Raw genomic sequence first — 121,182 nt, 5'->3', positions numbered from 1 at the left:
GCAAAGAATTCCAGGAACTGTAGTTTTCTTCAGGGTTCTGAGTCTCCAGGCAAGACCCCAATTCACTTCAGAGAATTATAATTCCCAGAGCAGTTTAACAACCAAATTGTCTCCCCAGGGAACTCTGGAAATTGTAGCTCTGTGAGGGGAATAGGGGGTCTCCTAACAAATTCTCAGTGTCTTCAGCAAACTACCGTTCCCAGTATTTTTTTGACTCTTTAAAGTGGGAACATAGTGCTTTAAATGTGTAGTGTGGAGCCAGACATCATCTAAAGGACCAGAGATCTCTCATCCTTCAGGATAACTTCAGAAAGGGGACTTGCCACCAAAGTGGCAAGATTGTGAATTAAAACTATACTGACAAGCCCTAAGAAAAAATGCTGGAATTATCCATTATTTATTTTTTATTATTATTTCTCCACCTATTATTTATTTTGGATTTATTCATCACCTTACATATACATAAGGCAACTTCCATTAAAAAAACCATGATTCAAGCATATTGGATATTAAAAAAAAAAAAGGCTCAGGAACATTGTATTTGTTTCTTTATTAAAAATGAAAAGTCACTTAATTGTTGAAACCTCTAAGTGATTTACATGGAACATGAAAAGCAATTAGCAGCCAAAGTCAGTAGTCAAAAACAAGTTGACATAAAAAAACCACCAACCACACCCAAGCATTTATTTATTTTTTAAACCAGGAGTTAAAAATACATGGTTGGCATTCACTTTCCCTCAGAGCAGACCTATTAAAATGAATAAATATGACTAAGTTAGTTCCATTAACTTCAGTAGTTGAATCCCACCATAGCTGAACTATGACATTTGCTCCCACAGGAGGCAGTGATGGACAACAAAATGGATGGCTTTAAAAGATGGTACAAATTGACAAGGCTACCAGACAGCTCTTGTGCTCCAATCCCGCTTGCAGGTTTCCCACAGGCATCTGGGTGGCCACTGAGAGAACAGGATGCTGGACTAAGATTGGCCACTCTGGCCTCATCCAGAAGGCTCTTCTTATGTTCTTAGCATCTGAAGGGCCACCTATTAGCGCACACTCCTGGCCTTAGTAAGTGATGGCTCCCCTGCCACAGGATTTCCCCAATCAATGCTACTTCAGGATGTATGCTGCTCAAGGTGCTGTTATGGATAACTGTTCTTGGACTTCTGGGTTGGCGCCATCGCCGAATGGCGGACTCCCTCCGAGCTCCGGAGGGAGTCTGCTCGGCAGGGCTCGGGTTCTACCACGCCGGCGACGCGGGGACCCTTAAAAACCACGGGCACGGAGACCGTGGACATGGGTGACTCGGCTGGCACCGTTAGCGCCCTCCCGACTCGTGAAGGAGCCTTTTTAAAGGCTACGGATCGGGTGCCGGGGAGTGGCGTGGTGCTTTGAGTCCTCTGCTTCCCCTGCCGAGCGAAGCCGCATGCCATCCGGTGGAGAGCGCCGACTTCTTCCATTGAAAATTCGGACTTTTAACAACAACCCGTGAGTAATCTGGCAACCGGGTTTTAAAGGAGAAAAAAAGGAATTTTTTTTCGGATTCGGCACGAGCGGGGGGGATCTAAAAAGGAAGTCAGTCCCCCCTCCCTATTGTAAGCATTTCAAAACAAGGACTGAGTAACCAAGGTCCAAAGAGAAGCGTATTTCGGATAAAAACCAAGAATTTCACGATGGGATATTACAAGAATTGTGCTGGAGGAGAAGAGTGGGGTGAGAAGGGAAACGTAACCCCCCCCCCCGGGAACCGGGGCGACCCGCGAGAGAGCCTGGGGAAAAGAGAAGCAGACTTTGACAGCTGTCAAAGTGGCTGTCAAAGTCGGAAAGTGTAAAGAGGACTTTGCTATGAGGACTTTGCTAGTTAATTTCGTTACAATTGGTTACGATTTGGATACAATGTTGAAAATATGGAATAACAAATTGGACTTTTGGACAAGAGGAAACAAAGTTACTGCAACCCCCCTAGAGGAGTTTCGGGACATTACAAGAACTACAAGCGGAAAAATACTCTGGGAACTGAATAGGACTTGCTATCTCTTGAGAAAGCTGCAAAACTGAAAAAGTATTTTGTCTACAGGGGTGTTTACATTAAGGGAGACAATAGAATTCTCTATTGAAGAAAGGAAGGGACTGGACGTAAGTTTTTGTTCCTGAATAACAAACCCCTGCAGAGGCATCAAATTTTTGAATTAGAACGTTTTAGCAGCAGAACAGGACAAGAAACTTGACAACAACATGGAACAGAACAATGGGGGGAACCCCTTTGGGGTCTGTTTTGGATTGGATGTTTGAAATTTGACATTACAAAAATAATATTTAAATTAAAAAGGGAAAAAAGGAAAAGAAACTGGCAAGGTGGAACAGATTGGTGTATGGATTAAAGATTTCCAGGCAGACAACAGACAGACAGATTGATGGACATGGGGAATGCGAACTGGGGATTGGGGGGGGGGGAGAATCAGAATCCAAAGGCTGTGTAACTATTTTTTTTTTAATCTTTTTTTTATATTATGCTGGGGTGTTATTAGTAAATGAAAAAGGGAATTCGTGGAATGAAACCAAGGGGGCCTTGGGGAGAGAATTTGTGATTTATATTTTTTCTTTGTTAAGGGAAAGATGATGATTGTATAATTTAAATTGGAATTTGGGGCTAAATAATTTAAGGTTTAAATTGGGAGTGAGAGCTTGTAGAACCAACATTATGAAAGGGGAATACAGTAGGGAGGGGGAGGGGGAAGTCCTGGAAAGTGGGCAATGAAAATTAGATTCTAAAAGTATTTCAATTTTGTCTTATTTTTATTTCTATTTTTTATTTTTATTTTTTCTGTATTCTGAAAATTTTAATAAATATGATTATATATATATATATAAAAAGATAACTGTTCTTATAGACATGAATTCATTTCCCGGGGGTCATGATAACTGCATGCCACCTCCATCACCAGAGGCCGCATGCCTCTGGTTGACACTAGTTGCTGGGAAGCAACAATTGGAAGAGGGCTGATGGGCTTCCCGGTGGAATCCGCTTGGGAAACAGGATGGCCCAGTAGTGGGAAGAAGGCCCAGAGCCTGGGGAGTGGTGGTGGGACAACGATGAGCAGTCAGAGGGAGAAGACTGGGAAGAGAAGGTGTCAGAGGCTGAGGAAGCAACAGGGCTTAGTGAGCTGGGAGAGGCAGAGGCAGAGAGCAGTCCAGAATCAGGGGCAGAAGCTGAAGCAGGAGGGTGGGATGACGGAAGCCAAGAAGGGTCAGGCTGGGGAAGTGTCACAGGTTTCTCCCCCTCCTGCTGCAACAAGCTCCTTTCCCCCCGTTTCCCAGAACCAAAAGAGGCACAAAAAGGGTGGAGGAGAGAGTAGTGATGCACAGACTCAGTCTTCAATTGCTTGGGGAAAACCCTGGATTTGGCAGCTATGGGGAGGCAGAAACCTTCAGTCTCAGCAACTGCTTCATGGGAGCAAGACCTACCAGGGATGCATCGCTGGGCTCATGAGGCCTGACACTCTGCCAAGTTGGTGCAGATCATGTTTCTGCTATTCAAGAGTTAATGGCAACTTGCACAGTGTGATTTACTGCTGGCTCGCTCCTGACACTATGTTCTCATGAGAAAGGATAGACTGAGGTTGGTGGGACAGTGCCCCATTCGCCCTGATGGACTAGTCTCCACTGGCACCAGCTCTCGGAAATAGGACCGTCTAAAAAAGCTAGCTGGCAAAGAGGTTTCTTGAGGCAGAGTGCTTCCCAGTTGCCATGGTCTGAATCCCAGCACTGCACCACTTCACTTCCTAGAAGGGCTCGGAGTAATGCCTCCATCCGCATCCGGGAAAATCCATACAGGAGGAGATGATTGTGCAAAGACCCGAGTGACTGCTGAAGGTCCAGGACTACCAGAGTCCGGGACGTTTGTTCCATGTTTCTACCTCGCATGGATTCTCACATGGGCCTTCAGTTTCGAACTCTGGTTGAAGCATTTCCCGCACTCGCCGCACCTGTACGGCTTCAGGCCCTTGTGTATCCGGACGTGGGAGACGAGGCTGCCCTTGACGTTGAAAGTTTTCCCGCAGTCCGAGCACTGGAAGGGCTTCTCCCCCGTGTGGATCCTCTGGTGTCTGACGAGGTCGGAGTTCATGCCGAAGGACTTCCCGCAGTCCGAGCACTCAAAGGGCTTCTCCCCCGTGTGGACCCGGTGGTGGCGGATGAGGTCGTAGTTCATCCGGAAGAACTTGCCGCAGTACGAGCATCCGTACGGCTTCTCTCCCCGGTGGATTCGGTAGTGCCGGAAAAGCCCGTACTTAGTGCTGAAGGATTTGCCGCAGTCCAAGCAACCGTACGGCTTCTCTCCCGTGTGGGTCTTGTGATGTCGGATGAGCTTGTCCTTTGTGCGGAAGGCCTTCCCGCACTCCACGCATTTGAAGGGTTTCTCTTCTGCCTCGGTCCTCTCGCTCGCCTTGGAGTTGGAAGTCCGTCTGTATTCAGTCAGGGTCACAGGCCTCTCCCCGGTAAGAAGTCCACTCAGTCCTTGGTAAAGGCCCATGCTAGGAATGAGCTGATCCATCCTCTGCCTTGGACAGCTTGCCTGTTGTTGCCTCCATGGCCCACACAGACCCTCATTCGACCCCGCCTGCTTGCAGTGCTTGAGACCGTTGGCTGTCTCTCTCTCCTCCAGCATCCCTTGCGGTTCTTGCTCAGAGCTTTCTTGCCCGTGATCCTCTTTCTGCATCACATACTGCTTACCTGAAGGAAGAAGGAGAGAGATGAAATATAACAACATCAACACCTTAAGTATCAAGTATTGTACCAGGCAGAGGGCCTTCTCGGTAGTGGCACCTGCCCTGTGGAACGCCCTCCCATCAGATGTTAAGGAAATAAACAACTATCTGACTTTTAGAAGACATCTGAAAGTATCCCTGTTTCGGGAAGTTTTTAAACGTTTGATATTTTATTATGTTTTTAATATTCTGTTGGGAGCCGCCCAGATGGGCGAGGTATAAATCATCATCATCTTCATCATCATCACCTCTTCCCACACAAAACAACCTGGACCCTGCACTTGTCAGCTGAGGCCCTTCTTTATGTCCCCCCTCCCAGAGAAGTTTGGAGGGTGGCAACAAGAAAATGGGCCTTTTCTGTGGTAGCTCCCCGACTATACAATGCTCTACAGTTAGCATGGAGTAATCCCTGTTTGGTGAAGTTTTTAATGTTTGATATTTGATTGTGTTTTTAATCTGTTGGAAGCCACCCAGAGTTGCTGGGGAAACCCAGCCAGACCAGCTGGGCAGGGTATAATTATTTATTATTATTATTATTATTATTATTATTATTATTATTATTATTATTTTACTTACCCCCTGAGCTGGCATTTCCTCCACACTCATGTTTCACCACGTTCCAGATCTGCCTGCCTGCATCTCCCAAAGTAGTTGCCTCATCTGGGACACTCACAATCACCTTCTGAAAGAGACCCGGGCCCTGAAACAGCAGGGGTCATGTTGTTCAATGATTTGTGTTATTCACAGCATTTAGACACACTTTGTGTAGACCAGTGTTCTTCAAGCTTAGGTCCCCAGAAGTTGTTGGAATACAAATCCCATCATCCCTCGTTGTTGGCTAAGATGGCTGTGGATGATGGGATTTGTAGTCCAAACAACATCCGAGGCCCAAGTTTTGAAGAACACTGTAATAACTGGGCAAGATGTATTAATTGTTTGACATGACATAAGGTAGCTTCCTTTGGTTCTTGATCTCGCTACCAGGAATCCCAGGATGAAAACAGGCTCCTATAAGGATACTTGGTTTAAATGTCTGAAGTTGTTTTAACAGACAATGCAATTATAACGTATATGCTGTGGGAGTGTCAGCATGCCTTTGGAGACAAATCCTGCATCATATAAATTCAATTACAGGAGAAAACTCTCCCCCAGTTGATTATTTTTTATTTGATTGAGGGGGAAATATCTGCAAAACAACAGCCTTTAAAAAACAAACAAACAAACAAACAAACAAACAAACAAACAAACAAAAGCAACCCTTGTGATAGCAGCCAGAGCAGTCTGGGCTCGAAAGTGTAAAGATTATCAGGTTCCAATAATATGTGAATGACTAAGGAAATGTCTTAAATTTGCAAAAATGCACAAATCAGTTGATTTGACTCATAAGAGGAGCAGTATATTTTACAACACATTTGTTGAGAGGTGGGCGTTTTTTGTGAATCACTGCAACACAAATTTTGGAAATATTAGACTGGGAACTTTGTTGACTTCGATTTGTGCATATTTCAAAGTACAAATTATTGTTATTATTATTTAAAAAAGAAAGGATACGGCCTCACCTGCTCTTCCCAACTCCCTGCTTCTCCCTGAGCCGGCAAGAAATTCTCCGCCAGGGCCACCGCCTGGGCACAGGTTTCAGGAGCCTGATCCTTCACCCGACTCTGGATCCCTCGAGGCAGGACATCCAGGAACTGCTCCAAGACCAGCAAGTCCAGGATCTCCTCTTTGCTACGTCTCTCCGGTTTCAACCACTGGCGGCAAAGCTCCCAGAGCCGGCTGCAGGCCTGGTGGGGGCTCTCAGCCTGGTGGCAGTGCGACTGCCTAAAGCGCTGCCGGTGGCCCTCTGTGCTGAGCGCCTCCTTCTCCTCCTTTACTTTGGTGTAGGGGCCCTTTTCTCTCAGATCAAGCTTGACGTGGACCTGGTGGCTCGGCCCGTTGAGGATCGGAAGGACGTACCCTTCCTTTGGAGGCTGGCTGGCTGCAGTGATGGCCTCAAAAGGGGCTAGGGAAGTCCTCAGGTCCGCCCAGGGAGCCAACTCCGCCAGCTGCGAGCTCCCCGCCTCAGAGTGGGGTGACTCCATCGCCTTGAGGAAGGCCTGCCACTGGGCCTCCCAGACCTGCTGCAGGCCCTCGCACCCCGCAGGTCCCGCCTGAGCAGAAAGGTGGGGCTTTTTCCTCAGTCCCTTGGATCCCATCTCAGACTTCGGACCTGCTGGGTCCTTCCTCTCTGTTTTCACACCCAGCTTCAATTCCTGATCCAGCACCGCCTGGAAGCGGAGATCTGGGGCCGGCAGCTCCCCCTCCCTCCCTTCCGCCATTTGGGAACTGGAGCTCTGGAAGTTGGGAAGGGTAGATGGAATTCGAACTCAGAGCAGCGCTTCCGCCCTGACAGCTAATGCAGGAGAGGAATCCAGCCAAGCGGATTAGTGCACCCAGCTACTGCGGTATGACAAGGAGAGTTCAGAGGGATACAGGGCAGAGATATCTCCGCAACGGCGCTTGGGAGCTACCCTTGGCCGCGGATGGGATATCCAAGTGCTTTCTGCCGAAACAAAACAAGAGAAATCTGTTAAGTTGTTTCAAACTGTTTTTAATATTATTTTTTAAATTTATTTAATCATTTTTTCAATATAAACAACAACCGCAAAAGACACATACAATAAAAACGATAATATCACTAATAACACAATTTGACAATTCAGATTTGAATGCTGATATACCTATGACTGGTGGTGCTGTGGGTTAAACCACTGAGCCTAGGACTTGCCGATCAGAAGGTCGGCGGTTCGAATCCCCACAACGGGGTGAGCTCCCGTTGCTCAGTCCCTGCTCCTGCCAACCTAGCAGTTCGAAAGCATGTCAAACTGCAAGTAGATAAATAGGTACCCCAGGGCCCTAGTCTCTTGTGACAGAGCATTCCACCAAGTCGGGGTCAGTACTGAAAAGGCCCTGGCCCTAGTTGAGACCAATCTAACCACCTTGCGACTTGGGACCTCCAAAATATTGTCATTTGTGGACCTTAAGGTCCTCCGCGGGACATAGCAGGAGAGGCGGTCCCGTAGGTACGTGGGTCCTAAGCCGCATAGGGCAATAAGGAGCAATTAATCATCGAGATCCTACTTTCCAATGGGTTTTTTAAAGATGTGAACACACACAACCTCCCAAGGGAGACCGGTCCTCTGTCAAGGGATTTTGGACTGATGGAAGTTGTAGCCCAAAACGCCTGGAGCTGAAGACACCAGGCTGGCGAAGGCAGGGGCTGGAGGGACAAGTAATTTGACTTCTACATAGAATCACAGAGTTGGAAGGGACCCTGAGGATCATCTAGTCCAACCCCCGGCAATGCAAGAATATGCATATGGCAGGTTACAACCAGAGCCAGTCTCCCCAGCTTCCTATCCCTTAGGCGGAGGGTCTGCAAAGGTCCCCCTCTCTGTTCTTCCACCCTCCAACCTCTTTGCATCCCCACGCTCCCCCCCCCATATAAAAGCTGGATATATATCCATATATATATCCATATATATATCCATATATATATCCATATATATATGGATATATATATATATCGGACATAATTTCTCTTTTTGCACCTTCAGCCCACCGCTGCTTGGATTTCAGCAGTCTCCAACTCCTGCCTGCATCCAGAGAGCCATTTCGCTTTCCGGATAGAGGGGACGGAAAAGGCACGAGCTCCCCACCCCCGACCTCTCTATGGTAGCGACATCCCACCTACTCCCCCCTCCCCAAATTCCCCCCTCCCCTTCCTCTCTAGGAACCCCGATCTCGACTGCTGGATTTAACCATTTAAACACAAGAAGCTCCTTCTCTGTGTGGGCCAGATCCCAGGTGGTTCTTTTCCTGCCTGTTTCACGGATGCGTTTTGGCGCATGGGTTTGTTTTCGTTTGCATTTCACAACTGCTTGTTGTGATGCCTCCTCCAAAAGCGGTTTAGGTCTTTTGAGAGAGAGAGAGAGAGAGAGAGAGAGAGAGAGAGAGAGAGAGAGAGAGAGAGAGAGAGATGCTGCTGCCAATTGCTGCAGTGAAACGCAGAATCGTAGTTGGAAGGGACCCCAAGGGTCATCCAATCCAACCCCTTGCACTGCAGGAATCTCGGCTAAAGCATCCATGACAGATGACCCTCCAACCTCTGTTTAAAAACTTCCAAGGAAGGAGAGTCCACCAACTTCTGAGGGAGGCCTTTCCACTGTCTAACAGCTCTTACTGTCAGAAAGTTCTTCCTGATATTTAGTTGGAATCTCCTTTTTTATAACTTGAATCATTGGTCCTACTCTCCAGTGCAGGAGAAAACAAGCTTGCTCCCTCCTCCATGTGATAGCCCTTGGGATATTTGAAGATGGCTATCATATCTCCTGTCAGTCTCCTCTTTTCCAGGCTGAAGGTAATCAGCTCCTTCAACCGTTCCCCATAAGGCTGTTTCCAGACCCTTGACCATCTTGGTCGCCCTCCTCTGCACACATTCCAGCTTGTCAACAACCTTCTTAAATTGTGGTGTCCAGAATTGGACACAGTATTCCAGGTATGTTTTGACCAAGGCAGAATAATTTGTATTTTAATTTGTATTAAAGTCTGCTTCTCTGCACCTCTGTGATCTGTGCACGTCATGATGCAGGATTTAGGCTGCCAACTTTGTACAGAACAGTCCTGTTCGGAACAATTCGATTTACAAACTCCGCAAAACCAGAAGTAGTGTCCCGGTTTGCAAACTTTACCTCGGTCTAAGAACGGAATCCAAAAGGTGGAAGGGCACCAGCAGCGGGAGGCCTAATTAGGGAAAGCGTGCCTCGGTTTAAAAACGGTTTCAGTTTCAGAATGGACTTCCGGAACAGATTAAGTTCGTAAACCGAGGTACCACTGTATTTAAAAAGTCAAGGTTACAGGGCTGCACTAATAAGGCCTCCACCTGCACTGTAAATTCAAATCCGTATCATACCACTTTAAACAGGCATGGCTTCCCCCAATGAATCCTGGGAAATGTAGTTTGTTAAGGATGCTGCGTTAGGAGACCCTGGCTCACCTCTTACAGCTACAATTCCTAGAATTCCCTGGGAAGAGGAATTGACTGTTAAGACACATTGGGAATTGTAGCTCTGTGAGGGGAGCAGGGTGTCTCTTGACAACTCTCAGCACCCTCAACAAACTACAGTTCCCAGGATTCCTTAGAGGAAGCCATGATTGTTTAAAGTGGCATGGTAGTGCTTTAAATGTATAGTATAGGTGGAGCCTAGGACCTGGGGAAAGCTCACCAAATCTGTCATTGTGTCTCTCCTAGCCTGACCTACCTCACAGGGTGGTTGTAAGCTTCTCAGAAGAAAGGATGGGGGTAAATATGTTTGTGTTTGTACCTGTAGGCATTTGCCTGGTCTTTAGCTTGAACAAGAAACATTTCATGCATTTATACAAAGACTTAATATTACCCTCTTGGCATCTGACCATTCAGGAGCTTTAAGCCCAGTGGGACGCGGGTGGCGCTGTGGGTAAAACCTCAGCGCCTAGGACTTGCCGATCGCATGTTCGGTGGTTCAAATCCCCGCGGTGGGGTGCGCTCCCGTTGCTTGGTCCCAGCGCCTGCCAACCTAGCAGTTCGAAAGCATCCACGGGTGCAAGTAGATAAATAGGGACCGCTTACTAGCGGGAAGGTAAACGGTGTTTCCGTGTGCTGCGCTGGCTCGCCAGAGCAGCTTCGTCACGCTGGCCACGTGACTCGGAAGTGTCTGCGGACAGCGCTGGCTCCCAGCCTATAGAGTGAGATGAGCGCACAACCCTAGAGTCTGGCAAGACTGGCCCGTACGGGCAGGGGTACCTTTACCTTTACCTAAGCCCAGTGTGAGGCTCTTGTTAGGATCCAACTCACCTCAGATTCATCCTTGTTGTTCAGCAGCATCTGGAGGGCCAATGGAAGACAATGGTTTTGCCAACTCCGGATTCAGATGCCATAGACCTCAGAATATCAGCTGTCTGCCAGGGATTGCTGGCAGCCTGGTTCACACATTCCTTTAAACCACAATTAAACTAAACTATGGTTTAAACAACAGGAGCTTTGCTCCTCCACCATCCCAGCTGCTGCCAGGGAAACAAACCATGGTTCTGGCTCACTGTTTCCCTCAAGCAAAGCATGAGTGGTAAGCCAAGAACAAGGACCCCTTCCAGCCATCCTCCTTATTGCACATTCTTGATTATTTCTGCTCATGATGGTATTGGGTGGTTAAACACGATCACATCTTCACTTAAGCTTAAGCAAAGGTTTAGGGGTAGACATACTGCTGCATATGGAATACCATATTTACACAAATCTAATGCGATATTGAATCTAATGCGCACCTCAATTTTCAAAACTTTGAAACTCAAAAAGTATTTGCTAGCGAATGTAAATGCTCCATCAAACACTAATTTTTGCGACGTATTTTGGCAAAAAAAAGGTGCTCATTACATTCGGGTAAATACGGTAGGCACAGATTCCTGCTGAAATCCTGTAATAATAATAATAATAATTTTTTGCAATATGTTCTGATTTATTTTCGGAGCCCATTCTTTTCTTTTTGCAAGTGCCCCTCCAAACAGCATTAATGCAGTAACACTGGGGAAGTATCCCAGAACAACTTATACTATGGAGTGATCCAAGATAATCTCACTGCTAATATGTCAATGGTCACATCCACAACCATGACTTTAAAACCCTCTTACACTATTTTCAACAGTCATGGCTTCTCTTTTGGAATCCTGGGAACTGTAGTTTAAGGGTGCTGGGGATTGTGGCTATGTGAGGGGTCTCCTACCAGCTCTCAAGCATACTTAACAAACTACAGAGGATGGACAAAGGCTCCCATCAGCCCCAGCCAGCATGGCCAATGGTCAGGGATGATGGGAATTGTAGTCCAACAACATCTGGAGGGTCACAGGTTCCCCAGCCCTCACCAGAAATTTAAGCTATATTGTCCGTAGTCAGTGAAACTGTCGTTCCTCCTCCTCCTCTCTGTTTTCCTTTCAGTTCTTCAAAGTGGCTGAAGGGTTGTTTGTTTTTTCCAAGTTTTTTACATTTCTACTCAGAGGTAAAGACTCTGAAATGGAATGTTTTTCCAGATACATGTGTACTTTTCATGTTGGCGACACACTTTTGAGACATGCATCATTTTGTGATATGATTATTCAGCTTTACTAGCAAACCGGAGGTTAAACTAACCCTTTTCCAGCCCCGGGAGGAGTGCGGGGAGCGTTCATGCGACACACCTACACACTGCAGCCAAAACACCAATGTGTTGCGACACACTGTTTGGAAAGCCCTGGTGTATAGGATTGCAGCCTGATCTCTAGAATGACCCTTGATATTCATAAAAAAGGAAGTAAGCTTTTAATGGTGTTACAGGACACATTATACCCAATTATTTAATGTAACATCTTTCCTGTGGCATCCAATTTCTTTTTCCCTAAACTGAACTAAATTGTGTCAACGTACACACAAGCCACACAAATAACAGATTAAAACAGGTAAGGTTTTGGACGTTACCTAAAATTGAACCACCCCAACTACCTGTAAAAGTGAGTAAAAACAAAGCTATTTCAGAAGGCAGTCTTGTAATATAAAAAGCATATTTTTTTCAAATATGTAGCCTCAGGGCTTTCTCGCCGTAGCACAGGGGTTCTAGTTTGAATAAAATATGGTAGAGGCAGGTAAGCCCTGCCTTACATAATTGATCACATGATGTGGTGTGCACACACCATTTGAATGGCGATGCCCATCAACTTTGTGGGGACCCGGCCCCTGAAATATTTTATGGAGTGGGGGGGGGGAGAAGACACCTTGGCCCCTAGAAATTGGCTCCTATGCCACAGCAATATCAGGAATACCTTAGAAGTCGTCTTAAAACCACCAGTTTGTCATTTCTAACAAGACAGACAGTACTTGAGATGTTTAGCAAAATATCTAAATTAAGTCCAAATGGAATCACTGCTGACGCAACAGCTTCAAACCATAGCTTCCCCTGACCAGAGTAACAGCAGTCCTCAGGCTATTTTCTTCCTTCTCCCCTCAGGGCAAGGTGGTTCTCCGTTAGCCCTTGTGGTGGCGTTCAGGTGAGGGAGCAGATTGAAAGAATTATGATCTCACAGAAAAGATACTTGTTCCCTAATAAGTAAAAAATAAATAAATCCCTCATGATCTCTTTCCACAATCAGAGCATTTAAAAGTCCTCCCTTCTAATGAATGTTATCTGATGTGATATCCTCATTCTTCCTCTGGGTTATTTCCTCTATAAAGGCCGATACGCAAATGCTTGTCACAACATGGCGATTTCATAGGAGTTCTCCTTAGCGTGGACTCTCTTATGCTGGCTAAAAGCTGTGGGGTCCATGAAACTTTCCCCACACACCAAGCAAGTCTGTGGCTTCTCCTCCTGTGTGTGTGTTTGCATGTGCTTGACAAGAGTTTTTCTGTGAGCGAAGCTCTTCCCGCATTCCGAGCACTTATGAATCCGCTCTCCCGTGTGGATCTGCTGGTGTTGGAGGAGGCGAGAGCTGACGCCAAAACTTTTCCCGCAGTCTGCACATTTGTAGGGTTTCTCCCTCGTGTGGGTTAGCTGATGTCGGATGAGGCAAGAGCTGAGGTTGAAACATTTCCCACAATCCGCGCACTTGTACGGCTTCTCTCCCGTGTGGATTCTCTCATGTACAACAAGGCTCCCCTTCTGACTGAACGTTTTCCCACACTCTGCACACCTGTAGGGCTTCTCTCCCGTGTGGGTCCTCTGGTGCCGAACAAGGTCGTGTTGTATAATGAAGGATTTCCCGCACAGCGAACACTCGTAGGGTTTCTCCCCCGAGTGGAACTGTATGTGTGACATGAAGTTTCCGATCCAGCGGAATCTTTTGCCACAGTCTGAGCATTCGTACGGTTTTTCTCGTGTGTGAAGTCGCTGGTGCTCAACGAGTTTAGAGTTCACGCTGAAGGACCTCCCGCAGTCCAAGCACTTGCACGGCTTCTCTTTCGTGTGGGTTTTCTCGTGGGCTACGAGGTTCCCTTTGAGGGAGAACTTTTTCCCACACGCTGAGCATTTGTAGGGCTTCTCACCCGTGTGGCTTCTCACGTGTGTCACCAGGTTGCACTTCTTGCTAAAGCTTTTGCCGCACTCGGAGCATTTGTACTGCGTCTCCCCCGTGTGGGTTCTGTAATGCCTGATAAAGTCAGCGTTCATACTAAAGGATCGCCCGCACTCCAGACACGTGTACGGTTTCTCCCCTGTATGGTTTCGGCGATGTCTGACAAGATCGGCGTTTTTACAGAAGGACTTCCCGCAGTCCGAGCACTTATAGGGCTTGTCCTCGGTGTGGAGTCTCTGATGAATGACAAGGTTCCCTTTCTGAGAAAAGCTCTTCCCGCAGACCGCACAGGCGAACGGTTTCTCTCCAGTGTGCATTCTCAGGTGTGCGACCAGGTGGCTTTTCGTTCCACAGCTCTTCCCACAGTCCGAGCATTCGTACATTTTGTCTCCCGTGTGGGTTCTGTAATGCCTAACGAAGTCGGAGTTCATGCTGAACGACTTCCCGCAATCGGCGCATTTGTACGGCTTCTCCCCGGTGTGGTTTCGGTGGTGCCTGGTGAGGTCGGCGTTCTTACAGAAAGACTTCCCACATTCTGAGCATTTGTATGGTTTCTCTTCCATGTGGATCCTCTCGTGGACCGCAAGGTGCCCTTTCTGAGAGAAGCTCTTACCACACGCTGAGCACCCGTACGGTTTCTCCCCCGTGTGGGTTCTCTGATGACTAATAAGGTGAGAATTCATGCTGAAAGACTTTCCGCAGTCTGGACACTTATGTGGTTTCCCTTCCATGTGGGTGTATGTAGACCTTGGAGAGTCCATCTCGCATTTGGTCAATGCCACCTGCTTGTCATTTTCCTCAATCTCCTCCTTGGCTGCGATGGCATCTAAATCTTTGAAGTTTTTTGCACACAGAATGGGCTCATCCATGTCTGTTTCTGGATGCCTTTGCCTTCTGCCTTCACTCCATGCTGAGGGACCCTCTCTTTGGTCCCAGTTTGTTTCCTTAGCCAAGGGCTTTTGTGCACATGATCCTGGCCATCTTTTCTGCTCAGAGTTTCCTTATAGAAGAAAAAAAAAATTCCTGAGTGAGTCCTAAATCTGGAGGTTGCAAAACCAAAGGTCCTCCAGATGTTGCTAACTATATCTCCTGTCACCCCTGATCATTGGCAATGCTGATAAGCTCTGTTGGTATAGCATGAGACTCTTAACCTCAAGGTCAGGGATTCAAGACACACGCTGGGCAAAAGATTCCTGCATTGCAGGGGGTTGGACCTATGTGGTCCCTTCTAACTCTACAATTCTATGATGCTATGATGGGAGTTGGAGGCCACATCCACACCATACATGCCACTCCTAACAGCTGTGGCCTCTCTCAAAGAATCATGGGAACTGTCCTCTCCTCATGGTGAGGCGAACTGTTAGAGGAGACCCTCTATTCCCCGCACAGAACTACAATTTCCCGAGCAGTTAGAACTATCAATCTTCCTTCCCAGAGAACTTGGGAAATTGCTCTGGGAGGTAAAGGGACCCCTGACCATTAGGTCCAGTCGCGGACGACTCTGGGGTTGCGGCGCTCATCTCGCTTTATTGGCCGAGGGAGCTGGCGTACAGCTTCCGGGTCATGTGGCCAGCATGACTAAGCCACTTCTTGCGAAGCAGAGGAGCACATGGAAACGCTGTTTACGTTCCCACCGGAGCGGTACCTATTTATCTACTGGCACTTTGACGTGCTTCTGAACTGGTAGGTGGGCAGGAGCAGGGACCGAGCAACGGGAGCTCACCCCATCACGGGGATTCGAACTGCCAACCTTCTGATCGGCAAGTCCTAGGCTCTGTGGTTTAACCCACAGTGCCACCCGCATCCTGCTCTGGGAGGTATTTCCAAGTTAATATGCGTAGGATCATCTTGGATGGCTTTAAAAGAGGGTTAGGTAAATTCAGGGAGGATAAAGCTATCAGTAGCTACTCACCCTGATGGCTATGCTTTGCCTCTAGCCCAGGGGTCAGCAACCTTTTTCAGCCGTGGGCTGGTCCACCGTCCCTCAGACCATGTGGTGGGCTGGACTATATTTTGAAGAAAAAAAATAATGAACGAATTCCTATGACCCACAAATAACCCAGAGATGAATTTTAAATAAAAGGACACATTCTACTCATGTAAAAACACGCTGATTCCTGGGCCGGATTTAGAAGGACTTAGGTTGCCTGCCCCTGCTCTAGCCAAAGACACAATGCCAATTGCTTCACAAGTGCTGTTGTGTGAGTGGCAGTTGCCCCCCAGAGCTTCAGGCAGGGGACATTCCCAGCCCCACCTGGGACTGACCGTGGTGCCTTCTGAATGCAAAGGAGATGCTCATTCTCTGTTTTCTGAGCTAGCACCCTTCCCCTCCAGAGGCTTTGAACTGCAATTCCTATCAGCCCCAGTCAGCATGACCAGTGATCAGGGATGATGGGAGTTGTAGTCACAACAACATCGCCTGGCCCTGAGTCTTGAAGGCCACTCCCTGCAAGGCCCTTTCCACCTAGCCTAGGGGCAGGGCCCAGACTCACCAGCTCTACTAAAGAGGCGCCTGGTGAGACCGGAGGAACATCGCTATGCCTGACAACAAACCCCTATTGGATTCTTTTGCCCCATCTTTTTGTGCCTGCCAAACAGCCATGCCATGCTTATGATAATATTTTATTCTCTTGTTAGTTATGCTGTAATAAATTTGCATTTTATATTTGACTTCACTTAGCATTGGTTTAAAAAAAAATAAGAGTTTTGTTAACTTTGTTTCTGTTAAATGTATTCTGTAGTTGACCTCCTTTGTAATGTTTTATTTTGAAATCTTTAAGATAATATTTTAGTTCTGTTAATTATGTTGCTTTGACTGTATACTCTATATTTGACTTTCTTCTGAAATGTTTGATTCTGGATTATTTTACTGATGTTTTAATATGCTGTAAACTGCTTTGAGATTTTTCTTAAAAATATAAAGCAGTATAGAAATGGAACAAACAAGCAAACAAACAACATATGGGCACCAAGATGGTGCCTGACATCTCCACCACCTGGGGATCATTGGATAGGGACTGTTTTCACCCAACCCTGTGAACTTCTATCAGTTATATTTTATCTGCACAATCGGAGTGACGTTCTGGAACCCTGCAGCCTGAGCAGGAGCAGTCACCCTTAAGAAAAAGAGGTCGGAATAGACCAATATAGTGGACACTTGGGTTGTGAACGTGATCCATGCGGGAGGCAGGTTCGCAACCAGCAGCAATCGCAACCCACTGTGCTGCGTCTGCGCACGAGCAGGTTGCAATTCAGCGCTTCTGCGCATGCGCGGCCGCTGAAACCCGGAAGTAACCTGTTCCGGTACTTCTGGGTTTCAGTGCGTCCATAACCCGAAAAAACGCAACCTGAAGCGTCTGTAACCTGAGGTATGACTGTATCTCTGTGGCCTGTCCCTGGATCAAACGCCTTTTCTTCTTTAAGTTCTCAAAGCTCTTAACCTAGCCTGTCATTTGAACTAGCCAGATGTTTATTTGAGAATCAGTCACAGTCAGTTCATCATTTGAAAAATAAAACTTTAGAGGCTTCTTGCCCCCAAAAGGGCAACTAAAACATTCCATTTTGGCAACTGCAACCTTGGTTTAAGGAGCCATTTGGCACCTAGCTTATATATCGGAGTTTCTAACCCTGATAAGGACCACAGGACCACCGGTCCACGTAGCTAAGGACAATGACTGGCAAGGTCACTCCAGGGTTTCAGGCAACCCTACCAGGATGTGCCCCTGGGACTTGAACCAGGACCTTCTGCATGCAAAGCGGATGCTCTGCCACTGGCTTACAAAAGAAAGAGGGGAGAGAGGCGCCTATTCCCTATCGATATGAAACCAGAATGCAGCTCTTTCGCCTCCTAAATTTGTCCCCTCCAGGCACCCTTCCCCTCTTGCTCTGCATTGCCTAAGGCTCCTGGAGCAGGGCAACTCACCTCCTCCTCCTCCTCCTGCAGCCATTCAAAGGTTGCCCTCCCCTGGACCAAGGAGGCGGGCCAGGAATAGGCCCTTTCCCCATCTGCCTTTCCTAGCATTCCCGGGCCTCTCTAGGAACAAGCCTCTCTCTCACTTTAACGCCTTCTGGAAGTCTGCATGGCAAAAAAGCTCACCGCTGCCGCTGCTGTCACTCAGTGCCCTGTGCTACTTTGTCTATGGCTTGTCCCAAAAAAACCAAGCAAAATTCAGAAGTGCTGGTTTTGTTTTTCTTTAGTTGAGATTCCTGCTTTGCCAAGGGGGTTGGACTAGATGACCCTTGGGGTCCCTTCCAGCTTTACAGTTCTATGATTCTGTGACCCTCTGGGCTGCATGAGCAGTTTCTTGCCTGTGTATACAACTCTGCAGCCAAAAATGCCTTAAACTCTTGCATCACAAGCAAAAGGGGAAAGTCTAGGTTGTTTTTTTTTAAAAAACACACCTTATGTCGACCTAAGGCACATAATTAAGATTCACTGCATTTATTTGTTAGATAGATAGATAGATAGATGATAGATAGATATTGAATTTATATACCATCCTACACCTGGGGGTCTTAGGGTGGTTTACAGAATAGATAGATGACAGACAGATAATAGACCATTCCTACAACAAGCCTGAGGTTCATGCTCTGTCCCAACTCTATCCACTCAACAACCCTGTGAGGTAGGCCAGGCTGCGACTCTGCATCTGGACCAAGGTCACCCACTGAGCTTAATGGCGTTGTGGGATTTTGAATACATATCTCCAAGGGTTCCAGTATTACAGAGTCTCTGGGGTGGGACTGCGGGGAGACAATCCTGGATTGACCAGGTCTGCCAATGTTGCAAAACATTATGAAATGACTTTACTTTAATAATAATAATAAAGAGTGGACCAGCATCATAAACACACTTTAATATGTCACCACTTTTGTGCGGTCGTAATTTAAAGCTGCAAATTCAAACGTTTTATTATTTTTTCACAACAATTCTTAGAAGTTCATACTTAATGAATCTGATAAAATATCAGAATAAGAGATATGTAGCATTAGAGCATAAGAAGTTGCCTTACTATTCCGTTCAATATTAGCTTGACAGGCAGCAATCTTTCTCAATGGCGGCCTCATTCATGTGAAACTCTCAACTTTCCTGATTTTAAAAAAGGTCATGGGAGATTCTTCCTTTTTCTCCAAGGCTATTATGAATCATTTTTGCTGGTTTTAGATGTTTTGCCTCCACAGGTTTTCAACTTTTGATATTATTGAAGCCTACTATCATCATCATGAGCTGTCTTGGAAGGCAGGAGATAAATAACCATATTTATCAGATACATATAAATAAATAAAGGACACAAGAAAGTGAGATGGCACGGCAGTCCCCAAAAACACAGGTAAGAATTCGGGGGGTGGGATATGTGTCCAGAGCGCTGCTGGATCCAACCCAAAACCTCTTGATTCCTGCATCCTGCTTCTCACCACAGCCAACCAGACTCCTCCACAAAGTCCTCTGCATTCAACTGTCAGAGGCACTAATTCTTCTGAATGCAAAGTGCTAGAAACTGCAGGCGAGAAGGCCCTTGTGCTCAGGCAGGTCCTGCTTCCTGGTTTCCCAGAGTCATATTGTTGGCCACCATGAGAACAGGACGCCCGTTTGGCTGGGCTTTCCAACAAAATATTAAAATATAATAATCCATCAAACATTAAAAGTTTCCCTAAAGAGGGCTGCTTTCAGATGTCTTCTAAAAGTCTGGTAGTTGTTCTCTTTGACATCTGGTGGGAGGGCATTCCACAGGGAGGGCGCCACTACCAAGAAGGCCCTCTGCCTGGTTCTCTGTAACTTGGCTTCTCACTCTGAGGGAACCACCAGAAGGCCCTTGGCACTGGACCTCAGTGTTCGGGTAGAACGATGGGGGTGGAGATGCTCCTTCAGGTATACTGGACCGAGGCTGTTTAGGGCTTTAAAGGTCAGCACCGACACTTTGAATTGTGCTCTGAAACGTACTGGGAGCCAATGTAGATCTTTCAAGACCGGTGTTATGTGGTCTCGGCAGCCGCACCCAGTCACCAGTCTAGCTGCTGCATTGGATTAGTTGTAGTTTCCGGGTCACCTTCAAAGGTAGCCCAACATAGAGCGCATTGCAGTAGTCCAAGTGAGAGATAACCAGAGCATGCACCACTCTGGTAAGACAGTCCGCAGGCAGATAGGGTCTTAGTCTGCATATCAGATGGAGCTGGTAGACAGCTGCCCTGGACACAGAATTGACCTGCGCCTCCATGGACAGCTGAGAGTCCAAAATGACTCCCAGGCTGCACACCTGGTCCTTCATAAACAATATGAACAATAATAAACTGTAAAAAAATAATTCTGAAATGAAACAAAGCCTACAGTAAGATGGAGAATAATGTTTATTTTTGCATACTTCCACTTTATATTTATTTTTTATTATTGTATATATAATATGAATTTTTTTCCATTTGTTGCAAGAGCCTTCTTTGTGTAATGTGTAATTTCTGTAATGCCTCTCTAACCTTGATGCCCTAAGCATGGCCTTATTTTGCTTAATGGTTAATCCAGCCCTGGTTGGGGTGAGGACCAGCCCTAACTCCCCCTCAGCGGGCTTTGCACTTCCTTTTTCTCCTTGCCCTCTTCTTTCTGGGAGGGGCCCTTTTTCTTTATAAATGTTTGTTCATGTATTTCCTTACCATCTCTTTACACCAGCCTTGGACACTCAAAATGTGTTTTTCCCTACTCCTGTGATTGCAATCTGTTTTGACTGTTTTTCAGAATTTTAAATTGTTGTAACCTACCCTTGGTCCTGGTGAAGAGCAAGTAATAAATGACCGGTAATAACAGTATTACGATATTCACTAACTTTCCAGACCAGTCAGAATCGATGGTGCCAATTTCATCTTCCACGCTTTAGTAATTATTCTTTTTGCTGCTTTCAGCAAATACGAAACCAGAGCCAGATCCATCTCCACTACTAACCCTTGTAAATAGATCAATAATAATATTTTTGGATCATTTGGTAATAAATACCCGGTCATTCTAAGACAACATTTTGGACAGTAAAGCAATAAGTTTGAATTACCAATGTGTGTGTCTGAGAAAGTCAATAAAGAATCAGATACTATTGATATTGCATATACATACATACATATATATATATATATATATATATATATATATATATATATATATTCCTTCCAATCTACAGATATAATTTGTGGTGGTCTCCTAGCCCAGATCCATTTGTAGCCTTCCAAAGCTAGTTCCTGCTGAATAACTCTCATTCATTTTCACACAAATATTTCAGTTTTAAGATCTATATTTTCATCTTTATAGAACATACAGTTGTACCTTGGATCTCAAACGCCTTGGTACTCGGACGTTTTGGCTCCCGAATGCCACAAAGCTGGAAGTGAGTCTTCTGGTTTGTGAACATTCTTTGGAACCCGAACATCCAACGGGGCTTTCGATTGGCTGCAGGAAGTTCCAGAGTTTCAGAAGCCGCGCTTTGGTTTCCGAACGTTTTGGAAGTCAAACGGACTTCTGGAATGGATTCCGTTCGACTTCCAAGGTACGACTGTATTTTATTATGATTATGCTCTGTATTTCAATTACCTCCCTTTGGAGTACACAATTCCTTAATTGACCCTTGCTTATTAAGTGCTTCCTGAAGGATCTTATTGCTCTTAGAAAATTAACTGTGCCATATAAGCTACTTTGAGGCTGATGAGAGATTGAAACTTTCCCCCATTAGGAACACTGCTTTGCTCTGTGTGCATTCACTTGTGAGGAATACAACTATAGCAATCATGGATCAACTCAATGCCTGCTCCAGGGGATTTCTATGGCTTCTTCGCTGAATGGGCTGCCATATGTTTGAAAAGGTTCGTTTTACGAGTGAAACACTGACCGCAGTCCAGGCACTTGTATGGTTTTTCTCCTGTGTGAGTCAACTGGTGCCGAATAAGTTTTGAGCGTATACCAAAACATTTCCCACATTCAGAACACAGAAACGGTTTCTCCCCTGTGTGCATTTGCTGGTGGCGGATCACAAGGTAACTAAGGCTAAAACATTTGCCGCAATCGGTACATTTATATGGTTTCTCCCCTGTGTGGATCCTCACATGGACAATGAGGTCTCCTTTCTGGCTAAAGCTTTTCCCGCACTCAGAGCACTTGTACGGTTTCTCTCCTGTGTGCATTCTCCGATGTTTAGTAAGCTCGGAGTTTGTATTAAAGGCCTTATCGCAGTCTGAACACCGATAGGGCTTTTCTCCGCTGTGGTTTCTCATATGGATAATGAGATTTTGCTTGTAATTGTAGCTTCTGCCACAGTGCAAGCATCCATAGGGTTTCTCATACGTCTGCGATTGCTCCCCTGAATGGATGATTATATGTTTGAGAAGGCCGTCTTTCCGGCTAAAGCTTTTCTTACAGTCTGAGCATTCATATGGTTTCTCGCCCGTGTGGGTTCTCTGATGTCTAAGGAGATCGGAGTTCATAAGAAAGGATTTCCCACAATCCAAACATTCATATGGTTTCTTCTCTGAGTGGAACTGTAGGTGTGCTGTGAGTCTCCCTTTTCGGATGAAGCTTTTGCCGCAGTCCGGACATTCATATGGAGCCTCTCCTGCATGGAGTCTCTGATGTGCAATAAGTTTGTAGTTTGCTTGGAACGATTTGCCGCATTCCAAGCATTTGTATGGTTTCTCTTCTGTGTGGATTCTCTCGTGAAGAGTGAGGTTTCCTTTCCGAGTAAATTTCTGCCCACAGCCTGAGCATTCGTATGGCTTCTCCCCAGTGTGGATTCTCCTATGTGCGGCTAAATGCGATTCCTGCCTGAACCTCTTGCCACAGTTCCAGCAGTCGTAAGGTTTGTTTTCTGAGTGGGTTCTGTAATGTTTAAAGACTTCCGAGTTTGTAGAGAAAGATTTCTCGCACTCTGAGCATTTGTACGGTTTCTCCCCGCTATGGGTCCTGGCGTGTGCAACCAGGTTACATTTCTTATTGAAGCTTTTGCCGCATTTTGAGCATTCATGTTGCTTCTCTCCTGTGTGGGTTCTGAAATGTATAATAAAGTCAGAATTCATGCTGAAGCTTCTCCCGCACACGGAGCACTGATACGGTTTCTCCCCTGTATGATTGCGCTGGTGTCGGAGGAGGTCGGCGTTCTTACAGAAGGATTTCCCACAATGCAAACACTTGTACGGCTTCTCTTCTGCATGGATTCTCTCATGCATAGCAAGATTTCCTTTCTGAGAGAAGCTTTTCCCACATACGGTGCATTCATAGGGTTTCTCCCCTGTGTGGGTTCTATAATGTCTAATAAGGTTAGCATTCCTACAGAAGGTTTTCCCACAGTCTGAGCACTTATACGGCCTCTCTTCTGCAATGGAGGAGCTGTTCTCACATTCTGTTGAGGTTACTTGTCCCTCATCCTTCCCTTTTGCCTCCTTGGCTGAGATTTCATCCAAGTCTTTGCTGCTTTCTGAACATCTAATCGTCTTATTTACTATCCTGCCTGGATTTCCCACCCGTTGTCTCAAAACAGCTTCCACCTTCGCAACGCACTGGGTATCTTGCTCTTTGGCTGTCTGCACTGCTGCCTGGAGTGGCTCCCTCAGCTCAGAGCTCTTCAGCTCTGGGGTCTTGTTCGCTTCCTCATTCATAGACTCCATATCTGAAGGAAAGAGAGATTCAACTGTGAGTCGACACCCTACATCCAGAGGTCATGAAACAATTACCAAAGAGAGACAGAGACTGAATATGCACCATACATTTAAAGCACATTTTCCTCTCCAAAAAATCCTGGGAACTTCAGTTTGCCTCTCACAGAGCTACAATTCCTATCAGCCTGGGATTCTTTGTGGTGTGTAGGACCCTGTGCTTTAAATGATGTGCCCGCAGCCTTGGCCTAGCGACCATGAAGCCTGAGGCAAAGTGAGACAGTCAAGCTACGCTGAAGGGACTATTGCTGAGTGGTATTTATTATTTATTTGTTTTTAAGTACTTTTTATACCAGCCTTCAGGTATAAAACACCAGTGTCATGCAGCTTCACAATACTATTATTATTATACATATTATATCCACACTAAGGGAGCTGCAATGACTGTCCATCAGCTACCAGGCCACATTCAAGGTCTTTTGTGACACACACATAAAAGCCCTGAATAATTTGGAGCCCTGAAAGACTGCCTACCGCTGAAGAGACCCTGTAATAACACATCAACGATCTGAGGAAATTTTTACTCACGACACTGCACCCTACAGAGTATCACACGGCAGTGTGCCAAAGACGTACATTTTCTGACTTTGCCCCTGCACTGTGGAAGACTTTCCCCCCACCACACATGAAGCATAATTCTGACACTTTATTATTTTTTATATTTTGCTGGAAGTCACCAGCGTGGCTGGGGAAACCAAGCCAAATCAATTTATATAAGACTTCATTATCTCTAAACAGGTGGAATCTTGCAAATACATATCTTTTTTGCCCAGACTTTCCTTGACCCATAAGATCAGTCCCTATCATTCCTCTTTCAGTATTGTTGATTTGCTGTTCTCATAAAGCTATTTTATTGTTTTCGTGTTATTTTATTATGCCAGTTAGGGACTTACTTATTTTTAAAGTTAAGTGATCCATCTAGTCTAGCATCCTGTTCTCACAGTGATCACCAGATGTGATTCCCAACAAGTGGTGTTCAGAGGCCGAAGTGGTGCTTCCTACTGTGGCTAGATGGGACGTGTTTGCAGAGCTATTTCTATATCTATTTGATAGATTGTTTGTGTGTGTATGTGTGTGTGTGTGTGTGTGTGTGTGTGAGAGAGAGAGAGAGAGAGAGAGAGAGAGAGAGAGAGAGAGAGAGAAGGAGCAAGGGAGGTTTCTAGCTGGAATTAACTGAAAGTGAGATTGAAGACTTGGAGAATGATTCTGCCACAGCTGTTCCTTTTGGAAGTTCCTTGTAGGCATAACCCTTTAGTATGATTCTGCTTGTATATCTTTAAACAAAGCCAATGGTACTAAGACACCTAAAGGCTACAGACACACCATACATTTAAATCACACGGCTTCCCCCCAAGAATCGCAGAAACTGTAATTTCCCCATCACAGAGCTACAATTCCCAACACTCTTCACAAACTACAATTCCCAGACTTCTTTGGAGGGAGTCGTGTGCTTTAAAGGTGCTTTAAACGTATGGTGTGTATGCAGCCTGTCTTTAGGGCTCTCTAAGGGGCATTTATTGCATATGGCTGTGTATACACTAAACAGGAGAAACACGTTATTTCCTTCACAAGAATTCTGGGCATTGCAGTTTCCACCCCACAGTTACAATTATCCGCAACCCTTAACAAACTACAGTGCCCAGAATTCACTGAGGGAAAGACTGTGCTTTAAAGGTGTAGCATTCACACAGCCCTAGTCTCTTGAACAGAATCTCTTAACAGCTATAAATATTGTGGCATCAGAAAATATTTGAGAAATAGCTGTGGGTTCTCCCTGTTCCCTTACCTGCACAGACTGCAGTTTGGTCAGGGGACATGAGATTGTCCTCCCAGCAAGAGTCTGTCCACCCTCACCAGCCTCAGACCTCATGGAAACCTGGCTCCTTTTTCATGGTTCTCCATTTTAACTTCTTTCATGTTGTCATCTTTCATAACCTGCTGAGTTGAAGAATTTATTTATTTTAATTTTTTGCTTTATTAAATTTATACCCCCATCCCTCTTCCCAAAGGAGCCCAGGGCAGCAAACAACAAGTGATACGCACACCCCAAAAAAATCCAATCCAGTGGCAGACTGAGTAGGTGCCGAAAAGACAACAGAGGCAACACCTTTATAATAATCAACAAGAGGGCATTCCAAACAGTAGGTGCCACAACACTAAAGGCCCAATTCCTTCATTATTCCTCCTCTTTTATTGCTACATTTTTATCCCACCTTTCCCCAAGAAGTTCAAGGGGTGTGACCTGTGAGATAATTTAGGCTGAGAGATTGTGACTGAGCCCAAGCTCACCCAGTGAGTATCATGGCTGAGTGGTCTCCAAGGTCTTAGTCCAGCTCTCCATCAACTGCACCACCACCACAGGAGTGGACTTCCAGGTAAGACGGCATCTGGAGGAGGCCCTTCCTTGGGAAGAAGCGTTTCTCCTTAAACCACCCTGAGGATTTTAGCTCTGTGGGTACTCTAACAACCCTCGGAACCTTTAACAAAATGCAGTTCCAATGATCTTTTGAGAGACGCCATGACTGTTTAAAGTGGTATCCTACCGATATAAAAGTATAGTGCAGATGGGGCTTGAGTGACCTTCATTCGGTCACGATCTCTCATTCTGGCCTTCCTCTAGCAGCTTTTCTCAACCTGTGGGTCCCCAGATGTTGTTGAACTACAACTCCCATCACCCCTAGCTAGCAAGGCCAGAGCTCAGGGATGATGGGAGTTGTAGTCCAACAACATCTGGGGACCCAAAGGTTGAGAACCGCTGCAAGGGTTGTTGTGAGGAGAAAACAGAGGGGGTGGCTATTGGGTTGTTGTTTTCATTTTTATTATGTATTTTGTGGTTTTATATCTTGATTTTATTCTGTGAACCGCCCTGAGACCCCCGGGGAAAGGGCGGTATATAAATTCAATTAAATAAATAAATAAAAATAAATGAACACTCCACCACTAGTTCCTTGGAGGAAAAGGCCAAATATAAATGAGGAAAACAATCCAATCCAAAATATGCCCCCTACCTCTAAATGTAAGCATCTTAACAGGGCAATCCTAGATAACGGTAAACAGAGAAAGTTTTTGTTACAGATGGGTAGCCGTGTTGGTCTGCCATAGTCAAAACAAAAAAAATTCCTTCCAGTAGCACCTTAAAGACCAACTAAGTTAGTTCTAGGTATGAGCTTTCGTGTGCATGCACACTTCTTCAGATACCAGGTATCTGAAGAAGTGTGCATGCACACGAAAGCTCATACCTAGAACTAACTTAGTTGGTCTTTAAGGTGCTACTGGAAGGAATTTTTTAAGGTGCTACTGGAAGGAATTTTTTTTGTTTAGAGAAAGTTTTTGTAATAGATAAAGATATAATGCTGTGAAAAGGTATGAGTAAAAACAAACACTGTGGAAGTGGGGGTGGGAAGTCAATTTATGAAATAATGTAATTATTGATATGAGGACAATTGTGAAACTGTTTGAAATTTTTTATATATTGCAAAAAAAACCCAAAACAAAACAAGGCAGTCCTATACGTGTCCACGCAGAAGGAAGCCCCATTGAGTTCAGCAGCACCTACTCCTGGACTTTCAAACAATGGATATCAAGACCCTGGATTTATTTTATTTTTAAACTGCCTGGGAACCGAAGTAAATGTAATGTACTCACTTGGCAGGACTTGGAATCCAGAAGAACAAGGAGGAGGAAAACCCACTGCCAGCACCTGTGTTCCAGAAGATCACCCACCTTCACTCCCTTTCTAAGTTTGTCCCCTCTGGGCACCCTTCCCCCCTGCTTTCCCTAAATAGACTCCTGCTGTGCAACTCACCTCTTCCTGCAGCTGTTCAAAATTTGCCTGGACCAAGGAGGCGGGGCCAGGAAGAGGCTCTTTTCCCATCCCGCATTCCAAAGCCTCTCTAGGAACAAGCCTCTGTCACTTTAACTCTTTTCAGGGTCTCAAAGGCCCCCATCTGCACTATACATTTAAAGCAGTATTATTCCACTTTTAATCAGTCACGGCTTCCCCCAAACAATCCAAGTTTTTGTTAAGGGTGCTGAGAGACCCCTATACCTATCACCAAGCTATCACAGTGGAATTTGGTTTGGGAGTTTTTGTTGGCGGTAAAGATTTAATTTAGGGGAGGATTGATTTTTGCTGTGCTTGGCATTTTTATTGCTTTGTATTTTTATTGTTGTACCTAATTTGGAATTACACAAGGATTCATTTTACTGTACATTTATTGATACATTTTCATTTATTACTTACGGCTTCTTAAATTTTGTTATGTTTTTGTGACGGTGAGAGTGAATTGCGTTATTTTTTCCCTGACGCTGCAAGCTATCGAGCAAAAAATTGAGCATTTTGTTGATGTTGCAACTAAGGTTGCATACAAATAAAGAATTAAGTACGACAAATGGCAACTGCTAAAATTATTCCACATCATAGTCTTCTTCTTCACCCCACTCCCAAAAGGCAGGAGTATGCGCAGGAGACATTCTGGAGAAGGTGACTCAAGACAAATGAAGATGATGAAATGGAAATTAGGATATCTCAATGAAAATGTCAACCCAGTGTATGGCTGATTTCCATGTTAGGGATCATTAGGAAAGATTTTGAAAATAAAACTGCTAGCATCACAACACGGTCATACAGATCTGTGGTGTGACTGCATTTGGAGTACTGCATACAGTTCTGGTTGCCTCACCAAAAAAAGGCTATAGCAGAGGTGGACGAGGTTTAGAAAATCACAATCAAAAGGGTCAAGAGGCCAGAGCAAAAGGTGAAATGATTTCTGCTTCTTCGTTTAGAAAAAAGGCATGGTGTGGAGAAATTTGGCTAGGGATAATTTTTTCTCCCTCTCTCATAACACTGAAAACTGGAGGCATCCAATAAAGCAGAAGGGAAGGTAATTCCAGACAGAGAAAGGGAAACACTTCTTCACAAAGCACATAGTTAAACTATGGAACTCACTGCCACAGGAGGCAGTGATGAAGGCCAATCCCTTTTCCGAATCAGAGGTCCCCCCAACCTTCCCCACTCCGTAAATTTCTGATGGAACCAGCCCTGACCCCGCTGTTAAAACATTTCAAGACGAGGGATGACAATATAGGATAGATCCACTCACAAAAACATCTGGCACATTATTACAGAAATGTGTTCTACATAAGCCATAAAGACGCTTACTTTAAAAAAAAAAAGAAAAAAAGATTAAAGCATGTCTGCATGTACTTTATTAAAGGGTTTTAATTAATACTGTTTGGCTGCAATCCTCTACCCACTTCCTTGAGAGTAAGCCCCATTGTGCCCAGCAGGGCTCACTTCTCAGTAGACATGCCTAGGACAGCAGTTTCAATGTGTATAATATTTCCTTTATCAAGCATCATGAACCCACCAGATATTGACAGACATCTACAGTTCCCATCATCTCTGGTTAATGGATGAGGCAGATGGGAGTTGGAGGCCAACCATATCTGGAGGGCTATAGGTTTCCAATCCCTGCACCATATAAACCACCAGCAGAACTCCATTAGGACTCAAAGGTGGGAGGCAAATTATATTACTTGATTTTATCATTAACCAAGGAAATATATGCATACACATGTTTATACGACTGTGTACATGGAGCACTAATAATAATAATTATTATTTTATTATTTGTACATCGCCCATCTGACTGGGTTGCCCCATCCACTCTGGGTAGTTTCCAACAGAATATAAAAACACAGTAAAACATCAAACAGTAAAGGCATCCCCTATATAAGGCTGCCTTCAGGTGCCTTCTGAATGTCATATAGCTGTGTATTTCCTTGACATCTGATGGGAGGGCGTTTGCCTGGTTCCCTGTAACTTTACTTCTCACAGAGATGGAACCACCAGAAGACCCTCCATGCTGGACCTCAGTTTACAGGCTGGATGATGGGGATGGAATGTTCCTTCAGGTATACAGGGCAGAAGCTGCTTAGGACTTTGAAGGTCAACACCAACACTTTAAATTGTGCTCAGAAACTTACTGGGAGCTTACGTAGATCCTTTAGAACCAGTGCTATATGGTCCCGGCGGCTGCTCCCAGTCACCAGTCTAGATGCCACATTCTGGATTACTTGTAGTTTCTGAGTCACTTTCAAAGGTAGCCCCACGTACAGCACATTACAGTAGTCCAAGCAGAAGATAATCGAAGCACATACCACTTTGGCAAGACAGTTGGCGGGCAGGTAGGGTCTCAGTCGGGGTACCAGATCGAGCTGGTAGACAGCTGCCCTGAACACAGAATTGACCTGCGCCTCCATGAGCAGTTGTGAGACCAAATGACCCCCAGGCTGCGCACCTGGTCCTTTAGGGGCAGAGTTACCCCATTCAGGACCAGGGAGTCTGTCACATCCGCCTGCTCCCTGGCCCCTAGAAACAGCACTTCTAGCTTGTTGGGATTCAACCTCAACCCACCAACCACCATCCCTCCTCCATCCTCCTCCAGACACTCATGCAGGACATTCACCACCCTCACTGGTTCCGATTTCACACTTCCTAACGGCCTTCTTGAGTCTAAGCATCTCCTACAGTATAATTTCTCTAATACGCAGTAAAAGTTCATGCACGTTTCAACCAAGTATCTTCTCCCAATAGGAAGATTCCTCCAAGGCTGTCTCTGTGTGGATTCTTCTGTGCTTAATAAGAACAAGGAGATCAGTGAAACTTTCCCCACATTCCGGGCACTCCTGCAGTTTCTCCCCTGCATGCATTCCCATATGCTCGACAAGATTATTTTTGTGAGGGAAACTTTTCCCACAGTCTGGGCATTTGTGGAGCTTCTCTGACGTGTGGCTTCTCACATGTACCACAAGGTTTCTCTTGCGAGTGAAACTCTGCCCACATTCCAAGCATTTATATGGTTTCTCTCCTGAGTGGATTTGCTGGTGCTGAACGAGGTGATAACTTATCCCAAAACTTTTCCCACAGTCTGAGCAGTTATATGGTTTTTCTTCTTGGTGGCTGGCAGCGTGTTTGACAAGGTTCCTTTTGTGAGTAAAGCACTGTCCGCAGTCTGGGCACTGATAGGGTTTCTCCCCTGTGTGGATTTGCTGGTGTCTAATCAGGCAAGAGCTCAGACTAAAACATTTCCCACAAACGGTGCATTTGTACGGCTTCTCTCCCGTGTGAGTCCTCTTGTGGGCAACCAGGCCTCCCCTCTGGGCGAAGCTTTTCCCACAATCGGAGCACTTGTACGGCTTCTCCCCCGTGTGCATTCTCCGATGTTTGGTAAGTTCAGAGTTTGTGTTGAAGGTTTTACCGCAGTCTGTGCATTTAAATCTCTTTTCTCCAGTGTGAGTTCTCCTATGCACAATGAGGTTCTGTTTGTAATTGTAACTCCTGCCGCAGTGCAAGCATTCGTATGGCTTTTCCTGAATGTGCAATTCTGTCCCAGAATGGATTACCAGGTGTTTGAGCAGGCCGTCTTTCCGACTAAAGCTTTTCTCGCAATCTGAGCACTTGTACGGTTTCTCTCCTGTGTGAGTTCTCTGATGTCTAAGGAGATCAGAGTTCATAATGAAGGATTTCCCACAAATGGAGCATTCATACGGCTTCTTCCCGGAATGGAAGTGCATGTGGGCAAGGAGGCTCCCTTTCCGGCTGAAGCTTTTACCGCAGTCTGAGCAATCATAGGGCGTCTCCCCGGTGTGAAGCCTCTGGTGCTCTATGAGCTTAGATTTTGCACGGAAGGATTTCTCACAGTCCAAGCATTTATACGGCTTCTCTTCCATGTGGGTCCTCTGATGAAGAATAAGGTTCCCTTTCTGGGCAAAGCTTTGCCGACAGTCTGGGCATTTGTAGGGCTTCTCCCCAGTGTGGATTCTCAGGTGTGCCACGAGGTGGGCTTCCTGACTAAAGGTTTTGCCACAGTCCCAGCAGTCGTATGGTTTGTTTCCTGGGTGAGTTCTCTGATGTCTGAACATTTCAGAGTGTGTCCTGAAGAATTTCCCACACTCTGGGCATTTGAATGGCTTTTCCCCTGTGTGTATTCTGTGATGTCTAATAAGGTCTGCATTCACACTGAAGGACTTCTCGCAATCCAAGCACTTGTATGGTTTCTCCCCAGTATGGCTTCTCTCGTGAACCACAAGGTTCCCCTTCTGAGCAAAGCTTTTCCCACAGTCCAAACACTTAAAAGGTTTCTCCCCAGTATGGATTCTCACATGCGTCACTAGCTTAAACTTCTTATCAAAAGTCTTGCCACAGTCTGGGCATTTATGTGGTTTTCCTCCCGTGTGGGTTCTGTGATGTTTACGAAAGTCAGAGTTCAGAGTGAAGGATCTCCCACAGTCTAAACATTTATATGGTTCCTCCCCTGTCTGGGGTTGGGGACGTCCAAGCTCAGTGTTGTTGGGGCAGGATTTATTGCATTCTGAGCACATAAACATTTTGTCTTCTGTGTGGATTCTCTCATTAGTAGAGAGGTCTCTGTTCTGAGAGAAGCTCTTCCCACAGATGGTGCATCTAAGTGGGTTTCCCTCTGTGTGCATCTTCATATGCGCAAGCAACTGGCTTTTTGTTTCACAGCTCTTCCCACAGTCCAAGCACTGAAACGTTTTGTCTCCTGTGTGGGTTCCACAATGCTTGATAAAGGCAGCATCCATACCAAAGGAGTCCCCAAAGTCCAAAGATGTGTATATTTCCTCGCTTGCAGTATGATCCCATTGATTTTCAGAGGTCATACAAGAGGAGTTTCCACCGTCTGAGCATCCATACAATTTCACTGCCGTAAGGTTCCTCCCACAAGTAACGAGATTTGCATTCTTCTCTTCTTCTAAAATTACTAGTCCCTTGTCTTTTTCCATCTCTCCCTGGGCCGAGATTTCGCTTTGGTCCTTGAAGCTTTCCTCACCCTGGGTGGACTCACCCACTCCCAACCCCATGGGCTTCCCATGTTGGCTTGACAATCCATGTTGCTGTTCAGCGGCTTCTGCCTTGACATGGCACTGAGACACGTTCTCTTCCAGTGGTTTCACCAATATCTCAATCTGTTTCTGTTGTTCAGACATTTCTACCTTGAGATTATTCTTCACATCTCCATTATCTGATGGAAGGAAGAGAGGAGACAGTGTGAATCATGCCTGAAACATGATGATTGATGATAATGTTAACTGAGCTACAAAATAAAGCATGTAATGAATCAAATATGAGACTCTGTTCCCTGCTCACTTAACTTGTCCACCAACCATCCTCACCAAAGCCACTCTCTTCTTTCACTCCTCACCAAAGCAACTAATTAATACAATACAATACAATACAAATAGCATATTATATTGTACAAAATATATAAAGTAAGCACAAGATTCACAATCATAATAAAAAAGAAAGGAAATCCTATCATTATAGCTCTTTGGTTACTACGATGCACAATCCTGATTATAAGGTTAGTAATTAGACTGCTATTTTGCTCTTCTCTCTCAGCTGTGCCAAGGGAGCTAGCTATGGGAGCCCTGAAGCTGGATTTTATAAGTTCCAAGTTTTAAAAGCTGCCAGATATGGGGAGATTACTGCACATTTGTCTGGTTTGTGTGTGAAATAAAAAAATTCTGTAAACCACTTATTTAGCTCTCTCTAATCTCCTCTTGTTCAATGGGATTCACATCTGAAGAGACATGCATAGGATTGTGGCACATACTCCCAAGTTAGTCTGTACATAATGGCAGTCATAGCCAGGCTTATGTCAAAACATGCTGGGAAGAGAAATTGTTCACATTTAATCCTCCTCATTATCAGCAATATATAATGTCAAGCCATTAAAATCAATGCCCTAAATAAATCAATTGTTTTCAGCTCTAACTAACGTTACCTGAGAGCCAGTGTGGTGTAGTGGTTAAGAGCGGTAGACTCCTAATCTGGGGAGCGCTAGACTCCTAATCTGGGGAACCGGGTTCGCATCTCCGCTCCTCCACATGCAGCTGCTGGGTGACCTTGGGCCAGTCACACTTCTTTGAAGTCTCTCAGCCCCACTCACCTCACAGAGTGTTTGTTGTGGGGGAGGAAGGGAAAGGAGAATGTTAGCCGCTTTGAGACTCCTTAAAGGGAGTGAAAGGCGGGATATCAAATCCAAACTCTTCTTCTTCTTCTTCTTCTACCTATCACCCATGTATAAATATTCTGGATTGCAATGTTTTGATGCTGTTTTTAAATGCTGTGCAAAAAAACAAAAAACAAAAAAACAAAACAAAACAAATGACCTTAAATAGTTCAAACCCACAATTGTTCAACAGGGGGGGAGCCTCTTTTTCTGACTTCCTACCTCACCCCACCCCCCCAAATAGCCGAAGACACTTCACCTGCTGAAATTCCTTCCTCTGTACAACTATTAAAGATGCCAGAACCCTGTTCTCCTTAGCATTTGGCCACCCTGAAAGGGTGCCAATAAACTGTACCGATCTCATTCACTAGAGAGCTCAGTTGCTTACAGCGTGGTGCTGATGACACGGAGGTTGCAGACTCGATCCCCACAAGGGACAGCTGTATATTCCTGCATTGCAGGGGGCTGGGCTAGATGATCCTCAAGGGTCCCTTCCAACTCTACGAATTCTATGGTTCTATCTGTGTTTACTTGGAAGTCAAGCCCCCACCGAGTTGTGGGACTGATCCTGAATAAATACGCGAGACTGCAAGATTATACACCTTCACATGGAAATGCACCCTACTTAATTAAGTGGGCTTACTTCTCAGTAAAATGCACAGGGGGTTGTTCCCTCCCACCGAAAACCACAGGCATACCTGCTTTGAAATGAAGCCCGCTGGGTTGAAGTGGGATTACTCTTCGGTAAAATGCGCAGGGGCTTGCTCTGCCTGACACCCCCAACCCCTGCACACGTGCCCAGTCGCGTCTGCAAGCGGCATTATCCAGCCGTGTACATAAAGGGGACGCTGCTCTGCTACGGGAGATCCGCAGGCACCTTTGGGCTCCTCCGACTTACCTCTCCGGCAGCCACGGGGTGGAGAAGGGACGGGCGCAGACAAAAGGAGCTTCCCCTTTAAACAGAAGAGGACGAGAAAGAGACCATGCCGCTCTAGGAACCTGCGCTCAGTCGATTTAACTCGTAGGAGGCGGGTTCAGTTCAGTTCTGCGTGCGGCTCTTTGGCTGCCTGAGCTGAGCTGAATTTTAAAGCTGGGGTTTCTCGTTTGCTCGTCTGTTTACTATTCTGTGACTGTAGCTGCCCTTTAATTTTTGTATGGCTTCTAAGCTGGGTCACAGATGCGTGCATTATTAATTTAAAAAGTAAATAAAAACATAGTCATAGAATTGTAGAGTCGGGAGGGAACCCCGAGGGTCATCTAGTCCAACCCCCTGCAATGCAGGAGTCTCAACTAAAGCATCCATGGCAGATGGCCAGCCTTTTAAAAAAAAAACCCCACAAAAACCCTCTAGAACTAGAAGAAACTCCTCCTTCAGATTTCCCACCATTCCGTGTTTATTTACAAGCCAGATGGACAATAAAGACTTGTTTCAAGCTGCGTTTCCTGATAACTGCTGTATTTTTATTATTAGCAATTAAGAGAATTGCAGCTTATATTTAATAAATAAATGCATTTCTAAATACGTACAACTAGCCGTAGTGTCCATTCTAACTTCTTCTGTGTCTATGGTGTGCCCCTTCGCCCTGGAATCAGTTCATACAAAGGGTGAGCTATAAATATTTTTAATAATAAAACAAATCACTACTGAGGTGCCCTCACAACTGTGAAGACCGAAGGCTGGGTGGTTTCTTTCATTTGAAGGATTTTTATCCAGACTCTCAACCGTTACCAAGACATTTGAAAGGGACTACAGGACTCAGACATAACCTGGTTGAGTTGGTATCAAGCACGTTTCTTTATTAGACAGGAGCAGATTAAGCAGCAAGCCCTGCAAGATCTCACACCACTTGAGCTGTTGTTTCTTATCTCTGAGGGCAAGTAGGGGGGCTCGTTTTTATATTTTACTTCTTAGTGTTGACACGGGCTCTGCAGAGGGCCTGAAATGAATGTGGAAGTCACGTGAGAATATTTTGATTGAAGAAAAATTGCTGGAATTCGACATGGTTAAAGTTCCAATTTAAATCAGTATCATCTACTATGAGGGAACAAGCATTAAAAATAGCAATGATATTATATAAGACCCCTATAAGACTGTTTCAGATGAAGATATTTGAGACTGTGTTGGAGATGTAAGGAATCAGGTTCATTCCAATTTATGTGGTGGATTGTGGAAAGGTGTCCCAGTTCTGGACTATGGTCTTTACAGGAATTACTAAAATGACAGGACAGCAATTACTGAAACATCCAGAATTAGCCCTGCAAAACCTTTTTTGAAACAACGGGTTGTCATTTCAAACCTCTAATTTGTTATCTTCTTGCAGCTAGTTGTTGGTCAATATTGGAAGGACCTATGAGGCTGTCTCGGGCAAGCCCCTTTCCACTTACCCTACAGCTGATGTCATACAGGTAAGGGTGGGGCTTGAGCCAAACCTGCCTGGTGAAGCTCCCAAAGCACCTGAGGACCAGCTGGTGGAGCCTTTGAAGTGTTGTGCAAAGCAGAAACCCAGCACTATGTAGGATGGCTTTCCCCTCTTTATCAGCTGATGCAAAGGGAGAAGGATGTTGCTCAATGCTGGGCTCAGGTGCATGAGAGAACTTTCTGCAGGGAGAATCTATATACACTGGTAGAATACCTAATATTTGATTTGCAGTGTCTCATTCACATGGTTGCCCTCGGATGTTGCAGTCAACAAGGGACTCCATGTGCCCATGTGAATATATGAGCATGCAATCAACTTTTTATTGTGTTAGTATTTGGAAGATATGGCAGGCTTCATTAGGCATTAATCTAACCAGGGTTTACTTTCTGCTACACTGTGGTCTATGGTTCATAGAGTCACATTTCCTGCTCTGACCTCACTCTTGCGCTACAGCTACTAGCTGCAGTTGGACAAACATTTATGTGCTTTCTGAAATTGGCTGGAGCATTTGGGGAAATTGACTGTTTGTAAAATAGACTGGGCCATTTTGGCCAAACAATTTAACATCCTTTGCATCCTGTGGGAGGTGCAGAGAGCGGCTGCATTTAGGATGAGAGCAAACAGCAGTTGGGGGTGGGCTAAAACATTTAACCTGTTCATTGTTTCAGGGCTGGAGCACAAATAAGTTTCTGCAGCAAGGCTCCAACCTCAAATCTGCATAGTTATGGCACTGCTGGTGAAATAGGGATAATACCATGGCAGCAAAAGGAAGAAGTTGCAGCAAAGAATCAGAAGAACTCATGAAACACCCATTAAATATTCACAGGAATTTATTATAATTCATATATCACTACCAATGGGAAAAAAGGAAGCTGCCTTGTACTGAGTCAGACCAGGCATCCATTTAGCCCAGTATTGTCAACACTGACTGTTTCAGGCAGGGGATATTCCCAGCCCTACCTAGAGATGCCAGGCTGCCATGGACCGGTTGGATGCAGAGGAATGGTGGGAGGAACCAGCTGGGGACCCCCCAAGGAAAGAAAGCTCAGCTGGAGTGGTAATGGGACGACAATGAGTGGTCAGAGAGAGAAGACTGGAAAGGTGTTGGGAGCCAAAGGGATAACAGGGTTTTGTGAGCTGGGGGAGTTTGTGTCAGAGAGAAGTCCAGAATCAGAGGCAGAAGCTGAAGCAAGAGAGGAGGGAGACCAAGAGGCAGAGAGGAGTCAGGCTGGGGAAGAGTCAGGGATGCCTGTTAGGATGCATCTGTTATGTACTGAAGTTCTCACCCTGGGCCAGCAGGGGGATACTGTAGATAGTTATGCAAATGAAGGATCGAAAGTGATGTTCAGTGATTGGATAGTTTTAGAAAGCTGTTACAGTAACGTGGTACTGGAGCTCTATATAAGCAGGCTGACTGAGCCCTTCAGTTCAGTTCTGTACCAGCTTACAAATAAAGAGCTGCTTTGGAAGAATCGCTGTGTCGTCTGATATGTTCACCCACAACTTAACAGCGTCCAAGGGAACGGGGGCAATTGGCAGGCCCCCAGCTGGCTGCAGCCCACCGTCCGGCAGCCGGGAGAACTCCGGTCCTTGGAACAGCATGTAACTGCGACTCAAGCTTCAGAAACCCTCAGAAGCTGAGCATGCAAGCCAGCAGAGATAAGAACTCTTTGCAACAGAAGAGCAGATTAGAGGCTGTGTAAAGCGTATTTACAGGCATTTTATTCAGCATCAGGACAAAGGAGAAACATGTCTGCTCCCCTTCGTGTCCAAGCAAACAGCATAAGCAAAAGCTATACACATAACAGAAGTCCCAGCAAGCTGTGCTGTGCTGGAGTGTAAACAGACATGTGATACACAACAGCCTGTTCCTCTTAAGGTGGAACGGAATATCTTAACAGCCTCACCCCCCCCCAAGGGGGTCTCCTGCCCTGACCCCCTTGTCTCCCAGAACCAGAAGAGGCATGAAAAGGTTGGTAACGTGCAGACTCCGTCTCCAATTGCTTGGATAAAAACCCTGGAGAGGAGGGAACTTAGGCAGTTGTCAGGGACTGGGCAGTGGAGGAGTGGTGGAGACTGCGTCCCCATCCTGACCCTTCCAGGGAGGAGGAAGAGGAAGACAGTACAGATTTACAATGGGGGGGTTTGAGGGAGGTAGCAGCTCAGAGGCAGATGAGGAGGAAAGCGGGGAAATCATGGGATAGCTGGAACAACACCCAGCCAACATGTCATTAGAAAGCATTCCAGACCCGCCATCTCCCAGAACCCGGCGAGCCTTAAAAGTAGGAGAGCAAAGAGCTGAAAGACAGAGGGCACTTAGTGGCACCCATAGAGGAGACAATGAGAATGGTGAATGAGAATGTGGAAGAGAGGGAGGTGGGGGGGCAGATTCGCTCGGGACAACGCCATTTTCACAAAGGCTGGGTTCTATAGCCTCTCTCTGTAAGGATTGAAATAAAAAAGGACGTTAAGAAACTTTTCCTTGTCTTTATACTTTCCTGGGCAACCAGCCAGGAGCCGCTGACAGCATCCTGACAGCAGCTGTGGGGAGATGGGGACCTTCAATCTCAGCAAGTACTTCACGGAGGCTAGACCAACCAGAGATGAATTAATATGCCCACTGGGCCTGACACTCCTGTGCAGATCGTGTTTTTGCTAATAAAGAGTTAACTCTAACTTGCACAGTGTGATTTACTGCTGGCTCACGTCTGACACAGGGACTGAACCTGGGACCTTCTGTGTGCAAAAGAGATGCTCTGCCCCTTCTATGCAAAGCACTTTACAGAGCAATGTAAGCAGGGTATATGCATATGTGTCACGGGCAGGGCAGGGCATGGAGGAGGAGTAAAGATCTGTGCCCCGAGGAGCTTACAAACTAAACGTTGAGAATGTAGGACAGAAGAGAAGAAAGGGGATCAGGAAAGCAGGGAAAGAGTAGCAAGGGATACATGAGGGAAAGTTGCTGTACTTTCATTTCAGTGGCGAATGAATAGCACACAATAGTATCACAACAAAGGGAGAAGAATTTCTCTCCATCTACTTTCTTCACATCATGCACAAGTTTATAAACCTTTACCATATTCCCCACTTACTGGACTCCCCCCACCCCCCACCCCACATCCTAAACTGCCACCTTGCCAAAGGCTATGGGGAAAAAGCAGTCTATAAATGTAAGAAGATGAATAAATAAAGGAGAATGAAAAGGCCTCAGTAAAAGGCAATTTCCTATGCTCAAAGTTCATTTCACTGACTTTACACATTAGCCTAGGGCCAGGCCACAGCAATTTCCATCAATACATTAGAATAATTTTCGAGTTTACTTAATACACAATATGAATAACACTTTTTTTAAAGGATCCAAGTGCATCCAAAAGGATGAATATTGTTCAAAGAGCCAAACGAAAAACCTTAAAATAATTAAAATATCTTCATGCACCACAGAATTAAAGGCTTGCCCCAGCCCACCTTTATCTATCTGACCAATTTATTCAGAGCATAAGAAGTGTCATCCAAGTAAATGCCTTTCTGGTTCAGTCCTTTGACCAAAGTGCGATGTTGCCATACAGGTTGAACATCCCCAACCTGATCCCCCTCAGGCCCACTTTCAAGGCCTGCTATGAATGGGATTTCTGACACCTTAATGGATTCTCAACTGTTTAGTAGGCTCAAAGCCCACCTTACGTATTTTTTAATTGTGTCCCTTCCATGTGGATTCTTTGATGTTTAATAAGGGTCGATCTGAGGCTGAATTCTTTCCCACAACCTGGGCATTTATACGGTTTCTCTCCTGTGTGATTTCTCTGGTGTCTCACAAGGTGGTGGTTGTAAATAAAGCCTTTCCCACACAGTGAACACCGGTATGGTTTCTCTCCAGTGTGGATTCTCTCATGTGCCTTAAGTTGCGAAGGTCTGTTGAAGCTTTTCCCACACTCTAAACATTTATATGGTTCCTCCCCTTTGTGGGTTCTCTCGTGATTATGAAGACTTGACGTCTGGTTGAAGCTCTTCCCACACTCAGAGCATTTATATGGCTTCTCACCGGTGTGGATTCTCAAGTGGACAACAAGATTCGATTTCAGGCAGAAGCTTTTCCCACAGTCCGAGCATTTAAAGGGCTTCTCTCCAGTGTGGATTCTCTGGTGTCTGCCGAGGCTCGCTTTCTCACCAAAACCTTTCCCACAATCAGAGCATTTATATGGTTTCTCTTCCACATGCATCCCCTCATCTGCAAGGTGGGTTTGGTGGTGCTTAATAAAGTAAGATATTTGCCTGAAGCTTTTCCCACAGTTTGGGCATTTATATGGCTTCTCTCCAGTGTGGGTTCTCTCGTGTTCTTTAAGGTTCCCAGCCTGGCTGAACCTTTTCCCGCAATCTGAGCATTTATAAGGTTTCTCTCCTGTGTGGGTCCTCTGATGGGCAATGAGATTGGAGCTCGTGCTGAAGGATCTCTCACAACCCAAGCATTTGTACGGCTTCTCTCCCGTATGGAACCTGTGGTGGGTTGTGAGCTCAGATATTTTCCTGAAGCTCCTCCCACAGTCTAAGCAGGCGTATGGTCTTTCTCCTGTGTGAGTCTTCTCGTGCTCTTTCAGGGACCCTAAACGGCTGAAGCATTTCCCACAATCAGGGCATTTGTAGGGTTTCTCCCCGGTGTGGATTCTCACATGCAAAACAAGGCTGCTTTTGTGGCTGAAGCTTTTCCCACAATCGGAGCACACATATGGCTTTTCTCCTGTGTGGATCCTCGCGTGAGCAATAAGGTTTCCTGTCTGATCAAAACTCTTGCCGCAATCCAAGCACTTGTATGGTTTCTCTCCCGTGTGGATTCTGTGATGTCTCACAAGTTTGAAGTGTGCGTTGAAGGATTTCCCACAGTATAAGCACTGGTATATCTTCTCTTCTTGGGTTTTGCCTGAGCTGTTCCCCAATTCAGTCAGTGTCTCTTGCCCCTGACCTTCACAGCTTCCCTCGTGGTCTCTGATTTCACTTTGCGAAGTTTTACCTCTGCTCTTCTCCAAACAGTTTTCCTGTTGCCTCCACGGTCCTTGGGGACTTTCAACAGCTTCTGGAGTTTCGGAAACATTCCCTTCAGGGATTCTCTCAGCTGCACAGAGTTCCCCTTGTTCAGAGGCTTGCTGTGGATGATCTATACTCTCAGTTGCGCTCCCCTCACCTGATGGGAGAAGAAAGAGACTATAAAGTGAACACACTTTGTATACAGTCTAGCCACTGGTCTAGGTTAGATTACTCCAATGTGTTCTATGTGGGGATGCTTTTAAAGACAGTTTGTGAGTTATTTGTGGTCGCAGCCAGTACGCTAGTTGGTGATCAGCCGAAGGAATGGAATGTGACCTGGTAATATCCAGACAAGCACTGCAAAGACTGAACAATGGAAGATAGTAATGAACTCTCCCAGCACACCGGGTCTGAAATAACAATGCATATGAAGGACTACACACGTGAAATGGATTTTATAATTATATAATGTAACAGGGGCACTGTTTTTTAAGGGGAGGGGGATGTCATCAGCTGCAAGAATCAACTAACAACAAGTGAAGTGAAGGATCAATTGGACACTAAATAAAAGATGATGTGGATACAGGAGGAAATGATTGACATATGTTTGCAAGAGGGGCGGGAAACCTGATATTTTAAGAAATTGTATTAAATTAAAGCAATTTGGTTTGATTTGTAATAGTTTGGAAACCAAATAAAAAAATAATTTGAAAAATAAAGACAGTTTGGAAACTACAGCTAGTGCAGCCAGATTAATGACAGGGACCTGAAGGACTGGACGTATTGCACAGATTCTGGCCCGACTGGCTTTCCAATAGTTTCTGGGTTCAATTCAAAGTGCTGGTTTTGAACTATAAAGCCATAAATGCCTCCCGATACGAACCAGCCTGTATCAGAGACCCTTCTCTGTGAGCTCTAGTCATGGAGCTACCAATTGCCACCATGAGACCATCAGAGGGCAGGGAAGCAGCAGGTCTGAAGAGCCTGTGTGGTGTTAGTGGTTATAGTGTTAGACTAGGACCTTGGAGACCAGGGTTTAAATCCTTACTTGGCCATGAAGCTCACTGGGTGACCCTGGGTCAGACTCTGCCTCTCTCAGCCTAAGCTCTACCTCACAGGGTTGTCATGGGGATTAACTGAAGAAAGGGGGAACCACCTTAAGCTTGGAGAAAAAGGTGGGATATGCAATAAATAAATAATGCCTGGTTCATGTCTGTTAAGAACCCACTCTGAACTGCATCTTTTCTTTCCACGCTATTATAATTGCTATTTGCAATGGGTTTCAATGCTGTTAGGTTTCTGGCTGAAAAGCAGAATAAAAGTGCAATTAAATATAGATAAATAAGTTGTTTCCCTAGCTATGCAGCTGTTTTGCCGCTAGGGGGCACATTGATTTAAAACAGACAAACCCTGAAGAATTGAAGGGATTTCCTGAGAAAGGGAGCTGTTCTTTCAAGACCAGCTACAGGCTTAAGTTTCAACAGATGTCAGGCAGGGACTTAGCCTGTGCACCACCACCCAGCTCTAGCTCAGAGAGGAGATATGCACCAGCCAGATTATCCTCTGTACACCAATAGTCCAGAGATGTTCAGGTGTTTCCTGATGGTCCCTATAAAAAGGTAAAGGTACCCCTGCCCGTACGGGCCAGTCTTGCCAGACTCTAGGGTTGTGCGCTCATCTCACTCTATAGGCCGGGGGCCAGCGCTGTCCGCAGATACTTCCGGGTCATGTAGCCAGCGTGACAAGCTGCATCTGGCGAGCCAGCGCAGCACACGGAACGCCGTTTACCTTCCCGCTGGTAAGCGGTCCCTATTTATCTACTTGCACCCGGGGGTGCTTTCGAACTGCTAGGTTGGCAGGCGCTGGGACCAAATGACGGGAGCGCACCCCGCCGCGGGGATTCGAACCGCCGACCATGCGATCGGCAAGTCCTAGGCGCTGAGGTTTTACCCACAGCGCCACCCGCGTCCCTGATGGTCCCTATAAAAGCTCCCAAATCAGCGCTCAGACAAAGCAAGACGACTCTGCTAGCTATGGTGTACACACCATGCATTTAATGCACGTTACTTCCCCCTGGGAGCTGTAGTTTGTTATGGGTGCTGGGAATTGTAGCCCTGAGAGGGGTAGACTAAGGTTCCCAGGATTCTTTGGTGGGAGCCTATATGCTTTAAATGCATGGTGTATATGCAAGCAGCCCAACTTTCGCTCTCTTCGTTGCCTAATTCATTGGTTCATGAGTGTCCTAACTCAACTACTGCTGATTTATCTGCTGCTGCTACAATTAGTAACGATTATTCAGTGATTTGTTCTAGTGTATTTTTTTTTAATGGATTTGCTTTTTTATGGATTTCATGAGCTCTTATTCACTTGCTTTTCCTGTTAGCAGGGGCATAGCAAGGGGGGTGCGGTGGGTGCGGTCCGCCCCAGGTGTCCCCACTGAGGGGGGTGACAAAATGGTGGGCGGCACTCACCACGGGGCCTGCAGAGTGCCCGAGCCACACGTCTCTCCTGGGAGTGACGTGGTGGCTTGGGGCCCTGCACTGCCCGAAATGGTAGCACGTGGCTTGTGTCTGCCAGGTGGACTCCATGGGCAGCTCAGCGCAGTGCCCCCCCCACAGGTTGCCGCGGCGCCCCCGTGGGCGGATTGAAGCAGCCAGTTACGCCCTGCCTGTGAGCCGCCCTGTGCAAGGGTGCCATATAAATCATGTAAATAAATGAGAGAAGTGGAGCCACATCTGACACCAGGATGCGCTGGCCAAGTTTAAAGACTTATTTGGCTCCATGACTGCTCACAAGTCAGAGAAAACAAGATTACAGCATAGTAACTAAGGGGACTAAGTTTACAATTCAGGGAACACCAGTTCAGACTTTGCCTGCCTCTGTCACAAATCCATGATCCGGCCCTCACCAAACCCATGCCCCAGATCTGTAAAATGGGGATAACAATACTGATTTATTTATTACATTTCCTCCAAGGAGCGCAAGGTGACAAACATAGTTCTCCTCACCCATTTTATCCCTCACAACCCTGTGAGGTAGGTGGGGCTGAGCATAAGTGACTGACCCAGCTTTACGGCTGAGTAGGGATTTGAACCTTCGTTCCCCAACACTCCAACCCAGGGCTTCCCAGACTTGGGTCTCTAGCTGTTTTTGAACTACAACTCCCATCACCCCTAACCAGCTGGACCAGTGGACAGGGATGATGGGAATTGTAGTCCAAAAAGAGCTGAAGACCCGAGTTTGAGAAAACCCTGCTCTATATGATTGCTTAATCCTTGGACAGTGCCTGGAAACTTTTAGGTGACATAAATGTCACAAGAACTGCAACTATTAAGAAGATGCAATAAATATTTCCAGAAGCGCCAAAGGTTTGAAAACCATCGGTTCCCTAAATTTAAGTGGCAACTGTGGGATTTCTCTTACCTTGCTCCTCTTCCATTTGGCCCAAGTTCAAGAGCTTGCCCTCGTTTTTAAGCGCTGCAGGGTCAAAGAGACCATCCTCTTCTCCAGCGTGGGTTTTCCGTGTATGTTCCTGTAGACTCATCCCTGAGGTCTGCCCGTTCCCACAGGTTGTAGGTCTCAAGGAAACTTTGCCCTTTGGGGAAAGCACACAAGCTCATGACCTCCTTCATCAGGGTGGGGGAAAGGAGCAGGGCAGGGACGTCTCCTCTATGATATTATACGCAGTGCTGTCACCTGGTGAGTGGCAGGACAGAAGACGGCATTACTAATGAGATTATATGGCACTATCTGTGCTATCAATGTCTACCAGGGCCAGGTGATACAGTTGTACCTTGGTACGCAAATGATTTTGTCCCAAACACCTGAAAGTCCAGCACTGCTTACTCATATTCCAACTGAGTGCAGGAAGCTCCTGCGGCCAATCAGAAGCCACACTTTGGTTTTTGAACATTTTCTGAAGTCAAAGATGTTGGCTACTTGCAGTTTAGTAGCGCTGCAGAGAGCTTGCTGGGGAGACCATTCATTAAAAAGGGACTCAAAAATAACTTAAACAAGGTTTTAATAACAAAAACAAACACTCCTTATACACTAAATCCATCAACAACAAACCAGACCAACCACCAACCCATCCTCCAGGGTAATGGGAGAGCTAGGTGCTGCTCCTTATATACGACACCCAATTGCTGACACAGCTTAATCAATACAACTCAGCAGCACCTGCTATGTTTCACAGCTGTAAAGCTGGGTCTCGTTATTTTGCTCTGGCCCCTTAAAGATATACACATCGGGTGGAACAATGATGAACCTTTACATTTAAAGAAACCATTCAACAGAACAGACTTCCGGAATGGATTCCATTCGAGAACCAAGGTATGACTGTATATTGATATATTGTCTAAAACCAGTTTGAAGTCCATATTGTGGTTTTGGTTTCATAATTTTTGACCTGGCAATATATTGTGAATCGCAATGTTTTGTGCTCATGCTATGCAAAGATCACAACATGGGAAAAACCGTGAAGCCAACCAATGCCTCTACATAGCTCCATCCTTATTTCAGACATTGCAATATCACAATGTTTAGCCAGTGATATATCACAATGTTGAAAGCCAGTTATCACCCAGCACTAATACCTACTAGCCAGGATGGCTCTTCTCTGCCTCCACCGTTGAAGGCTGCAAATGCTTCTGAATACTGTTAGAAGTGGGTCTTGAGACCCTCAGAATAAAATCTGAACAAAATTGATGAAGCAGCGAAGATTTATTGATTACAAAACGTTCTTGCAAGAGCGGGGGTCCAAAGTAGGCACACCTGGTTTTGGCAAATCATTAGCTTATATTCCCTATACTCAAAGCTCAGGTTCCCTCCCTTGTTTCCCCATTGGCTGGGTACTACACGTTTACAGCTTATCACAACTGCCTAATTACCCTACTACCCTACCCTATACTGTACCTGCTGAAGCCTACGAATAAACCATATTCCAGCCACAAGCTGCCTTATTTACAAGCATCCTAATCAGCGGCAGAGCTAGCTGCTCCGGCACCCATGCCGTGCCCTGGGGGTGGGGCAATCCACCCAGGGGCTGGAGCTATCCAGCCGGGGGGGCCGAATGGCGCGGCAGCGATCTGCCTGGGGGGATTTTGTCACAGTCAAAACATACACCGTCATGTGAAAGACAACAATCCCATGTCTGCAATCACGGAGCAGGAATTCTAACAGTCTCCCCATTGGCTGGGTACTACAAGGTTTACAGCCTATCACGACTGCCTAATTACCCTACTAACATTCCCACCCATTTTTAAATCTCCCATTACAGTGGTACCTTGGGTTACATACGCTTCAGGTTACAGACTCCGCTAACCCAGACATAGTACCTCGGGTTAAGAACTTTGCTTCAGGATGAGAACAGAAATCGCGGCGCAGCAGTGCAGCGGCAGCAGCAGGAGGCCCTATTAGCTAAAGTAGTACTTCAGGTTAAGAACAGTTTCAGGGTAAGAACGGAGCTCCGGAACGAATTAAGTACTTAACCAGAAGTACCACTGTACTCTTGATCTCGACGCCCACTCCCCATATTTGCCTGATTCCTATGCATTTACCTATTGACGCAAGCAACAGAGCCACATCCTGACCTCTGGTTGTCCCAGTTATAGGTGTAAGCGAGTTCTATACTATACCTGCTGAAGCCTACGAATAAACCATATTCCAGCCGCAAGCTGCCTTATTTACAAGCATCCTAACCAGTGGCAGAGCTAGCCGCTCGGGCACCCAGAGCGGCACACATGCCATGCACCCAGGGGTGGGGCGATCTGCCCGGGGGGCCGATTGGCGCAGCGGCGATCCGCCCAGGGGGGATTTTGTCACACACCCCCCCTCTGGGATGACACCCGGGGCGGACCACCACCACCTACGCCCCTAATCCTAACCATAAGCTGTTCTAACGATGAGTGTGAGCAAGTCTGGGCTATCTGTAGTTGCAGCATTGTGGCTTATGTGAAAAAGCAACATTATCATTTCTCTCAAATTCCAGTTGCTGGAAGCCACAGGATGGAAGCATAGGCTTGTTCTCGGCTCCTACTTGCCAGTTTCCCCACAAATGCATCCGGTCACCCAGTGTGAGAACAGGATGCAGGACTAGATAGGCCACTGGCCTCATCCAGCAAGCTCTTCTTATTTTCTTAATGGGACACAGAAGGAAACAAGTGACCCTCTGGCTATTCTTATACTCCAAATGCCTACCAACCACGCCTGACACCGTCTCCTGTGCTGGCTAGGAATGAACGGAGCCCAGGGAAAACTCTGGACAGTCACAGGTTTCCCACAACTGCCTTAAAAGACTTGCCCTCCTGCCGCTGCTTGCAATTCAGATTGTAAACACAGCTTGGCCAGCTTCTGGACCAGTCTGCCTAGCTGCCCTTTTAACAGCAGTAGCTTGCTTTATACAGGAGCAGACAATCACATTTAATCTCCAAATGCCAAACAGTACTAGGGACAGGTGGTTATAAACTTTAACAATGGTTTTATATAAATATATCCACAGGGACAGGTGGTTGGTTTTTGCTAGCTGGCAATGCGGAGGAGGAATTATAAAAGACACTGGTGCCCTGCGCTTACCGGTAAGTAATTTTTGCTTTTTGGAGGGTGGGGGGAGAGAAAGACCTTGAGTTACACTCCCCCCCCCCTCACATTTTCTACCGTGGGCTCCCTTCCAGTCAGCAACTTCCAGCATTCCTGTGGACTCCATTTTCCCATTGTTCAAAGACTCCTTGGCAACTCACCAATTTTTTCTCCCTGCAGGAATGCAAGAGCCAGCTCTCCTCCCATCTCTCTAACAGAGAGAGACACAGAGAGTAAGAAAGATCAGGAAGATACAGGAACAACACTTTCCTCCCCCCCCCCCCACATTCTTTTGTCTCTCTAGGAGAAAGTACTTTATCTATTTAACTCTTAGGTATTTGGACTGATTTTGTTTCTAACGAAAGGCACAATTGCACATGCTCTCCAGCTTTTAATATATGAAAGTTAAATTTAAATAAAAAGGTAAAGGTACCCCTGCCCGTACGGGCCAGTCTTGACAGACTCTAGGGTTGTGCGCCCATCTCACTTAAGAGGCCGGGGGCCAGCGCTGTCCGGAGACACTTCCGGGTCATGTGGCCAGCGTGACATCGCTGCTCTGGCGAGCCAGAGCCACACACGGAAACGCCGTTTACCTTCCCGCTTGGTAAGCGGTCCCTATTTATCTACTTGCACCCGGGGGTGCTTTCGAACTGCTAGGTTGGCAGGCGCTGGGACCGAGCAGCGGGAGCGCACCCCGCCGCGGGGATTCGAACCGTCGACCTTTCGATCAGCAAGCCCTAGGCGCTGAGGCTTTTACCCACAGCGCCACCCGCGTCCCTTTAAATTTAAATAAGACCATCCTATAGAAGCATACCCTCCAACATTTTTCCGATGAAAAGTTTATTTTTATTATTGCTTTTTTTCTAAAAAAATGTTTAGGGGTACAGTGGTACCTCGGGTTAAGAACTTAATTCGTTCTGGAGGGCCGTTCTTAACCTGAAACTGTTCTTAACCTGAAGCACCACTTTAGCTAATCGGGCCTCCTGTACGATTTCTGTTCTCATCCTGAAGCAAAGTTCTTAACCCGAGGTACTATTTCTGGGTTAGCAGTCTGTAACCTGAAGCGTCTGTAACCTGAAGCGTCTGTAACCCGAGGTACCACTGTACTAACATTTTGACTCAAGAAAATCACCATTTCAAATGGGGGGAAATAAATACAGTAAATGAACAAAAGTACAAAGATTCACAAAATGTTTAGGGGTATGTGTGTCAGCATCGCCCTTGAGCCAGTGCCACGAACTGGACTCATCCACTTCAGCCCGACTGGGCAAGGCGAGCTGGGTAGCACTTCCAGAGACCACCTTCTGCACAGGAACAGGTCAAAGTGCTGTGGACTCACAGCTTAGAGTTGTGAGCACCGGATTCACTTCCACAAGAAGACAGTCGTCGCACAGCAGAGTACAGCAGAGTCTAGCAGAGTATATAAACAACTCGGAGAGCAGCTCTGTAGAATATCTTCTTTATTCTATAACTACAACTATAATGCAACTATATACAGAGCTAAATAGGTCTAAGCATAAATGAATGCTGAACCGCACTGAGTGTCTGCAGCTGCTCTTAGCAGCAACCTTATCTAAACACACAATCTCTCTTTAACACTCTCTCTCTCCGACACACTGACTGACTGACTGACTGACTGACGTGGTGCTGGAGCAGAATAAGTAGAGAGCAGAACACGCCTCCTCCTCTCTGGAGAATCAGCAGACTCCTCAGGAGATTCTTGGATATGGGAGGGGTGAAATCTCCTCAATGTGTACCCCTGCGTCCCCCTAGAAAAAAGCACTGATTATTATTATTATTATTATTATTATTATTATTAATACCCTGCCCATCTGAATGGGTTGCCCTAGCCACTTCTGGGCAGCTTCCAACCTATAAAAACATAATAAATCATTAAGCGTTAAACAGTTTCCCCATACAAGGCTGCCTTCAGATGTCTTCTAAAGGGTGGATAGTTACTGTATTTTTCCATCTATAAAACACCCCCATGTATAAGATGCCCCCTATTTTGGGGGACTCCGGTTTAAGAAAATGGGGGGAGATTGTATCTGTGTATAAGACGATCCACAATTTTGAACATAATTTTTTATTTAAAAAAAACACCTAGTCTTATACATGGAAAGTACGGTACTTATCTCCTTGATTTGGGAGTAACATAACACCATACCTTTTTAACATTTCTCCAATGAAAATAGGGGCGTCCTAAGGAAAAGTGGGACATTCCGGGATCAAGTCAGAAACCAGGATGGCTTCTGTAAATCCCGGAATATCCCTGGAAAATAGGGACACTTGGAGGGTCTGTAGAACTAGGGCCACCCTAACAATATCCCCTCTTTCTCCATGAGCATTACTATTTGACACCCTCCTCTCTTTAGCCTACGTCTGCACCACACATTTACACATCTTATTTATTAATTGCATTTATATCCCACCTTTTTTCTCCAAGGAAGAACCCCCGCCTCCACAGCAACCCTGCGAAGTAGGTTAGGCCAAGAGGCAGTGACTGGACCAACTCATGGTTGAGTGAGAATTTGAACCCTGATCTCCCAGGTCTGACCCCAACACTACACTCCAGCCACCACACATTTAAAGCACTACTGTACTACTTTCAACAATGATGGCTTCCCTAGAGAATCCTGGGAGCAGTAGGTTGTTGAGTGTGCAGATGGGAGAAAGCTCCACTTGAGATCTGGTGCACAGCCAAGTCTCTTTATCACCCACCAGCCACAGCAAGTGACAACTGAGAATTCTCTAACAAGCAATTGCTTGAGCAAGAAAGGCTGTACGGGAATCTTAGGTTCCCTCACCCCCTCCAACATTCCTGATGAAAATAGGAATATTTCTCACCCCGTTGCAACTGACCCTCCTCAACCCCCCAAATTTATCTAATCTTATTCTTTGGTAGATTTACAAAAAGAAAGACACACACCAATAAATAGTTTTTTGAAAAGGGCAAGATTAGATGCGGGCACACATAGCATTTTGGTTAAAAATCAAGACTCCTTGCATTCCACTCTGCTCCCCCTTTCTTCCTGCCCTGGGTGTCGCTGCCCTACTCCTGCACCTCAGAGCCTGCATTGCACGAAGTTGGGCCTTGGCAGTGGCAACTTCTCCCCTTTCAGTGTGGTGTAGTGGTTAAGAGCGGTAGTCTCGTAATCTGGGGAACCGGGTTCGCATCCCCACTCCTCCACATGCAGCTGCTGGGTGATCTTGGACAAGTCACACTTCTTTGAAGTCTCTCAGCCCCATTCACCTCACAGAGTGTTTGTTGTGGGGGAGGAAGGGAAAGGAGAATGTTGTCCGCTTTGAGACTCCTTCGGGTAGTGATAAAGTGGGGTATCAAGTTGGCAGCAGCTATGGAGAGCTGAGTTGACATATTTTGAAGAGCAAAAAGGAGGACACATTTGCAGACTTCTGCTTTTAACTATGGATTCCTATTGAGGCATTGAGGGGGTTTGGGGGGTCTGAAATCGCCCCCTTGAATGAGAGACTGGGGTTCTGCTTAAAACCTTTCTCTCACAAAAGATTCACAAAAAGCTCAAATGGTTTGCTCACAGAAGAGGCCCCACTGCAAACCGTTATCTGAATGACTTTTGTCCAGTAGCACTCACACCTATAATCATGAAGTGCTTTGAAAAGCTGGTACGAAATTATGTCATTGCCTGCCTACCAGAGGGACTGGACACATTCCAATTTGCTTATAAAACGAAAAGATCGACAGAGGACGCTGTGGCGATTGCCTTCCATGCCGTCCTTGCACATTTGGAGCAGCAGGGGGGTTATGCCAGACTCCTTTTTTTAGATTTCAGCTCGGCATTTAATACCATTCTACCACAACGTCTGATGTCTAAACTGGAAGATCTGGGGCTTCCGTTATCACTTTGTGGGTGGATATTGGACTTTTTGTCAGACCGCCCCCAGAGGGTTCAGTTGGGCCCTTATACCTCTAATATGCTTAAGACTAACACAGGAACACCACAGGGATGCGTACTCAGTCCGCTCCTTTATATTCTCTACACGTACGATTGTGTCGCTGCTCACCCTAGTAATAGGGTTGTCAAATTTGCAGATGACACAACCGTGATTGGGCTCATCTGTGAAAGGGAGGGTGAAACGGATTATAGAGATGAGGTGGAGCGGCTGACAGAGTGGTGCAGAGCTAACAACTTGCTCATAAATACAAGGAAGACAAAGGAGCTTGTGGTGGACTTCAGGAGACAGAAGAGCAATGTCCAGCCACTTTTGATTGATGGGGTCTGTGTGGAGAGGGTAACAACGTTCAGATTTTTGGGCATTGAATTACAAGAGGATCTGTCCTGGAGTGTCAACACAAGGGGGCTTGTGAAGAAGGCGCAGCAGAGACTGTACTTTTTGAGAATTCTAAGGAAAAACCATCTTCCGCAGAAACTGCTGCTTGCCTTCTATCACTGTGCCATTGAGAGCATGCTCACTTATGGCTTATGTGTGTGGTACGGAAGCTGTACTACCCAGGACAGGATGGGGTTGTGCAGAGTTGTTAAGGCAGCAGAGAGCATTGTTGGCTGCCCACTCTCCACCTTAGAGCAGATTTATGCCACAAGGTGCCATAGGAAGGCACTGGACATAGTAAAAGATCCATCGCATCCTGGTCACTGTCTCTTCGAGCTCCTGCCGTCAGGACGGAGATACAGGACGATGAAGACGAGAACGAGCCGTCTTAAGAACAGCTTCTTCTCCAGAGCGATCTCGGCCCTGAATGGGAAGCCTGGACTTTGAAAGTCATCTAATCTTCCTTGCTGTACTATACTGTATTGTTTTAATTAGTGTTTTTATGGAGCAGTCAAGTAATTTCGTTGTCCCCGAGAGGGGGTAATGACAATAAAGATGATATTATTATTATTATTATTATTATTATTATTATTATTATTATCTATCCAATAATGTGTTAGGAATAGTGAACTCGGTGCTACTCACTTGCTGGCGCAAGGTGGCACTGTGGTCTAAACCACTGAGCCTCTTGGGCTTGTCGATTGGAAGGTCAGCAGTTCAAATCCCCGTGATGGAGTGAGCTCCCATTGCTCTGTCCCAGCTCCTACCAACCTAGCAGTTCGAAAGCACACCAGTGCAAGTAGATTAATAGATACCGTTGTGGCGGGAATGTAAATGGCATTTATGTGCACTCTGGTTTCCGTCACGGTGTTCTGTTGTGCCAGAAGCAGTTTAGTCACGCTGGCCACAAGACCCAGAAAGCTGTCTGTGGACAAATGCTGGCTCCCCTGGCCTGAAAGCAAGATGGGTTTTTGCCAGCTACACTCTGCAGATGCCTAGGAGCTTCTGATTGGATTTTATATGATTTCTTTGTGTGTAAACCCTATAAAAAGCCCCCATGGGCAAGACCCAGGGTTCAGCCTTGGTGGAAGTGACCATGCTGAACCTATTTACTGCAGTAAATAAACTTTAGACTCTTTGTTCAACCCGACTCACAAGTGATTAATGGTACTAGTGAGTATGGCAGATTTTGCCTTGTTTCACTATGAAGGTTCTCATTTTACATCCCATGAAAAAGAGGACGTGTCCTGGAAAAAAGAGGACATATGGCATCCCTAAAACGGAACGCTCCCTTGCATCCTCTGCCCTCAGGGCAAGTGTTAGCTCATCCTCCTCCCGAGCTCGGTGGCGGTGGCGCCGGCAGGGGAAATAGGGGCATTCTAGGATCAAATCAGAAGCCAGGATGGCTTTCGTAATTCCGGAAGTGTCCCTGGAAAATCAGGACACTTGGAAGGTATGTTCCCTTAAAGGTAAAGGACCCCTGACAGTTAAGTCCAGTCGCGAACGACTCTGGGGTTGCGGCGCTCATCTCACTTTACTGGCTGAGGTAGCCGGCATACAGCTTCCGGGTCATGTGGCCAGCATGACTAAGCCGCTTCTGGCGAAACCAGAGCAGCGCACAGAAACGCCGTTTACGTTCCCGCCGGAGTGGTACCTATTTATCTACTTGCACTTTGACATGCTTTCGAACTGCTAGGTTGGCAGGAGCTGGGACTAAGCAACGGGAGCTCACCCTGTAGTGAGGATTCGAACCGCCGACCTTCCGATTGGCAAGCCCTAGGTTCAGTGGTTTAGACCACAGTGCCATCCGTGTCCCTTACTGGAGGTCAAAAGGCATGAATCAATGAACCTTTATTGTATTGCCCATGCAAGGTGGCATCCGCAATGCGGAAGTCACTACAAAGGATTCAAACAAGCACAGATATGGCATCATAAAATCCTTAAACTCACCCCTTCATTATGCTAGTCATAAAGCATCATTTCAGGGACAGGAACCAAATTAGCAGTTCACATCTTTTGACATGTGCAGTTCATTCCCTTTGCTGCAACCCTATTTTACACCATCAGCTACGGCAAAGTGCTTAATCTGCAATTCCCTTTGAAGTTTCTACAGCATGATTTGTGGCATTCTCCATCACTCCAGGTCTCCAAATGTCTTCTTATCTGTAACACAGCTTGCTTCCTACCTTTTCTTTCTGTCTAGCAGTATCTCTTCAAGACAGCTTAACTAAAAGTTTTTAACCATTTCGATCCCTGCACCCACCCTTCTGGTACTGAACTGAGCATCATATGATGCTAATCTCACCCCTAACTCTTTACCCCTCCTTTTCTCTCCCCCCCCCACATCTATTTTCAACTATCTTAACCATTCAAAAAGCAGCCAACTCATGGGAATTGGGGAAATCCACTTTCTTTTGCAGAATTTGATTCAGCAAAAATGAATGAAAATATTAAAAATTAGAGCACTACAAGACTTTGCAATCACTTCTGCCAATTTGGGAAGAGATTGGCATCACCCATTCCCACCACATTGGGGGTTATGAGTCCAGAGACTCCTCAAACTCCTTTAGGACTTGAAATATGAAATCAATATTGAAATATACTCAGGGTCGCAAAGTGATTTCATGCTCTTTATTCAGCTCATAGTGGTGAGGAGGAATGAATGAATGTCCCCTCAAAGTATCTGCTTTATATACATTATTTACACAATGGGCTGCACATGATTGGCTAATTCCGGAATTCTACTGTAAGCCAATCAGGTTGTGGATTCACTTCTATCTGGAGCATGATTGGGTTTTCCTGCCAACCAATCATACTGCTGCATTGTTCTAGGACCAATCAGACTGCTGCATTCTGAATCCTATTGTTCTAGGACCAATCAGACTGCTGCCTTTTGGATCCTATTGTTCTAGGACCAATCAGACTGCTGCAGTTTGGATCCTATTCAACTCAGTACATAACAAATATGCTCGTCTATTCCTTGCTGTTATCCAGAACACTGCCTCCAGCCCAAGACTGCGAGTGCCCAGTGTGCTGCACCATGACGCCAACCTCTTCCTGGTTTGAGAGGCTATCTCTGAGACTGTTCATGCCTTTTTGTGCTTCCTGCGAGCTTTGGCTGTGTTCTAGCCTGCTCTCAGCTACTTATCAGCCTGCCTGTCAAGGTCAGGAAGAGCCAAAGTCCAATACCTATGGGACTTCTGGTTCACTGCGGAGGTATTGGTGGTGCGCTCCGTGTCACCCGCTTAAAGGACAACATGGTTCTGGTGGATAGAGCCTTGGGGGTGAGCGCCAGGGCTAGATGCCCCCCCAAAAATCCCCCCACAGAGGATTGGGGTCCTAGAGGTCAAGCAGAGCATGGGAACTTGCCCTCCTGAGCCCCCCCCCCCGGGCTGATGTTTCTGCACCGGGGAAAGGAAGAGGCTTGAGTCCGCTCACGGCTCCACCGCACTCTACTGCCGAAGCCATACACCATCACCATAAGCAGCGGATTTTCTGATTAGAGGTAAAAGCCAAATAAAGCATTATAAGAATTAGGTGTAAATTGACTGATTTGGTGAAACGGAAGCAAAAAAGGAAGTCAGCTTCTGATTTCTGCGGACAGGCTCTGCAAAGGGAATTTTTGTGAATGGGGAGCAGGGTATGGTGTTTGCCTATAGAAACTTAGTAACAGTTTGACTTTGGATTTTTGAGAGGCTCTCTTTCTTTTGGATACATATTGGCTACAGCTGTGTCAAGTTGTCCTTTGGGTCAAAGAAGGATGTAAATTGACAGTTGGACAGAAATTGACAGGCTGATACTTTGGCAGAGTAGAAAGTAAAAATACTTGGATAAAACAAGATGCAGGAGTCATAACAAGGAAATATTCAATGGACAGGAGACGGGCAAGCATACAAGAAGAGACGGAAAGAGCAGGGAAAACAGAAGACACTGACCTTTAGACAGGAGATGGTGCAGTCAATGAAAAGTTTTGCTGAACAAGTGCATTTGGATATGGAAAAATCTAATTATTGACAGAACAATTTGGAAAATTAGGTGAGAAGGTCAACAATTTAGAAACTAAAGTTGATAAGCTAGAAAAAAACTAGTGAGGAGTTAGGACATTTGAAGGCAGAACAGAAAGTTGTTATGGGGACGGTGGGAGGTCTACAAGAGAAACAAAATGATTTGAAAGATCAAATCCTCCTCTTGCAGTTGAGAGAAAGGGAAAAAACAGTGAGGGTAAGAGGCCTATCAGAATCAGAACAGAACTTAGAAACATATATTACAAAGACAATTGCAGAATGGAAGGGGGAGAGGCAAGAGTGGGTGGCAGAAATGATGAAGAGCTGTTTTCGGATACGCACGAGAGAAAGTCCGCATAGAAAGCAGCCAGGAGATGTCCTATTAACATTTGTAACAAAAAAAAAAATGAAGGATGCAATCCTTCAGAAAAGTTTTGAGGACAATCTTGTGGTTGCTGGACAGAAAGTCAATATTTTTTGGGAGATTCCATTTCAATTGAGACTCAGAAGACAAAAATACCAGTTCTTGACAATAGCGCTGAGAAAAGCAGACATTAAATATAAATGAGAATACCCAGAGGGGATCTCATTTACATTTATGAAAAAGAGATATAGGCTGACAACAGAATACCAGGCCAAATAATTTTTTGAAAAACATAGGAGAGACCTAAACTCTGGACATGAAGACCCAGTAGCAAAACAAAGAGCTGCTTTGGAGCGGCTATTACTGGAAGGAGCAACAGGTGGAAAAACAGATATTGTAAGTGACTCTGACAATGGCCAATCTTAAAATATTAAGTTGGAATGTTAATGGTGTGAATAACAAAGCTAAACGTAACAGGATTCAACATGTAATTTTAAAACAAATGTTGGATATAATTTGTCTTTAGGAAACACATATTGCAAAATAGCATAAAAGAGTATTAATTAATAAAAAATTAGGATTAGATTTCATCTCAGCAGATAATGCAAAAAGAGAGGAGTAGTTTGTTATATTAATCCTGCACTAGAACCCAAATTAATTCAAAAAGATGAGAAAGGAAATCTTAATAATGCAGATAAAAATCCAGAATTACTTGAATTTGCAGACCAAAAGATGATTTAAATGGGAGATTTAAATGGAGTTCCATCATTAGAAAGACAAAGACTTTCTTTGAATTGGCTCAAACTTAAGCTTGATAGATATATGGAGAGTAAGACATCTGTTTGATAAACAGTTCACTTATTATTCCCATATTTATGACAGCAGTTCAAGAATAGACTCTTTATGGATCTCCAAAGAGTTGGAACCTCAAGTAAAAAAAATAGAAATTAATCCCAGGACATTTTCGGATCACAATTATTTGATAATGGAAATACAAAAGGAAAGTCACACCTCATTTAGATGGAGATTGAATGAAGATTTATTAGATGATAAAAAAATATGAAAAAACCAAAAAGACCTTGGGTGATTATTTTGAAATAAACCTTCAAGAACAGACTAAATTAGAGATGGTCTGGGATGCAAGCAAGGCGGTAATGAGTGGACTGTTTATACAACAGAATTCATTTAAACAGAAATTGAGAGACAAAAGGAAAAAGGAGATTTTTGATTAAATTATGGAAAAGGAGAAACAATTATCAAAAAAAGCAAATAAAGAGTCAGTTAAGCAGGCAATTAGAACATTACAAACCCAATATTCTATGATAGTTAATGAAGAAATTAGCTGGAAAATAAAAAGAATGAAACAGAAGTATTTTGAATATGCCAATAAATCTGGAAAAGCGCTAGAATGGCAGTTGAAGAAAAGTGAACAGAGAAACTCCATAAATAAAATTAATATAAATGGAAAGACTACAGACAGGATGAAGGAAATAAGAGCAACATTTGTAAAATATTGATCAGAACTGTAAAAAAAGGAAATGAACAAATCTGTAAAATAAGAGGAATATATTAAAAATAGTAATCTGCCAAAAATAAAAGAAGAACAAATGGTAATCTTAAATACTCAAATAATAACTCAAGAAGTGTTGGAGGCAATAAATTGGACAAAAAGTGGCAAGTCCCCGGGACCAGATGGATTAACAGCAAAATATGATAACAAATTAAGTGAACTATATTGGCAAACCCATTAAAAGATGTGATGAATGAGATTTTAAAAACAGGTGAAATCCCAGAAACATGGAAAGAAGCATATATTACAGTAATTCCAAAACAAGATTCTGATTTGATGCAAATAAAAAATTATAGGCCTATTTCTTTATTAAATAATGATTATAAATTATTTGCAAACATTTTAGCTACCAGAATGAAAAAAAATATTAAGTGAGTACATACATCAAGATCAAGTAGGATTCCTTCCAGGTAGACAAATGCAAGAGAATATAACAAATATTCTGAATGTAATAGAATACCTGGAGGTAAAAAATGAAAAAAAAAAAGCAGCAATGCTGTTTATAGATGCTGAAAAAGCCTTTGACAATGTGTCTTGGGAGTTTATAAAAAAATTGCTTGAAGAAATCAATTTTGGCTCTAAAATTTAAAAAGGAATACAAGCAATATATTCAGAACAAAATGCCAAGTTAATTGTAAATCAGGTGATAACAGATGAATGTAAGATACAAAAAGGAACTAGACAAGGATGCCCGCTATTACCGCTATTGTTTATTCTGGTCCTGGAAGTACTTGCAAGAAATAAAAGAGCAGATAAGGAGATCACAGGGATAAAAACTGGAAAAAGGGAATTTAAATTGAAAGCATATGCTGATGATTTAGTAATTACGGTGGAGGATCCAAAAAATTCTCTTCCTAGAGTGATAGAAAAGATTCAAGAATTTGGGGAAGTGGCAGGATTTAAATTAAACAGAAATAAAACTAAGCTATTAGTAAAAAATCTGAAGGAAGAAGAGAAAACAGACACTGCCAGTAATGGTGAAAGATGATAGCCTCAAAAAATGGCAGAAAGATATTTCAAAGTTTGTCGGGTGTGTGTGTGTGCGCGCGCAAAAGGCCAAGGATTAAACATAAGATACTTACAGATATAAAAGAAAGAGGCGGGTTTGCCCTCCCAGACCTTAAATTGTATTACGAGGCTGCATGTTTGGTATGGATTACGGACTGGATAAAACTGGAAAAGGAAGAAGCATTAGATTTGGAAGGTCAGGATAATAGATTTGGATGGCATGGATACTTATGGTATGGGAAAGGAAAAGTTCATAAAGGATTCTACAATCATACAATTAGGAGATCACTAATGAGGGTGTGGGAGAGATACAAAGACTTAATAGAACAAAAAACACCCCGGTGGGTATCACCAATTGAAGCTTCATTACTCAATGAATGGAGGACAAGACCTGCCAAGAAAAAGAAATAATTTATTTATGTATGCTACAACAGCGGCAAGAGTCTTGATAGCAGATCCCAACGAAAGAACAGTGGCAAGAAAAACTGATGAGCTATGCAGAGTTGGCTCAATTGACATATAAATTGCGGGACAAGGACAACTGTGACTTTAAGGAAGAATGGGAGCTTTTTACAAATTATCTAAAAGACAACAAAATGACTTGGACTCCTTGGCAGGTTTTGAATAAACATACACAAATTTATTGGTTGATAACATGTTAGATAGATAATGTAAGGATTTGTACAACTTTATAACATGCAGAGAATAATATGTGCTGAGAAATCAGAGAGAGGAGCTGAGGGAAGTCCTTGGTGGGGGGGGGGAGGGAAGGATGGAAGGGAGGGAGGGAGGGAGGGGGGAAAGGGGGAAAATTAATGTAAGCGACTATATGGTTTGATAATTTGTTATGTTGAAACTGCTAATTATTTATTTTTACTTTTTAAAGGAAGAGCCAAAGTCTGCAGCTGCCGATCCCCTACACGACTAACATCTAAGCCTCTCAGTTCCTGGCTACTTTCTGCAGTTGGCTGCAAACCTTCACTTGGAGCTGGCTCATTCCTGACACCACCCCACCCCAGAAGAACGCTTCCTATCACTGGCTGGGCTAGTGGAGGGCGGCTGAGCTGCGGAGCTCTTGCCGGGTGCTGTTTCTCCTCTGGCTGGCGGCCAGGCTAAAGAAAGCAGCTCTGAAGTGGGCCAGTGATGTGTGCGTCGTCTGCTCAGGGCAGCAGCAGCACCGTCCAAACCAGCCAAATACAGGCTCAATTAACACTCAAATTGGAGGGACAAGGAGCACGCCCAGGGTGCATGTGTGGAAGGAGGTGGACAACTGGATGCGGGAAGGGGAGTTTAAGGGGGGGGGGGGAAACAGAGGCAAAAGTTCTCTTTCTGAGGAGCCAGTCAGAGCACGCTAGGCTTCTCTCTCTCTCTCTCTCTCTCTCTCTCTCTCTCTCTCTCTCTCTCTCTCCCTAAACCAGCTCCTCTCTCTGAGGAACCAGTCGGAGCACATTGCCTGGGCTTCTCTCCCTCTCTCTCTCTCTTGCCTGGCCTTTCTGTCTGCGTACGGCCCCACCCTCCTCCTCCCCACACGTGTCTCGCATCTGCTTGCTTCTTCTTCTTCTTCTTCTTCTCCTTCTGCTTTGTTGTGCACGTGCATCTTTTGCGCCTGACTTTGGAGCCATCACCTTTCTGGCTGGTGAGAAGCATGCTGTTCTCTTTTGGGTTGCCATGGAAAGGAGCTGAGCCCACGATCAATGGGTTAGACATGTCTCTCCTAGATGAGCTACCTTCCCATGTTCACCTTTTGAGATCTGAGTCGTTTGTTTTTGAAGCTAGCTAGCTTGTTGGGAGTCTCGGGTGAGATACCCATGCAGTGAAAGTTGCTTACGGTACCAGTCACCATACAGAAGCTGAAAAACATTCTGATGGTTTACTGCTGCAGGAGATAATGATCAGTAAAACAGTTCTGGACGTAGAAATACAGTGGTGCCTCGCAAGACGAAATTAATCCGTTCCGCGAGTCTCTTCGTCTTGCGGTTTTTTCGTCTTGCGAAGCACGGCTATTAGCGGCTTAGCGGCTATTAACAGCTTAGCGGCTATTAGCGGCTTAGCGGCTTTAAGAAAAAGGAAACAAACTCGCAAGAACTCGCAAGACGTTTCGTCTTGCGAAGCAAGCCCATAGGGAAATTCGTCTTGCGGAACGACTCAAAAAACAGAAAACCCTTTCGTCTAGCGAGTTTTTCATCTTGCGAGGCATTCGTCTTGCGGGGCACCACTATATATTCATAGGGTTTTGCAGATACAAATATGTAGTGATACATACCAGTACAAAGTATCTCCGTTGCTCTTACATTCAGCAATCCAAGACATAACAGCAGACACTACTGAGCTGACATACATTAATCACTTTATACAGCCAGGGCCCTGGACTGTTACCATAGCAACTGACTTGACTGTTCTTGTGCCTCTGAATCTTTCCCAAGGAGTGATTTATGCCCATGAAGGAAATTAACCCCTTCCCATGTCCAGTTACTCCAACATAGCTCAGGTTTGAAAACACCTATCTTTTGCGGTTCGGGTAACAGTTGGATCATACCACTGAGTTCCTCGCATGTCTGACCTGCATTGCTATATAATCTGGGTAAACAAAGATCGAACCTCAACCTCTGATCAGTTTCCTTGATTTCTTGCAGTAAGTTTTCCTGATTGAGCAAGAAATAAAACGTTGATTGTTAGAGAATTTTCGGGTGTAGAGATGTAAACTTTCCGGGAATTTTGAAGCCGTGAGAAACAAACGTCAAACCACCACCCCCCACCCCCGCTTTTTTCCGGAAAAAATGGAAAATTTGAAAAATTTGAAAAAAAGTTCAGTGTGGAGTAGTCTTACAAATTGCATGAAACACAGTGTCGATAAAAGTACAATGGTACCTCTCGTTGCGAACGGGATCTGTTCCGTAGGCCAGTTCGCAACATGAAAAGAACGCAACCCGCAGCACTGCATCTGTGCATGTGCGGGTTGCAACTTGCCACTTCTGCGCATGACGTCATTTTGTGCATCTGCACGAGCGGCAAAACCCGGACGTAACCCTTTCCGGTACTTCCGGGTCGCCGTGGGATGTAACCTGAAAGAATGTAACATGAAGTGGACGTAACATGAGGTATGACTGTATTATGCTTTCAATAAAACAGGTAACCACCCCCTTTCCCTCAAAAGCAACAAAAAAAGCAAGAAACCATCAACATAACAAATAATCAGATTTGCCCCTTAGTACCACCAGCAAATAAAGTTAAGGTCCACCTCAATATTTAAGCTCCATAGAAGGTCTACCCTTTGAGTAGTGTTTTTTTTTAAAAAAAAAAAAACAACAACAAACCCAGAAGACACAACATATACATGCTGTTATGTACTGAAGTTCTCACCCTGGGCCAGCAGGGGGGATACTGTAGATAGTTTTCACTCAGGTCCACGTCAGTTATTTTAGGCGGGAAACCCTGGGTTGTTGTTGCTACAATGTTAACAGCTGGCTGCCTATAAAAGCAGGCCAGCTGAGCTGTTTGCTGTTCAGTTTTCTGTTCCAGCTTACAAAATAAAGAGCTGCTTTGGAGAAATCGCTGTGTCGTCTGCCATGTCTACCCACTATTTAACACTGGCGACGAGGATGGGATCGGTGGACATCAGAGCACAGCCAGATGCGGCCATCCTCTGAACTGAGCTGAATCACAGAGCGAAATCACTGAGTGAAATCAATGGACAGAACCAATTCAGAGCTGACCGTTCTGGCTAGAGCACTGTGTTCCATCCATCGCCCTTCTCTCCGGCATCAGAATCATGGCTTCACTTGTGCCTCTACCGCCGTTTGCGCCAGCCTCTGAATCATGGGACTCCTACCTCGCTCGGTTCGACTGCTACCTCCAAGCCAACGAGCTGACAGCAGTATCAAAGGAACGGAAGCGGGGCATATTCCTCAGCCTCTGTGGGCCTGAGGTGTTTGAGACGGCCCGAGCATTGGTTGCACCTGAAGCAGTCCAGGCAACACCATGGGACACGATCCAAGAGAAGCTCCGCAACCACTACGCACCAAAGCCGTCCAAGATTGCTGCCCGCCATGCGTTTTACCACCGGAACCAGGCAGAGGGGGAGTCAATCAGCAACTACACCACTGCCCTCAGACAGGCTGCAGTGCACTGTGAGTTCCGAGACTTAGATGATGCCCTGATGGATCGAATCGTCTGCGGGGTCCGGGACATCCATCTGCAATGGCGTCTCCTCGCCAAGCCAGACCTCACGCTACAGAAAGCCATTGAGGACGCTGTGGCCTCAGAAGCTGCTGAACGCTCCGCCCAGGAGATCCGCAAGTCCAGCAGCCCGTGTCTTGCTAGGAAGCCAGTTCTAGTGCATCATGAAGAGGCCAGCAGTGATGAGGCATCCTCCAGTGAAGACGATGACGTGCACCAGACAAAGCGGGAGCGCAGGAAGTTCCAACAGAAGTCCAAGGGCCAACCGGAATGTGCCGGCTGCGGAGGCAACCATTCCCGTGCCAAGTGTCGATTCAGAGACGCCATCTGTAGGAAGTGTTCCAGAAGGGGCCACATCGCTAAGGTCTGCCGATCGGCTCCGTCTGACACCCCCCCTTCACCGACTCGCAAGTCCAAGTCTTCACTCCAGTCTGCCAAGGAAAGCTGTTTCGCTCTCACCAACTGCCGCTGCCCGTCTGGAACCACGATTGGCCAAACCGACTCGCCTACACGACACAAGCTGAACGTCACGGTGCTCATTGAAGGAGCTCCATGTGACATGGAGATTGACACTGGGTCTGCCCTGTCCATCATGTCTTGGAGCACCATCAAAAGACTGGTACCCAGAGTGTCCAAAAGGCAACTCGACTCTCACCGCGTACACCTGAGAGACTACCAGGGAAACGACATTCCCGTGGTAGGCATTGGCCAGTTCCGGATTGCCTTCAAGGATTTTTCGGGCCTGCTCCGACTGGTGGTGGTCGAAGGTCAGCGGCCAAGCCTCCTAGGGCTAGACTGGTTTGATGCCCTCGGCCTGGAAGTCACTGGCATCAACTGCATCTCTAACGCAGAGACTGAGGGTCTGGTCAAAGACTTTGCCAAGGTTTTTGGTGGCACTTTGGGGCAATATACAGGTACGCCCATCTCCTTTAGCTTTGATCCACAAGTCGCCCCCATCAAGCTAAAGCCACGCCGGGTTCCCTTTGCTCTCAAGGCTAAGGTGGATGAACAACTGGACAAGCTGATCGCCCAAGGAGTTTTGGAGCCGGTTGACCACACCAAGTGGGAAACCCCCATCGTCACGCCTGTCAAGCCAGACGGGTCAGTGAGAATCTGCGCCGACTACAAGTGCACGATCAACAAGGCACTTCAGCAGCACGCTTACCCGGTTCCTGTTGTTCAACACCTGCTGCATTCCCTGGGTGAGGGTAAGGTCTTCGCTAAGCTGGACCTTGCCCAAGCCTATCAACAACTGCCCGTCGATGATGCCACTGCTGAAGCCCAGACGATCGTCACCCACCGAGGGCCATTCCGTTGCCGCCGGTTGCAGTTTGGGGTGAGTGTGGCTCCTGGCATCTTCCAAAGCCTTATGGAGCGTCTCCTGCAAGGGCTTCCGGGCGTGGTACCATATTTTGATGACGTCTTGGTGTCCGCAGATTCACACCAGCAGCTGTTCGAGCGCCTCCGTGCCGTGCTGACCAGGTTCCAAGAGGCCGGGCTCAAGGTAAAGAGGGAGAAGTGCCAGATCGCCGTTCCACAGGTAGAGTTCCTGGGCTATCTTATTGACGCCTCCGGCCTTCACCCGACCACATCCAAGATCCGCACTATCCAGCAGGCCCCCATCCCAAAGAACAAGATGGAGTTGCTGGGGCTGCTGAACTTTTATAACATGTTCCTGCCCCACAAAGCCACGGTGGCTGAGCCTCTTCACCGACTCCTCAGCACAAAGACGCCTTGGTCCTGGGGTCATCGGGAGACGGCGGCCTTCAACACGGTCAAGGCTCTCCTTTCATTGGACAGTGTGCTGGTACAGTACAGTGAAGCCAGGCCGCTGGTCCTTGCATGTGACGCCTCACCTTTTGGCATCGGCGCTGTCCTTAGTCACCATTTTCCAGACAGAAGAGAAGCACCGCTCGCCTACTTTTCCAGGACACTATCTTCAACGGAACGGAATTACAGCCAGCTTGACAAGGAGGCACTGGCACTTGTGGCTGGAGTGAAGAGGTTCCATGAATACCTCTATGGCAGGACTTTTGACGTCATCACTGACCACAAGCCGCTCCTGGGCCTCCTCGCCGGTGATCGTCCAACTCCACCGGTCCTCTCACCGCGCATGCTGCGATGGACTGTTTTCCTGGCTGCCTACCACTACCGGCTTGTCCATTGCCCGGGGAAATCAATGGGCCATGCCGACGCCCTCAGGCGTTGCCCTCTTCCAGCGTTTGTGGAAGACTCAGCTCCAGCTTCATCGCTCCTGATTGAGGATCTTCTGGCAGCGCCTGTATCGGCTGCCACTGTGGCCTCCGCATCTGCCCAGGATCGCACCATCAGCCGTGTGCTCAACTGGGTGTGGAGGGGGTGGCCACAAGGGCCTTTTGCATCGGAGTTCCAGCCCTTTGCAACCAGACAACATGAACTCTCGGCTCATTGCGGCTGTCTGCTGTGGGGAGACCGCGTCGTGATTCCCCAAAGACTCCGTCAACGCGTCCTGGAGGCTCTGCACGTTGGCCACCCGGGAATTGTCAAAATGAAGGCGTTGGCTCGGTGTTACGTCTGGTGGCCTAACATGGACGATGCCATCACTGCCTGGGTGTCCGCCTGTCAAGCATGCCAAGAATTGAGGCCTGCACCACCGGCAGCTAAGGGACACCCTGGTCGAGGGTGCACATCGATCTGGCTGGCCCCTTTCACGGCCGGACCTTTATGGTAGTGGTGGACGCCTATTCCAAATGGCTGGAGGTGGCCCTGATGCCCTCCACCACTACTGAGGCCGTCATCCGGGTGCTGCGAGGCCTGTTTGCGACGCATGGGTGTCCTGATGTCCTTGTCTCCGACAACGGACCACAGTTCACATCAGGCACTTTTGAGCGGTATCTTTTGGGACAGGGCATCCGCCATGCCCTAACGGCACCCTTTCATCCATCCAGCAACGGGCAAGCGGAGAGAATGGTGCGCTCGGCAAAAGAGGCACTGGCGCGCCTGGATCGGGGAGACTGGCACGAGCGGGTCGCCAAATACTTGTTCGTGCAACACATCACCCCTCATGCGGCCACAGGGCAGAGTCCTGCTGAACTGCTTATGGGCCGCCGCGTCAGGTCACCGCTTGACCGGCTGCACCCGGACTTTGCTGTGGCCGAACCCCCAGGCTGTGCCAACACGCCACGGTCATTTGTTCCAGGAAACCAGGTCTTTGCCCGGATCTATGTGGGGGACATTCCTTGGGTGCCAGCCACAGTAGTGGGAGTCACTGGACCTCGCTCGTACCAGGTGGCACTCGAAGACGGACGCTTGTGGTGCCGGCACATAGACCAGCTTAGGCGCAGGGTTGGGGACTTGGACACTACCGTGGTGCCCCCAACTGCGCTTGTGGCTCCAGAAGAGACACTTACAGATGGCGAGGCTCCACCTACACCTCCCTCGCAAACTGCCAGCGTGGAGCCGAACCAAGCAGCTTCAGAGGGTCTGCCAGACTTACCACAGACTCAGACCACTCCACTTGCGGTGGCTCCACCCACAGCAGCGGATCCAGGGGATTTGGTTTCAACGCCACCTAGGGTCGCACCACAGCCTCAGCAAGAATTGTGTGGCCCCCCGGACTTGGCTACCAGTTCCCGGCGGTCTGGCAGAGTTTCCAAGCGCCCAACTTATTTAAAGGACTATGTTGTTGGACATGTATCACTGTTGGTCTAAGTATGGGAAATGTAACCGATATGCTTTTGTGCCTAATTGAACCATTACGTGTAGTGCTGTATATAAGGAAACCATTACGATTGTAACTAACGCCTTATCTCGGTGGGGAGGGGTGTTATGTACTGAAGTTCTCACCCTGGGCCAGCAGGGGGGATACTGTAGATAGTTTTCACTCAGGTCCACGTCAGTTATTTTAGGCGGGAAACCCTGGGTTGTTGTTGCTACAATGTTAACAGCTGGCTGCCTATAAAAGCAGGCCAGCTGAGCTGTTTGCTGTTCAGTTTTCTGTTCCAGCTTACAAAATAAAGAGCTGCTTTGGAGAAATCGCTGTGTCGTCTGCCATGTCTACCCACTATTTAACATATGCAGTTTATTCTGTCTAATTTTCTGAACTACTGCTATCATTTTCAATTTCTTCTTGCTCTTCCTCTTTGTCATTTTTCCTCATGGACTTATAAAAAACCGCTTTGGGGGAAACGGAGCGAGGGGGGGACCTGTCCCCCCCCCCATTTTTTCGGTTTCCCCCCCCCAGGCCTTTCTATCTCTACTTGAGGACAGCCGGGGCAAAGCATAAGGCAGTTTTTTTGCATGCCAGGCCCAGAGGTAACCACCATCCAGTTACAGTCATACCTCGGGTTACAGACACTCCAGGTTGCATTTTTTCAGGTTACGGACCTGCCGAAACCTGGAAGTACCAGAACAGGTTACTTCCGGGTTTGGGGTCGCACATGCACAGAAGTGCTAAATTGCGCTTTGTGCATGCGCAGAAGAGCCAAATTGCAACCTGCGTGTGCGCAGATGCGCCGCTGTGGGTTGCGAACGTGCATCACACACGGATCACGTTTGCATCCTGAGCATCCACTGTACTGAATAGTATGTTGCACTAAGGCTCAAACTCTGAAAGGAAAAGGAGTGTGTGTGTTTTTAATTGAATTTGTTATTATATATTATAAACTGCATGATGGTAAGAGAGCCTTCTAAACATTTTACAAAAATATACAACAGAATATTAAAATGATTGATAAAACACAGTTAAAAGCAGGTATTTAAGAGTCAGCAGTGGTTAAAAAGATGTAAATCGCATGCAGCTTCTACGTGTTCAGATGGGCTGGCCCTCACGAAAATGTTTTGAGCAGTTGCCAGAAAGAGTACAGTGAGAGCACCTGCCTGGTGTCAGTCGGAAAGGAGCTCCAAAGTGGGGGTGCAAAAAGGCCTGGGGGAAAAATTGAAAAATGGGGTGGGGGGAGTTTCTTCAGGTTTTTTCCAAAGCCATTTTTTTTCAGGGAAAATTGAGGTGGGAAATAGTGTGTGGAATATTCAAACTATATTAAACTATTTTTTTCAATTTTTCCAGAAAAAACGGCTTCGGGGGGAAATGGAAATAACTAATATTATTATTATTATTATTATTATTAGAATTTATATACCGCCCTATACCTGAAGGTCTTAGGGCGGCTCTCAGAACAAAATCAAAACCACAAAATATATAATCAAAACAAAAACAAAAACAAAAACCCAATACCCCCCCAAACCCCACATTTTAGAAGGGTATGGGATCAAGCATAGATCTCAATATCAGGCTTCTGCCTGCTTCTAGCCCAGCTGTCGCACTCAGCTCTGGCCTTTGTCTTTTGCACCATCAACCAGTTAAGGGAACAGACCACACCCATTTGCAATCTAGCACAGAGCCATTTCTTTTGTTACCTTAAAGGCCCATATTTAGAGGGCCATTACCTCACCAGGAAGCTAGCCTGTCTATTCCAGGAATTGAATCCATGGTGAACCCAGGATTTAAAAGGGGGCTCAGGCGTGCAGCCCACCCCTAAAAAACTCAGTAACATTACTGTTAAATTTTATGGGAAGCAATGCATATGTAAATCAATCACTTTTTGTTGTTGTTTAGTCGTTTAGTCGTGTCCGACTCTTCGTGACCCCGTGAACCAGAGCACGCCAGGCACTCCTGTCTTCCACTGCCTCCCGCAGTTTGGTCAAACTCATGCTGGTAGCTTCGAGAACACTGTCCAACCATCTTGTCTTCTGTCATCCCCTTCTCCTTGTGCACTCCATCTTTCCCAACATCAGGGTCTTTTCCAGGGAGTCTTCTCTTCTCATGAGAAGACTTTTACTTTTACTACAATCACTTTTACAGTCATACATTGGGTTGAATGTGCTTCGAGATGAGCACGTTTGAGTTGTGCTCCGCGGCAACCCAGAAGTAACGGAGCGCGTTACTTCCGGGTTTTGCTGCTTGCGCATGCACAGACGCTCAAACTGACATCACACGCATGCGCAGAAGCACCGAAACGTGACCCACGCATAACGTGGTTATGTTTGCTTCTAGATGCAAACAGGGCTCCGGAACGGATCCCGTTCGCATCTAGAGGTACCACTGTACTATGTTATAAAATCCTCAAGGGCTTACGATCACAGATCCTCTGAAGAGCCCTCTCCCTTCCTGCTGTTTCCAGCTGGAATAATAATACTAATAATAATAATATTCAGAAGCATCACTGCCTCCAACAGCAGAGGCAGAGCATAGCCACCATGGCTGGTAGCCATTGATAGCCTTTTACCTCAGTGAATTTGTCTAATCTTTTAAAGCTGTCCAAGTTGGGGGTCTTGCCTCAATGCACTACGGCGAAGAAGTACTTTAACAATGTAACATTAATGTTAAAAATCAGCAACAAAAATGAAAAGATGCAGATAATAACCCAGAGTTCAGATCATAACAATCTCCAGCAACACCAGCAAAGGCACTGGATAATTAATATGTTCGAATAGATGCTGAAATGTCATCCCTGTTGAAGTCTGCCTGAGCTCAGAGGGAATTCTATAAGAAGAAGACCACCACCACCATTAAGTGGGAAGAGAGGAATTGGTAGCAAATCTGACAAACTTTGCCTTCTTTTGTAACATTCGTATCTTTTCTATGGAGCCCCCGATATTCACCATACTCCCAATTTTATAACACTTCTCATCATTTTCTATCAAGAATTTTCCCAGCCTAAAAGTGTGTGTTTGGGATATTGCAGTGGGTTTCAGTTTGTTGCTGAGTCAGTCCACCCTAGCCCAATATGAACCAGCACCCCACACAGTTACTTCCACCAATGGCTTTCTATTATCCTGGCAGCACTTGTGTTCTGCTTTGAAATAAATCTGGAATATGGCTTAATTCGTATTTGCCATATGCTGTTTTATTGGGTTTAAAAAACAAACAAACACCCAACACCCCGTGTTTACTTGCGCTTAAATAAAATATTAAAAGAGCATGGTTTTCACGTGGTTTCGATTTCTGTACCTGTTCGGCAGATGTCACTAGATCGCGGTCCCTTTCAGCACTCCAATTCTATGATTCTGTCACCTTCTCGTCCTTGGGCTCCGGAAGTTTGGCCCCTTCGCCGTTCCGTAGTCGGCTCTGGGCGGCACTACAATTCCCAACATGCTCCGGGCGAAGCAAGACCGGCGTGCCTGGGAACGTCGCCACGTCCTTTGCATATTATGTTTTTCGAGATGCAAGATGGGAGGGTCTTTTTAATTGCTGCTAGCTAGACGAGAAGTCGGTCCCCCCCCCCCTCCATAAAGGCGCGAGTTTGCAAGACGCTGTTGGGCTAGAAACCTGGTGAAATCGCGAGCCTGGGAATCTCCTCCCGAGGAGACCAAGTAAGCCTTTTTATGGGTCTTTTTTTTTAGGCGGGCTGCGGGGAAACGGCTGGGGAGCCTTAACAATGCAAGACTCGAGCGGCTTCAGCCTGGTTTCATGGAGCATTTGCCCCTCTTTATTTTGCGCGGCCTTTATTTAAAATAAAATAAAATACTATTTTAAAAAAATAAAAATAGATTTAACAGGGCGCCACCCCTCCCGGGAAAATGCAAGATCTCCAGTAGTTTTGAGATGCCAGGAAAAAGGGAGGGAGGTTGGGTCAAACGGGCTTTAGCATCCCATCGATTTTAACGCGAAAACGAGTTGAAGGCGCTCAGATCTTCGCCGCTGGAACCGATAAGCCTTTTTCTTTTTATGTTGCTGAATCGGTCCCCTTGTTTCTTTGTGTGTGTGTCTCTCGGAGAAGGCGCGAGCAGCGCGGGAGGGCGGGTAAAAATAGGATTTTATTTTGCTTTGTTTTTTTTCCTTTGCGGAAAAACCCCAGAGGATTTTCCTTTGCGGAAAGAAAGGCGCTCACTTGCCATACTAATTTGTTCCTCGCGATTTCCCTTTTAGAAACAGCAACGCTAAAGGAGTAGAAAACGTTCCCAGGAGCTTTGGGAGCACATAAGATGGCGCGCGCGGGGTGCGGATTTTTTTTTTAGGAAGGAAACTGCCACCCACGTGACACTGCCGTGCGAAGGCTGACCTAATTTTCTGGAACCTTCGCTATGCTGTAATTCATATTTGCTGTAAGCCGCCCTGGGACTATCTGGCGAAGGGCAGGTAATCAACATTATTATTACTACTACTACAACTCGTATTGGTAGTGATCATCATATTAAACACTTGAATAGGAACTTGAAGGCTGTTCTTTGCAAGCTTGCATCTGAAGGGCTCAGTTATGTGAGGGATCAAACCTGCAAGCTTGGCATCATCAACACCATGCTCTCTAACCAACTGAGGTTCCTTCTAAATATCAGGAGCTTGAGAGCCAAGATGTTGGACTAGGTGAGCCAGGGCTCTTAAGACTTACTTCTGAGTAAACAAGTAAAAGATGGCAAAGCATATCCATAGCTAAATTTGCAATCTTAAGCATACCCACAGGAGAATGTTAAACATACTGTATTTATATCCCGCTTTTACCCGCACCCCGGGACTCGAGGAGACATAACACAAATTAAAACGGCACAGATAAAATACAGAAAGCTAAAAACTCGTAAAAGATCATCGGTATACAATAATTGCACAGATAAAAGGAAAAAGCGAAAAACTCATCGGTATACAGTGGGACACGGGTGGCACTGTGTGTTAAACGACAGAGCCTAGGACTTGCGGATCAGAAGGTCGGCGGTTCGAATCTCCGCAATGGGGTGAGCTCCCATTGCTCGGTCCCAGCGAACGGGATCCGTTCTGGAGCCCCGTTCACATCCAAAAGCGAACGCAACCTGCGTCTGTGGGTCGTGATTCGCCGCCTCCGCGCATGACGTCATTTTGCGCATGTGTGAGTGGCAAAACCCGGAAGTAACACGTTCCGTTACTTCCGGGTTGCCGCAGAGCGCAACCTGAAAGCGCTCAACCTGAAGCACATTTAACCCGAGGTATGACTGTACAATGGGACGTGGGTGGCACTGTGGGTTACACCACAGAGCCTAGGCCTTGCCGATCAGAAAGTCGGCGGTTTGAATCCCCGCAACGGGATGAGCTCCCATGGCTCAGTCCCAGCTCCTGCCCACCTAGCAGTTCGAAAGCACGTCAAAGTGCAAGTAGATAAATAGGTACCGCTCCGGCGGGAAGGTAAACGGTGTTTCCATGCGCTGCTCTGGTTCGCCAGAAGCGGCTTAGTCATGCTGGCCACATGACCCAGAAGCTGTATGCTCGCTCCCTCAGTCAATAAAGCGAGATGAGCGCCGCAACCCCAGAGTCAGTCACGACTGAACCGAATGGTCAGGGTTCCCTTACCTTATATAATACTTGCACAGATTTTTTAAAAAGCTAAAAACTCGTAAAAGATCATAGGTAAAAAGTAACTACAGTCATAGGTAAAGGGGACCCCTGACCATTAGGTGCAGTGTGACCGACTCTGGGGTTGCAGCGCTCATCTCGTTTTATTGGCCGAGGGAGCCGGCGTACAGCTTCCGAGTCATGTGGCCTACAGTCATACCTCGGGATAAATACACTTAAGGATAAGTATTTCTGGGTTGCGCTCCGCAGTGACCCGGAAGTAACGGAGCGCGTTACTTCCGGGTTTTGCTGCTCGCGCATGCGCAGATGGTCAAAATGACGTCATGCGCGCCCAGGGGCGCCGACTTATAAAAAATATTGGGGGGGCCCATACCGGGGTCCTGCCCCGGGAAGTTTTCTAAGTTCCAATGTCAGCGGCGCCCGGCAGAACCGCCCTCTCGGCCACGGCAGCCCGGCTCTCCCAGCCCCCGGGGGCCGCCCTCCTCCCTCGCGCACCCGCAGCGTTCCCGCCCGGGGAGGCGGCGCCCCCAGGAGAGGCGGCGGCGGCAGCCGCCGCGCGCGGCCCGGGCTCCCCTTGCCGGCCGTGGGAGCCAAGGCGCGCGACGAGGGCAGCCGAGGAAAGGAACGCGCGGCCCCGTCCCGCCCTCGCCACTCACCCTTCTGCAGCGGCCCCCTCAGGCCCCATGGAGTCGGCGCCTATGTGCGCGCCGTCAAGTCCGTTCAGTATGTGACCGGGGTCCAGAACAGATCGCGTTCGCATCCCGAGGTACCACTGTAAATCATGATCTTTTACGAGTTTTAGCTTTTTGTCTTTTATCTGTGCCGTTTTAATTTGGGCTAAGTCTCTTATGGAATCAAAAGAGTACAGTAGACAATCGGGTTGCGAACATGATCCATACGGGATGCACGTTCGCAGCCTGCGCATGCGCGGGTTGCGATTCGGCGCTTCTGCGCATGCGCAAAGCGCACTTTTGCGATTCGGCGCATGTGCAAAGCGCGATTTTGCGATTCGGCGCATGTGTGACTGCCGAAACCCGGAAGTAACCCGTTCCAGTACTTCCCGGGTTTCAGCAGTCCGCAGCCCAAAAAAACGCAACCTGAAGCGGACCTAACATGAGGTATGGCTTTATTAAAAACGAATCTAGCAACATTTACTAAAAACAGCACAGCACTATTAAAAGCCCTTTCTTTAAAAAAAACAGTTCATTCCAAACGGCTTGTTGGAATAAAACAGTCCTCGCCTGCGGGCAGGACAAAAAGGAGGGAGCTGGTCTACCTTCTCGAAGAAGGGTGCTCCAAAGTCTGAAAGCATCCTGTGTCCCCATGAAGTGTGCCGTTAAGCAGAGCTCACCCGTTCATGAGACGAGGTGAAGTGCCCACCCCAGGCAGCGCATGTGCTGCCAAGAGGGAGGTGTTCCAGTGCGCGGCGTTGCCCCCCCCCCCCCCGGTGGAGAAGCTGAGCGACACAGATGAGTGCTCTGGCTCCTGCCAAGTTCAGTGAGAGCTGGGGTGCAGCGGTGGGGAAAGCGAAGGAGATGGCAATTCCCGTTTCACCACAAGTGGCAAAATGGATCTGGCCGCCCCTGTCTGTAAGGGTGGTGGAACTGGAAGAAGGGCGTCCTGAGTTTCCACAGGTTTATAAGGGAGGATACGGTCTTTCAGATAGTCTGGGTCTGGCACGCCGGATACCCCCCCCCCCGGGGTGCAGAAAGAGCCCACTGTGCCCAACACGGCCGGGTGTGAGAATGCTGCCTCCGCAGCATATTTGCATGGCACTGCCCAGCTGAGGATTGGGGTGGAAGCACTACCGCAACTCTCCTCCTCCTCTCTGCCTCTCGGGTCAGATCTGGATCTGATCCAGGACCGGAGCTGCTGCGGGTGGGTGCGAGTTGCACGCTGGAGCCAGGCCCAGTGAGGGAGCCTGGGGTGCGTGCCTGGATTTGCCCCCTCTAAAAAATGTGCCCAGGGCTGCACAGCTCCCCCCCCCCCCATGCTATGCCACTGCCTGGGCCTGTGTGCATTTTGTTTTTTAGGGAATATAGCTATAAAAGGCAAGTTTAGTCCTTTTTAATTAACTGGTTGTTGTTTAAGCAATGTGGTTAGCATTGAACTGCCTGCAAAACTGAAGGTTTTTCTAAATCAAAGGCCATTCAGTGGTAGAGTAGACACTTTGCATGTAGAAACTCCAAAATTCAATCCCCATCAAACTCTATATAATATTTTTGTTCCTCCTGATGTTTCATTGGAGCATTTATTTTCAGTGTTAAATTTACTTAAAATGTTTATTTTAAAACATTTGTGGCTTGCGGTTCAAACCCCTGAGGATTTGGTAGCTTTGATGAAAGCTTGTTGCGTTCTGTATGCAGATAGCTAGAGGCTCATAAGGCTTCAGAACATAATTGTGTGCCTTGATTAGTGGGCGGCCATTTTGCAACTGACTTAGTGAGCAGCCATTTTGTGACTGGCTGACTCAGAGCAAGTTGCTTTCTGGCAAGCTCCTGCCTTTCGGCTCTTGGCAAGGAATACAAGAGATAACTCTGATTAAGGAAAAAGAAAACTAGGTGGGGAAGAAACATTGCTGCCTTTTGTGGACTTTTGTAATCCCTCTTATCTCAAGTATTCAGCTGTACGCCAGGCTGATTAATAGGCAGAGCACGCTGGAATTTAATTTGTTTTTCCTATCCTCTTACGAATCAGGTTTAAGTTATCATTTTGTTTTTTCAGTGTTTGGCACAATCTTGGCTCTTGTTTCAGGAATAGCAGATCCTGTCTTCAAAGATTTTGGGATCTGGACGGTTAATAAGTATCTTGAAAAGCTGTTTGCTTTGATAGAGTAAGCATTTCCTGGCTGGCCTTTGAAGCTGATCTTCACTCCTCATGTACTGATGTAGCATCTCCAGAAGTTGTTTCAAGTTTGTGGTACAAACCACTCAGCTACAACAGGGATGGGCAGGCTCTAGACCCATTGATGTGGGGGTTATGTTTTACCCCCCCCCCCCCGTATACACATAATTGCCTAAAATGGGGAGTTGCATGTATTAGCTCATCTGATGGAAGGGGAATCTTCCTCGTGTGAGACAGTCCCAGAGGGTCTCCTTGCTGTATTGATTGGTGGCTTTCTCAGAGCATTTGGATCAGGCAAATATCATTGTCATGTTTGGGCTGTGATTCCTAGACATCTTGATTACTGGTGTTGGTTTTGTGTACAGTGGTATCCCCGGTTACGAACAGAAACTGTAACCGAGGTGCCTGTTCTGCGCATGTGCAAGTGGCAAACACATCCGGTTTTGCCGCATTCACAACCCAAAGTTTATGTTACCCGAAGGTAACGTAATCCGATGGTCCACTATAGTTTTTTCTGTGTGTGTCTATATGCTGCTCTTTTTTCTCTTGGGTGGCTTATTCCAGGAGTAGACTGGTTGGTTTGTGGACTTCGCCTGGGGCGCAGTGGCTGCATCAAGTATGATAGTCAAGTGAGAGACAGGCAAACAAACATACCAACCGACAAACAAGACACATAAAGGAATCAACAGGTAATCATACATGACACAGTTGGGTGGGACCAGAGAGGGTGGCGGGAGCAAATTACACACGCACAAAATAACAACAATAACAATAATTTATACCCTGGTCATCTGGCTGGGTTTCCCTAGCCACTCTGGGCGGCTCCCAGCAGAATACAGTTACAGGCGCTTCAGGTTGCTTTTTTTGGGTTATGGACTCGCCGAAACCCGGAAGTACCAGAACGGGTTACTTCTGGGTTTCGGCGGTTGCGCAGAAGCACAAAAGTGCTGAATTGCAACCCACACGTGCACAGACGCGGTGCAGCGGGTTGCGAACGTGCATCCCGCACGGATCACGTTTGCAACCTGAGCGTCCACTGTATGAATAATAATTAAAAAATGATAAAACACTACACATTAAAAACTTCCCTGTAGATGTATAGATCTAGATATATGGGGGAAAGGGTGGGTGCACGTATGCATGTGTAAAAAAGTTAAAATAATTTTTTTAAAAAATATTTTTTTTAGAGGACCTGGACCTCTATTGGGGCTGGGGAGTGGGGTCAAGGACATGATTTTCACCCAAATCAGCTGTTGCGGGTTTGGCCTCAGCTGGTCTGGGGGCCAAGGAGCCTGTCAGTGGTGGTTGCTACTCTTGCGCTTCATTGAGGGGAGAGATGGCAAGTGCGCTGATTAGCTGGTGAGCAGCATTTCTTGACCTGCGAACCCAGCCCTCTTGGGTTTAGAAAAAAGAAAGGGGAGACGGGAAAGGAAATTGGGGTGGGGGGAGAGGAAAACCAAAGAAAGCAATAGACTGAGGGGAATAAGACTCACGCGAACAGCATGTGGCTCATCCCTGCCTATAGATCCAGCCTTCCTGGCGGGGCAGCCGCCGCCAACCTCTCTGGCGCTCTTGCCCCCCCCCCCCCCGCAAGTGGGGGAGGGAAAGAAGGGAAGAAAGAAAAGGATGTATAAAACTGGTCCGTTGGCACACGGTCCTCCGCCGCTCTGGCTCCTCCGGCAGGGCGACTGCCACAGACCATTCCACACACACCCTTCTGCAAGGCATACCAGGCCAGAGGGCAGTGTGTTTCGGGGTCAAAAAGAATATGGGTGTGGGACAGAGGTTGTTCCCACTGTCCAGCCTCATGGGAGTCAGAACCCCAAGCTGTTGTGTGACTTCACTCCCCTAGCGTTTGTGGGTGCTCATAAGTCCCATTTGTACCAAGGGATGGATTGGGTTTCACCCCTTTTACCCCTCGTTTGATTTGTGGTTTTTGGCGCGGTTTTACACCTAGGGTGTTGGGTGGTGCGGGAAAATCTGGCAACTTTTCTTCAGTCTTTCCCAAGGTAAAAAGAATAAGTTCCAGTTTTCAGGCTAGTTCAGACAGAAATACATTGGGATACATAGAGACGTGGGTGGTGCTGTGTTCTAAAGCACTGAGTCTCTGGGGCTTGCCAATCAGAAGGTTAGTGGTTCAAATCCCCGCGATGGGGTGACCTCCCGTTCTATCCCAGTTCCTGCCAACCTAGCAGTTTGAAAATACTCCAGTGCAAGTAGATAAATAGGTACCGCTGTGGTGGGAAGGTAAACGTTTCCATGAGCTCTGGCTTCCGTCACGGTGTTCCGTTGCGCCAGAAGCGGTTTAGTCATACTGGCCATATGACCCGGAAATCTGTCTACAGACCAATGCTGGCTCCCTTGACCTGAAAATGAGATGAGTGCTGCAACCACATAGTTGGATTTGACTGCACTCGTGTGGCGCTGTGGGTAAAAGCCTCAGTGCCTAGGGCTTGCCGATCGAAAGGTCGGCGGTTCGAATCCGTGCGACGGGGTGCGCTCCCGTCGTTTGGTCCCAGCGCCTGCCAACCTAGCAGTTTGAAAGCACCCCCGGGTGCAAGTAGATAAATAGGGACCGCTTACTAGCGGGAAGGTAAACGGCGTTTCCGTGTGCTGCGCTGGCTCGCCAGATGCAGCTTTGTCATGCTGGCCACGTGACCCGGAAGTGTCTCCGGACAGCGCTGGCCCCCGGCCTCTTGAGTGAGATGGGCGCACAACCCTAGAGTCTGGCAAGACTGGCCCGTACGGGCAGGGGTACCTTTACCTTTAACCATCCAGGGATCCTTTACTGTTATCTTTTTACAGAGGGATCAGGGATGACTCACACCCCGGCCATCACCTCTTTAATCTTATACCCTCAAGCAGGAGATATAGAAGTATAATCAGCTGTACCAACAGGCTAAAAAATAGCTTCTATCCTTGGGCTGTTAGGCTGTTGAATGGAAAATAACATAGCGCAACTGACTTCTGAGGTGGTGTGTTGTGCAACAAGCACCCAGAGTGCAATGAGATTGAGTGTTTGTGGGAGGGGGAAGGCTCGTTTAATTTCCTTGTACAGTCATAAAGTAAAGGTAAAGGGACCCCTGACCATTAGGTCGTCGTTACCAACTCTGGGGTTGCGGTGCTGATCTCGCTTTATTGGCTGAGGGAGCCAGCGTACAGCTTCTGGGTCATGTGGCCAGCATGACTAAACCGCTTTTGGCGAACCAGAGCAATGCACGGAAACGCCATTTACCTTCCCACCGAAGCGGTGCCTATTTATCTACTTGCATTTTGACGTGCTTTCGAACCGCCGACCTTCTGATCAGCAAATCCTAGGCTCTGTGGTTTAACCCACAGTGCCACCCGCATCCCATTGTACATTCATACCTTGGGTTAAATGTGCTTCAGGTTGAGTGCTTTCGGGTTGCACTCGGCGACGACCCGGAAGTAACGGAATGCATTCCGTTACTTCCGGGTTTTGCCACTCGCACATGCGCAAAATGATGTCACACGCGGAAGCGGCAAATCACGATCCGCAGAGGCGGGTTGCGTTTGCTTCTGGATGTGAAGCTGTCAGCTTCTTTGGTGATTACTCATAGCCGAGTAAGATTGTCTTCCACGAACACGGTCCGTAAGTGACTGTGGAGGCCAGTTCTGGATTCACACATCCTTCCACAGTGGGGACATGAGTTTCTGGGCTGGAGTTGGTCTTTTTTTAAAAAAAAGAATTTTTATTAAATTTCCAGTTAACAAACCAATCATATCACATTAATTCCAAATTACACCAATACATAATAAACTCCAAATATTTAACCAAATTTTAAATTTTTGTTGGGGGTTCCCATGCTTCGAGTTCAGAAAGGATCCAGTCATCTCATATTTCTGTTGCTTTGATGTTCACAAGTCCCATCTTTCCATCTCTTTATTGTTATCCTTAACAAATCCCGTCATCCAATCTTCTTGTTCTTATCATTTCTTCTTAGTAACCTCTGAGTTATCTCCACAAGTGACTTGAAGCAAACATTATTATAGTCCTGTGTGGGTTTTCACGCTGATCCAAAAGTCCTATTCAAACAGCATGCGGCACCATTTCAACAGTTCCCATAAATTACAGTCTAAGCGTCTGCTCATTAACTTTCCCAGACCAGTTGCTCCATAAATCAGCCTTTCCGGGGGAGTTGTAGCCAATTCAGCTGTGGAATTCAGATATGATAACAAAACCGTAGCACTTCTCCCCCTTTGACTGTAAATCTTGCAACCAAGTCTGTCTCATAATGGCGGTTCCCAATTAGAACTGCGTTACACCAAAAGCCTTTCATCTCCTTTCCAGATCTTCTGCAAAACAAAGCCTTTGGTTAATAATTTTGTTTCCACACAGTTTATTTTCCCATCTCACTTGCTATCAGTCATGTGGTGGTTCTTCTTGGGGGGGGTGTTGTCAGGTAAATCATTTTGAAAAAGAGAAAAGTTCCCCCCCTTTCTGATCCGTTTCAACATACTGACATAGCTGTGCTTCTTTGATGTAGTCTTCTGTTTGGTCCAACCCGTCACTCAGCTTCTCAGTGGTCAATTTAATTAGCAATCAGTACAGTGGTGCCTCGCAAGACGAAATTAATTCGTTCCGCAAGTTTTTTCTTCTTGCGAGTTTTTCTTCTTGCGAAGCACGGTTTCCAATAGGAATGCATTGAAAATCAATCAATGCGTTCCTATGGAAACCGCCTTCAGACCAGGTCCGGGGACAGTCTGTCCCCCAACCTCTTCTGAAGGCTTGGGGGGGGGACAAGGGCTTTTCTTTCCACCGCCAGCCTTCAGAAGGCTGTTCTGAAGGCTGGCGGTGGGAAGAAAAACCCTTCTCCCCACCTCCCGCCCTGCAAGCTCCGGGGACAGGAGGGCTTTGCTGCCGACCGCCAGCATTTTAAAAGCCCCCGGGACAGCAGAGACTTCTCCGCTGTCCCGGGGCGATTTTAAAATGCTGGTGGGCGGCAGCGAAGCCTCCGCTGTCCCGGGGCGATTTTAAAATGCTGGCGGGCAGCAGCGAAGCCTTCACTGCCGACCCCCAGCATTTTAAAAGCCCCCGGGACAGCGGAGACTTCTCCGCTGTCCCGGGGTGATTTTAAAATGCTGGTGGGCGGCAGCAAAGCCTCCGCTGTCCCGGGGCGATCTTAAAATGCTGGCGGGCGGCAGCGAATCCCGTTCCGGAGCCCCGTTCGCATCCTGAAGCGAACACAACCCGTGTCTGTGGGTTGTGATTCACCGCTTCTGCGTGCGCATGACGTTATTTTGAGTGCATGCGTGAGCGCCACAACCTGGAAGTAACGCGCTCCGTTACTTCCGGGTCGCCTGGGAGTGCAACCTGAAAATGCTTAACCTGAAGCTACTTCAACCTGAGGTATGACTGTACACTGGCATTAGTTCGCTTGTCTTCCAAAATGATGTGTAAAATTTTTCGGCGACACCACTGATGGAATCTTTTCAGGAGTTGGAGATGGTGTTTATAACTGGTCCATGTTTCACAAGCATACAGTACGGTTGGTACAGTGGTACCTCGGTTCTTAAACAAAATCCATTCCGGAAGCCCGTTCGGCTTCCGAAAAGTTTGAAAACTGAGGTGCGGCTTCCCATTTGTTGCAAGAGCTTCTTGCACTCAGTGAAAGCCATGTCACGTGTTCATGTTCAAAAAACATTTGATAAAGGAAGCATTTACTTCTGGTTTTGTTGTTGTTTGGGGACCAAAATTTACAACAATGGAGCCGTTCGGGAACCGAGGTTCCGCTGTAGTACAGTGGTACCCTGGTTCTCAAACTTAATCTGTTCCGGAAGTCTGTTCCAAAACCAAAGCGTTCCAAAACCAAAGCGCGCTTTGCCATATAAAGTAACACAAAATGGATTAATCCGTTACAGGCAATTAAAAACAACCCCTAAAATAGCAATTTAACATGAATCTTGCTATCTAACGAGACCATTGATCCATAAAATGAAAGCAGTAGACCAGACTTCAATCTGCTACTCAGTATAAAAAAATGGGAGTGATTTCCCTATTGCCATTGGAGGGATGAGTGAGCGGGGTGTGTGAAGGGGGAGTTCAAATGGGAAAGGAAAGGGAGACAGAAGTTCTCTGAGGAGCCAGTTGGTTTCTCTCCCCGCCCCCCAGACCAGCCTTTCTGGATCCCTTCCCCCCCCAGCCCCTTCTTCAGGGCTGGCCGTCCCGTGCCCTGTGAGGAGATACTGTGGCATTCACTTCTGGGACCGAGTTGCTTGGCGTTGCTCTTGGGCCTGGAGTGGCGGCTGCGGGCGACACCCGGTACCGGAGGAGGGGGTGGTTGCTGCAGTGGCAAGGCCTTCCCTCGCTCAGCGCCGGCCACTGATGACACCTAGAAGCAAAGAAAGGGGTTGTGGATGCTGCAGCCACGGTGCGGCAGAGGGACCCAGTGCCAGGGAGCGGCAGCTTAGCACAGCCTTTCTTCGCTAAGCTCCGGCCACGGCAGTGGAATCTCAGCGGAGAAGGGGGTCTTGGATGGTGCAGTCACGGCGGCAGCAGAGGGACCCAGCACCAGGGTGTGGCAATTTGGCACGGCCTTCCCTCGCTTAGAGCCAGCCACGGCAGCGGAGAAGGGATTTTCTGCTGTGGCTGGCGCTGAGCGAGGGAAGGCTGTGCTGAGCAGACAAGGGATGTCACTGCTGCTCCCCGGCGCTGGGTCCCTCTGCTGCCACCGTGGCTGTAGCATCCACAACCCCTTTCTCTGCTGACAGATTTCACTGCTACAGCTGGTGCTGAGCGAAGAAAGGCCGTGCCGAGATGCAGCATCCATGACCCCCTTCTCTGCTTCCGGGTGTCGCCAGTGGCCAGCGCTGAGTAAGAGAAGCCCAGGTCGGGCGGCAAGCGAGCAGGCAACGGAAGTGTGGCAATCAAAACCAAAGTGCACCCCCCCCCGAACGGAGTACATTTGGATTCCAAAAAAAGTTCGATAACCAGAACACTCATTTCCGGGTTAGGGTTCCAAGTAGTTCATGAACTAAGCTGTTCAAAAACTGAGGTACCACTGTACAATAGCTTTGTAAAAGGCATTTTGGTTTCCCTGTGAATGTCCTGGTTCTAAAACACTCTGCACTTCAGTTGGGAGAAAGCTGCACTCGCAGAGCTCGTGCTGGGTTTCTGCTGTCGAGCACTGAAAATCATGTCCACTGTCCCCCTAGAACAGGGGTCAGCAAACCTTTTCAGGAGGGGCGTCCCGAAAGCGTCCCCCCTCCTGAAAGCCTCCCCGCCTATGCCACTCACGCCGCTGACGCTGCCTCGTCTTTGGCAGCGTTGGCGTCCTCTGTCTTGGTGGGGCACAGTGCCCATGCCGCTAGCCTGGGTAGCGTAGGCAGCCTCCACACTGCAGCGGCTTCCTTCCCGCTTGGCCGCTTCCTCCTGCTTGGCCACCTTAGCGGGAAGGAAGAGGTCGTATCCAGATGCCACTGGTCTGGGTGGCGGAAGCAGCCTCCGCACCGCCGCCGCTTCCTTCTTGCTCGGCTGCCTCAGCGGGAAGGAAGGGGTGGCACCCAGGTGCCGCTGGCCTGGGCAGCCTCCACGCTGCCACCGCTTCCTTCTGCTTGGCTTCTTCAGTGGGAAGGAACGAGCGGCGCCCAGAGGCATCCATGGCTTCTGATTGGCTGCAGGAGATTCCTGTAGCCAATCAGAAGCCGTGCCAGCGGCGCTGCCTGCCCAGAGGCATCCGTGGCTTTTGACTGGCTGCAAGAGCTTCCTGCAGCCAATCAGAAGTTGTGCCGTGCTGCGTCCCGGAAGTCAGTCTCAGTGTGGCAAGGCCTCTGCGCCTTGCCTGTTTAGCGTGGGGACTGACTGAGCGGGCGGCAGGGTCTGCAAGGTTCGTGAGCTGAATTAATGAGCCCGATGGGCCATATCCGGCTCGCGGGCCTTAGTTTGATGACCTCTGCCTTAGAAGGTCAAAAAGCATTTTGGAAGTTAGGAAGGGTCACCTCGGATATTGTTAAGCTCCCCAGCTGAGAGTAATTTTTTTCTGTAATGTCTTTTATCAGCATCCAGTGTTGGTGCATAAGCTCTTAGAATAGTAGCCTGTTGGTTTTCAGCGAGTTTTATTTGAAGGGTTAAAAGTCGCTCAGGTTACAGACTCTGCTAACCCAGAAATAGTACCTCGGGTTAAGAACTTTGCTTCAGGATGAGAACAGAAATTGTGCTCTGGTGGCGCGGCAGCAGCAGGAGGCCCCATTAGCTAAAGTGATGCTTCAGGTTAAGAACAGTTTCAGGTTAAGAATGGACGTCCGGAACGAATTAAGTACTTAACCTGAGGTACCACTATATAGAAATCCTTGTAAATAACATTCCAATCCTCTTTTGACCTACAACTAAGCTCTGGGTCCATAACCTGTTGGCAATCTGGTATCACAAACAGAGAGAGCGAGAGCGCAGTAGTGTGGATCTTGGTCTTGCTCTTGCATGCAGAGCAGGATCAGTAAGGTCCATATGCTTTTACAGCTGATGAAGTAACAGATACAGTGGTACCTCGGGATGCAAACGGGATCCATTCTGGAGCCCCATTTGTATCCGGAATGGAATGCAGGATGCGTCTGTTCATGCGCGGGTCGCGTTTCTCCGCTACCGTGCGTGCGTGTGACGTCATTTTGAGCGTCTGCGCATGCACGAGCGGCGGAACCCGGAAGTAACGCGCAATTTGAACGTGCTCAACCCGAAGCGCATTCAACTCGAGGTATGACTGTACAGCAAACAACTCTGGACAAAGTTGTGCAATGTAAAAAGAATAAGTTCCAGCTTTCAGTCTAGTTCAGACACATCTACATAGAGAGCTTCCCCATTGCTCTAATTCCAAGACTCCAAAAGCACAACTGACACACATTAATCACACAAATGTATCTTGAGTTCTGTGACATTACCACAGAAACTGGCTCATTTGACCTTGCACTGGTGATTTCCTCGCTCATTGGGAAATTAGCTCCTTTTCATGTCCAGCTATTCCAATGTGTTGGGTGTGTGCATCACAAAAGCTCAGTGGTTAAACTCTCCACAGGAAACAGCTGTTTAGCAGTTGTTTTTATTAGGCCAAGACCAACACAAACTATTTATAGATGTTACAAGTCATATTCTCTTTGAGCCCAGAGCGGGTTCCTTGCTTCAAAGTCCTTGCCCTGACAGAGTCCACAAGTCCTGAGATCAGCTGCTTTCAAAGCTGCTTTCCTGCAACTCTTTACAAAGTCTTCAGTTTTCCACACTACTCCATACTCTGTGCTATCCCATACGGAATGCTGTAACTTGAGCTCCTTATCTACATGCCAGTTCTGCCCGGCAATACTGATAAGACAGTCACAAGAAGCCTGCAGCAACACATTGTTGGGAATGATTAATCTGATTACCGTATTTTTCGCACTATAGGACGCCCTTTTCCCCCTCCAAAAATGAAGGGGAAATGTGTGTGCGTCCTATGGGGTGAACGCAGGCTTTCCCGGCCTTCCTGCAGCTCTGCACCACCCTCCGGATCCTGGCGCAAAGCCGCGCAGGGCTCCGAAGGGTGGTGCAGAGCTGCCTGCGCTCCAGGGCTTCCTGCAGCTCTGCGCCGCCCTCCCGATCCCGATACGAAGCTGCACGGGGCTCCAGAGGGTGGCGCAGAGCTGCCTGCGCTCCAGGGCTTCCTGCAGCTCTGTGCCACCCTCTGGATCCCAGCGCGAAGCCGTGCGGGGCTCCGGAGGGTAGCGCAGAGCTGCCTGCATTCTGAAGCCTGGTGCGTGCTGAAGAGCGCGCCCAGGCTTCGCGCACCTCTCCGCAAGCCTGGGGAGACCGGTGCGGCTCCCTAGGCTTCCGGATAGCAGGCTGTTCTGGGGGCTGGGGTCGGGGGCGCCTGCCCCGTGCCTGGGGAGGGAATTTTTTTTTCTTTATCCCCCCCCCCCCAAAAAAAAAAATTAGGTGCGTCCTATGGGGCGAAAAATACGGTACTTTTTTTTTTTAATCCCACTATATTTCCCCCCATTACATTTTTTCTTTTTTCTTTACTCCCCCCCTTTTATTCCCACTTGTGCTCTAAACATCTTGGAACCTTAAAGCAAGAGGGATGTGTTCCATGAGGAAACACTTCGGATTTTCCTGACAGATGTTTTCTGGAAAGTACAGATAGCGATAGCGAGTGCGTGTCTCATCTTGACAGGAATCCTGTTCCACAGAACAGGCCTCCCTTTCCCAGACTTTGACTGTGAAATAGATTTACCTCACACAATTCACAAACACCACTTTATTTTTTTTTAATTAAAAGGGGGGGTTGTGGGCTTGTTTTTAAGAAAGGAACTAGGACTGTTTCCAAATGTTTTGTTTTGTTTTTTGCTGATAACTGACAGGAAAATGTGGAATAAACAGATTTCCAAATGTTTCCTGTTGTGTTCATACGTGTCACTTAAAATTTGTTACCTGGGAGCATTTGGATTTCAAACCTTTTCAGGCTATGGTGTATTAACAGGCTTGGAAATAAATAGTTGTTGGAGATCTTGAAGTTGCAATAACTTCCATCTGTGGCATGAGGCCTGTTTTCCTAACTGACTTGCTTTCCTCAGCTCTGGTTCTCCATGACCCTCTTTCATTCTTGGCCAACAGCTGGCCCAACAGGAATAGTGTTTTGGGTAAAGCTTTTAATAGGATAGAGGTAAATTAGTGGAGGTGTACTACAAAAGGTATTGTGGTTTGGTGAGGGGGATAGCACCCTTCGTTGTTAGTGCAGAAGGAAACCTTGTGGCTGAGGTGGAATATTTTTGAAGAACCGGCTAAACTCCAAAGCAATACATCAACAAACGTGGAGTCCCTGCAGTTGGAAAACAAGCCTCCCTCAGATTCTCCCCATCTCACAGCACTGAGGCTGTTTTTTTTTAATCAGTGACCCATTTCTTTGCCTTTTCCCTGGCAATGTAGGATGCCCTTAACTTTGCTGTATGTGAAACAGCAACTATCAGTTGCTTCAGATTACAGTGGTACCTCCGGTTTCGAACAGGATCCATTCTGGAGGCCTGGCTGCATCCCGAAAACTTCGTAACTGGAGGTGCCCTTCTGTGCGCACACGCGGCACAATTGAGTGCTTCTGCACACGCATGTGTGGTGAAACCCGGAAGTATATACTTCTGGGGTTGCTGCGTTCACAACCCGAGGATTATGAGGGTCCCCTGTACTTGCAAAGACATATCTTTTTGCTTAGGCTTTCCCTGACATATTACTGTATTTCTCTCTTCATCCTGCATTTATTTGTTTCTAGAATGCTGTTTTTATGATTCTGGGTTTTTTGTACTTGGGTTTTAGGATTCTTTTTAACAAAAAAAATACTAAGTGGCTTATAAATGTGTTTTAGATAAATAAAGTGAATTATTGAATCTGCTTTCAAAGCCACTGAGGGTGCAAACATTCAGCAGGTGTGAAGGTTTCAGCCACTGGACGAAAAAGAAATGTGCAAAAAGCATCAGAGCAGAGCCAGTGAAAAAGAGAAAACAAAATGGCTGCTCTTGTCTTCCTACAATTGCCAGGGAAAGCCAAGAGCAAACAAAGAGGAATAGTGCAAGGGAAGCTTTTTCTTGGTGTGACGAATTGTTCTGTGCCTGTTTAAAAGGCAATAAAACTTCTCAGCCAAACAGAGACAGAAGGTTTAAAACTATTTACTGATTATCGCCTCGATACACATTACAGGAAGTCATCCATATTGCACATATAAGACAAGATGCAATCTATAAGTTTGCTAAATACTGTTATATGTTAAATTTAACCTTATTCCAGCACAGTCCTAATTTCTGTGAAAGCTTTGTACAAAGTTCTATTTTTAGCGGTTTTGTTCATATGTCAGCAAACGTTTATTCAGTAGCACAGTACACCAGTTCAATTTCGCCTTGCTGAATCATATACATGTTTAAACTTAATGTCAATATGTTTTGTTCTCTTGTGCATCTCTGCAAAGCTAATACATGCCTAATTGTACACTTTTATATCATTTTGCATTTGCATGCCTCTGTCAGGTAACGGGCTTTTAAACCAAGTTACCTCATGACACGCAGGGGACAGACTTATGCACTTGAGTGCTACAGATTTCTACCAGATTCTGCTTCTTGCTAAACCAATCTATGATTGATTACACATTATCACTATGCCTGATGTGGACTTCTTGTCACTAAGATCAGACCCCCAATCTGCATCAGTGAATACTTCCAGCTCACCAGTACCTTGTGCTGAGACTTTTAAATTGCGGTCGACTGTGCTGTTCGTGTATCTGATTATATTTTTGACTGTGCACCAGTCTTTTTGAGTAGGGCAACCTTTCTTCTAAATATTCCTACTGTACTGCTTATATCAGTTCTTGAAATATTACTCAAAATGCACAGTGAACCAATTGTGCATCTGTACCTTTCAGGCTGTTGAAAAGCTTTGCTTTCAACATTTTCCTGAAAATCAGTTACCATAGGAGTTTTAACCATTTACAATATGCCACGTTCAGTGCTTCTAACGATTGGATCTTGCCTTTTAATTCAGACAAAAGCTTTCATTGCTTTTGTCTTTGTTTACTTTTTCAGATTCAGCATTCTGATCGGCTTGTGTATAAAAACACAATGTCATCTACATAAAACAAAACCAGATTCTTGCAGCTGTACTATGGGAGGGGAAAACTATTTCTGCCAACTTGGGGAGAATTAATCCTTTTTTCATGTTCCTTAGCAGGGAGATATACTTCAACAACATCCAGACAACACCATAACATGTGCTGCTGAAATAAATAATAAAAATTAAAATGCCTTTTTCTTTCACGCAGGGAGGAATTCCACTTAACTTCCAGAAACACTTCCCCATCCCCCCTGGCCTCTTCTTTAGATGATGGTTTTGAAGAACAGACCAATTGTTGAGTACCCTGGAAGTTGCTATTGAAATATTGGCAGGACCAACCTTTTAATATCATTTGCCAGGTGGGGCAGGCAGCCCAAGACCAGGACAATATCTCAAGCTGTCAGCAGGCACATAGCTGTGAGATTTGGGTTTCCTAAAAGTGAAGAGCAGGTATGGAGAAAGCTTCAGACGGCTCGGGCAAAGTCCCCCAAATTGTACAGGTTATGTATTTTAAAGGGCCCCAAAGGCCTGTTTCTCAACCGCCTGAAACTGGGCTGCCCCAGCAACAGGAAGCTCAGTGGCAAGAATTCCTGAATGCACTGCAGCCGCCTCATGCGGGAAGGGCAAATTCATTGCCTACGGAGCAGGTGCCATGGGACGACGCCAGGACATTCCTCTCCGCCTTTGAGCAAGTTGCCGAAGCCTGCCGGTGGCCGCGAGAAGAGTGGGTGGGCCGCCTTCTGCCGGCGCTGAGAGGCGGCGTGGAGCAGTTCTTTTGCCAGCTGGATCCCAGGGACAGGACTGACTTCCTGAAGGTGAAGATCGCCCTCCTTCGAGCAGACGCCATCCGCAGGGAGTCTAAGCGCCAGCACTTCCGACAGTGCCGCTACCAGGAGCTGGAAGGGCCGCGAAGAATTTACAACCAGCTGAAAGAACTCTGTCGCCAATGGTTGAAGCCAGACAAGTACACGAAGGATCAGATCCTGGAGATGATAATCCAGGAGCAGCTCCTGGCCATGTTGCCACCTGAAGTCCAGAGCTGGGTGAAGGAGTGTGGACCAGAAGACTGTATTGAGATGGTGGCTCTGGCAGAGGATTTCCTGATGGGGCGCCGCTCTGCCAGGGCATGGGTCAGGCAGGTGAGAGATGAGTATTTAATACTCCTTGAGTGCCCAGGGGGTGGGGAATGTAATGGCCTGTGCTGTGCTATATTTACCACTTGTTAACCCCGTGCCTGTCAATGTACAGATTTTTTCAAGGTGACTTACAGGCAACATCGCGTAACAAAATAAGCCAGTACCACCAACCCAAGTCATCAGGAGCCTCCCAATATGGCTCTTTGTGGTAGATGGTTGTGTGGGAGTGAGGAGACAGGCCAGCTGAAGCAGGCTTGGTGCTCCGGTACTTACATATATGTTTCAGACAAATTTTTAAACCTGTAATCAGAGCTTGCGTAAAGAAATCTCTGGTTTGATTTTGATTTGTATTAAGCAACTTGGAGGGAAATGGCTTCCTCCAGATCACTGGTCTTTGGCTTGCCTCTCTCTCACTCTCCTTGCACCTACCTTAAACGGCAGTGGGAAGTAGATAGCACTGTTTTGGGGGGAGGGGCAGTAGCCAGCATGTCCGATGGCCAGGGGTGATAGGACTGTAGCATCGGGAGGACCGCAGGTTCCCATGGCGTTCAGATTGTGATACTTGTTTCAGGCTTTTTGAGCTGTCAATACATTGCGACTCCTCGGCCACCACCAGCACAGCGCACCTTACCCTAGGGAATCACAATGTACTGCCAGCTCAAAATGGCCTTGATCAGCTGAGAGACAGGTGGATTAAAGAAGCCTTCTTCACAGCTGATCAAGCCCCCTGCCTCTGGCTCATGCCCTCTGGGGCAGCTTGTTTAAACTGCTTTGCTGTGGGGCACATGCACAGCTGCCTGCACCTCAGTAGAACAGTTTAACGCCCCCCCCCCCCGGCTTGATCATGTTGGAATAACGCCCGCCCAGGAGCATTGCCAGCCTCCCAGACACTCTGGGGCGATTAATCCAGTGGTCACCCAGGAATTTCTCCTCCGTCCAGAGACCGATGAATAAGCGACTTCTCTCTTCTGAGAGAAGCACGCTAACTTCCTCCTGGCAACGCATCAGAAGAAAGAGAGCAGTTCGTAGACTTCAAGCTACTTTATTAAAATTACATACACAAACACACACATGACTGCACGCCTTGAGCAGCCCAGCTTCTGGGTATCGGACTCAGCCCTGCTTCAGTCCAGAAGTGGAAGGACTAACTGTAACTCCACCCCGGTTACACTCAGGACTGTCTGAGAACTGGCTCAGATTTCCGTTCCCACGGTCAGCTATGTCACCTGATGTAAACAACCTTGTTGCCCTTGCTGCTTCTTGGCAGCTTGTGGGAACTGAAATCCCAACAGATCAGCTATGGGGTGGGCAGGTGGCTACCTGCCCCTCAGTTTTTCAAGCCCCTGTACCGCTCTAGCTCCCTCAAGCAGGAGCGGTCTAGGGTAGGACTAAGCAGTTTCAGACATTGTGATGTATCAGTACCTCACAATATTTAGCTGCTGATACATCACAATGTTGAAAACCACCTATTGCTCAGCCCTAATGGAGAACCTGTAACCCACCAGATGTTGGACTCCAGCTCCCATCAGCCAGCATGGAAATGGGCTGGGGATGATGGGAGTTTGTAGTCCAGCAACATTTGTAGACCCTCGCAGGTTTCGCCATCCCTGTGGCAACATTTGTCTGGAGGACTAAGAAAGTAGAACCAGTGAAGTCAGTTGGCTCTACTGATACTATCCTCCTAAATTAAGTGGCAGAAGAACAAGGTCTTGCCTATGAGACTTATCCAGATCTTACTGCTGTTGGCCAACAATGTCCAAATTAAAAAAAGAATGGAGGTGGAGGGAGGTGGCAGCTGAAAAGCTTCAGAAGGTGCTCCCTGGATAATTGGGCTCAGTGGGATACAGTGCTACATTTTAATATTGATACTGACAGGAACTTGATGGTGGTGAGGATCCTCTTGTGGGGGGTGTGCTCCCTTTTCTCACTTGCAGGAGGGAGAACCTGTTCTTATTTATTATTTAGTTCATGAAATTTATATGCTGCTCAGTTTTAAAGAAAAAGGACCGCCTCAAAGCTGTTTACAAAGATTGTTAAGAAAAAACACAATAATTTCATTCATCAACTTTCTAAGTATCTCCTGTCATCTGTGCACCGGTGATGCCCCAGACTTGTCTTGCTGTAGTCAGTGTTTAGTAAACAAAAGCTACTGTTCTTTTGGAAAGAATCAAGACGGTGTTTAATATTTCCTGTTCGGCAGTAAGCCGAAATAGCCTGGTGGTGGTGGTGGTGGTGGTAAAAGAGCCCCACTAATTAAAATCGGGTGTTTATTAGTCTTTGGTGCACTGGTTAATAATTTGCAGATGTAAAATGTACAGTCCAAGTTAACTGACTTCAGGTTTAATCCAGACTCAAGTCATGCTTGAGGTAGACCCACTGACTGCAGTAGTCACCTTCCCCGTTGATTTCAGTGGGTCTGCTTGTGACGATGAGCGAATCGGGCTCCAGCCCTTTGTGCTGGCATTGGAGTAGACAACGCAGCCACATAAATTACGTAAAACGTTTTCAATTTTGACCGGAAAGAAATGGAAGCGAGAGGGCACCACAGTGGTGCCGTTTATCTGTAGGCTTCCAGTGACTCATCTTTGTTGCTTTGATCAGGTGCCAGCCACAAACTCCCAGGAGGCTCTGCCAGATGCCGCTCAAAGGCAGCCCTACGCAGGGGTCAGCCCGAATGTCATGTCTGCAATGGGTAAGGAGTTGGAGATGCTCTTCCTTTTCTGGCAGTGTGGTATAGAATGTTCTAAATAATCCACCCCAATATGTTTCAGTTTGGAATAAATGGCAAACCTTGAAACTATAGCAACTGGGTTGTGCTTCGGATTTACGGTATTAACTCATCTCTCCACACTTGCAGTAGTAGGAACTGTGATACTTTATTGAGCTCTCCTGTTGTCTTTCTCTCTGCTGCATGCACCCTGGGTGTGGGGGGTTTGTATGTGACGGCTGTAAAGTTTTACTTGCAATGAAAACGAAAAATATTGCTCAGAAATGGTAATAGAAAAGAGCACATCCCTGTGGGCTGCACCACTTGAGTAACATTTTCATTGCCTGTTTCTCACCTTCTTCCACATGGTGCAGGCTGAACATCTGCAGAAGGAAACCTTCACCCCACCGGCTCCCCACTGCAGATGTTCAGCCCCCCCCTGGGGGGGGCAAAAGGTCTCATCCCTGTTCTCCCCTCTATATGTGGAAAAGACAGGTGAATGAAGGGATAGAGGAAACCATTCCACACAAAGACCAAGTTTACCAAATGCTTTAGAATACGATGAGATTTACAGTGGTACCTCGCAAGACGAATGCCTCGCAAGACAAAAAACTCGCTAGACGAAAGGGTTTTTTGAGCTGTTTCGCAAGACGATTTTCCCTATGGGCTTGCTTCGCAAGACGGAAATGTCTTGCAAGTTTGTTTCCTTTTTCTTAACCGTTAATACAGTTGCGACTTGACTTTGAGGAGCAACTCATAGCATGCGGTGTGGTAGCCCTTTTTGAGGTTTTTAAAGCTTGAGGTTTTTAAAGCGGGACGCAGGTGGCGCTGTGGGTTAAAGCCTCAGCGCCTAGGACTTGCCGATCGAAAGGTCGGCGGTTCGAATCCCTGCGGCGGGGTGCGCTCCCGTTGTTCGGTCCCAGCGCCTGCCAACCTAGCAGTTCGAAAGCACCCCCGGGTGCAAGTAGATAAATAGGGACCGCTTACCAGCGGGAAGGTAAACGGTGTTCCGTGTGCTGCGCTGGCTCGCCAGATGCAGCTTGTCACGCTGGCCACGTGACCCGGAAGTGTCTGCGGACAGCGCTGGCCCTCGGCCTCTTGAGTGAGATGGGCGCACAACCCTAGAGTCTGTCAAGACTGGCCCGTACGGGCAGGGGTACCTTTACCTTTTTAAAGCTTTTTGAGGTTTTTGAAGCTTTTCCAAAACTTTCCCGACACCGTGCTTCGCAAGACGAAAAAAATCGCAAGACGACAAAACTCGCGGAACGAATTCATTTCGTCTTGCGAGGCACCACTGTATATAGAAATTTGTCCACACTACCCAGATGGCAGGAAGAAAATATGAGTTGATCTAACAGTATTAATGCCTTGTTTTTGTTGTGAAATGGGTGAGGGCACTGAGAATACTGGGAAAACCATTGTTCTTCTTTCCATTATTGTACCAGTTAGTTGTTGGGAATCAGAAGTGCAGCACTCAAGCCCTGTGGGAGAGGGCTGTATTGATCATGTCTTGTTTGGGTGATTCCCATTGAGGCACCTGGTTGGCCACAGAGAGACAGGAGACTGGTCTAGATGGACCTTGGGTTTGATTCAGCCGGGCTGTTCTTAATGCTTCTTTGTTTTTGACGTCTTTCCCTGCTCCTGTTTTGCAGCCAATGAAATGGCATCCATGAGGAACTCTGCTATGGTAGTACCTCCTGACGGGCAGGGAATGACTGGTGTTGGGCCAACTGAGGTATGTGAAAGTTTGATAATGGTTTCATTCAAGGCCTTTTTTTTGGCAGGAACTCTCAGGAGCAGAGTTCTGGAACCTTTTTCCCCCTCAAAAAAATCCATTCGTCCCTTTGTTCTCAAACAGAATGCGTTCTGGGAGTCCGTTCAGCTCCTGGAACCATTCAAAAACCAAAGCACGGCTTCCAATTGACTGCAGGATCGTCCTGCAGCTAATCAGAAGCCGTGCCGGACGTTCGGCTTCTGAAAATCATTCAAAAAACGAAACGCTCCCTAGTTTTGATCATTTGGGAGCTGAGGCGTTTGGCTTCCAAGGTACAACTGTATTATTATTATTTAATCCTGATTGGCTGGCTCTCCACTCTGCTAATTGCAAGCGGGCAAGGGGGTGGCCCACCAGGGCCTAGCAGTCCTCCTTTTCACCACATGCATTTTCCTGAAGCAGTCCTAGTTTGTTTCCGCTGCCAGCTGACAATTGCTAAGGCTCCAATTTTGCACGGTAGATAGAGCCTGTGATCCAGAACTCCCAGATCAGGTGAGTGTGGTGGCGAAACAGCCTGAAATAGAACAGCCACGCTGCATCAGCTGGACTTCTCGACCTGGAATGAAAAGCACGTTAGTCGTCACAACATTACAGCTTTTCATTTCCACGGTCCAGGTGCTATGCACCTTCAAGGAATCTCCACTCGACTGGTGGATCAAATCCTTCTGTGGTGTACACGTGGTGAACCAGTTCTATCTTCCACAAAGGTGTGCCTCCACCTCAGAATCTAGCACAAAAGATTTTTGCACCTCTGCTCTGCAACAGCTAGTCACCATCTCTGCGCTGAAGCTCTGCATCTCTGGCCTTGCTTCATGTCGCAAATGCTGCAAACTGTCTGGGCTTTTGGACTCTCGTCCAAACTTCTCACAGGACAAATTTTCCACTGCTTCGACCACAGCACCGCCACCTGCTGGTTGCAGTGATGGTTCAGATGACGTCACAGTCACTTCCCCTTGTTCCCCTTCCATTCTGGAGAGTCCTCCCCCCGAACAGGAAACAATGCAACTTCCCTCCAAAACTCCTCCAAACACGACTGGAGGAAAAACGCCCGCCTGGGAGGGTTGCCAGCTTCCCATGCACTCTGGGGCCATTCTCCAGTGGTCACTCTCTGGCTTGAATTCTTCCTCAGTCCAGAGAGACTGTTAATAAGCGACTCCTCCCTTGTGAGAGAAGCACACTCACTTTCTCCTGGCACCGCACCACAGAAGAAAGAGAACAGTCCGTAGTCGACTGCTACTTCATTAAGACTGTACAAATCATGTCTGCTCGACTCTGCTTCTATCCAGAAGCGGAAGACCAACTCCCAGTAACTCCACCCGGTTACACAGAGAACACTGAGAACTGGCTGAGACTTCCTGTCTCACACTCAGGGACATCGCATGATGTCAACAATGTAGCTGCTTGCTCGCAGCTGGTGGGAACTGAAATCCCAACACTTTTGGCCTCAGGAAACAATGCCTCCCAGATCATGTGGGCATCTGAGACAGCAAAGTCCAGCCGGCATCTTCGATAGTCCGTCGCCATCTTGGAATGTCCAAGTGTGTTGCAGATGAAATTCCTGCCGAGCACACACTCTGGCTGTTGGCATCAGACACAGCATCAAACTGCTTTTGCAGCTTCAGGAACAAAACCACTGCTCCTCCACATTCCCAAACAACACAGGGAATGCATCAGAAGATTCTATCTTCTCAAAGTTCATGCCTGCTACTTCAACGCAGCACCGGGGAAATTTCCCGCTCCCCCATAGCTGATGCTTCACATCCAGCTATTGTTTTGGCAAAGCTTGCCGCTGCGCAAATCTGCTTCATAAGCATCGGGGTATTTCCTCCCTTCGTAGCACATAAATCAGGGCTACATTCTCAGCAAAGACCTGCCGCATCAGGCATGTAACTCAGGGACTTGGGATTCTACCCCTCCAAAAGGTCCATTTCGCAGCTTAGTCCAAGCTGAAACAACCTTTACTGTCCTTATCAGATGGCTATAAATCAAACTTTGGCAGCTGCACAAAACATTCCAGCCTGCCTACATTACTTTAGTTTTCAGGCACAGGCTTTTTTACTCACTGTTGTTGTTTTTTTAAATGATATTTATTGGGAATTTAAAATTACAGAAAAGAAAAAAGAAAAATGAGAAAAAAGAAATTAAACAGTACAAGTCAATAAAAAGAAAAAAAGTACAAAACATACAATACATCAAAATCAAAAACAAAAGCAAAAAAATAAATTTAAAAACAAATCGAATATTCCCATATCCTTATCTTCATTAACTTGTTTCATCGACCTCCTCACACCTCCCTTTTTTGTATTCTAATTGTTAATTATCTCAGCAAATCCTTTCCATCTTTCACTATATTCTGTCCTTTGATTGTCTTAATTTATTTTAGCCTTATCTTACCATAAAGAGCCCTAGAACTTAAAAACTTATTTATACATAACTCCTTATAACATTTCTACTAAAGCCAAATAGTTTCATTCCAAGATTTTTCTAACACTCATTAATTTTACAGTATTTCTCTAAATGTATTTTTAAACTTTCTTCCAATCTTCATCCACCGTCTCTTCTTCCTGGTCTCGGGTTCTGTCAGTCCTTTCTATCTATTCCATCTAGTCCATCAACCTGGTGACCTTATGTCCGAGGCTCTTAACTCTTTTCCATGTCCCTTCTGCAGATCTTCATATTTGTACCTGCACTTTACTTTGTCTTCTGCTGGTCTTGTTCTTAATTTCCTTCCTTTGTCACTGAGGAGTAGATCTCGGGGAAACTACAACCTAAGAATGTCTTTATCCCTTCTCGACAGGTCAGCCCGTTCTCCATGGTCAGCACTAAAATCCAAAAAATATTCCAAAGCATACTTCAATGTGCCTCCAAAGTTAAGGGCCTCGACCACTCCAGTCTCCCGCTGGCCCAAAACCAGATCCCAAAAGCCAGGACATCCCTGCATAGGGGGATCTGACCAACTTGCCATCTCCAATCCCGACAGGACTCCATCTCTCCAAATCTGACTCGCTCCAGATTCAGTCATCAGAAACAACAGCTTATGTTCCTGCAGGGCCGCAGCTCTCTCGACTTGTATTACTTGAGGTTCAACAACAACCTCCTCCTTTGTCTTCTCCGCAGCTTGCCCTGTCAGAGCAGATTCCTGGGTCAGTTCCTGAGCAGGTTCTATATAGGTGTTCACTGTTTGTCCGAAATTATCAATTGCAGTAGTCATCAAATCCATCTTCTCATGAAGCTGTTCCAATAAGGCACTTGTTTTGCAAAAAGCAATCACTAAGGCTTCTTCTGCCCACATTCTTGTTCAAGGTAAATGTCTAGTTCTCACGATCTTTAATCTCTACAGCTGTAGAGTTCCCCAGGTCCACTCCAACAACAGTTCAAAAGCTCCCTCTAGAGGAAACAATTTCTATTTGTATCCATCCTTTTACAATCAGATCCAGCAACAAAATTACTTTCGTTTTTCAAATATTTGTTCCTTTTTAGTGCAAAAGGAAACATTGGAATCAATATGTTTCTCTTATTTAACTATCTGTCAACGTACGTTTTATTCACAGTCAATGAACTTTCCCAAAACGTCTGTCTTCTTGACAGCCTGTTCCCAGATTCAAGACAGTAGAAATTTATCTTTCTTTACTCTCTCTCCTGCAGACTTGAACAGTTTAAGATTTCCCCCCTCTTCTCCTGCTTCCAAGGGGGGTTTTGTAGTTTTAACCGATGGAAATTTAGTCCTTTACAAATAACTTTCCAGACTTTAGCTTGCGATGTCTTTGCTTCAAACTATTTACAAAAGCGGAAGGCGGACTTCCTGTTTAGACCTTCCCGCTCCGGTGCCAAATTACGAAGTTTAATAATCCAATTTTCCATTCTACTCACGGGTACTTGTTTAGAGTCCAATTGTCCACAGGAAAAAGTCAGCGCTCTCCGGCAACAGCAATGCAGCTTCACTCCGTGAAAAGAGCAGTCGATTTGAAGCACAGCGCCGCTCACCCCACATCGCTCCGGATCCCCGTAACCGGGTTTCCCCGCGAGTAGGGGAGGCGCAAAAGGTGCCAGCCGAATCCCAGGTCCACAGGCTTCTCCTGCCCGTGGTTTTTGATGGGTCTCCGCCTCGCTGTGGCGGTCAGACCCTGATTTCCACAGAGCGGATTCCTCTAGATCAGAGGAAATCCGCCATTACCGGAGGCGCTAACCCGGAAGTCTTTTTTTTTTTTTTACTCACTGTCTGTCTCCGAAGATGCTTGCTTCATGCTGCTGGTTCCAGGAGACCCCAACTGGGACATAAACAGCCTCCGGTTCTTCCTCTGCTGGCACTGGGTCTGTGGCCCCGATCCCTGGGCCCGTAACCATTGTCAGGAGTTCAGCCTACACTTGAGTAGGACCCTAGCAGAGACATGCCCAACTGGCATGTTCCCTCCCTCCTGGTCTTTCAGGAACTTCGAAAGCTTTCTTCAGCCCGAACATCACAGCGACCGATGCCAACCGACACCGGCACACTTAGGGATCTGCAGAGTTTGCGCATATTGCGTGACAGACCTCAGCAACTCAGCATTTTGGCTAATTACTTTATTTACATATAAACACACACACAGCACTGCAACATGGCTCCCTCTCTCTCTAGCATCAGACAGCAAAGAGAAAATGAACAAAGGACAATAGTCCCACTTCACGGAACACAGTAACACAAACATCCTGTTTCTGTCACTTCCCACTCTGTGGAGTAAAAACACATACCGTCATGTGAAAGACAGTAATCCTATGACTGCAAGCATGGAGCAGGAATTCTAACACTCCCCCCCCCCCCCGAGAAAACCACTGTTTTCATTGGCTAGAGGCAGAGCTGTAGTCTTAATTTGAGGCTGGGGGCTTTTTTACTTGGTGACTTCTGAGATACAGACTCTACTCCCAGGAAAGTTTTTCTGGCACTTGCATTGTTAACTGTTTTTTAAGGCGCCAGATTAAGACGCTTTTATTTTCTCAGGCATTTTAAAACAAACTTACTTTGTAGATCTAGTGGGAAAGGAACCAACATTTTCTAACACTGCAGCTGTCCTGTTCATTCTTCTGTCTGGTAAAAAGCCAAACTCCAAATATATGTGGCAATACACTTCCCTTTGATAATTGGTGTTTTCTGTTAGTATTGCGGGAGTTTGGAAAAGAAGTTTTTTCATGCTTTCAGTGCTTTCGTGTTTTATTAGTTGGCCCATCGCCAACTAATAAATACGTACTTCTTGAGACCGGGCCTGAGGCCTGCGGGAGATCTGAGAAAAGTTTGCTTTCCTGTTTCAGGAGCCTGAGGATGTGAAGAATGTGCTACCTCTCCAGAATCCTCTGCACTTAGCAGCAATGCAGGAGAACGGCAGTAACGCCAGTGTTTCTGGTGAGTCTACTCCAGGGGTCCTCAAACTTTTTAAACGGAGCCCGTTCACCGTCCCTTATACACTTTTGGGGGCTGGACTATAGTTTGGAAAAAATATGAACGAATTCCTATGCACACCACAATTTTTTTTGTAGTCCAAAAAAAAACAACAAAAAACCAGGAAAAACAATACAGTATTTAAAATGAAGAATTATTTTAATCAACATCTCTTGCCCACCTCTCCGCCCTTCTGCTCGGGCCAGCCAGGCACTTCTGCGCCAGCAGTCAGGGCACGAGAAAGAGGCGAAACACCACCAGGAACCCGAAGTTTAAGGTGTTTTCTTGCAGGAAAGATAACTGGGGGGCGGCGGCATGTGTGTTAGGAATAAGGTGTTGGAACCGTGGGATGGAAAGCCAACTGGACAGGCCCCAGCTGGAGCGTCTCCCTTCTCAGCCTGGCGCTGCGGAGATCCATCAGTCACCCTCAGACGTGTGCCTGCGACTCATGCCTCTGTGCCTGAGCACACGTTACTCAGCAGAGTAAACGCACAACAGATCTGGCTCGAGGCGTGGATACTAGGCTACGTTTATCGTACATAAATCAGGACATGGTTCTGGTTAAGGTTCACCAATTGGGGGTGGGGCGCAGAGGGACTGCTCTTGGAACAATCCCGCCGTCCTGTGTGGAAGAGTGAAAGGACCAGCCCTGCCCCCTCTCCGAGGGGGGGGGGGCCTCTCCTGACCATCCATCCCATGACCCCGGCCGCCTCCCAAAAAGGGTGCTGGAGACACTCAGCACCAGGCTGGATACTACCCATGCATGCCCCCCCCCCAGGTGGAGATGGCCATGCCTGTCCCTGCTCCTCCTTCCTCCGAGCAGAGAAGAAACCGCCTCCGGCCGCCGGCCTCTCTTCCCCTCGGTCCCCACCCCTGCCTGCTTCTCCCTTTCCCTCCCTCCCTCCGTGATGCCTACCTGCCTTTACCCGGTTCCTGGCCCTGCTGCCCCGGTCCAAATGGCTCTTCTGTTTCTAAGGCGGCGGCGGCAGTGTCGCCACCGCCCTGGAGTCACTCAGGAGAGCAGCAGAGGAGGAGTAGGAGTAGGACGGAGCAGAGGGGCAAGAATGCCACACTCCCTCAGCCCGTCCTTCCTTTTCCTTCCTTCCTCCTCCCCTCTTCGTGCTCAGCCGCTCTGTCGCCTGCTGCCCATGTCCTCCCTTTCCTTCTCCTTCTCATGCCCATCTGCTGGCCTGCCTTTCTTGCTCCCCACCCCCGTCTCAACGGAACTTGCGAGGCCTCCCCTCAGGCAGACATTTTTGGGCTTCGGGGGCCTCAGCACCGCCATGTTCTAGGTTCCTGCTCTGTATCTCTCCGCGCGTGGCGGCAGTGGCAGCAGCAGCGCTGTGAAGAGAGCAGTGGCGATTAACCCTTCTCTGCCTGACGAGTACTGCTGCTGCTGCCGCCGCCGCCGCCTTATTTGTCTCTGTGAGGTAAAGACGTGGAGCAGGGAGAAAGCGGGCGCTTCTCTGGCGTTCGGTCTCGTCTCCCTGCCAGGTCCCACCCGCCTCTTCTTTCCTCAGCGAGCAAGGAAGCCAGAGCCAGGAAGCCCAGGTCGGCAGGCAGCCCTGGTGCTACTTCCTCCCACAGGCGCGCTTAAGGACCTGGTCTCAAGCCAGCTTCCTTGGGAGTAAGCACCGCTCTGAGCAAAATGGCAGGCCGTGTTTAGGAACCTCACAGGCCGGATCCGGCCCTTGGGCCATAGTTTGAGGACCCCTGCTTTACTTTTCTGGGGTATGGGGTGATCTGCAGAGTGGGTTAAGGCTCTGGTTAAGGGTTATAGGCCTTCAGGCCTTCATGAATTAACTAGGGCTCTATCCTCAAGACTGAAATTTGCACTCCACCCCAGCCCAAAGAGATGAAAGTGGCAGAGTCGTCAATTATACTGCTTTATTAGAAGAAAATGACTTACAGCATGCAGAGCCTTGTTGCCTTTACAGACTTGTGATCAACGCCAGAAAAGCAAGCATACGCCATGACAGGTCTATGAAACTTGGCATTCAAATACTCTTGCACAACACAATAAAAAATGTTATTCAACGAATGGAATACTGGAATGCCTCCATGTCCGTGCACTAACATCAGCATACAGAGCCAGCAATTGTAAAAGTCAGTGTTTGCTGCAAAATGAAGGGTCCAATCTAGGTACACATTTTTACTGTCCCCAGAGTGAACTGACGACAATTCAAGCCCCAAGTCCACGTGAGATATAGAAACATATAGGCACAGGTATAGGTACAGCCAGAAAAGGAGCTTCAGGACCACCATTTGAAATTAGCCGGGTGCCAGGCCTTTTGCGAGGAAGTGAAGATGTCTGGTTGCCAGATTGGCAACTTACATCTCCATCTGGCTGGCTGGCTCTGCTGCGATGCCACAGTGGTCAGCTGGTCTATGGGGCAGCGCTGCACCAAATAAACGCCTTTTTTGGTGCTGTGTGAGCCAACTGATTCATGCAGCAGCAGAAAGATGCAGCACAAGTCCCTGGGCTGGCTCTGAGGGTGTGGGAGGAGAAATGCTTCCTCACCCAACACCCAAGTTTGATTGCTGCGGGTCGGGGGAAGTGCCACTTCCCCCACCGCAGCACGAATCACCTGTGAAAAGGACAAAATGGCAAATAGATTTTCTGTTTTTGTACTCCTAACCCAAGTTCCAGCAGCCATGTGGTGAATAGCTTTTCTATCCTAGTTTCTAACACTGCCCAGGACCATCCGCAGTACAGTCATACCTCAGGATAAATGTGCTTCAGGTTGAGCGTTTTCAGGTTACGCTCTGCGGCAACCCGGAAGTAATGGAGCGCATTACTTCCGGGTTTTGCTGCATGCGCAGACACTCAAAATGACGTCACGTGCATGTGCGGAAGTGGCAAAATGTGACCCGCACAGACACGCAGTCGCGTGTTACTTTCTACTCAGGATGCGAACGGGGCTCCGGAGCGGATCCCGTTCGCATCCAGAGGTACCACCATAGTTGTACCTTGGAAGTTGAATGGAATCCGTTCCGAAAGTCCATTCAACTTACAAAACGTTTGGAAAGCAAAGTGCAGCTTTGGGAAATAGTTCGGAAACCGGAACACTCACTTCCGGTTTTCAATTTAGGAGTCGAAACATACGATTTCCAAGGCATTTGGCAACCAAGGTTCAACTGTATTTTTTAAAATTTAATTTTTATTAAGTTTCCAAATTTTAACAAATTGATCCAAATTATTAAATTTTATACAATTTATATACAAACTCCAGCTAGCCCTAATCCCAGCAGGGGATTGCTCTCTTTTCCACTCCTGGTGCAGACCAGAGGAATGAATGAATATATATATATGGTCGGCGGTTCGAATCCCCGCGGCGGGGTGAGCTCCCATCGTTCGGTCCCAGCTCCTGCCCACCTAGCAGTTCGAAAGCACCCTTAAGTGCAAGTAGATAAATAGGTACCACTTTATAGCGGGAAGGTAAACGGCCTTCCATGTGCTGCTCCCGGCCTCTAGAGTGAGATGAGCGCACAACCCTAGAGTCTGTCAAGCCTGGCCCATACGGGCAGGGGTATCTTTACCTTTTTATATATATATTACAAAGCGTAAATAATTGACTCCCCTCTCTCCCTCGATATCAGATAACGTCATAATGCCAGCACATGGTTCTTTCATTTTGCAGGAGAGGTCAAGAAGAGAAAAGACCATTTAAAAACCAACCAAACAAACATTCCTTCCTTTCTAGCTGCTGGTTTTTCACACTTGTTAAAAATCATTCAATCATTCAGATACCTTCTTGGCTCAAATCCAGTCCTTTCGGCAGCTGATTAGTTGCAGCCCTTTATCATATGCTGTTTCAGAAGGAAGAACTTCCTGACAGTAAGAGCTGTTCGACAGTGGAATTTGCTGCCAAGGAGTGTGGTGGAGTCTCCTTCTTTGGAGGTCTTTAAGCAGAGGCTTGACAACCATATGTCAGGAGTGCTCTGATGGTGTTTCCTGCTTGGCAGGGGGTTGGACTCGATGGCCCTTGTGGTCTCTTCCAACTCTATGATTCTATGATTCTATGATTCAGAAGCACCCCATAATTAATGCCAATATTCCAAATTCTTGACGAACCCTGCACAAATCATGTTGCCGACAGGCTCATCAACGGTGGAGACACAAACTCCCAGGTCGCGCCTGCTCTGCCTTTCAGTTTGGCAGACATGGGCATAAGCAGCACAGCGGGATGCAGTGAACTCCCCCGAACCCCCTGAGGGTGGAGTATTGCCAGGAATTTTACCTCATAAGTCCTGGCTTTCCCCTGCTTGAACCTCTCCTTTGCCCCGGAGGGCAGAGGAGAGCTAGCGCCATGAATCATGGGTGTGGTCAGAAACCCTACGTTTTTTTCTAATAAAGCATGAGAACTGATCACACTGGTGTTTTTGGCATCCTTTGGTATCAAACGTGCATCAAACCATTTCCACAGGCCCTCCTTTTGAGCCTGTGGATCAGGACAATGCACAAAATCCCTTTTAGCTCCATATTGAGTAAACCACAAACTCATCACTGCTATGTCACAGAAAAACCTAGAGGTTCAGTTTGGGTGTGGTCTTGTTATCTGCTTCTTGAATTCTCAAGTTCTGAAACCAGAAGTCAGCGAATGCCATGCAGGTGAGTTAGAAAAAACCCAAGCACTCCTGATTCCATATGCTTATTTTCTTTACGTGTTCTCTTTCTCTCTCTCTCTCCCCTTATCCAAGAGGGCCTGTTTCCGACACCTGAGATGAACCCTCTACCTCAACATCAGGAATCCATTTTCCCCCAGCAAATGAACTATGGAGACACTATTCTGGGCAGTCTTTTGAGTAAGTGAGAGAGAACTATAGAATGGGAAGATAAGTCAGTGCAACAGGGCTAATGGGCACTGTAGTCCCATGATAGATTTCCCCTTCCTGAGGAATCATTCAGTTCTGCCTTAGCTGTGCTTGACTATTCCCAGCAAAGCAACCAAGGCAGCAGGATTTAACCCTCCCTCATGCATCACCTCAAAGGAGTGAATCAAACAGTACTTGCAAGACTGCATGTTCCCCACATCTGTTCTAAAAGGCTATAGGGCGGCAGGCTAGGAACACCTCCCTAGATTCTGGAAGATCAACATGTGTCTGAGTAGACATTACCCTGTTGGATGCGCCAGTGTTGTGGGAATTCTGGGGAAAAACTTTCAGTTGGAAAATTTCCCACTCCACTAAACCAACGCACATCTGATTTAGCAAGTTTATTTGACTATTTAAAGGGGGGGCGGGAGGTGTTGTATACATCTGAAACATTTTCCCAATAGCTAAAAATAGCTGAAATATTTGGAGGGTGCAGATTCAGATAACCTGCAGGTACAGTGGTTTAAATGTCCAAGCAGATTCAGACATAACCTGAGGACATAGATTCCCCTTTTAATTATTTTAAGGTTGGTGGGGGAGGCGAGGCACTGAAAACAACTGTTAATATACACTATTTTTTTTGTGTTGTTTGAAGAATTCTGCTACCGTACCTAGTTTGCTACCTTGTTGATAGTCAACTGAATTGCAGGAAATTAGAACCAGATCTACAGTAATTATAGCTTAGATTTGGTTCACTTTGAATTCACTGCAGTTGCTAAACTTGAAGTCTTGAGGACTTTTATGCCAACAGGCTTGCTCAGTTGGTTAAAATGTTCTTGAGTAGCCAGTCATTTTATCAATTGCTTTATGCTGCTTTAATCTGTTTAAAAGTAAAACCATTGCACGCTACCCTGATATTTTGCGAGAGGGTGGGTGTATAAGTACTTTTATAAACAAATTTTAAAAAAGCTTCATTTATATCACATTAATTCATAACGCTCCCTGGTTGAAGTATGTTTGAAGGAGGCCCCCCATTCTTCCTGTTGTACAGATTGGGGTAATAATTATAATAAGGATAACAATAACAATAATTTTACCATTTATACTCCACCCATTTGGCTTGGTTTTATCAGACACTGGGTGCCATGAGGCTGAGGTGCCATCAGTTTGCTTGGGGCCATCAAATTAGGTTACTTCCCAGATCTAATTCAATTTCTTGTTCAAACCGAACTGAACTCCTACACTGTTTCATACCAGAAGGTGATCCTTTGTATAGTCATGCCTTGGTTTTCAAACAGAATGTTCAACTTTTGAAATGTTTGGAAACCAAGGCGCAGCTTCCAATTGGCTTCCAGTTGCGAAGGCACGCCGGAAACAATAGAGGAAGCCGCATCAAATGTTCGGATTCCAAAAAAAACATTCGAAAACCAGAACACTCACTTCCAGGTTTCGATCGTTCGGGAGCCAAAACGTACGAGTACCAAGGCGTTTGACAACCAAGGCGTGACTGTATATTTTCTCATCTTCTGTCCAGGTGATAGACTTCGGACCAAGATCAAAATGGAGAATTCTGATGATGATTTGGAGACGGAATTCAGCTTTGAGGGCTTACCAGATGAACCTGCAGAGGGTGATTCGAATACCGAGGTTTCTGACCCGAGTCCTGAGGGGAAAGAAGATGAGCAGATGGGGAAAGGCGGTAAACGGAAGAGGAAATGTGTGAGGAGGAAAGGCAGATATTACCCCAGGGAGAAAAAGCACATTTGTCCTGAGTGTGGGTACATGGCCTATTACCTTTCAGAAATGGTTAGACACATAAAAACCCACTTGACGAAAGGGGCCTATAAGTGCCTGGAGTGTGGGATGACCTACAAAGAGAAATCATCTCTGGAGGCCCACCAGCAAGTCCACATGGCCCAAGGTGATGCCAGCAGCAGCCAAAGTTATGGGGCAACGACCTCAAGTGCCCCGATGCGTAAAGAGCACACGTGCCCCACCTGTGGACAGGTCGAAGCTACACCAGAGTGTCTCTTTGAGCATATGATAGCCCACCTGGAGGCAAGGCCTTTCAAGTGTCCAGAATGTGAAAAAACCTTCCGGTATAAGTCGCATCTTGCTCTTCACCAGGAGACGCTACACTCTCAGCAAAAAAATGTTACGGATTACCGCAGGATGCCCAGAGGTAGGTCTGTTGTTTCAATCTGAGGCTTCCTGTGCCTGTTTTGATGTTGCTTGATCCTGTAAGTATTCTGCTGCTGCTTTTCCTCTGCATTTTCATTGCTTTACAGCAGAGCTTTCCGAACGGTGTTGTGACACATTTGTTGGCTACAGTGTGTAGGTATGTCGTGAATGCTACCTGCACTCCTCCCAGGGGGCTGGAAAGGGGTTAGTTGAACTTCTAGTTTGCTAGTAAAACTAAATTACTGTGCATGCTAAAACTACGTCACTAGCATGAAAAGTTTGGAAAGCGCTGTTCTACAGCAAAAGCGGGGAAGCTTTGTAACAGGGGCTGAAGACAGGGAAGCCTGTCAGACGGAGTGTGCCAGCACCCTTTTTCTGCCACCCTTTTCCCTCTCTCTTCCTCCTTGCCCAGCAGATTCCCAGGGTGGGGGCAGATTGCGCTTTCCAGAGACACAAGCTGATTGCCTGCAAAAGGGCTTTTGAAACAGCTATGAGGGCCTAAGTTTCTCACCCTGTGATACAGAAAGTTGGGCTGCTAGCGGGGCCAACTTTCTAGTGTAGTTCATCCTTTGGCCTTGTGTGTGCGGTGCTCCCTGTGGTTATACAGTCTTCCGTGTTGTGATACCGTTTGTCTCCTCTCGCCGCCACCTCCGTTCACATCTTCCAGGGGTAAGAGGTCCCCTCTCTCTCTTTTTGCAGCCGCCCCTGGGCCGAGCACGGCTGAAAACTCTCCTCTGCTGCTGCAGCCCCTGTCTACTGCTTTGACGAGCGCCGAGACCTATGGCGCTAGCTCCCCTTCAAAGCTGCTCTTGAGCCAATCCGAAGGAGAAGGAGTGCCTCTTTCTCGCTATGGGACAAAAACAGTGAAGGTGGTGCTGACCAAGTTTGCCAGGCTCTGCAATGGGAGGAAGCACACCTGCCCTGAATGTGGGTTTGTCTCTGAAAGCTTAGCGGGCATCATTCAACACAGGAGAGTGCACACGGGGGAGGTGCCCCATAAATGCAACAAATGTGGGAAATGCTTCAAGTCGTCGTCATACCTCGATAAACACTGCAGCAGAAATACATGCCAGCAAAACAGCCTTGCTCCAGATGCCCCTCTCGAAGACGGCCAGGTGTCATACGAAGGTGAGCATAATAATTTGGTTGGTCCCCAATAATGTGCAAAATATAGGCATCCCCCCACTTGCTGTTATGTCCCCTGGCTCCACACATGTATGTGAAATTGCATAAAGTGGGGAGGGCGCTCTTGAGAGAGGCTGGCCTGCCCTGCCTCCAGGGATTGGCAAGTTGAGCTTGGGGGTTCGTGGCAGGGTGGGTAGCTATGCTGCTGTGGGGCTTCTTGGTGCTCTCTCTGTTAGTCTCGGATGTTTCTGGAGGCAGTTTTCTTTTCATCTAGTCTCTCCCCACCCCCTTTGCCTACTTGTGGGGCAATGAGGGAGGGCAGAGGGACTCAGATCCTGTCTAAGGAATAAAATTGGCACGTGCAAGCGAGGAAGGGGTGAGCCGAGGCACGAAGCACCCCCAAAGCGACAGCTCTGCTGGCCAGGAAGAAGAAAGTGAAGGAGGGGGTGTGAGTGGGGGTGGCAAGACACTTGGAACGGCTGTGCAAGCTGTGTCCCCCCCCCCCCCACTCTCCAGCGTTCTCCTCTTTTCGTGCTGTTTTGGTGCCTTTTTCTGGTTTAAATCCTCTGTTAATGATACGTGCCTAGATAAGTGGAATGTGTTTAAGTGGTGTGGTGTGAGGTCAGTTTCACAAGAGCAGACAGAACTGCAAGCCTTCATGGAAGCATCGTTGCATGTGCACTTTCTGCTTTTGTATACTTGCGAGCAAAATATCCGTTGTGTGGGGAGAGGTCCCATATACAGTGGTACCTTGGCTCTCCAACTTAATCTGTTCTTGAAGTCTGTTCAATTCCTAAAACGTTCGAAAACCAAGGCGAGGCTTCCGATTGACTGCAGTCAAGCAGAAGTCGTGTTGGACATTCGGCTTCCAAAAAGCGGCCGAAAACCAGAACAAGTTTTATCAAAATGTCAGTACGTTGTAACAATGCGCGCCAAGCTTGCAGGGGCTTTCCTTCCCCAGCCAATCAGGCAGTCCACTTCTATGCAAAAAGTAAAAAAAGAAACTTAATATAAAAAACCACTGTGCCCCCTCATTATATCAGGGATGGGTGGAATTAACTTAAACTTAGCAGGGAAGGTTTGAAAGCAACTTTAGGACTTATAGAAAAGCACCGTGCAAATTGCGTCTCACCACAGCCGGGAGGGGCTTCCTTTTTTCATCCCGTCTCACACCGAATGGTTTCCAAATCAGTCCAAATTGTTCCAAATTTAAATCTTCTGTTTAAATTTCGGCTTTTTATGTCCTGAAGAGTCTGCCACTCAATCCACTCTGAGTCAGAAGCTTCACTTTGCGGAGATAGCGATGGATCCCAGCACTCACACCTCAATCCCGTCTTTTCTTCTCCACTCCAGAGCAATCCGGGAGATGGGAGAGATCACCCAGAGTGCAGCCAGATCACATGCATCCAAAATAAATCCTTTTGGGTTTTTTGTTGTTGTTTTTTTTAAAGATTTTTATTAAGGTTTCAACAGATTTATAATAACAAACAAGACAAAATAACACATCAACAAACAATAAACGATAAAAAACACAAAAACCAAACAAAAATATATACGTTCGAATCTTAATTTCATATAACTTACTTTCCTGACTTCCTCACATCTCCCTTTCCTGTATTCAAATTTCCAAATTAGTTTCAGCAAATTCTTCCTCTATTTTAACTAATTTTAATATTTCTTAATTTCTTTTAAATTAACCATTCCCACTGCTGATGACTTATCTTCTAATCCCCCATCATTTGATTAATTTAACTGTGTTTCTTTACTTGTTACTCATAAAACATCTTTACACATTCCTTTCAGCTTTGTCACTAATGCCACATTGTCTCACTATCCTGCATCACTTTAACATTCAAATAATTTACAATGTTTTTGCAGATAATCTTTAAGTTTCTTCCATTCTTCTTCTGTTTGTTCTTCTCCCATGTCTCGGATTCTGCCAGTCATTTCTGCCAATTCCATGTAGTCTATCAATTGCATCTGCCATTCTTCCAAGGTGGGCAAATCTTGTGTCTTCCAACCTTTTGGGTTTTTTTGAGGTCCACAGCGCCTTTGTGTGGCCTCATATCCCCTCGCAAAGCTCAGATCTTTCCCGGAGGGCTAGATCTGTGCTCCATGGTGATCCGTGACAAACCGGAAGTCCTTTTCCTTGTCTGTCTCTTGCCCGCCCCCCGGATTTTTGCTGGAAGTTGTCATGCCTTGAGCAGAGCTGATATCCCAATGTTGTTCCAACAATTTCTCCCTCAGTCAGTCCCATACAGTGGTACCTTGGTTCTCAAACAGCTTAGTTGTTGAATAAAACTGCTGCTGAACGGTGAAAACCCAGGAGTAGGTGTTCCAGTTTTTGAATGTTTTTTAGAAGCCGAACATCTGATGCGGCTTCCACTTGAGTGCAGGAAGCTCCCTGCGCCTTGGTTTTCAAACGGTTTTGGGAGTCAAACAGACTTCTGGAATGGATTAAGTTCAAGAACCAAGGTAACCACTGTACTCTGTTTTTATCATTTTAACATTACTGGGCTACAAAATTCACTCTGTGTAGCTGGTTTTTAGCCAGTTTTTTTCCAGCCCCGGGAGGAGAGTGATCTGGCATTTTGCCAGTGTACTTGGCAAGCTTCCAGATTCCGTTCATCCCCCCTTTACACCAAAAATAAACTAGCCTTCCAGGTTACATACTCACGCTGTGATAAATTGCATAGTCCAATTAACTCAAATTCCACATGCCTTCCAAATACCATTCTTGCAAAGTGGTATTCAACGCAATCCAATTAGATTTCTCCCATGCTTAGTCCTGTGCTTCTTTGTTATGCATCTTTAACAATAGCTGCATAAGTCACTCGATCTCCATCAATATCCTTTTCCACCATCTTTCCTCCCAACATAAGAAAAGTGGTCTATTATCCTGCCAGTGCATTTGGCAAGCTTCCAGGCTCTGTTCATTCCTCTATTTCACAGAAGATAAGAAGGCTTCTCTGTTCCATACTCCACTGTGATAATTAGCAGTCACCCCCTTTTTTTTGTTCACACAGTTCTATTTTATATTGTATTCCAGATCTGCATCTCTGCAATCCAGTTCCTTATTCTTCACTTGCTCATTAAAAATTGCTTTATCTTTCTAGAGAAGGTTGCCAAATCATAAATATAAAAGGAAAAAACTTTATTTCAAGAAACCGAAGGCTCCCCCACACCATCTTTTACACCGAATAAAGTCTTCTTTCAAGTTCAAACCTTAGCAACCTTGTAGCTGCTTCCGTTATGCAGTTTATTATCTCAGCATTTCCAGCATGTGCCTGTACATTAGTCCCAATTAAACTCTAATTAACAGGAGAACCTCTGCTTCTTAATGGCGACGTAGGAGGGTTATCGGCAGATGAAGCACTTTTGTGCTCAGTGTCTCTGCCTCTTGCATTCCATGTTGAAGTGAGAGCCAGATACCAAGACACCTGGGACTGAAACTCCCCGTCCCTGAGGGGAACTTGCAAGGATAATTACCCTCGATCATCCTTGGTTTTTCCTTTGTCGACAATCTCCTGCTGTCCTGGGAGCTGTCTCCATTAAGGCACTGGAACCAGAAGCCGTGTGACCTTGATCTCTGGTTGTGCAGGAGAGCTGAGGGCATTCCCTTTCTGCCTGCTCCCCAGGTAGCCTTTTGAAGTGCTAAACGAACTGCAAAGATGCTTGTTCACACATTTAAATAGATGCTTCTCTCACAGGCAGGGTTGAGAGGGGCAGGAAACGCATTGTAGTTTGTAAATAGAGAAATCTTGCTGGAGAAGCTGTTTCTTCTGATCACACAGAAGATACTCACTTTGGAGAAATGGAACTGCTGTGTGGAAAACACCATTTAAAGCAGAGCTTTCCAAACTGTCACAATGTTGGCTGCAGTGTGTAGGTGTGTTGCACAAATGCTCCCTGAGCTCCTCCCAAGGCTGGAAAGGGGTTAGTTTAGCCTCCAGTTTGCTAGTAAAACTGAATTAGTGTGTCGCAAAATGATGTATATGTATGTCTAAAAAGTATGTCATCAACATGAAACGTTTTGACAGCTCTTCTTTAAACCGATGCATATTCTATTAAATGGAATCTTTTTGAAATACAGTAGTACCTCTGTTTTTGAATGTAAAACCATTTGAGTTCTGAAACATTCAAAAACTGAAAACTCAATATGGAAAACTCGATACGGAAGCATGTTTAACTTCTGAGGCCCGTATGAAAACCAAAATGTTCGTCAACAGATACGTTGGAAAACCGAGGTACCACTGTAGAAGAAAGGATATAATTGTATGATATTTTATGTGCAAGGGATGCAAGTATGACCTATCAACGTTTTATAATTCAAACTACAATTGGGTCGGAGGGGGGACTTTTATATTTCTACAGCATACTTGCCTTTATATACACCTATACCATGTCGTCTCTGATGGGTTGTTGTAACCCATCCTTGTAGGGGCACATTTCTCTAACGCCTTAATCAGACCGATATGCCCTGTCTTGTATTTATTTGCCTTCCCTGCAGGTGTTGAGGACCCTCTGCCCACAATTAAAACGGAGGAAGAAGAGTTTGAGATATCCCCAGAAGGTCTTACATTGAGTCACGAACCTGCTTTGAGTGAACACCCAGGAGAGGGCAGTTTGTCCGCGTTAGCTGCCATGGCAAGTTCAGCTAACTTTCAGAAAAAGCAACACACTTGCCCACAATGTGGGTACAAGGCTAGGAGTTTAACAGACCTTGTTTCCCATATGAGGAAACATACTGGAGAAAAGCCCTACATGTGCCCTCGGTGTGGAAAAAACTTTGCATGGAAAACGAGCCTTAGGAAACACATGTTATATATTTCCTGCTCAGCAAAGAAGCCTGTTCCTGACACCTCTGTTTCCAATACCCCTTTGGTTCCCCAGATTCCTGTGGCGGAATGTGACGTAACACTTGGCGGTGAGTGCTCTTCTACGGTGAATCATTAGATATTAGAGGATTGGGCAGATTCTTTTCCTAACAGTTGCTGGGAATACAGCTTTGAGGTTATACTTCTTTCTTTTTTGGCAACCGGTCTGTGTATAAATTTTATGAAATAAACCAAATCAGATAAATAAGAGAACAAGCCCCTGCCCCAAGGAGCAGAATACTTTACTATTCTAAGTAAGCTCATTTTTTTTTGCCTCATACTGGTTTGCTAAGTATCTTGCCTCTGCCACGAACTCGTTAAGCAGCCCTTTTAGGCAAGACACAGTTTGTGTGTGTCCTTGTCTTTTCTCTGCTTCCCATCAGCAACATGGGAATATTGATCACCTCCCCTTGTAGGGTGTCGTGAGGCCTGTACCAGGATCATGTACTTGAGTACTTTCCTATACACCAGAGGTTCCCAAACTTATTTGGCCTACTGCCCCCTTTTCAGGAAAATAATAATAGGCACACACACACACACACGTTACATCAGTAAGCATCATTATACAACAGATGAAATAGGTATGAACAGTTTTTGAAAACTGGACGGGGAGGTGAACTAGGCCCCGTGATTAAAAAAAAACCATGGGGTGGACTGGAGCGAAGGCTGTCAGATCAGTCCAATCCGCCCCACGGGCAGAGTTGGCACTGCAGCCCACCTGCCATTGGACAAATAAGCAGCCAAGCCGCGATCCATTTTCTGGGCCTTCTTTATGTTTCCACTGCCACCTTGTTTTTATCCAACAGCCCCAACTGTACCCAAGCCTACTCCCTTCCCCCACCCTGGATGATTCCAGAGTCCCCCAGGGTGTGGTATTGCCCACTTTGGGAAACACTGATTTACACCCTTCTTTACAAATGGATTTTTAAAAGCAGATTAATATTTTAGGTGCAATCAAAAGTGCTATTACGTTGAAAACTTTTGATTGATTGATTGGTGTCTGCATACACTCCAGAACCTAAATGGGATTAAGCTCTCTAGTTTACTTCCATGGGGCAGGGAGAAAAGGACCCATACAGTCAAACCTTGGTTTTTGAACAGAATGTGTTCCGGAAGTCTGTTCGACTTCCAAAACGTTCAGAAACCAAGGCATGGCTTCCGGTTGCGCAGGCACAACGATAGCAATATTGGAAGCCGCATCGGATGTTCAGCCAAACAACCAGAGTATGAAACCATGTTTTCGAAGCTGGAGTTCTAAACTCTGCTTACACTGACAGTGGTCTTAATGTTGCACCCCAAGGCCACAACCCTAGCTCATTCCTGGTTTGTTTTCATGCCTCACCCCAGAGGCCTGCCTGGCTACAGAAGTGCAAGGCAAGAGCAGGTGGAAAACAAAAGCAGCCGTTTGCCGAAAGATGCTCCAGTTACTTTGCTTGTCCATGGGACTGTCCTTCACAAAAACCAGGGAGAGTGTAGCATGTTTGTAGCTCTTGGCTTTCAAAATAAGGGAGCCAGGGGTTATATAGCCTCCCCCCGACCCTTGGGGCAACAGCCCTATATCTCAATTATCTCTGTATCCTGACAGATGAGGAGGAGTTAATTAACATCCTGGCGAAAAAAGCTCAGAAAAAAGGAGTGAAAGTGCAGGAACTCCCCAGAAAACCTTCGGGTGGCGGATCTCAGGCTCAAGGTCAGCAAGAATCGACTCACGACCGAGAAACCAGGGCTGCCAAGAGGAGCAGGTATCTATGGATGGAAAAGAACATCCAGTGTCCTGAATGTGGGCACAAATCCTACTATATCTCCGACCTGATGAGACACCAGAAAAGCCACGGAGGCGAGAAGCCCTACAAGTGCCCTGAATGCTGGAGAGCTTTCTCTGACCCTTCTGTCTGCAGCAAACACTACAAGACAGTCCACCAGCCTGACAGTCGTTCTGGCGGCAGAAAGAAGCCCGTCAACAGAGCACGGAGCCTTCAGAAGGAGAAGAAGCACACGTGCGGCAAATGTGGGCATGAAACCTACAAATTGTCAACCCACCTTATCCATATGAAAAGCCATGTGGGTGACGGACCTTTTCCCTGTGACAAGTGCGGGCTAAACTTCACTTACAAATCGAATCTTTCCCGGCACAAAAAGTCCCACGAGGAAGATCTCTCCAATGCCAGAAAGAGCTCTCTCTCTGTACACCAGCAAGTTGCTACAGGTGAGCGCCGTATGATTTGAATCAGGAAGGGTTTTTAAAAATTAATTTAAAAAACACAAACTGCTAATTATCTCTGTTTATGTTTTAGTGGGCTTAACAGAAGAAAGTACCATGAGAAAAAGGAATCTCATAAAATCTGTTCCCATCCCATCCCGTGCCCAACCATATCATCTTTACTCTTTAGTCTCAAAACCAGAGTATGGGGATATTACCATCTAAGTTCTTATCAGATTAAACTGATTAAAATTAACGAACCCCAACATATTAATGTCTGTTGACTTCAGTTGGTCTTCTCTGAGTAGGACTAACATTGTGTACAATGCACGATTCATGTGGCTAGTTTGGTTAATGGTAGCCTGACAAAATTCAACAAACCTTAGAATGAATGTTCTGGTTCTCTTTGTATGCTCTCTGCCATCCCTGAAGATATAACCAAATGTGCAAGTTCTGCCACATATGGTGCCTATATGTTGTTTCATAGTAAAATGGAAATTTGATGGGAATTGTAAAATGATGCTTTTCTAAGGAGGACCAGCGTACAAGTAGTCCCTTTGTCAATAGTTCTATTGCAAGGTGCCCAGAGAACCAGTGTTGCTGTGTGGCATGTTAGTTTTTGCAAATATGGCAACGTCTGTAAAAGCCTCCAGTGGTACCTTGGTTCTCGAACTTAATCCATTCCAGGAGTCCATTCAACTCCTGAAACTGTTCAAAAACCAAGGTGTGGCTTCTGATTGGCTGCAGGAGCTTCCTGCAGTCAAGTGGAAGCCGTGTTGGATGTTCGGCTTCCGAAAAACATTCGCAAACAGGAACACTTAATTTTGGGTTTGCGGTGTTCGGGAGCCAAGCCGTTCAGGAATGAAGGTATCATTGTAATGGGATTCAAGTAACATGCCCTGCTAAGTTAAGATCGCAAAAGTACTTCTGCTAGCGCAACAGGGCCTTTGCTCCCAAAATTGAAAATTCTATTTGGAAAATTCAAGTGGAAAATTCAACGACAGCATTCCAGGGGATGAGAGGGCAAAAGGTTCCAATAATGTTTGCACTCACAGAACAACTGCCTCAGTGCTACATTGAATTATTCCCTCACTTATTTTTTTGTAAATGCTTTTAAAGTTACTATTACGGCACATACAAACACGAGATTTAGAAAACAAACTACAAAAGAAAACACAAAATAAATGATATATATCCATAAATCCACAACTTTCTGCACACAGACTTGCTATCCAATCTTTAGTTCTTATTCTATTCTAATAGACTCCCTTCCTCCTCACCTTGGGTCTTTTAAAAAACTTGATAAACTGTTTCTTTCTCATTTTGTCTTTTCTACCCTTCTCCATATGTTCTGTTTGTAAATGGTACAGTGGTAGCTCTAGTTGCGGACACGATCCGTTCCGAGGTGCCATTTGCACCCCAAAAAGTACGCAACTAGAGTGGCACTTTTTCGCATGTGTGGAGCGCTTCTGCGCATGCGTGCAGAACGAAACCTGGAAGTATACACTTCCGGGTTTGCCACGTTCACAACCCGAAAAGCCGCAATGTGAAGCAAACGCAACAAGAGGGATGACTATATTTTGTTTTGCAAAAATTATTTGAAGCAAGTTCAGATTTTAATTTGAGGGCCCTGTGTTTTTTAAATCATCTCTGTACTTTCCCCACCCTTTTTGAAATTTTTGTTTAGACTGTCCCCTAATTGCACCCGTCATTTTTGCCAACTCAGTGTAATCAAATAATATTTCTTGCCACTTTTTTTGTTGGCACTGTTTCACTTTTCCAGTTTTTTGCAATTAGTATTCTTGCTGCGGATGTTGTGTAAAGGAACATTATCTTATTTTCATTTGCGATGTCTGAATCTACTATGCCCAGTAGAAATGCTGCTTCTTTTTTTACAAAAGTTTGTTTAAATATTTTTTTCAACTCATATGCTGTGTCCCAGAAGCTCTTTAAATTTTATTACAATTCCACCACATATGAAGTAGTGTCCACTCTGATTGATTACACCTCCAGCACATTTTAGATTTTCTTTTATACATTTTGGATATTTTGGTTGGTGATATATACCACGAATAAAAACATCGTGAGAAAATTTTCCTTTATCAAGTCACAAATAATTGAATATTTTTGCCCTAGGTCCATTGCCCAAATTATTCCCTCCTTTCTTTCCTCTGCACTTCATTATTATCCCACCTTTTACATTTGCTCATGGCAAAGGCTGTAATAATACTCATGACTCCATAGTGGTATCTTCACCCCTGCAGTCGCCTTGGAGCGGCTCTGATGTGCCCAGACCATTTGACCATTTTAGGTCTCAAATGTCCAACGTTACCATGGCAACCTACAGTGAGGGAAGAGCATCATAAAATCCTCTTCCTCGGTCTCCAATCGCTTTGAGGATAGTTGATTTACACTCTGGTGGTAAAACATCTTGACGTTTGTACCACTTTCAGGTTGGGGCAGGCGGTTGTTGTTTTTATTTTCGTTATATATTTTGTGGTTTTATATTTTGATTTTGTTCTGTGAACCGCCCTGAGACCTCTGGGTATAGGGTGGCATAAAATTCAATAAATAAAATAAAATAGATAAGGAGAGATGGAATGCAGCGTAGGAGGGAGAGTGCCACAAAGGCAGAACACACGAAAATCACGCCTAATACATTCTAAAAGATTAAATGCAATTAAACTGCAGCACTGAAACATTATTAAAATAATGAAAATGTACACCTGGTGTCTCTTAATTCTTATATCAAAAGGATGGAGGGACCGCTGTCATCAAGGCCATGCTCTTCCTTATACATCCCCATTTGCTGAAGCTCAGTGCAACAGGGCTATAATTAACAAGCATTGATGCCTGGGAGAGCTCTTTCCTCCTCCTCCTCCTCCTCCTCCTCCTCCTCTGCCACCACTCCCCTTCTTCCCTTGAAATGGGCTGGTCTCATGCCTGGATTGTTTCTCCCTCTGTCCCTGCAGGCAACATGGTGACAGTGGAACTGAAACCTCTGAAAGTGCCGGTACTGAGCCACATGGACGATGCCAAGCTGGCTGAGCTCCGGGGACGATGGGGCCTTTGTAAACAGGAAAGGGGAGAAAAAGCAGAAAAGCCTGTTGCCTCCGCCGAGGGTGCTTCCACTGCTGAGGGTGCTTCCGCTGAGGGTGCTTCCACTGCCGAGGGTGATTCCACTGAGGGTGCTTCCACTGCCGAGGGTGATTCCACTGAGGATGCAAAGAGTGACTCGGCCAAGGACGCTGAGGCTGAGGCTGCGGAACTTGAGCTAGCAGAGATTAAAGCGAAAGTCCGTGCAAGGCTGGAAAGGTTTGCATATTCCAAAGGCGCGGAGACAAATCCCTGCCCGCCAGAGCAGCCAGACTGCCCCGGTGGAAGAGAAGCCACCAGCCAGACTGCCCCGGTGGAAGAGAAGCCACCACCTCCCGAAAGTTCTGCAAGCGAGAAATCCTCTGAGGGTGAGCCTGCCGCCGTAGCTGACCAACAGAGTAGCAACACAGGGGATGGGCCCCATGAAAGCGAGGATTGTGGGGAGGCCAAGCTGCTCTGCCACCAGGCCACGCACACAGAGGCAAAACCGTACCTCTGCTCCGTGTGCGGGCAGGATTTCATGCGGAAAGATTCCTTGGAAGCCCACGAGAAGACTCACGGCTTTGAGTGCAGCAAGCGCTTTGAGGAAGCCTCATAGGGCAGGATTGGTTATCAAGGATGATGCTGAATTGTTAGCTGAGGAGAGGATATGGGAAATAGCGGCACAGCCGCAAAGGAAAGACTTAGGACCCATCTCCAGCCCAGTTCAGACAGTTATATAGACTTGCCCTGAGTTGTCCCACTGACTGTTGCAGCAAGTTTGGGGCAGTGGCCTTCCAGATGTTGAGGGACTTCCCAAACCCCTTGCCATTGACTATTTCAGCTGCATGGACTGATGGGAAATGGAGTTCAGTGACACCTGGAGGGCCACAGGTCCCCCACTTGTGAACTATCCTGTCTTAAGAAGGCTTAACTCGGAAGCAAGTTCCGCTGGGAGCTGGTCTCCTCCGTTGGTAAGTGTGTACTTAGGGTGCAGCCCTGTGCATGGTTCACGTTGTACTGCACTGGGCTTATCTCTGAGGAAGTCTTGGTCACACCATTGCAAGCATTGAAGTCTGTTTTGCAGTTGTTACTCTTTCAAAGTCTGAAAAGGCAGTGGCACAGGAAACGGAAGGTGTCAACAACTTTATACAGCAACCCCACCCCTTTGCGGAACAGGCGTGGTGGTGATTGAGCATTCAAAGGAGGGCCACTAACTTTTTTTACTGGACCCTGCTCCTCTGCCTTCAATGTCTGTCGATATTCTCAGGTTACAGATCTGACCTCTTCCATGCTGCTGGGTTGTTGTTGTTTTTTGGCACATGGTGGTGGCTTAACGGCCCAAGATCAAGCCAGGCTGTGTATGTTTTGACCAGTTTGCAACCTGAACTCAGACTTCTGCCCTTGTAATGTAATATACCTCCATCTCTTCCTACCGCTTTCAGAGTTTCCGAATCTTGCCTCATGACTTTTTATCATTATCTTTTAATTAATTATTTTTAAAAATTAGGCAAGAGCCCTGGCTAGTTTGGATACTATAATTCAGTAGACTTTAGACATGAAAACATAAGCGTCCTTTTAGCTTAGCATTCTGTTTCCTGCACCAACCCACTGTTTTCAGAAAGCCCTTAAGCAGGGCAATTTCCCTGCTAGCATCTGTTATCCAGAGGTTTCTTGAGGTTCCTTTTCACTTGCCTTGCTGACAGTCCTGAATAAGGGTGTCTTATGAATATTGAGTGGTGGTTGGGAAATAAGTGATTGGGAAGGGGAAGTTTTGTATAATTTTGTTTGTCTTGGTGCTGTTGGAAAGCAAAAGTGCACTGGAGATAAGAAAGTAACAACCTTAGAAGTATAACTTACCTGAGAAAAGTAATACCTATTCTAGAATGCAAAGTAAAAGTTGTAAAAAATTTTAGAGCTGTGGCGTCATGTTGTTTGTATAAATTTGTGGCAGCTACAGAGGAGTTTGTGGACATGAATTCTCACAATCAATAAAGAATTTTTCAATTTTGAAGCCTTACAGAATCTTCCCCCCACTGTCAATGTTGGAATATTTTGGGAGCTTACCTTTATAAAGGCTTAGGGCTGCAATGCTATGATGAATTTTAAAAGTGTTAGGTTAACACACGCATTCATCAAAGTGGAGTCATAAAAATGGGGGAGGGGAAACTAATGCACAAAAACTGCAAGAGAGTTAAAGCCAGGTACTTTATGGTTATCATTGATTCATTTTCCAGATATATTCATGTGTTCAATCTCAAGCAGAAATCAGAAGCGTTTCCTAGGCTCAAGGAATTCTGTGCTTGATTGCAAAATGTGCATGCTAAACAGGTGAAATGTTTGTTTACAGATCGAGGGGGAGAATTCACCTCTCAGCAGTTTGAAGCTTTCCTAAGGAATTCAACATGACCTTTCAAGTCCACGGTCTCCTTGGATGAATGGACTTTGTGAAAGGGCAAATCAAACATTGCTTCAAGGCTTGAAAACCTTGCTGCATGATGCCAATCTTCCAGAGAGTTATTGGGCAGAAGCGCTCAGCTGTTTTGTTTATACTTATAATCGCAGATTGTCATCACCGATTGGTTGTACCCCCTATGAAAAGATGTTTGGCAAGAAAGCATACATCAAGCACATTAAAATTTTTGGTTCTGACATGTGGGTTCACACACCACAAAGCTCCAAGTTAGGCAAACGTGGTTTGCATGGTATCTTTCTAGGATATCAGATAGGTTCTTACAGAGTAATGATGACTGACACTAACACAGTTAGAATCACTAGACGTGTTGAGTACAATGCCAAGTGGGAGAATGTGGGAATTTTCCAATGTTATTCTGATGACAGTGAAGAGTCCGAGGATAAACAGCAAAACCCCACACACACTGATGAAGGTTCTGATTCTGAATCTGAAACTGACTCAGATGATTCAGAGGATTTCAAGAGTGCTAAGGCCTCTTTTCGACCCTCTGAAGGCTCTGATCAAGAATTGGAGGAACCACTGTTCACTGTAGGCCGCTTTTCTCCTAAGAAAGAAGAGGAAAGCGTTGAAGACTTACGTCTGATTCGCAGGTCTGAAAGAAACACAAGAGGTAAACCTCCAAAGAGATTTGCTCATGAATTTTCTAAAGTAGCTAAAGCTGTAACTGCTGTTAATAGCTCCAAGAAGGTATTTGAACCTTCAAACTTCCAAGAGATCCAGGCTTTGGACTTGAAGGATGCTGAGCCATGGTTAACTGTCATGAAGGCTGAGCTTGATTCCTTAGAGAGGAATAAAACATGGGAGCTAGTTCCAATAGTTTACTGGTTACTGGTTTCCTGTTTCTTTGAACCAGTTGCCTCTCTGCTTTCACAGAGAGAGGATGTATATTTTCTTTTATGTCTGTGTCGTTAGAAATAAAATTCTCAGCATGTAGCTCATATTTCTCGTCTCCTGCTACTGCTTGGATACTCTGCGTAATGGGAATGTGCCTGGAGCCTCATCAAAGGCTCAGGTCGTTAATCACCATCAAAGGACTCGACCGGAGGAGTAGCTCGGGTGAACGCAAGTTCTGACAGTTTGACGGTTATAGCTATTTACAGTTTACTTCCACCAGAGCCCCAGTGAAGTTTTCTCTTAAGAGTTTCCAGGCCTTGCTCTCTGCAAAGCCGCCTCTCCCCTCTCTAACTTCTCAGCTCGGGAGATGGGCACAGACTAAACACAGTTCACAGTCACTGTAGGAACTGCGGAGGAGTAAAGAACAGTTCCCACAGAAATGTCCTCAAGTAGGAATAAACATCCAGCACTTAGCTGCTTCTGGAGTCTTCACGAACTTCTGGAAACGAGTGAACACACTCACCCCAACACAGTAGGGGCCAACAGGTGCAAGATCAGCCAAGCTATGGCAACAGCCCAGTGTCATTTATAGAATAAGGTTACCAGATTTTCTTCAATGAATCTGGGGACACTTTTCAACTTCCTACTAAATAGATGGATTTTGTCAGGGGACTGATTTGTAAATCCAGGAACTGTCCCCGGGAAACGGGGACGTCTGGTAACCTTATTAAAGAAGTGATTAGGATATGACAGTTCATCAGTAGGTGAAAGTGCAGTCCATGTTACATCTTGAATTTCTGGAATAACAAATTATTTCTACTTGTATGT

At 46.5% G+C, this 121,182-nt stretch overlaps 5 protein-coding genes and 1 non-coding gene across 15 annotated transcripts; 2 read left to right on the top strand and 4 right to left on the bottom strand.

The window, feature by feature from the left end:
• Window positions 1-531: 531 nt before the first annotated feature.
• Window positions 532-17,879, bottom strand: LOC114592231 (uncharacterized). The gene is made up of 6 exons (XM_077923570.1): window positions 17,803-17,879; window positions 13,065-14,880; window positions 7,280-7,311; window positions 6,329-7,134; window positions 5,346-5,469; window positions 532-4,734 (listed from the first exon to the last, which is right to left on the bottom strand). Exons 1-6 carry the CDS (start codon window positions 17,825-17,827, stop codon window positions 3,917-3,919), a joined length of 3,621 nt encoding a protein of 1,206 aa, XP_077779696.1. The 5' UTR covers window positions 17,828-17,879; the 3' UTR covers window positions 532-3,916.
• An 837-nt stretch (window positions 17,880-18,716) lies between these two features.
• On the bottom strand, window positions 18,717-28,634 carry LOC114591023 (uncharacterized). Of its 3 annotated transcripts, none has more exons than XM_028717687.2 (3): window positions 27,201-28,634; window positions 25,342-25,493; window positions 18,717-23,509 (listed from the first exon to the last, which is right to left on the bottom strand). In XM_028717687.2, exons 2-3 carry the CDS (start codon window positions 25,370-25,372, stop codon window positions 21,672-21,674), a joined length of 1,869 nt encoding a protein of 622 aa, XP_028573520.2. In that variant the 5' UTR covers window positions 25,373-25,493; window positions 27,201-28,634; the 3' UTR covers window positions 18,717-21,671. The 3 variants fall into 3 exon arrangements, with proteins under 3 accessions (XP_028573520.2, XP_077777909.1, XP_077777910.1); XM_077921783.1 differs by having other exon boundaries at window positions 25,342-25,490; XM_077921784.1 differs by lacking the exon at window positions 25,342-25,493.
• Window positions 28,635-29,163: 529 nt separating this feature from the next.
• LOC114592158 (uncharacterized) lies at window positions 29,164-34,588 on the bottom strand. 2 transcript variants are annotated; one of them, XM_028720077.2, is made up of 2 exons: window positions 34,491-34,588; window positions 29,164-32,602 (listed from the first exon to the last, which is right to left on the bottom strand). In XM_028720077.2, the coding sequence occupies exon 2, from the start codon at window positions 32,565-32,567 to the stop codon at window positions 30,129-30,131; it is 2,439 nt and encodes an 812-aa protein (XP_028575910.2). In that variant the 5' UTR covers window positions 32,568-32,602; window positions 34,491-34,588; the 3' UTR covers window positions 29,164-30,128. The 2 variants fall into 2 exon arrangements, with proteins under 2 accessions (XP_028575910.2, XP_077777352.1); XM_077921226.1 differs by having other exon boundaries at window positions 34,291-34,549.
• A 2,236-nt stretch (window positions 34,589-36,824) lies between these two features.
• Window positions 36,825-70,148, bottom strand: LOC114592248 (uncharacterized). 5 transcript variants are annotated; one of them, XR_013391236.1, is made up of 4 exons: window positions 70,023-70,148; window positions 44,452-44,724; window positions 36,973-41,185; window positions 36,825-36,936 (listed from the first exon to the last, which is right to left on the bottom strand). XR_013391236.1 is itself a non-coding variant. In XM_077921977.1 (4 exons), the coding sequence occupies exons 3-4, from the start codon at window positions 44,570-44,572 to the stop codon at window positions 39,690-39,692; spliced, it is 1,617 nt and encodes a 538-aa protein (XP_077778103.1). In that variant the 5' UTR covers window positions 44,573-44,724; window positions 61,727-61,920; window positions 70,023-70,148; the 3' UTR covers window positions 36,825-39,689. The 5 variants fall into 5 exon arrangements, 4 of the variants coding, with proteins under 4 accessions (XP_077778103.1, XP_077778099.1, XP_077778107.1 ...); XM_077921977.1 differs by adding an exon at window positions 61,727-61,920 and having other exon boundaries at window positions 36,825-41,185; XM_077921973.1 differs by having other exon boundaries at window positions 36,825-41,185.
• Window positions 70,149-70,234: 86 nt separating this feature from the next.
• On the top strand, window positions 70,235-119,058 carry LOC114592143 (uncharacterized). 3 transcript variants are annotated; one of them, XM_077920948.1, is made up of 12 exons: window positions 70,272-70,384; window positions 70,941-71,150; window positions 87,953-88,883; window positions 91,482-91,572; window positions 93,240-93,322; window positions 98,645-98,735; window positions 103,473-103,577; window positions 105,121-105,768; window positions 106,467-106,895; window positions 111,403-111,819; window positions 113,355-113,975; window positions 116,942-119,058. In XM_077920948.1, the coding sequence occupies exons 3-12, from the start codon at window positions 88,197-88,199 to the stop codon at window positions 117,661-117,663; spliced, it is 3,894 nt and encodes a 1,297-aa protein (XP_077777074.1). In that variant the 5' UTR covers window positions 70,272-70,384; window positions 70,941-71,150; window positions 87,953-88,196; the 3' UTR covers window positions 117,664-119,058. The 3 variants fall into 3 exon arrangements, with proteins under 3 accessions (XP_077777072.1, XP_077777076.1, XP_077777074.1); XM_077920946.1 differs by lacking the exon at window positions 70,941-71,150 and having other exon boundaries at window positions 70,235-70,384; XM_077920950.1 differs by lacking the exons at window positions 70,941-71,150; window positions 103,473-103,577 and having other exon boundaries at window positions 70,235-70,384.
• Window positions 90,504-90,635, top strand: LOC114593120 (small Cajal body-specific RNA 15). Its single transcript, XR_003705614.1, has one exon.
• Window positions 119,059-121,182: the final 2,124 nt, after the last annotated feature.

The sequence above is a fragment of the Podarcis muralis genome, chromosome 2, assembly GCF_964188315.1.
Source record: "Podarcis muralis chromosome 2, rPodMur119.hap1.1, whole genome shotgun sequence".
NCBI lineage: Eukaryota > Metazoa > Chordata > Lepidosauria > Squamata > Lacertidae > Podarcis > Podarcis muralis.
The sequence above is the reverse complement of the archived record's forward strand: the minus strand, read 5'-3'. Positions and strand labels throughout refer to the sequence as shown.

Excerpts from the sequence above, each read along its gene's own strand:
- LOC114592158 (XM_028720077.2), bottom strand. The coding sequence starts at position 32,567 with ATGTCTGAACAACAGAAACAGATTGAGATATTGGTGAAACCACTGGAA.
- LOC114592248 (XM_077921977.1), bottom strand. The coding sequence starts at position 44,572 with ATGAGTCTACAGGAACATACACGGAAAACCCACGCTGGAGAAGAGGAT. Across the intron at positions 41,186-44,451 it reads CCAAATGGAAGAGGAGCAAG|GTGAGGGGAGCGCAACTGAG; the intron begins GTAAGAGAAATC and ends TTCTCCCATCAG.
- LOC114592143 (XM_077920946.1), top strand. The coding sequence starts at position 88,197 with ATGGAGAAAGCTTCAGACGGCTCGGGCAAAGTCCCCCAAATTGTACAG. Across the intron at positions 91,573-93,239 it reads GAATGTCATGTCTGCAATGG|CCAATGAAATGGCATCCATG; the intron begins GTAAGGAGTTGG and ends CCTGTTTTGCAG. Across the intron at positions 93,323-98,644 it reads CTGGTGTTGGGCCAACTGAG|GAGCCTGAGGATGTGAAGAA; the intron begins GTATGTGAAAGT and ends TTCCTGTTTCAG.
- LOC114591023 (XM_028717687.2), bottom strand. The coding sequence starts at position 25,372 with ATGTCCCCTGACCAAACTGCAGTCTGTGCAG. Across the intron at positions 23,510-25,341 it reads CCAAACTGCAGTCTGTGCAG|ATATGGAGTCTATGAATGAG; the intron begins GTAAGGGAACAG and ends TCTTTCCTTCAG.
- LOC114592231 (XM_077923570.1), bottom strand. The coding sequence starts at position 17,827 with ATGGCTGCAGGAGGAGGAGGAGGAG. Across the intron at positions 14,881-17,802 it reads TGCAGGAGGAGGAGGAGGAG|GAAACTCTGAGCAGAAAAGA; the intron begins GTGAGTTGCCCT and ends TTCTTCTATAAG. Across the intron at positions 5,470-6,328 it reads CAGGGAGTTGGGAAGAGCAG|GGCCCGGGTCTCTTTCAGAA; the intron begins GTGAGGCCGTAT and ends CTGCTGTTTCAG.